Source organism: Mustela nigripes, chromosome 3 (genome assembly GCF_022355385.1).
Source record: "Mustela nigripes isolate SB6536 chromosome 3, MUSNIG.SB6536, whole genome shotgun sequence".
Taxonomy (NCBI): Eukaryota; Metazoa; Chordata; class Mammalia; order Carnivora; family Mustelidae; genus Mustela; species Mustela nigripes.
The window spans coordinates 134,139,345-134,283,523 of NC_081559.1; the positions used below are offsets into that span (position 1 = coordinate 134,139,345).

General features: G+C 36.1%; 1 protein-coding gene across 1 annotated transcript; it reads left to right on the forward strand.

Moving 5' to 3' along the window:
• Window positions 1-28,519: 28,519 nt before the first annotated feature.
• LOC132014557 (uncharacterized protein C8orf34-like) lies at window positions 28,520-109,285 on the forward strand. The gene is made up of 5 exons (XM_059395514.1): window positions 28,520-28,691; window positions 36,224-36,300; window positions 79,826-79,885; window positions 90,275-90,368; window positions 109,203-109,285. Exons 2-5 carry the CDS (start codon window positions 36,253-36,255, stop codon window positions 109,283-109,285), a joined length of 285 nt encoding a protein of 94 aa, XP_059251497.1. The 5' UTR covers window positions 28,520-28,691; window positions 36,224-36,252.
• The last annotated feature ends 34,894 nt before the right edge of the window (window positions 109,286-144,179 follow it).

A 144,179-nucleotide genomic window follows, 5' to 3' on the forward strand; every position in this document is an offset into this window, starting at 1 on the left:
TGGTTGGGTTTCTTGCTGATGGCTGTTTCTGCTTCCTTGAGTCATTTCCTAGTCTACAGCCTTGCAGTGGTTTTGCTCATTATCAGCCTTGGTTCACTGATAGGGCATCTCATTCAACTTCTTCTCACTCAGTAAGCCTGGTTTCAAGAATAGGATATTTTGCATTCCTTTCCAACCTCTTCTGCCTCTTTCTGATGCTGGGAGCTAGATAGTTCTTAGCTGTTTTGATTTTAGCCTCCTATTACTGTTTTCCATTTAAGTCCATGATTGTGTTTTAACTGGTATTGAGCATGGTTCTATCTTTTAAAATAGTTTTAAAATGTATTTTATCTCTTACTAGTTTGTGTGTGTGTGTGTGTGTGTGTGTGTGTGTGTGTATGTGCACATGCACACAAGCAACAGGTTTTTTATATAAATTTACTCAATCATCTTGACTTAAAGTTATCTCATTGATTAAATACTTCACTATCCATACACGCAAGTATTCATAGAAGCAGATGAACGGGGTCATTAGGTAAATATACTGAGAATTAAAACAAAGATTCTCTTGAAGAAAACCTTTATAGGGATAGTAGGGAAGCAACTCAGAGTATCTTTAAAATAACCACATGTATAATTACTTTCCGATTGTATTTTTAAGGAAAATATTTTTTTTTGGTCATGTTAGTCACAAACCTTCATGTTATAAGAATCAGAAATGTTAGTGGGATTTACTTTAGCTAATGGGAGTTTAAGATAAGGATGTTTGAGAAGAAATAACAGAATAGTTCAGTCTCATTGACATCTGGAATATTACTCATGCCTAATTTGCATACATCAGTTTCTCTAGTAGCCCAACAATAGTGATGGGACCAAACAAGATGCCATTCTCCTCTTCTAACTCCTCCAAATCTGGTTCTATGTCAAGGTACTCTTTCAACTTTTTGATTACTCCTGGATTTTAATGCGTCTTGGCTTCTGTTTATGGTCTTCTTATGCCTCTCTATTTCTACTGTTTTGGAATAAATATTTGTCACTCCCACAAAATGCATATGTTGAAATCTTAAACCTCCAGGGATGTTTGGGAAGTTATTAGGTTTAGATGAGGTCACGAGGTAGTACCCTCATGATGGGGTTAATGCCCTTTTAAGAAGAAGAAACAGGAGAGCTCTTTCTAAATGCACACAAAGAAGTCATGTGAGTACACAGTGTGATGGGGGTCGTCTTCAAGCCAGGAAGAGAGCCCTTACCAAGAACCAAATTTGAGGCCACCTTGACCTGGCACCTGGCCTATGGTATTTTGTTATAGCCTGAGATAAGACAATTTTATGATCATATCTTTCATTAAATCTTATCTACAGGTTCCTAGAGAGGAAATCTGATGGAACCCATCAGTTAACATTTGGTATTGTGTCTAAACTTGAAGAACAGAGTTCTTATTCTTCACCATTTTGACATCAGTGCCTCAACTTTGAGTGATCCCTGGTATTATCTCCCAGAACCAGGGGATCTGGAGCCATTTTGTACAAAATGGGGGTATTTATGCTTCAGGGGCCTTACGAGCACCTTGCCCAGGGTTTTAAATTTAGTAACCTAGACTTCTTAGACTTTTTTTTTAACCCAATAAAAGGTATTACATTGTCAATTTTTAAAAAATAATTTGCCATGCATTTGTTAGATTAGTCAGATGTCCCTTCCCTCCTCCTGAAGCTTGCATGCATTAGTGTGCTGTAGTCCATCCTCAGAGAAAGAGCCATGGAATCCATTGTATGCCATGTCTCACTACATGCATGAGAGGATGTGCTGGTGGGCAGAGTAGCTGCTGCCCCAAGAGATTCACATTTCAATACGATTCACAATGCCCATTACCCATAAAGGTATTATAGAATGGGGGTACAATTTGTATTTTAGACCATGGTTAGTTAGAGACTTTCTGATGTAGCTCTTAGCGTATCTGATGTGTTTATAATGAAGAGAATGTCTAGAACTTAGACTTATTAAAGAAAAAAAAAAAAAAAAAAAAAAAACAAGGGGCGCCCAGGTGGCTCAGTTGATTAAGCAGCTGCCTAGCTCAGGTCATGATTCCAGGGTCCTGGGATCAAGCCCCACATCTGGCTCCCTGCTCAGCAGAGAGCCTGCTTCTCTCTCTCCCCCTCTCCCTGTTGCTCTGCTTACTTGTGCTCTCTCTCTCTCTGTCAAATAAAAAAAAACAAAAAACAAAAAACAAAAAAACGAAAAACAAACCCATAATCTAATGTGATACTGAAGGAGTAGGCTATGTTGTAAAAGGTAATTCTCTACCATAGATTCAGCCAGGAGAGTGTGGGTTCAATTCAGTAATGCTATAGGTCAGAAGAAAAATCATTGCCAAGATGAAATTCATATTTGTGTAATGAATAGTCCACTCCTTCAAGTGAGCTAATATAGAGGTACTTATGATCTGTCTTAGTAAATCCATTTTTATTTAAAATACACATAGAGATAAGAAAGGCAACTTTCAATTGTGTATACAGGCATTGTGCAGCAGTGAGTATGTTCAATTATCTGAATATTTCAGGAGAGTACCTATTATGGAGTGAGGAAGCATTGCCCTTTGGATCCAATCACTCCATTTTATTATCTTCCCTGAGCGGAATTCATGAGATAATTACTCTACCCCCTGCTCAGAATTCTTTAGCTTTCAGAGAAGCAGGTAGGCTAGAGTGCATGCCACATTCCTTTCTCCACAGCTGTCTCACCTCCAGCTGCAGCTTTCCTTTACCATTGAATAAAGGCAGCTGGCTAAAAGGTGTTGCAGTGAAGCCTTCCTTCCTACATTTGCCAGAAGCACTCAATCCTGATTACCTGTAAATAGAGTTAGTGCTAGCCCTTTCCACCTTCCTCTCTTAGATCATTTTTACCATTTTCCCCTTGCTCCTGATGGGCAGTCACACTGGCATTTCCTCCAACAGATGAAGTGCATTTCAGTCTTGCTCTAGGTACTTGCTAGGTCCCCTGACAGATAGGACACCTTGCGTGGTCTACTCTTTCATATTAAATGTCACTTCATCAGAGAGGCCTTTCCTGATCCCAACTCCATCACTCTCTCTCACCCCTTACCTGACTTTTTCCCTCCAAGTTTCACTTATTATTTCTTTCACTGCATGCTTCCTCTGTCTCCCGCTGCTAGAATACCAGCTGCATGAGGCCGAGAATTTTGCCTGTTTTGTTTGCTGTTCTAATTCCAGCCCCAAGAACAGTGGGTGGAACACATATAATCATTGAATGGTTGAATAGGACAGTGGCAAGTGCCTGATGTGCTTTATGCACTTGACACTATCTTATTAGTGTAACTTATGTACTTGCACATTACTTATTAAAATTGGGAATAACTGTTGATTTTTATAAAGTGTGTTCCTGATCAGGTGTTTTTCTAAGTGCTTTACATACTTTAATTCATTTAATTCTGACAGTATCAAAGAGGTTGGGTCATTTGCCCAGTGATACCTAATGTGTACATTTCAGAGCAGGGAATTTAATCAAGAAGTCTTGCTTCAGATTAGGTACTCTTTCTTCCTTTACTGCCAATGATGGGGAGAGGTAGGTGTGGGAGGAGGCTGGGAAGGGAGGGAATGATGTGGCCATGTGGCATGTGCCACCATGGTGAGCTGAATTTTCTATAATAAGTTATCCTGTCATTTTCTCATTAGTATGATAAATAATCAGTAGAAGTGAATTGGCCAGTGTTAGGTGCCTGTTCTGGTCCTACCCCCCTTACAGTGTATGATCTAAACAGATATTACTGTTCAAGCTAGAATAAAGGGATAGTCAGAGTTATCAAAAAGTTTGAAATGTTTCCAACCAAGGATCTTCACTGTAATTCTTTAGAGAGGGATGTGTATGTGAAAAAGAAAATTTAGACTTTAGAGTCACTATGCTGGGCTTTGTGTTGTTAGCAGGGTTTACAAGGCACTGAGTCCACTTCTCATGGGATGACCAGAAAGTCATCACAAACAGACCCAAACTGCATTTGACTCATGTAGATTTGAAATAAAATTTGCTTGTATATGTTCTTAAGTAGGTTTATTTCAAATTGTGTTTTGGCTTGCATACATATAGAAACAAATTTAGAAAAAATAAACAGATTAATGTTTTTCTTGGCTTTAATATAATTTTTGTCTTTTTAAAATGGCTTAAGTTTGGAACAGGAAGAGAAAATTTTTAAATTAAGAGGAAAAGAACATTTTTATCTTTACTATTACTTTATTATCTTGCCACGATAAAAATAAAATAATCCTCTAGACAGGCTAACTAAGAAAATGGAGAGAGGACACAACTTATTCCTAAATCAGAAATAAAAGAAGGGACGTCATTACAGATCAATGGACAATAATGATTGAAAAGGAATACTATGACAGCTCTATGTCCGCAAATTTGATAACCTAGATAAAATGGACCAATTCTTTAAAAGATGCAATTTACCAAAACACACACAAGAATAAATAGATAATATGAATAGGCCTATATTTATTAAAGAAAGGAATAAAAAATTAAGCCTCCAAAACAGAAAGCATCAGATTCAGATAGGATTGCTGGTGAATTTTACTAGTAAAATATTTAAGGAAGAAACAACTCTCTATAATTTCTTTCAGAGGGCAGAAGCAGAGGGAATACTTCTTAACTCATTCTATGAGACCCAAATTACCCTAATACAAAACCCAGACAAAATGTTGTAAGAGAACTACAGACCAATATTTCTCATGAACGTATATGCAAAAATCCTCAACAATATATTAGTAAGTTGAATCCAACAATGTTTCAAAAGAATTATAAATTATGACCAGATGAGGTCTATCCCATATATGCAAGGTTGGTTTAACATTCAGAAATCAATCAACATAATTCATCACATCAACAGACTAAAAAAAGAAAAATCACATGATCAAATCAGGGGATGCAGAAAAGCATTTGACAAAATCCAACACTCATTCCTCAAAAAACTCTTAGTAAAGTAGGAATGAGAGGAACTTCTACAACTTGAGAAAGAATATCTATGAAAACTTACAGCTAAAATCATGGTATTTAATGATGAGAAACTCAAAGTCTTCCCACTACAAGACACATACAAGGCAAAGATGTTCTCTATCAACAGTCCTTTTCAACTTCAAGTTTTAGCTAATATAATAAGAAAAGGAAATAAAATGTATACAGATTGGGAAGAAAGAAATAAAACTGTCTTTGTTCACAGATGACATGATTGTTTATGTGAAGCAAGTGACAAAACCCAGAGCTAATATGCAATTATAGTAAGGTTACAGGATATTGGTTAGTATACAAATGTCAGTTGCTTTCCTAAAGAACAGTAATAAACTAGTGAAATTTGAAATTCAGGATACAATACCACTTAAATATTCACCCCCCAAAATGAAATACCTAGGTATAAATTTAACAAAATTTGTATAAGATTTGTACGAGGAAATATGCAAAGCTTTGATGAATGAAATCAAAGAACTAAATAAATGGAGGGGTATTCCATGTTCTTGAATGGAAAGACTCAATATTATCAAGATGTCAGTTCTTCCCAATTTAATCTTTAGATTCAATTGTAGTCCCAGTCAGAATCCCATCCATAAGAGTTTATTTTGTGGATATCTGCAAACTGATTCTAAAGTCTATATGGAGAGGCAAAAGACACAGAGTGGCCAAAACAATATTGAAAAAGAAAAATAAAGTTGGAAGGCTGATAGTAATCTACTCTAAGGCCTACTGTAAATCTAAACCAATCACAATAATGTGGCACTGGTAAGAGAACAAACAGATCAGTGGAGCAGAAAGAAAAACCTAGAAATAAGGAATAGACCTATGTGATTGTAGTTAACTGATCTCTGGCAAAGGATTAAAGGTAGTAAAATGAAGTAAACCCAGTCTTCTCCACCATTGGTACTGGAACAACTGGACATCCACACGCAGAAAAACAAATCTAGACACAAAAGACACAAACCTTTGCCCTTCACAGAAATGAACTCAAAGTGCATCACAGACCCAAATGTAACCCCTAGAAGATAACAAAGGAGAAAACATAGATGGCCTTGGGTAAAATGATGCCTTTTTAGGTACAACACCAAAATATAATCCATGAAAGAAATAACTGATAAGCAGGGCTTTATTAAAATTAAAAACTTCTACTCTGTGGAAGACAATGTCAAGAAACAAAGAAGACAACCCACTGATTGGGAGTAGATATCTACCAAGACATATCTGATAAAGAACTATGACCCAAAGTACACAAAGAATGATTAGATCTTAACAATAAAAACACAAACAACCAAGTTAAAAAATGAATCAAAGACCTTAAAAGACCTCTCACCAAAGAAGATATACAGATGGCAAATAAGCATATGAAAAATGTGCCAGAGCAGATGTTACTGGGGAAAGGCAAATTCAAGCAACAATAAATTAAAGCACCCAAAACTGGAACACTGAACACCAAATACTGACAAGGATATGGAGCAACAGGAGCTCTCATTCATTGCTGTTGAGAATGAAAAATCATACAGAGAGTTGAAAGAAAGTTTGGTGATTTCTTACAAAACTAAACAGTTTTATTGTTTGATCCAGCAGTTGTGCTCCTTGGTATTTACTCAAATGAGTTGAAAATTTATGTTCACACATACACTTGCACGTGGATGTTTATAGGAGCTTTTTTCCTAATTGCCCAAATTTGGAAGCCACCAAGATGTTCTTTAGTAAGTGACTAGATCAATAAACTGTGGTACATCCAGACAATGGAATGTGATTTAGTGTTAAAAAGAAATGAGCTATCAAGCTATCAAAAGGCATGAACAAAACCTAAATACACACTACAAAGTAAAACGAGTCAATCTGAAAGTCTAAACACTATATGGTTCCAACTATGTAACTTTCTGGAGAAGACTAAACTATGGAGACAATAAAATCATCAGTGGTTGCCAGGGGTGGTGTGGACTAAAACAGATGAATAGGCAAACCACAAAGGATGTTAACTCAGTGCAAAGCTTTTGTTTGCTACCATAATGATGGATACATCATTCATAGACAATGCCAAGAGTGAACCCGGTGTAAACTATAGACTTTGAATGAATATGACGTGTCCATGCTGGTTCATCAGTCTTAACAAATGTACCACTTTTGTGGGGAATGCTGATCATGGGGGAGGCTGCAGACTTGTGGGATTTATGAGAAATATCCGTACATTCCCCTCAATTTAGCACTGAACTTTAAACTGTTAAAAAAAAACCTAAGTTTTAATAAAATTTTAATGAAGAAAATAAAATACATCTATTATTTATAGTATGCGTTATTATATCCCTATAATTTATGTTGATTTATTGTTCATTTGTTTGAAGATTTATTTTTGCATGTAGAAAGAATAATTCTACCTGTGAAAAGGAGATTTTACAAAACTCATAGAGATTAGCTATCACAAGATATTTAAAAAAACCTTTAAGAGCCAAAATGTAATTAATTTTCCTTAAAATAAATCAAACAAAAGGATACCTCCTTATTTGTTTACTGCCTTACTAAACAGAATATATATAATAAAATAACAAATTTAAAAGTTTATAATTCTTTTTGTCCATCAAAATAGGTATATCCCTTAATGTTTACCAAATGATTTTATGCCTTAAAAGGTAAATAAAAAAAAAATTCACAGAGATTTTTTTTTTAACTTTCTCTTTTTAGATGGAATCAAATCAGACAAGAACCAAAGCTGCCCAAATTAGATATCCTCGTCCCTGATTTCCAAATCCTTAATTTCAGTTTTAGGAAATATTTGTTAAACAGAAGATTAATGTCAACACTTCAGTTATTATCTCAGTGGTCATAGACTTTTTTCTCTTCTGTACCAGATTTTCCTGCTGAGCTAAGTCTGGGAGCAGCTGTTGTTGTTACAGCAACTTGGTTAGATTTAATCAATATTTTTTGAATGCCTACCTTGTGTGAGGAACTGTGGTACTAAGAAAAAAAGGAGACTTCATCTAGATGTAGTCTCATGAGCTGAATGTAATAAACACTTCAATGACAAGGACTCAAAAACTGGCCCAATAGTGTTCATCGTTCTGGATCCAATTTCACTCATTTTTATTATTAATGATAAACACTTTACACCAAGATTTTAGTCAATCCTCCTAATATGTGAATAGGTGCTTACCAATGAGCCAATTTCCTAGTCACTAAGGGACTTGAAAAGAACAGTATCCAGGGTAAATGTTTCTGCTTTGCATGAAGGAACCCGAATTCTCCCTCTCAACTGATCAGTGAACACACTTTGAAAGAGACTTCATAAAAGATATGGAATCAAATCACTTTCAAACAGCTTTAACTCAGTGAAGTAAAAAGAGAAGAGACCATGAAATGCCCTTATAAAATATTTAAGAACAAAAAGCAGAAATTTTAGGTAAGAGCTACCTAGTAATTTAGAAATAATCAAAGGTTCAGAAATTCTAGAAAATAGGGGCACCTGGGTGGCTTAGTGGGTTAAGCCTCTGCTTTCAGCTCAGGTCATGATCCCAGGGTCTTGGAATCGAGCCCCACATTGAATTCTCTGCTCAGCAGGGAGCCTGCTTCTCTCTCTCTTTGCCTACTTGTGATCTCTGTCTGTCAAATAAATAAATAAAAAATCTTAAAAAAAAAAAAGAAATTCTAGAAAATAGTCTAGATATTTAATAATCAAGGACGTTCCTTTCATACCTTTATTTTAAAGTATAAATTTATATAAAAGACATTCATTTTTTTTCTACATGTCAGTACAAATCTACTATAGTTAGTCTCAATAATGCCTGATTTTTGGGGTGCCTGGGTGGCTCACTCAGTTAAGCATCTGCCTCCGGCTCAGTTCATGATCCGACAGTCCTGGGATTGAGAGTCCTGCATCAGCTTCCCTCCTCTGCAGGGAGCTGCTGGAGCCTGCTTCTCCCTCTGCCTCTGCCTGCCACTCCCCTTGCTTGTGCTCTCTCTCTATCTCTCTGACAACTAACTAACAAACTAAATAAATAATCTTAAAAAACACTTGATTTTTTTTTTTTTAATTTTGAACCACGATTAAAAATCACCGTTGGATCTAAATACCAAGTTGTCCAATGCAGGAGAATATAAAATTTTCCTCAGCTCAATGGTTCAAGAAAATAGGTGGATTTAGGGAGTTTATATTGGAAAAGAATAAATAGAGCTATGCATATTTGAAAGGCAGTCCCATGGAAGAAAAAACATACTTATTTTTGTCGCTCTGAAAAAGCACTACTGGCACTAACCTAAAGGACACACAGGCTTTACTTCAACTTAAGGACAGTTGGGACAACTGGAGTAGTAGAAAAAGGGAAGGTCTGACTTCCCGCAAATGTGACTGCTTGATTGCTGGAAGTGCAAGCAGAAGTTAAATAACTCTTCGGTGCAGCATCCGTGTGGAGTAAGTAAGAGACTGGGCAAGATGACCTGGTAGGCAGAACCTCCAAAACCGTGAGAAGTAAATGTCCAGTCTTCATATCAGGTAGTGGTATTTTGTTATAGCAGCCTGAATGGACCAAGGCAATATTCTATCCGTCTTCTTCAGCTATGGATAGGGCTCCAAACCTGAGCTTGAAGTCACACATCTATCACTTGCTGAGCCAGTTCTTCCAGTCCAACCAGATAGGCACCTTAGTGTATCAGTAGGGGGTTCTAGAGTTCCAAGAAGAGATGCAAACCACTAATTGGAGTGATGGAGCTCTACTTCAAGGTGAATTATCATCTGAGGGAGGCACTGTAACTTCAGGTCCCCTTTACCCACCTTGGGATAGGTTTCTGCTTCCCAAAGGAATTGAGAAAGATGCTTTTCGTTGCTGGGGACAAGTACGATGAGCTTGATAACCCTCCTACCTCTGCTCACTGAGCAGTCCTGCCTCCAGGATAGAGGGTTTGAGCTGACTGCCTTGACACCGTTCATGACTGTGGAACTTCTGGATCGAGGGCGTGCTGTTGTCCTCCCTGGTCAGCACGTCTCTCTTCTATCTTGGCGTCGTAATTTCCTGACCAGGTGAAGTCACCCAATTAGATGAGGTGACGTAGCACTAGGACTTCTTACAAGACTTTAAAAGATTATGACAAATCAATAGTTACTGATAATAACAGCCACTTAGTTATTGGGCTTTTCTCTTCTTTTTAGAAAGTGAGCTTCATATAATATTTAGACTGTGTCTGTCATGCTCTCTCATTTATTTTCCAAATAGAGAGCAACATAACCCACATACCATGTGCTTAATAATGTATTGAGGAGCTAAATGGATAACTGGCACCAGTACCTTCCAAAAGTGGAATTGCTGTGTCTAGAGTCATAGCTGGGGCCACGTCTAAAATCATGAGTGATGGTTGAGGGGGGATATCTGACAGCCACTGAAGTTTCCTAGACGAACCTAGGGTTTTTCAAATTACGTTTTATTTTTGGATCCTCACATTTTCTTTAAGAACTAAAGATTAACTCTGTGTTTTCGTTTTAAAGATGAATCAGAAACTATGAGCATTTTCTGGATCATAAGACATATGGATGGCCATCTGATCTCTGAGAACCATCACACGATGTGAGTTCCCACAGGTGAAATTAAAATACACCAGTGCTGTCTAGTTCCAAGTTATTTAGGAGAAGAACAGCTGCAGCTATATTTCCAGGACATATTAGAGCTAAGTAAAGGCCAAAATATGTCTCAGTTTACTCAAGAACTAAATTTCTCAATAGTTCAAGTGGAGAAAGTAGAGGGACATCTGAGGACATGCATAATAGCAGAGGCACGCTACAATTGTCAGCATCACATATACACATATTTAGTTCTTTAAGGACTAAAAATTTTATAAATGTTTTTATAATTTATAAATTTTAAAAATTTTTATAATAAAAGAACATGGGTAGAGATCAAAAGGACAAATTTGATCAGTCTGGAAAGAGGTCTTAGTTTCAGAAAGAAAATATATCTCCCAACAATTTTTAAATATTTATTATAGTACAAAATCGGAATCTATACATAATCTTTCCAACAATTAGAAGAAAAAATAGCAGGTAGTTTGACAACAATAAAAAAGAGGTTATACAACTTAGTGTCAGCCAAACCTACATCTCTAATTGAGTTAAATTATTGCTAAAAATGTAAATGATTCTTACTTTATAATTTTGATTTTTATTTAACTTGCAATTTAAAAATTTTAAAATTGAGAATTGTCTAAGGAGTTTAGACTTAATAGTATGGATTATTTCTTATTGCATTAACATTTGAAGTTAATTTAAATCGATGCTAGGCTTCCAGAGAATTCTTTCCCTTTAAACAGTTAACTGGGGTTTGAAATTCACCTGGTTAGACTAGTACATTCAGTACGTGGAATCACTGTACTAGAGGCAGTTTAAATGATAAATAAGCAGTGTTGAATTATAACAATTTGCATTGGACGCCTGGGTGGCTCAGTTGGTTAAGCATCTGCCTTAGGTTCAGGTTGTGATCCTGGAATTCCAGGACTGAGCCCTGCATCATTCTCCCTACTCAGTGGGGACTCTGCTTTTCCCTCTGACCCTACCCCGCCTTATCGTGTTCTCTCTCTTTCCAGTAAATACATAAAATCTTTAAAATAAATGAATAAATAAATAAATTTGCACTAAAGTATCAACTGGAAATCTAAAAAGCAAGATGCCGAGCAAAGACATATTCACAGTATTTTCTGGCTAAAGGAATTTTATAGTCGATTCATGAAATTCTTTTTTCAAATCTTGTTTACTTTTTACAAATCAAGAAGCAAACCATTATATTTCCATTGAGTTTTCAGGAGAAAAAAAATATTGTGTGCCACTCTATGTGGAAAGATACTCCTAGAGATTCCACAGTTTATAGACTCATTATAACTGAGTGCCCGCAAGGCAGACTGAATGTTAAGAGTGGCTATGGAGATTTAGCACTGATTTTGGACCCCAAGTTTTTGGAGCACAGTCACATTGAACGGAAAGAAATCTGGTGTTTACAATTGAATTTGACAATAGTGAGAACATGGAAAACTCTGGACTCTCAGACCCATGTCTGAGACATATGTCATTTGGAACATTGTTTGAACAGATGGGTTTTTGCTTAAGAGGATATTTGTAAGATTTAGACAAAATTATGGCTTAGCACTGATCTGTGAATATCGATCTTCCTCACCGTTGAAATTTTAGAAAGGGAACCAGTAGTCAGGCTCCGTTAGATGGTATGGAGCTTAAAATTGATTCCTATGAAGAGGAACAAAGACCCCCATTGTAGCAGGAAGTATTGATCTGTTTCTTTACAAACTACCTGTCCTCAAAGTGCCTGGGAAAGAGTGTTACAAAGGGGCCATTACACTGTTTTTGCTTTGCCCCTCTTGATACTGAACAGAAAGAGAAACAATAAAACAAAAAACTGTGACATATACAAGTCTAAAATATGGGTAGAGATCAAAAGGACAAATTTGATCAGTCTGGAAAGAGGTCTTAGTTTCAGAAAGAAAATATATCTCCCAACAATTTTTAAATATTTATTATTGTACAAAATCGGAATCTATACATAATCTTTCCAACAATTAGAAGAAAAAAATAGCAGGTAGTTTGATAACAATAAAAACGAGGTTACAAATGTTATTTTTTCATACCGGGCTTTGAGGAAACTTCACATTCAAATTATGAAAATAATCACAAATATTAGGTGTGGGCAGAGCCACTTGTACAAGCCAGTGAGTGCTGACAGTACCCACAGGCAATGTAACTTGCAGATAGCAGGGGCAGACATGGAGTGGTGCTCTGCTTACCTTCAGGACTATTTTAAAGGTTGGCTAAAGTCTTTATTTTATGATTTTAAAAATGTGTTTAATTTAATTTAATTATTTGAAAGATTGTGTTTATTTGGCAGAGTGGGAGAGAGAGAGAGCTAGAGAAAGCACAAGCAGGGGGACAGCAGAGAGAGAGGGAAAAGCAGGCTCCCCACTGAGCAGGGAGCCTGATGAGATGTGGGGAAGTGAGGCTGTATCCCAGGACCCCAGGATCATGACCTGAACTGAAGGCAGACACTCAAACAGCTGAACCACATAAGTGACCCTGGCTAATGTCTTGAAATTGACTTTTAAAGCAAGCTAAAAAATATCCCCATAAGAACAGTAAGCACTGTGTGTAACATCTTAAGGAGAGAGAGTAAGTTTCCTTATTTCTCTATTTCTTTCATCTGCTTTCTTTCATTGTTTCTACTTCCCTCTTTTTTTCATCATCTGAATGAAGTCCCCTGGGACCAGCCAAACTTTTGTTTATTTTAACATGTTCAATGAGCACATAAATATAGAGTGTGATGGGGTTTTCTTCTGAGACTCAGTGTGTGTGAGTGTTGGCCCAGGATATGTCTGCTTCATGGCAAAAATAAAACATAAGATTATCGCTTAAGAAGAAAAAGAAATTTGGAGAGGACTTTGATACCTTCTTTATAAAATGGTTCCATATCACAGAAAGACAGTTGTTTTTTTTTTTTTTTTAAGATTTTGTTTATTTATTTGACAGACAGAGATCACAAGTAGGCAGAGAGGCAGAGAGAGAGAAAAGGAAGCAGGCTCCCCACTGAGCAGAGAGCCCGATGTGGGGCTCCATCCCCGGACCCTGAGATCATGACCTGAGCCGAAGGCAGAGGCTTTAACCCACTGAGCCACCCACATACTTCCAGAAAGACAGTTTTTAATAGGCATAAAGTATACTGATCTAGGGGCCAGTTTGGGTAGATATTGGGATTGCAAAAGAATTCAAGTTGTAAGAAATATTCTTAAATTTTATAGAGGAGTGTATTGCTCTGAGTAAGAAACAGTCATTCGGATAGCAAGCTGTTGTCCTTTCTCCAAAGTCATGAATTGTCATTATATCTTTCTTTATCTTTTAGGCTTGAATAAGTGATATGAATTTAGAATAACTACTGTTTTGTTATATATTGTTTACTTTATTATATGAACTATATATTCTATTAGTATGCAGTAGTTAAAAAGAATGATTATGTAAGTAAATACATAAATTTCAAATATCCTATTTTAATAAATCTCAAAAATTCAGAGATTTCTACCAGTTGTTTTATTAATTTAACCCTTGGAAACTAAGGTACTACATAAGCAACATAGTAAACACTGTTCTGGAAGAAAATGATCTATGATAATGGAAGTGGTTGAAGAGTCCATGAATGAATGCTTTGTATATTTAATGTGTAAACCTATTGTTATCCCAAACTTTCCACTGTATCCTTTGTTTGTTTTTCACAACCAGAGCTCTTCTTCACTATCACTTTCATTATCCTTAACACAAAGACTTCAGAGGCATAAAGAGTTCAGATTAAATTCAAGAAGCCTGTTAAATTCTCAAAGTGCAATGATCAGGAAATAAGTGGGGAGGAAAGGTAAAGATGTAACAATTCAGAGTCAGAACTGACACTTACAAAACAACTCAGACTCAAACATCCTATGTCTGTAAAGTGCTAAAATAGATGATCAGTCCATTCAAAATCCCAGTGAATGAATTCAGCCAAATTGACCAATGCAATGGCCTTATACATAATATTGAGATTAAACAGTTTGTTGATGCATGGATTTGGAAATTGCTTCAAAAGCAAGGTAAAAGTATCCCTTGCTCCACAGCATTTTGAAGTCATGGTTGATACAAAGTACCTGCTGGTTACCAACCCCCCTGAAGGCATTTGGAAACATCTCTGATGCCCACAGACTTGTCTTCCCAAAGGGTGATTTTTAGCCTTATTCTGCAGATGAGAAATAAAGTTCAAAGGGACTAGGTAAATTGCTTGAGGTCAGAAGGCTAGTAAGGGGCACAGGTGGAATTTGAACTTTGCTCAAATGGACTTGAAATCCCCCAATTCTTGTTACTATGTGGTGCTGCCTCCTTGCTTTAAAGCACATTTAAAGTTGGTCCTAATTTGGAATTAGGCACATTTTTCAAATGATTAATTGTACTGCCTAATCTATTGTTAGAATAAAAAGCTAATGGGATGGAGTCAGGCATGTTATTTATAAGAAATATTAAAAACTTAATTTGTCAGGCTACAAAGTACAAATAGAGCAAACATTAATTTTTGTCCATGCTATTGGAGATGAAATAACTATCCTATTTTTATAGGTTATGAGCTTTGTGATGTAGACACTGTGTTAGAAATTTAGAATCAAAGTAGTAAGAACTTCAAACTGAGACATCAGCTATTTAAACATCCTTATTCAAGCTACGTTTTAAGATAAACTTATTTAGTTACTACTGAGGGATGAAAACACAATGAACTATGAATTTTATAGATATCTTGATTCTAGTTATTACTGTGCTTATCAGGGATTAGAAGAAGCATTTTTTTCTAGTTCTTAGTGGGTTTATTTGAAGTTCAAATTCTATTTATGCTTCTTTTCATAAATACTAGCTTTTCAAAAGAATATGTAGGTGTTCTAATTAAATGTTTGCATCTCCTCAAAATTCATATGTTGAATCCTAGCCCTCCAGGTGATATAGCAGTGGGATGTGATAATGAGATCATGAAGGTGAAGCCCTTATTTTCAGATTGAATTTATTTATTTTCAGATTGAATTGTTATGATTTGATAATTGATCCATCTCACTGGGTGAGCCAGCAAAACAAGTAGTTAAGGCCTTGAACCTCAGACTCTAACAGTGTCCCAGGTTTGCTACTTCATGGCTGAGCATCCTTGAGCATACACTGCAGTTCCCACACCATTGTTAATGACTCTCAACAGTCATCTAGGAAGGAGGTGAGAATCAGGAAGGGGCACCACAAGAGTAGAAGAATGTTGCAATGTACAAGATGTTATTACGTTCAAATAATCTCCCTCAACACAAGCAATATCCCCAAATAACTCTTGATTTCTTATGGAGATGCCCCTGAAATTCCAATTTTTATAAGGCTTTTTTAAGTGCCTCTAACTAAGGTTTTATTTGTTTGTTTGGTTTTAGGGTTTTTTTTTTCTTGTTGTTGTTGTTGTTTTGTTTTTACTGATGTTTCCTAAGGGCTATCCTCTTGGACATAGGAGGGCAATTGTTTCATCAGCAAATTATCTACCTAGATAAAGCATCTACCTTAAAAAAAAAATCTCAGGAAAATAGTAATAGGCCTGAAGTGTGTTTGGCATTTTTTTTTTTCCCTTTTGGAACATTAAAAGAAGATGTTTGATAGAATGACACATGATAAAAACATGTTATTCAAGTGATTTGATAAATGATGACAGTTTGGTTAAAAAAGGATTTTTATTTGAATGCTACCTCTGTAGATAAAATAATCATAGAAATTGCTTTGACAGAAAATCATAGGTTCCTCAGTTTTGTGCATATATATACAACCAAGAATACCAAACATGATGTGACAAGAGTAATTTTTGAAAGTCTGCTAATATATTGTCTTGCTTAAATACCCTTTCTAATACTGTAATAACAATAGCATTTGGACTTATTATTTTGTTGTCATAATATGGGAAGATTGATTGAAATGAATCTTCCTATTTTTCCCCCCATTTTTATTTCCCTACTGGCACAAGATGAGTTATTCTATGTAAGAAACAGGAACAAAAGTGAAAAATTGTATTTCATATCATTATCGGTATCTGAAAACTTATTTATTCACTTGCTTGACATTCGGGACCTCCCTGGTACACTTTGTGGTAAAATTGAAATTGCACTTACTTTCAATTATTTGTTATGCTAATTACCTTTATAATTGGATCACAATTCCTGAATGGCCTATATAAGTCATATCACACATATAATTATATTAATTTTATCTCTGTTAGTGTCTTCTATTAACTGGTTCCAGAATTGCCAAACTGTTAATTAGCTTCATTAATATAAAAGAAATATTTTAGAATCAAACCAGACTGTAAATATTATTACTATTAAAACAAAGAATACTGTGTCATTAAATTCTGGATTTTCTGATAACATTTCAGAATAAAACCCAAAATTCTTAGAGTATATAATATTTTCATTTATAAACCCTAGTGCTCAAAACAGAGTATGAAATTCCCCAAAAGAAAAGCCAACAGTTTTGATATCACTTCCCATGATGTATTATGTTTTAATAAATCTGTGTTTATAGGAAAGTTGTTTAAAGTTTCTAATGAATTTTATTCAGAGTCTTAAATATAATAATCTATTTTCTTACTTGAAATCAGAAATTCTAGAGCATCTAAACCATGCTATATAAAAGTCAGAAAAATAAATAAAACCTGTGGAATACTAACATGATTTCAAATATGATAGTTATACAACAATAAATTAAGAAATACTTAAAACCCCTTGGAAGAAATCTCATGTACAAGCTGGGTCTTGGTACCAAAACAAACCATTTTTTATTTCTTAAAGCTGAAGGCACAGAGAAAAAAAATTCCACTATAAAATTCTGTGAACATTTTGAGAGATCAAACAATATGCACATCAGAAAAAATAAATTCTAAACTAAGGTAACTAAAATTTAGCAAAGCAGAATTTATATTCTCTAGTAGGTCACTGAATGTATTTCTTCTTTTAGTATGTTATCCCAAAAGATGAATCATCCTAATATCTTTATGTCTTATTGGCTTTTCTAATTATGCAGACGTTTGTATTCAGGGTTGTCCTTCTTAAGAATTTTAAAGGCATTGTTAAAAGAATAAAAGAATGCCTTTATTTTTTCTATTATAATCTGTTTAGGGGTCCCACATATGTAACATTTTCTAAACCAATCTTGTTTGCCAGATCATCAACTTGCTTATCAGAAATTTTCATTATATTATCCAAATATTAATAAATATGGCAATTTAATAGTGAAGAATTAAAAAAAAATTATTATCCAAGGTGCATTTATTACCCAGGTTCATTGCTGAAAACAAATTTAAACAAGCCCAGCTTCCGGTCCCACAAAAAGCTTACAACATAGAAGAGATCTCAAACTTAGAGATAATGCTAAAGACTGATTCACTAAATTAGCAACTGTTTATTGTCTGTTATGGGTACATCAGGACTACATTAAAGCATGGAGGAAAGGGAACTGTGTTTGTATGCTTAAATGTTGTGTATTGTACTGTCCTTTATTGGAACATGGAGAGTTACCCTTATGGTAACTCTGACTTTATAGGAAAGTCAGGTCATAAAATCCCCACCAGAGGAGCCTTTCTGTTTGATGTAGAAGCAAGCTAGCTCACCTTTTTTAGGCTGTAACCTCAGTGCATAGTGGTTTCAGATTTCTAAGGGAATCTTCTCCGATTTTCCCTGTCCTCTATCCACTGTCCCTCCTAAGTAGGTGAAACTTGGTAGGATTTGGTGGGATTTCCTTTATTTACTTCTCCCCAAAATGGACAACTTTATCAAGAAGGGTTGCCATGGGGCTGCCCTTGGTTCATTCCTTCATGTTGGTTCCATACCTAGTAACAATTGCTCAGTGTGTGATACTGCCTATCACTGGCAACATTTTCTCAATCACCATGTGTGAGCAGATAGAACCCTGCTAAAACATAACTTACCTCAGGTATAAAGTAATAGCATCATAATCTGGGAATTTCAGCATACCATAATTCTACTAGTTACCACAACTGAATTCTAATTATTCCAAATTTTGTGAAATAGAGAAAGGAAAAAAAAAAAAAAAAAGGAACACAAACTGTCTAAGGCAGCAAGATACATTGTCTCTACCAGCACTATAGCATAAAAAAGCCTGACAGGGTTGAGTTTGTTTTTAAGTACTAGAGAGTGGGAGAGACACTGGCTCCTTACAGAAGAACTCAGCAATCTAACAGATGCTTCCAGGGGATACAGGAAAGAGGTATGGTCTTCTGTGAGGTACATATGTGAGGCAGCTTTCTGTTTTGGTACTGTGAGTAAAGTACTCTGATTTGGTACTCTGATTAAAGGAAGGAATGCCTAAAGAAGGAACAAAAGTTTTGGTGGTTTTCCAAAAGGGTGTTTTGGCTCCCCATACAATCTCATTTTTCAACCTGTTAGAAATCGGTTCTTTAAAAAGACCTCTCACAGCTGCTGCTGAGTTAGATGCCTGCTGACCAGGCAATTCTCTGATTTAGGCTAAGTATATAGCATCCTGAGCTCAAGAGGAATCCAACTTGGATTTTTAACTTCTATTATGGAAGAGATGAATATAAGATGGAATCATATATACCTGGGAATAAAATTTAGTGTTCAGCTAAAAAAGTCAATACCCAGCAAGTTAGAGAAAGGAAAATACTAACATCACCTGGTAGATCCTTCTCTATTTTTGGAGTTCCAGTATGGTGCAACGCTAGGACAACCTGAGAATGTTTGTGGGGGCGGGGGAGAGGGGGCATGTCCTTGCATAGCTGTGAAGAATGGAGGCACCGCAGAGAGGTCAGTCCCCTGGCCTTCAGTATCAGCTTCACCTGGGAACTTCACAGAAACAAATGCTTGGGCTGTAGTCCAGACCTTCTGAATCAGAAACTCTATAGGTGGAGCCTAGCAATCTGGGTTTTAATGTTCTCTAGGGAAGTCTACCAGAAACTGAGAACCACAGGTCTACAAAGTCAAATAAGCACCTTAACTGCCTATTTCTGTTTCGATAGATTTTAAAAATGGTTCTCCAATGCCCAGAGCTGCCTCTAGTTCAGACCTTCTGCATTTGGCTGCTTTCTCTAGACATTTCATTAGCTCCAGAGCCATCTGGCAATTTGATTTTAATCCTTTCTCATGGCTGCCTCAGATTTGGGACAAGTTGGAGGGCCTCTGATGCCATCCTTCTTGTGTTTAACAATCTGGCCAAGGTGTGGGAGTCAGTGGCCCACATTCTGGTCACATCTGCCTGGGAACTGTCTAGTAGTCCCAGAGTGTCTGAGAATCCATCCTGCTTGGTGCCTGATCTCCTCCAGCTTACTTTGTGTTGACATTTTTACCTTTGAGTTGAGATAAAGCAGAGAAGACTGAAAACAAAGCATCTATTTTCCACGCGTGCTTTCCTCAGATTTAGCTTTGAATTCTTAAGCCTCTGCCAGGAGGGTAATTAGAGCCCAGATAAGAGGCCAGCTATGGCAACTACTTGTCTGCAATACACCCATTCCCCCCTCCTCTCACCCCCCCCCCCCCCCCAAGAGAGAGCTCTACATTTGATTAGAGAATTTCTACAGAGAGTTTGCTCTCTGTAGCTCATTTTCGGGAGATAGAAAGTTAAAAGGAAAATTTAGCAGGAAAGAGCACGGTTTTTATCTCTGTGTTACCATCAATCATTCTATTTTAGAGGTTCACATCCAGAGGTTCTTGCGAACAAGCGAGAGAATTTACAAAGCCATATTTAAGGGAAGCCCTCTGGTGAAGGAGGATGTTATTCCACTGCCTTCTGCTTTCAGGAAAAAGGTGCTTCATCCTGCTGCATTGTTACTTATCCTCATGTGACCTGAACAGCCAGAGGCAAGAACGAACAAGAGTGCCTTAGATGGATGAGGGAAGATTTTTAAATGACTATGCTAAAATAAGAAGGGAAATCAAGAGACTGCTGGAAGGAGTATTTGGTGGAAGCTCTGGGAGGTCGATCTGTGTTGGGGGTCCAGAGAAGGGTGCTGAGGAGTCATGTCCAAGATGGTGTCTAAGGGCCCAAGTCATAGGAAGCAGACCATTCACCAGAGGGTCAGATTGGAATGGACAGGGCTAAGGGAGAATGCTGGATTGTGTCCATGGTTTGGAAGGGAATATGGGAGGAAGAATGTCCAGGTAATTCCGTGAAAAACTTAGGGAGGAGGGCAGCAAAGTTCCACAGGGCAGCAGCCAGGGGACAGAAAAGGAATTACGGTTAAGTGTTTAGTGAATTCAGAGACATACCATTCAAATTACGTTGTTATTTGAGGGGGCACAAAGGTAAGGGAATATATTAGGCCCTGATAATGTCAGGAATCTCAGGCCCGATTTCTGACTTCACAAAAGCTTGCAAAGAAATTAGAAAGACCATGCAAATCCATGTAGACCTCCTGCCAGATTGTGGGCTCAGGGCTCAGTGAAGAGCTTGGCCTTTGAAGATCCCCAATAAATTTTTGATGTTGATGACAATTTGGGCTTTTTTAAGAAGTCAAAAGTGAGTGAGTGACAATAAGTCATTAGAATTTTTCTCAAAAAATAATTCTGGAGACACATACTAGAATCTTAAAATGGACTATTAATGTTTAGAAGGAGACTTGGAAATGACTGGTGACTGATTTAACAAAAGAGGTTTTGTGAATTAAAAGCATACTTTGAAGGGGGAAGATGAGTTAATTTTTACCATTTGAAGAAAATGGTTCAAAATTTCTGAAAACTAGAACTGTTTGTTGTGGTTTACTTGCTCTAATTGACATTTATTATGATATATTATCTCAGGATATCATATTCTTCAAAACAGCTGACCTAAATGTAGTGTATTATTCTGAAGTCCTCTGTAGAGGTTTTAGAATCCAGAAAGGGCAAGCCTCCCTCCACAGCTCCATGCAATCTTTTCAGCATCTCTACATGGACTTCTAGCTGCTGCTCTATACCATTACCTACATGTCCAAAATGTATTTATACTTCCATGTCCCCAGCTTAATCCCCAATAGATCTGCTTTCCCCTCAGTGTTCCTTATCTCAGCAAATGGCAACATGATGATTTCTGTTGCTCGTGACAGAAAAATGACAACATTTTTTTTTTAATTCCTTTCTCTCTCCCCACCCCAAATCTCCTTGATTGGGTATACCATTGGTCTCCACCTACAGAATTTATTCATAATCCATCCACTTGTTACCCTCACCTCCACTGACACCCCTAGGCACGCCATGCTCAGCTCTCAACAAATCAGTGGAATTACCTCCTAAAGAATTTCCCTGCTTCCATGCGTGCCCCCCTGTAGTCTATGTTCAACGCAGCACATGCTTCTCAAAGTGGAAGTCTGATCATGTCCCTCTGCTTCAACCCTCCACTGGCTTCCGTTTTCATCAGGAAGGAAGACTAGGTACTTCAACATCAAATTTCTAGATGACATTATAGAAAGTCCTGCTTCATCTAGCCCCAGCTATACCCTATACCTCTCTCTCTCTCTTTTTTTATTTTTTTGCCTAATCATATTTCAGCTTTATCAAAGCTCAGTTCAAATACCCCTTACTCCCTTAATGCTTCTCCAGTTAATCCAGATTTTGTTTATCATGTCCTCTGAACTATATAGGCTAGAAATGTTAGCTTGGCATTTAATTTCGTGCATATCATAGTATATTCAATTTGGTTCAAGAAAACATTGGAAAAATTCCCATTCTAGTTATAGTTAGATACTACTTTCTTCCAGAAAGATTTCAAGGAAGATTAAAACACATCATGGATAGCATGATAAAATAACAGAAAGATGGCTGCTCACAAGTTTGAATGTCTTCTAGGCCAAAGTGAAAAAGTAAGAATTCACTTATTTGAATCTTCTCTCATCACATCACATAATTCAACTGGATTGACAATACTGGAGATTTAAAGGAAAGGGAACTATTTCTCCCTTTCAAGTTGTTTGGATTTTTTTGAAGTAAATAAGAGAAGAGGCCCTAATCATCTTTATTATCTTTTCTATTCTCCCGCTGCATACAGTATTCAAAACTTCCTGCTCTGAATGGATACCGACCATTTTGGGCTAGGACTGAGCTGTTATTTCACCCTGTTTTTGGTTTCCTTGCTTCTTCATACAGAATGAGACTTTGAGATCAACTGAATCTCAAAATATCTGCAAATAAGCAAAATTTGAACTACTGCTGTAGCTACCAGTCTTCTAAATGAGCGTCAGTCTTCTTTCTCTTGACTGGTCCATCTACCTTAACTCAATTTTATAAGACCCAGAGACTTTTTGATAACATTTACATTACATTACATTTGATTACATTACACTGATCAGTATTCCTATTGATCACATACAGGTGCCTGGTACTACGATAGGCTCTGTGATAGATATTACAACAGTCTCTTAGGGTGCCATCTTTCATTGTTTTTGTCACTACTAAGACTGAGTTAAGCACCTAGGCAGCTCCGTAGGTGTCTGCCTTCGGCTTAGGTCATGGTCTCAGGGTCCTGGGATCTAACCCTGCATCAGATTCCCTGTTCAGCAGGGAGCCTGCTTTCTCCCTCTCCCTCTGCCTACTGCTCCCTCTGCTTGTACTCTCTCTTACTCTCTCTCCCTCTCCCTCTCTCTGTGTCATATAAATAAATAAAATCTTAAAAAAAAAAAAAAAAAAACCCGAGTCAAGGGACAATGATTGTTGACTCAGAAACTTGGAGCTAGAATTTACTAATAGGTATAATAATAGCATTTCCTCTAATCAGGTCTCATTGGTCAATATAAAATTAAATCTGACTGATTAGTTTTAAAGCCAAACACATTTACTGTTGTTATTAGCCCCACTTGTATGTCATCTCAAATACTTATTAGCAACCGTATCTTCACATATTCCTAACTGTAGCAACCAGCTTTGTGCCATTGTAATCTTTAGCATCCCACTTTTGCTAGTATCTTTTGCATCTCATTTCCTGCCCTGGGATGACCAATAAGAATCACTCAATACTACTGTATATACAATTTATAGGGTCAGGTTTATCAGTACTCAAGGACCACACTTGACCAGAAGCCTATGGAAAATTCTTTACACTTTCATTCTTCAAGTGGACACATTTTGTAAGGATCCTCATAATTCTTGTGGGATTGTGTGGCAGCCATCTGTACAAGGGCTGGTTCACTAACACATATTTTATTGGCTTTCTCTCCATTAGTGTTTTACTCCCATGTCCTTCCCTCCTGCCCCCCCGATCATACAAGCACTAGCACATAAGCCTCTGACTCATGTTCTGCATTGAGTCCAACCAGGTTAAGAAGTGCTTAACCTTAAATATCCACCAGATAATGTTACCTCTTTTCAAGGAAATGAAACTCTATTATTAGAGGATGCTGTAGAAAATTCCTCATATATAGGACATACCCTGTTTTCTTGTCCTTATCTCCAGGGTGAGCTAATCATTAAAAAATGCCTTAGGAAATCTCTTTCAGAACTTAAAATGTAGCAAGCTCAACCTAAGCTAGGTTTTAGGAACATAAAAACATGAAAAATAAAATTCCTGCCTTCAAGACACTTGGAGTATATGGACAAACAGACATCTAAACAGACAATTAGAATATAGTGAAGCAAGAGAAATGGTAAAGTTTTGCATAGGTGCTAAGACTTCTGGAAGAGAAAATTCTGAAGAGATTCTAGAATGAAAAACTAGGATTAATCCAAATAGTAAAAAGGGGGAAAGTAAGCTATGCCAGAGATAATTATATAATAGTCCAGAGACTTAATAACAAAATATCTGCAAAAAAGTAAAAGAAGTGGAGTTTATGGAGTATGAAGTCAAAGACGATGAATTTGCAGAGACAGGTAGGGGTTGTGCAATAGAGAGACTCAAATGACTTGGTAAGGAAACCATAACTCATCTTGCAGGTGATGAGAAGCCCGCAAAAATGGTAGTTCTTAAACTTTTTTGAGTCAAGGATTATTTTGAAAATCTGGTTGAAGTTACTGTCTCCCTGTCCAAAAAGAGCACATCTGCCAAAAATTTTTCATTCCATTTATTGTGAATTATTGTGATTCCCCTAAAACCTGCCCACAGACTCTCTAAAAATACTCATGTTAAGATCTCTTGCACTAAAATATTTAAATCATAAGAGTAATATGTTTGGATTTGTTCTGAACATTCTGGTAGCCATATGGAAAATGGATTTTTGAGGGGCAAGTTTCTAAGTAAGACCATCAGTGGGGGCACTATGTAATAATCTAGGTGAATAAAAATGAGCAGCAAACTTATAGAGTGTGCAGAGAGGAAGTGATGGATTCAGAAAATTTCCTTAGGAGGTATACTTAACAACACCGGGGTTGATTAGCAAGACAGGGTGTTGATGAAAATGAGTTTGTTTTTGGACATGCTGCCTTTGTGATGCTTTTGGTGTATCCAAGTAAAATGTCCTACAAAACTTTGGCTATACCAATCTTGAGCTGAGGACTCAAGAGAAAGATCTGACAAATGTCAATCTATATGTGATTAAAACCACGAGTAGATGAGTTGATTCAGAGAGACCGTGTAAGAGAGTGGGTAAAGAATATTCATACAAAGTACAGTTAAAAGTGACATAAATATGAGGTATGAAAATTTTCTGTTTTATATGGCAAATAGGTCAGACAGTCATTTCAGAATGGCAGAGACACAGACCAAATTAAAATAGGCTGAAGAATGAGTGAAAACTATGGAAGCAAAGGCAATGAATGAAGACTATTTAGAGAGTTTGGCTCAGAGAAAAATGAGCAAGAAAAAGCAACAGTTAGATGTTTGAGATAATTATGAGAGGGATTTTGTTTTGTGTGTCTATGTGTGTGTGTGTGTGTGTGTTTTAAGGCTGAAAGAGAAATGAACTTGCTTCTGCACTGTGGAAAATGAGCAATGGCAATGAACAGAATGAATGGTAATGGATAAAATAAATTGAGGTCCAAAAGAGATGAGAGGAGGGGATCCAAATCACCAGCCTAAATGGATTGTCTGAACCTTACACTGGAGAGAGGGTCTCACCCCTTGTGAATTGGAAAGGTGGCTGGGTTGAAGATAATTCTGTAGGTGCTATGCGAGGAAGAGTAGCAGATCTTTCTTCCTTAATATATCATTTTTCTAGAGGACCTAAAAAAGAGATAATAGTTTTGTAAAGACTTTGAAAGGAATGGAAGAAAGACAACCAGGAAGCCAAGAAGCCAGAGTTTAATGTTGGAGACCATTGACTTGTACTCACAAATCCTAGAGTGTCCGACTTTCTCCTGCATTGCTCCAGGGGCAAACGTGTAGAAAAATGATGGATTAATATGGAATTGGGGTCTGGTTGGTCAGTAATGACAGGAGGATATAGGTGCATGGGAACTGAGGAGACCACAAGACCCAGCTGAGTAGGGCAGAACTGGAATGAAGGGAGGCGAGGGAGAAAATAGAAATAGGGATCCATATTTGACTAAAGAGAAAATGTTAAGAACAGTGAGTTTGTGAAAGAGCCTAAAGGAGGCGAGTTCTTTGTCAGAGAACAGAACATTGGACTTAAAGATTGCTGACATGGAGGAATTCTGGGTTAACTGCCCTTGGGCAAGGGAAGGTGAGGTAGAAGGGAAGATCTCCAGATCTGGGATCAAGAGACTTTGAAATTAGTGGGTAGATACACAAGGACATGGAAATCATTCAAGGTGATAATGATGCTTGAGGTAAAGAACAAAACTTTGATTCTGAGCAAAGTCTTCACAGGCAGAAAGAAAGAAGGTGAATATTTCTAATCCTGTGTTATCTGAGGTCAAGGGATTAGGCAGCCTCCTTTGGAGAGGAGGAACTCTCATGTTCTCAGAGGAAAAAAAAGGTTGTAATATTCTTAGAAAAGGGTTTCAATGGTGACAAGGCAGAGCAGGAAGCATTTTATTTAGGCATTGAGAATATGAGAGACTGTTTAAAATGGAAAAGGAGCTTTAGAAAGCAAAGAGAAAAGGTTTGGGAGTATAAGTACAACTCTTGTAGTGTAAGGGGAAAAAAAAATTAACTTTTAGTAAGACTGTATTTCCCGGACTTGCCCACATAACCCTTGTTTGCATAGTGCCTATTAACCTCTTACAGAAGTAGTGCTGTGTGGATTCCAGTTTGGGAAACCTTGGCAGAGCACTCAAGGATGGCAGGGCTGTGAGGCATTCCTTGATGGAGTTGCTGCCAAGTCACGGTAAATCCAACTCTTACGGTATCTGGAGGGCAGCGTTTGGATGAAGATGAGCCAGCTTCAAGGCCACCCAATTTGTTGAGTTGCTTTCATGGCTGTTTGTCTTTTTGACTCAGCTAAATTGGGAAGTCTGTGAAATCAGGATCATTTGTAATTTATTTACATCTCTTCAACATTAGGCTTATTACTGAGCATACTAATAAATAAAAAATAAATCTTTCTTATTGAAGCTTGCCATGAGCAAAAACAAATTTACAACTTAGTTTTTATTTTTTGCTTCTTTCCTTCTGCCTCTGTTGGGGATTTAGCTTCCATTTAGGTTTTTAATCTAATTTGAAATATCCAAATGTGTTGGAGTTCTTTGTCAATTTTTTATGATAATTTTTGCTTATGCCTTTCAGTATCTCATATTTCTACATACTTTCTTTCTTTGAAAATTTGATGAAATGGTCATAGACAAAGGAAATGTGAAAAGACTATTTGATATTGCAGACTAGTGAAGTATTTATTCTAATTATTAGAAATAAACAAAATAAATGATTAGACAGATTTGAGAAGTATGTATCTAAATCATTTAAAGGCGATATTGTTCTTTCAAAGTAAACTTTTAAAAAATTAATCCAGAGTATAAAATCAATTAAAAAAGTATAAATTGTACATATTTGACCAAAAAGTGTTATGACTATCAGGAAATTACTCTTGAGAATTCTTTAGTTTGCTTATATAATACAGTAAATATAGTTTTATATATAGAAGGGAATAGGTAACTATTAATATATATGTAAAAAATGTGCAGAATTTAATATTAATATTAATTTAGTATTAGAAGAATAAAGATGAAAACATAATTTATAGTATTTATAGTTACACAAAAGATAAAGAGGCATACATATGTGCTTGAATATATAAAAGCAAAATGCAAATTAGTATGTGATTCTACTGTGGCATATAAAAGCAAAGATGTAAAACAGTTGAAGAGTTTAACTTCTGAGCCTGGTACAGTTATGAATTGTACTTGAGTTTGTATTTTTAAAAATATTAATACTATTTGTTATGCATTTATTAATATTCTCCCATGAGAGCACTTGCCATCAGCTAAATGCAAGAAAAAAATAAGGGTACTTATAGAAACTTCCAATCTCTGGATTATTTGATATATTGTCCTCCAATATTAGCAGAGCTTATTGTTAGGACAGAGTTCCAGCAGTTATTAATAAGCTCTATCTTACCTGCTAGGGTGATTTCACAATACAAGATAAATCCAGACTGTTTGAATTAGATATCGCTAGTCTCACTATTGCAAGGTGGACACGAACGTTCAGAAATATATTGTCCAGAAAGTACCCATGTCTTCCCTTCTTGAAGACCCGGTGTCTATGAGAACCCTGGGGAATCACATAGATTAGGAATCTTAACTTCCATTGTTGAGACTTACCTTGTCCTGTAGGCCTTTAAGCTCAAGTTTGGTTGGAGAACTGTGTTTAATAAACCTCTATGTAACCATGGTAGCCCTCTCATGCTATGGGATCCAGAAGTAAGGAGAGCCCGCTGTGTTAGACTTCTGCTTTTCTTCCACTCACTTCCCCATTACAGTTTTAATGAAAACCTTTGCTTATAAACCTTCCTCTAGTGAGGCTAAGAAGAAAAACAGATTCTGCCTGACTTAATATTCCCAGGTGTATAAAAAGAAGATGAGGAAAGACTTGTTTCCTTAAAGGCTAGAAAAACAAAAACACTCTATGACAAAGGCTTTCGTAAACCTTTATTTCTCCTTTGAAGAAGGATGTCTGATTTTAAGTAAAAGTTCATAGTCACATCCCCAGTAGTATATAGTTCATGTTTCACAATTCCACATTATTCAAGGTTTCAATGACCATTTTTAATTATGTAGGCTTCAAGGAGACAACCTGGCAGAAAGGACAGAGGAGACATCACAAGCACTGCATTCTCCAGATGAAATAGTCCCAGATTCTTTGGGTAAGTTTTAAATCCAACAATATTTACTATATTTGAATGGCATCTGAAGATTAAAAAAGAAAGAGGGGCGCCTGGGTGACTCAGTGGGTTAAAGCCTCTGCCTTCGGCTCAGGTCATGATCCCAGGGTCCTGGGATCAAGCCTCGAATCAGGCTCTCTGCTCAGCAGGGAGCCTGCTTCCCTTCCTCTCTCTCTCTGCCTGCTTCTCTGCCTACTTGTGGTCTCTGTCTGTCAAATAAATAAACTAAAAGAAAGAAAGAAAGAAAGAAAGAAAGAAAAACAAAATGAAACCAAACATCTTGCCCTGCTCCAGGTCATGGTAACAGTTAGTCATATATCCACCTCTCCCTTGGGCTGTGTGTCAGAAGGTTAAGGACAAAGGAGAAAAGGAAGCAAGACGTATGGATTCTCAGGTGCAGCCTCGTAATGACTTTGCTCGATTTAGGTAGAAACAGGTCAACTATATTTTGGCTCCTCCCCAAATTTTGTCACTACTTGCAACTTGTTTTGGTAACTTACATTGCCTACTCCCATTTTCACATTATAGATCCCCTCGACTTTCAGCAGAAATGTCAACACCATATTTGATTTTCCTTCCTCTTTCTCAGCCCTACATTAAATTGGTATCAAATCGTGGCAGTGAATTTCCTCTCCTCTTCATTTTCCCTGACACCACCTCTGTGCTTTTGTCCTTTTTCTCTGCCTACTGGAACAAGCCTGTAAATAGGTATTCCGTGTACTATCTAATCTTTTTAGTTTATTATCTTTCTAAAAATAAAGCTGCTTCTTTTATCCTGTTTTCTGTAGGACACAATTCAAAACCCTTAACACAGCATATTTAAGGAGCACCTGGGTGTCTCAGTGGGTTAAGCATCTGCCTTTGGATCAGCTCATGATCCTGCAGTCCCAAGATCAAGCCCCATGTAGGGCTTCCTGCTCAGTGCGGAGTCTGCTTCTCCCTCTTGCTCGCCTTTCCCTGCTCATACTCTCTCTCTCTCTCTTTCTCTCTCTCTCTCATAAATAAATAAAATCTTTAAAAAAACCCATACATTACATTAATGTCAGGGCACTTCGGAATGTTTCCTATGTAAATAAAAAAGTACATATAATGCCATGACAATGACATCTAAGATTTATTACTGTTTCATCATTGAGCGTTCTGGCCATATGCAATCAGTACATCCAGTTGGGATAATTAGAAAAGAAGCTATGGAAAAATATTTTCCTTCATTTGGATAGAGGAGGACTTATTAAAAAAGTAAAAAAAAAAAATCCTAAAACATAACCAAAAAATTAAGTCAACTATAGAATGTTAAAAACTCCTGTTCATCAAAAGATAAAAAGAATAGGTGAATCAATCAGCCACAAAATAGCAAAATACATTTGCAATATATTTGTTACTGATTAAAGATTAATATTTAGAATACATAATCAATATATAATTTAATAAAGATCAACAAACAATAGAAAAATAAATAACAGATATGAACAGATATTTCACAGAAAAGGAAACACAAATGACAAATGAACATATGAAAAATGCTTGACTACTTTAGTAATCAAAGAAAAGCAAAGGAAGACCATAGAGAGATGCTGTTTTACTACCCTTGTTTCGGTATTAATTAGGAAATCTGGCAAAAGTAAGTCCTGGTGAAGACAGGGAAGAGAAGAAATTCATACACTCTAGGTGGGGCATAAACAATTTTGTAAACAGTTTTCCATTATTTTAAAATCTTGGATATTCACATAATCTAAAGCTCAGAAACTCTACTTCTGGGGGAACATCTTAGAGAAACAAGTCTCAGGTACCATGAAATGTGAATAACCTTTGTTGACAAGCAGGCGGACAGGAAAATGGATACATTGTGGAATTGTCCCATTGTAGAAAACTGCATTCCAAATACACACAGAGGATGAATGAAATCAGAGGTGTGCTGGCAAATGTTAACAACTCTTTCTTTGAACACAAAAGACCTGATTTGTAAAGATTAATGCTTCCCATGATGTAAATACTACCACTGTGGCTAATTTAAAGCAACTGATCTGAAAATGTCAGTGAGTCTCCCAATCTGATATGAGCGAGTTGCAGCTCCCAACTGGATGAATCTTAAAAGCATAATATTGATTAAACAAAAGTAAGTCATAGAACACCGTTTTTATAAAACTCAAAACTAGCAAATGTAACTAATATATTCTTTAGGAAAATATACGTAAGTGATAAAACTATATTTAAAGAAAGGAATGAAAGACTCAAAATGGTGGTTTTCCTAAGGGGTGGGGGAAGCAAGGACATGGGATAAGAAAGGTGCTCGCAGGTATATGCAGGTTATTGGAAATGACTTAATTCTTAAGTTAGAGTTTAAGGATGTTCATCATTATGCTTTGTATAGATGTATATAATATATTGTATATATATATGTATATATATATATATGTATATATATATATACATAGACCCTTGACCAACATAGGGGTTGGTCCTGTGTTGAAAGTCCTTGTATAGGATATATATAGGGTTTATGAAAAATGCCTGCATAGTTTCAAATCCGAGTATAACTTTTGACTCACCAAAAACTGAACTGCTAAAAGCCTACTGTTGACCAGAAGTCTTACCAATAATATAAATAGTTGATTTATATATATATATATAATATATAACATATTTTATATATGTTATATACTCTATTCTTACAGTAAAGTAAGCTTGAGAAAAGAAAATGTTTCTAAGAAAACCATAAGGAAAATACATTTATAATACTGCACTGTGTTTATAGAAAGAAATCCATGTGTAAGAGGACCCGTGCAGTTGAAACTTGTGTTGCTCGAGGGTCAACTATTTATACTTTTCTTACATGTCAAATATTAACATTAAACATTAAAAAACAAAGTGTTGGGGCACCTGGGTGGCTCAGTCAGTTAAGTGTCTGCCTTCTGCTCAGGTCATGATTTCTGGGTCCTAGGATCAAACCCTGTGTCAGGATTCCCACTCATTAGGGAGTCTACTTGTTCCTCTCCTCCCAGCATGTGCTCTGTCTTGCTATTTCTGTCACTATCTCTGTCTCTCTCTCTCTCTCTCTCTCTCAAATAAATAAATAAAATCTTAAAACAAAAGGAAATGTTGTGGGAACATGAACTAATGATAGTGTAGCACAAGACAAGAAATGATAACAGTTTCTTTATACTCAAGTCTCTTGTAGTACGAATGAGATGGTACACACCCATGGCAGACCTTTAACATTGACAATGAAAGTTGAACCATGTGGCACTAGTGACATGGAGGACCCGGGTTGGCCATTCCTTGACACTCTAGGTTTGGAATCAGACTGGCTTCTTTTCACGGATAGTCTTGCATGTGTACCTTTACTTAAGCCATTCTTCTCTGATTCATAGTGAATTCTTTCTCCTCCCCTCTGTCTATTCAGATCCTGTGCTCTAAGATCACATCAATTGTACCTGGTGTCCAGCCCACATCAGTGTTTTCCTCTTCTTTTTCCCTTAATAGTTTTTGAATTACTTCTTGTGTGTTGTTCTTGCTCAATTGGATTATATGCTTCTTGAGGTTTTCTTGTTTTCTGCACCATGCCTGGTATAAAACTAGACAAAAAGCAGATATTATTTCATTATTGGCCCATTAGTGTTTTTTAATTTTATCAAAACCACAGGAATCCACTAATCCACCAAGAAGATATATATCCTTCAGCAATCACATTTGCATAATAACTGAATATTGTAAGGATTTAAATATTTTGGAAAATTTAACAGTGCATCATCACAAATTATACTTAATACACTGATTATACTTAATTGCATCCATTGGGGGGGATATTCATTAGGCTCCTTTCTTGAACTGCTTATATCCTGAATTCCTCGCATTCAAATTTTAGTAAACCTAATCAGCAAATTACAAAATTTAAGTTTCTGATTCAGTACACTCTTTTCTACTTAGTTTAGATCACTAGATTCAGTAATTAAATATTTTTGGTATTATCCAAATTTGCTGATGTTAATTTTAACTCAACTGTGCATCCACATTGAGCTTGGCTCCATAAACATACATATTTCTACAAATAGGTATAACTTTCTGCATAAAAAAAATCTGTTGTGACATAAACAGCAAAGGTAAAACTAATGAGAGAAACAAGTTGGATAGAGCTAAACATTATGATAAACTCTACACATTTCTAAGTTCTTACCTGAGGATGCCCAATCAATTGCGTTGGCTAAGTTTCTCAGCCCAGTGCTGCCAGATAGTTAGATTTTGACAAAATTACTTTGTTTTTCTGTGTTTTGGTTTCTTGTTCTCTAAAGTGAAAAGAAAAGATAAATTCTAATATTTGAGAAATTTAGATACTTATTTCCCCCTCTATGTGATTGAAAAAAGCTGGGCGTCTGGGTGACTCAGTGGGTTAAGGCCTCTGCCTTCGGCTCAGGTCATGATCCCAGGGTCCTGGGATCGAGCCCTGCATTGGGCTCTCTGCTCTGCAGAGAACATGCTTCCTCTTCTCTCTCTGCCTGCTTCTCTGCCTACTTGTGATCTCTGTCTGTCAAATAAATAAATAAAATCTTTAAAAAAAAAAAAAAGCTCAAAGAATTATAATTTAAAATACAAGATTTGCTTGTATTTTGAAAATCATTTATACTTTATATAAGTATGGTAAGTATACTTTTATAAAGAAATTGTTCTGAAATAGAGCAAAATAGTTCACACATATGCCTCCAACAATTATGGTTAATAAGCAATGCATTCAGAATTCTTAAAAAATGCAATGTACTCTTCCAAGCATTAAACACTAAGATTTTATTTTCATGATATCTATTGTCCCTACAGGTATATTAGATTGATATTCTGGCCTAGATTTGGACTATTTAGAAGGGTTCTTTCAATTTAACAGCTTTTAGTATGAATATGTAACTTTGCAAATATTCTGGTAGTACTTCACCATTATCTTTCTACATTAAATTGAATGGACCTCACTGGATGGCATCAATAGCCAAGAAGAATTCAACCAAAATAAGAATAGAATAGAATAGAATAGAATGTAAAACCATAAAATGTCACCACTACCTTCCTTTTATAAAAATGTTCATTTTTCTTAAAAAATTAATACTGTAAAGGTGTTCAAGTATATTCCAAAAGAGAAAGAGTCATAGAAAATTATCTTGCTCAAATTGTTTTGAAAACACCAAGTTAAATGCCTGGCATATGGTATTTATTTATTATTAAATGAATATACAAATACAAAATAAGTGGGTGATGAATTAATTAGTACATACATGCATTAAAAATCAAGCATGACAGGGGTGCCTAGGTGGCTCAGTCATTTAAGCATCTGACTTCAGCACCAGTCATGGTCTCTGGGTCCTGGGATCAAGTACTGGGATTTGAGTCTGCTAGGTGCTAGAGTCTGCTAGGTGCTCAGCGAGGAGTCTGCATCTCCCTCTCCTTCTGCCCCAGCACCCCCCCCCAAGTGCTCTTTCTCCCTTAGTCTTTCTCAAACAAATAAATAAAATCTATTGAAAAAGAAAAACCAAGCAGAATGACAGTATTCTTTAAAAATCATCAACTGGGGATGCCTGGGTGGCTCAGTCCTTTAAGCAAGCATATGACCAGCTCAGGTCCTGGGATAGAGCCCTGCTTAGAGCTTCCTGATCATCCGGGAACCTGCCTCAAACTCTCCCTCTGCCTCTTCCTCTCTCCCTACTTGTTTCTCTCAAAGAAGTCAATAAAATCTTTAAAAATAAATAAAATCATTAACTTATTGAGAAAAACATGAGAATAGTAAGTATTTCTAACTTAAAAAATCAACAAATCCACAAGAGGGTTGATTTTGTTTTTCTGTATATGTCATTTGCTTTGTAATGTAGAGTAGAACATTTTAATATTATTTATTAAGTAAATATTCTACTTAATAGTTTTAATACATAAGTGAAACAAAAGATTGTGAGTGAATACTAAAATTAAACTAATATTTCCTCACAGTTATAGAGAATATAATTCAGCCTTACTGGACTTAAATTATGCTAATTTATATACTCTAATTTAAAGAATCGCCGTATTGTCACCCTTACAACTGGGTGTTGGTAGGTAGGGGTTTAAGTACTCTTCATAAATGACTTAATATTTTTGATCCTGGTACAATTCTCATCATCTATCCTGATTTTATCAACAAAAATTTGCTGCTTTTGGATGTCATTATTCTGTTTGGAAGGGTGGTAGGTAACATTGTAAAATTTATCTACATCTCAAGAAAGTATCCATGTCCCAAAGAACATACTTTCTTGAGATGTAGATTTAAAAAAAAAAACACTTTTTTTTAGTGTTTTAGGTTTTTTTAAAGTTTTTTTTTAAACTAAAAATGTTAGCTTTATGTTGGAAAGAATTCTGTGTTCTAAAAAAAAAAATCTACATTTACATCTAGATAAACTATGTGCCCTTGGATTTAGTAATTTTTTTTCTTGAATGTAAAACTCTGAATTATTAGAGACAGAGCTCCATGGTTCAAAAGCTATGATTATAGATTTGCACTAAGCGTTCCACTGTCTCTCCGGTCTTAGGTGACCATTAAGCTTTTGAAGGATTTAATGCTTTGATTTTCTTCCCAGAGTGCACATTTTTATGCAGTGGAAAAAATCTGTCTCCATATGTATGTGAATCTGAAGGAAAGTCTTCTTGAAGGATTCATATGGCTCTTTCAAATATTAATAAATATAAAGAAATAAATTTTAAAAGTTTCCAGTAGTTTAAAATACTTTCCTCTTAACTGATTTTTGAAACTCAATTTTGAAATTTGAATAGAAAGTTATTAAAACACAGACTTTTTCTAATGTTCCATATATCTATCCTTATTGCAGAATTATTATAACCCTTAGAAATCCTTGTTGTTATAATTAACATAATTCAGTAGACATATGGAAAGGGCTGCCATCATTTTATTCACGTATTAGAAAGTCAATACTCACCCACTCCTCAAATCTAGTCATGCTAACTAATCATGACTTCTCACTTGATACTTAAAATGGAAAAGCCCACTATCATTTCATGGGATGTATCTTTCCCCAAACTTTTCAGAATTTGCCACCCCATTTAATAGAGAGAACACAAACTGGTGCTTAAATTGTGTAGCCAGAAAAAAAAAAGAAGGGAAGAAAGGAAGGAAGGAATTAAGAAAGAAAGAAAGAGAGAGAGAGAGACAGTTGAGAGATAAAATAAACATAAAATTATAAGCCAGAAAATGGACATCAATAAAAGTTCCAACAGTAAGCTAAATCATACACTGAAAGCAGGCTTGCTCTGACTAACATAACAGCAGCTGTCATACATTTTTTGTTTCATCGTGTCCTTCTCAATTAGAAGTAATTAACATTTTCATATGTTGTCTTTAAATTAAATAAACAGCATTCTACTGTTTGTTTTAACTCAAAAACACTAAGATTTTCAAGTGCCAATTTGGCCACTTTCATATCCTTCTCATAATATCACAGAGTCAGTAAGCAATATGTGACAACAATTATTCATTCTTTTTGTAAAAATAGATTCTTTACCTGGGACTGAAGAAGCACTAATGGAAGAGGGTGAAGAATTTGAGAAAGCATCTAAATTAGCAAGACATGTAAGTACATTCATTTGCTTACTTTTTTCTCAATTCCTTAAACTAAGGTATATTACCAATAGGAAAATCTAAAAGGAATAGGAAATATATTCTTTAAATTAAAAAATATTTTCAAATGTGAGTCCATGCTGAGTGCTTATATTAGTAGGTGACTAGCTTGTTAACAGCTATAGTGCAAGGCGGGACTAAGCTTTATCAGCAATTGGGGCAGAAGAATTTTTTTTTTAAAGATTTTACTTATTTCAGACCAAGAGAGAGTGAGAGAGAGCAGGAACAGGGAGAGGGGCAGAGGGAGACGCTGACTCCCCTAAGCAAGGAGCCAGATGCAGGACTCCATCCTAGGACCCTGGGATCATGAAGTGAGTTGAAGGCAGACGCTTAACCGACTGAGCCATCCAGAGGCTCCAGGGGCAGATGATTTGAATGAGTTAGAAAAAGATACGCTCTGCTATGATTAACTTGGTTAATGGCTGGCTTGTGTACATGAATATTCAGAAAGATTATGAGCTGTCATCCTAAACTTCATTAACTATACACATCTTGATAAAAATTAAATATTTTGCATATCCTGAAAGTTTACACATGACTTAAGCTTGCTGTTATTGGTTGTGAAGCCCTTGTGATATTTTTGTTAAACTAGATCTCTTCAGTGGAGTATATTGAGAAAAAAACCATTGGGTTAAGATTTTCAATGAAATTTAAAGTTAAAAGAATAAACACAAAAAATAAAATCAACATGGGTATACAGAGTGTAAAGTTTATAAAAGGTTTTGAGTTGCTATGAAAATGACTAGGCAATCCTGCATCACCTGTGTTAGCTTGCTAGACCTGCTGTAACAAAGCATTGTAGATTGGGTGGTTTATATAATAGAAATTTATTTCACACAGTTCTGGAGGCAAAAGTCTGAGATCCAAGTATCAGGATTTCTTTCTTCTGAGGCCTCTCTCCTTCCTTGTAAGTGATCTTCAGATATTAAAAGCTGTTAGCATCTCTCATCTGAGACTTTTGTTCAGCCCAAACAGAATCTGTTCTTTCATCAAATTCTGACATTGTGTCATTTTTCGAAGACTTCAGTATGTTTGATACTTTCTCTGAGCATATTTTTGTTTGCCAAGTTCCCTTGCAAAGTGTGGGTTCTGCCTCAACCAAGCCCAAGGTTCCGGATAACATTCCCACATCAGAGAGTGTCATGGGGTATGCACTTGATCAAATATTATTTTTGGATTATAATTTGGGATTTTCTTAACTTTTTTAAAGAAACTTTCTGACATTTGTAAAATTCAGTATGTTTTGATAATCTCATGATGATAAAAGCATGTCATCATTCAGGTTGTGACAATGTTTCATTCATTACTTTTTCCAACCTTTTTTTTTTATTCCTCTGTGAATTTCACCAAAGTTTGTGTATCTCCCTCATATGTAAAAGAATCCTACCAGATTCTTTTCCTAATCACTTTCTAAAATCAAGATAGATCCTGCCCATAGTATTTGACTTGCTTAATAACACATAACAAGCCAAAGAGGGAAATAAAACTTCTTAGTGATTTCAAGCTGATTGTAAGAGACTTTTACTTACTTTTTTCAGTGCTCACATAGTGCTTCTAAAGCAAAAATTTGTTCTAAGCCAATTTTACTTGTTTTCACTTATCATTCAGTAGATTTGGGGTTCTTAAAAATTCTACAATTCTACTTAATGTCAAAATAACTATTTAATTCTTTTTGGAAGCATGCAGAATATAAATGATACATGGAGAAATAAATTATTATCAGGACCCTGAACATAATTTCTACACAACAGCTGCTTTTGTCATAAAGAAAACATGGATTAAAAAAAGAGTCAGGTGATATTTTAGATGTTAATTCCCTAAATAATATTTTTTAGGATTGTATTTTTGGTAAATCAAAGAGAAAATTGTGGCCTTATCTAAATATTAATGGAGAAATGGAAGAAAACAGAACTTTTTTCTTTATTACCATAAGAAATGCAAAATACTTCAAAGCAAATTTTGAGTCACATCCTGTAAAAATATAAACATGCCACAAATGTTGAAATCCATCTAGAGCAGTTTCAACACATGCTGTCTTATTTGCTAACTTTCCTAGTTGGGTATTGGATATTAATAAGTAGGTAACAGACTCTTGAAAACTGTTTTCCCCAGTGGCTTAATTCGTGTTTAAAATGTTTTGTGAATATTTTGTGACTATTTGAATGAGGTAAAGGGAACATTAAGATTTACATTTTTATCTTCCCCCAAATAAACAAGCCATTTTTTGAAATATAGAAAAATAGAAATAAAGTAATAGTAATATAGAAAAATTAAAAATTAGGCCATTATTAGTAGCCAATGTCAAAGATAAAATTATTCATTAGATTAAGTAGATAATGAAAAAGGAGAAGTTTAAGGTACTGGATTGTGACAGGTAATTTTTTAAAATTATTTTATTTAAATTTTAATTAACATATAGTGTATTATTAGGTTCAGAGGGAGTTCAGTGATTCATGAGTTGTGTGTAACACCCAGTGCTTATTTCATCACACGCTCTCCTTAATGACCATCACCCAGTTACCCCATTCCCACCACTCCCTCCCCTCCAGCAGCCCTCAGTTTGCTTCCTAGAGTAGAGTCTCTTATGGTTTGTCTTCCTTTCTGATTTAGTCTTATTTTTATTTTTTCCTCCCTTCCCCTATGATCTTCTGCTTTATTTCTTAAATTCCTTTGATTCTTAAATTAATGATTGAGATCATATGATAATGGTCTTTCTGATGGACTTATTTCACTTAGTATAATGCTCTCTAGTTCCATCCATGTCATTACAAATGGTAAGATTTCATTTTTTTGATGACTGAGTAATATTCTTGTGTGTTTGTGTGTGTGTGTGTGTGTGTGTACCACATCTTCCTTATCCATTCATCTACAATAGCTAATTTTTTATGAGAGGAAAGGATCAATAAGTTTGGAACATAAAAGACTAGTCTTGCTTGGGTCCTTAATTTTGAAGGAGTCTGAGAAACCAATGCAGCATGAGAAGAAGGGGGATCTTAAAATTAGGAGGAAGGAAAGGGAAAAGGATAATAAATAACACAGCTTGGAAAAATTCCTCTGATGAACAATTCAAAGTGAAACTCAGGGGATCCTGGAATTTTCAGGATTAGAGGTAAACTTTGATTACTTTTAAGCATGCATAATATTGTGCTTTGTTGATTATTATATAAAAAGTTTTGTTTGGTGATATAGGGACAAGTGGATGGCCTCTCTTTCTCTCTCTCTCCTTCACTAATTCTTTCTACTTTCACTCACAAGTAATAAGGTAGAGACTTGATTGTCTGATGTTGAAATTTCCCACACACGCCACATTTTCCCGATATTCTATGAATATGAAGTTAAAAAAGAGTAGATATGGGTTAGATATAAATACTATTCTCTTTTGATAACAACTGTAATTGGAAGAGACATAAGATAAAGAAACATTTACTTGCATACTTCCAATAACACAGGCAACTAATGTACAAATTTGGAAAAGAGTTTTGATAGGAAGGACATTGTTCCTAAATGAATTTCTTTTTGATGGAAAAAATTAGGTGAAGTAGTTTTTGTTAACTTAAAAAAAATTATTCTGCTAATGAAGTATGTACATCAGGAAAGAGTTCCACCTGTATTTCTATTCCTGGTCTGATCGTTAATTAGTAGTGTGGAATCTTCTTTTAACCAATCCTAAGTGCCCTTAGGAATGATGTTAAAAAAAGAATTCCACTACACACAGGGAGCACTGATTGCTGAGATTTAAGGGAAATTTTGTAATCTGCTGAAATCCCATGATTTTCACAATATATGGGTTGCACAAATGCCTTTTTTTATCTCCACTCTATGAATCTACACACTATTTTCAAGCCAAATAGCATGTGTCTCCTTGAAGAGTCATTTCTTTTATCCAATTTCTTCCTTCCAAGATCTTTATTTCTTCTCTTATAAGCCATGCCAAGAAAAAAAAAAAAAGACATTTATACATTTAAAAGATATAAAAGTACAAAATTATCAAGTTGACTTAACAACAAGCATAAAAAGAGTTGTAACCATCGACTTCCAGGTAAAAACTACAGGTAACAACATTTAGTGGACCTTTAGACCATTTCTTTTTTTTTTTTTTTTTATTTAAAGATTTTATTTATTTATTTGACAGAGAGAAATCACAAGTAGATGGAGAGGCAGGCAGAGAGAGAGAGAGAGAGGGAAGCAGGCTCCCCGCTGAGCAGAGAGCCCGATGCGGGACTCGATCCCAGGACCCTGAGATCATGACCTGAGCCGAAGGCAGCGGCTTAACCCACTGAGCCACCCAGGCGCCCTAAAAATATTTTATTTATTTATTTGACAGAGAGAAATCATAAGTAGATGGAGAGGTAGGCAGAGAGAGAGGGAAGCAGGCTCTCTGCTGAGCAGAGAGCCCGATGCAGGACTCGATCCCAGGACTCTGAGATCATGACCTGAGCTGAAGGCAGCGGCGTAACCCACTGAGCCATCCAGGCACCCCTAGACCATTTCTTTATGAATTTTGATACTTCTACTTTCTAGTTTACTTTTTTTTTTAAGACTTTATTTATTCATTTGACAGACAGAGATCACAAGTAGGCAGAGAAGCAGGCAGAGAGAGGGGGAAGTAGGCTCCCTGCTGAGCAGAGAGCCTGATGTGAGGCTGCATCCCAGGACCCTGGGATCATGACCTGAGCAGAAGGCAGAGGCTTTAACCCACTGAGCCACCCAGGCACGCAAAGATTTTTTTTTATTTATTTAACAGAATGAGAGAGAGAGAGAGAGAGAGAGAGAGCATGCAAGTGCGTGAGAGGGAACGCAAGCAGGAGGAGTGGGAGAGGGAGAAGTAGGTTTCCCGCTGAACGGGGAGCCCAATGGAGGGCTTGATTCCAGGACCCTGAAATCATGACCTGAGCTGAAGGCAGACACTTAACAAGTCTGACCCACTCAGGTGCCTATCTTGTTTCTTACTAGTCTTATTCCACCTTACACACAAGCTTCCTCTTGGAAATTTTGTCTTTTGATCCTTCTCTCAATTTGATGTCTTACATCTTTCCAGTAAAACAGCCTCTAAATTCTTTTTCATACCCAAGTATTGTTTCATGATAAATAAATATTGTTACACAGAGTTTGGAAGGTTTATATTTCTCTGGAAACTGATTTAAAGATCTGGTCAATGGAAGCAATGTTGAATGAATTTGCTAATGAACATGTTACAGTTTTTTTTTTTTGCATTATGTGCCCAGGGTGGAAAAAATAGACACCAACTGGCATTTATGGAATTAAGATGAAACACATCTCAACTTGTACTTTGCAAAGTAAAAAAGAAAAGAGACTGATGTTCCTTATCACCTCACCAAATAGAAGTAATGAATTGGAGTGGAAATCATCTCTTGAAAGATGATGTTGACAAATGGCCGGCCGCTAATTGTAGCAATGAATGGTCTGCTACAGAACAGCAATTAGTGCACATTTTGCTCAACCCTAAAGGTTTTTTACCATTTCTTATTCCTTCTAGCCTGTGGAATTTTGCTTGGCTTTTATAACTCACAGATCTAGGACACCAATAAAACTGTTTCCATTTAAGTACTATAGTAGGAAATTTATCTGACCAAGTTTTGAAATTTGTAAGACTTTTCCTTTTGACATTTCAGGTCTGTTGATTTCTAACACATTGAGGATGGAAATATTTGCCCAAACCTATGCAAATATTATTTTTTTAAAACTTCTATGAATTTTTAAAATGTAACTTCTAAATGTCACATTTGCATCGGAGAAAAATGGCTTAAAAGGATAAAATTATGACATGAGACATGTGAAAACATTGTAACTTTTGTCATTAATCAGTCTCTTTACATAATTTCACTGTTTCCCTGTTAGTAAAATTAGGAAATTATTAGGATCAGTTAAATTCTGCATTTTCATTTTTAAGGTAGTTGGAAGGAAGAGTGCCCTAGTGTGCATCTACGTAGAACAAGTTGATTTCTAAACATATAATACCCCAAAAGACATAGGAAAGCATGCTATTAATGTCCTGAGATTCCCAATTCATGATCAGGCCTCTCATTCATATAAACATAGTGGGCAAAAGAGAAGATACATTTCTGACATTTTTAGTATTTTGAAGTTATTGCCAATTCTTTATTAAAATGGTTGCCAGCTACTAGAAATTTCATTTGATTGGTATATAGATAGACTGAAGAGGAAAAAAACAATATAGGTTATGTTTGTATAGTGAGGTAAAACCCCTGTGTATACTCTGATTAGGAACTATGCTGGGTATGTGCTAGAATGGCCTGTTTTGTGTGAAGTACATGAAATTAATATTCAGTCACTAAGTGGTGATGAAAAAACATTAAGATCCTCACGAAAGGTTTTCTTTCATGTGTTCATCTTCTCCTTCAGCTAAGGGACCAATGCAGATTTCCATAAAAATGATTAGAAGCTAAGCTTTCCTAAAGAAACTTAAGCTTGTGAGCTTCCTTTCCCTCTGAACCACAGTGATCTGACCAAGGTCATTTTTTGCCTATTATATAAGAAGCAGTCACACATAAAGTCTGCGTCTCAGGAATGTGCTGACTCAAACTGAAAAAAATATGGTATATTCCTGCTATTAAGTTGACCTAACATGATATGTATTAAAAGACAATTAAGGAAAAAATTGTTTTAGAAATTATGTTTGAAAGGATCTTGACTTTTGGGTCAGATTGGATCACCATCCCTTTTTAAGACAATAAACTCTTTTTGCTTCTTTTCCAAGCATCACAGATTTATAAAGAGATTTCAAATGTTAATAAAATACCAAAATTAATATCACATTCAATGTGCAATTTTATTTTTTTTTTTAAGATTTTATTTGACAGAGAGAGACTCAGGGAGAAGGCAAACACAAGCAGGGGGAGTAGGAGAGGGAGAAGCAGGCTTCCTGCTGAGCAGGGAGCCTGATGTGGTCTTGATCACCGGAACCCTAAGACCATAACCTGAGCTGAGGGCAGACGCTTAACAACTGAGCCACCCAGGAGCCCCAGTGTGCAAAATATTTTTAAGTTATAATTTGGTTTAACTTTCCAGCATCTCTGTTATACATTTCTTTATTTCAAATTTGTTTATTATAAATATAATACTGTTTATTGTACAAATTTCGGAAAGCCTGGCAAAGAATATAATTTAAAATCCAAAACCCATAACATAGAAAGAATTGTCATTTTATTTTTCCAGTATTTTTTAGCATGTGTATCAGTAAATATGTCATATCATATTTTAAATTTTGGACCGTGGCCGACAAGCAACTTTACGTTCCGCATTTCTTTCCATAACATAATGACAATAGTCTCACATAAAATTCTTCATAAAGCTAATTATCACAGCCTTACCTGTTTTAGTATCAGACCAAATATCCTATCTTTTTAAAATTTAAGATTTTAGGAATGTCTGGGTAGCTCAGTCGGTTAAGCATCTGCCTTTGGCTTAGGTCATGACCCTAGGGTCCTGGGACTGAGTCCCACACTGGGCTCTTTCGCTTGGCAGGGAGCCTGCTTTTCTCTCTGCCTGCTACTGCCCTTGTCTGCCAACTCCTCCTGCTTGTGCTTGCTCTCTCTCTCTGACAAAAAAATAAAATATTAAACAAATAAAGTTTAGGACTTTAATTTTCACATCAAAACATAACACAGAGTTTTTATGTTTGATTTAATGTTAGAGTTTTAGGCTGGTTATGACCAACTAATTTGTCCCAGGCTGATGATGCTCATGAATTGGTGACAGATATGTTAGGCTCCAGACATCCCAGTCCTCCTGGTAACTGTTTGGAGTCCCATTCAGCTGCAAGCAGTCTATTCCAGGCCCCACTGTATGTTGTACAAATATGATTTTCCATGTTTGTTTTGAGGTGAAAAGGGCTGGAAATCACCGCTTTGGATTGCTTCTGAGATTCTGGACTGGGGCATATTGCTTTAGAGACCAACCATGCACAAAATCATCAATGTCTCAGTGTTTTCCTTGGGCTAGATTCTAAAAAAGGTCAAAGAGTATAAACTATTTCAAGTTCTTGATACATAACTAGAAAAAATCATTTGCTGTTTTAACAAGAAATCTCCCAAAGTCTTACCAGAGTTAAGTATTCTCTTAGAATGAATGAAATGAAATGAAATGAATGAATACAAAATTTCACAAAATTAATTTATCATACTGATAATGTAAAATGGAACATTTTTGGCCCTTAAAGTTAGACTTCTTCATTTACTAATAAATTTCTTTGATTACTAATGAATAATTTTTACATTTATATGTTGGACTCATGTAATTTCTATTTTTTATGAATTATTTTTCTTTGCCATTGGCCATATTTCTTTTGGGGCATTTGTTTTTCCTATTGAATTGTCAGTGTTTATTAGGCATTAAAAATAATGACTTTATGTTTCTGGCAAATATTTTTAGTAAAACGTTTTGCCTTTTAATGTTGTTTATGATAGTTTTTTTTTTAAATTATACTGAAGCTGTACTTTTTCTGATTTCTTTCATTCTTTTTAGACATAGCTTTCCCTTTCCAATATTTGATAAATATTTACCTATAAGTTCTTCACATTTTCTCCTGAAATTCTTTTATTAATTTTGAGTTCATTTTAGTGATTATTGTGAAGCTCAGATCTAAATATATTCTTAGAGAAAATTTGCTGTTGTCCTTTGCTTTTGAGAACTTTCCTTTTCTTATTAGCATATATTTTTTTCTTTTCGCTTAATTTACTAGGTATAGTAATATCACAATTAATATTTATTTGATTTTAATTTTTGCCAAGTATTTTATAAACATTATCCCTTACTCTTTGCCAATAGGTCTTAATTATTATCCAGCTTATAGATAGGGAGACTAAACTTTAAGATGTGATAACTTGCCTTGGGTTTCTCAGTTTGTCAGCCAGGGAGCCAGTATTGTATTTACCCCAAGTGGTCTGAATCAGACTGTGCTCACTTAACCATTCTACCATCTGGGAAGTGGAGACTCAGCCTCAGTTGGCTTGTATACTATTTTTGTTTTAGTTCTTGTAATTTAATATGGCTTTTTTTTTAATTTTTTTTTTTAAGATTTTATTTATTTATTTAGGTAGAAAGGCAGGCGGAGAGGAGGAAGCAGGCTACCCACTGAGCAGAGAGCCTGATGTGAGGCTGGATCCCAGGACCCTGGGATCATGACCTGAGCCGAAGGCAGAGGCTTAACCCACTGAGCCACCCAGGCGCCCCATGACTTAATATGTTTTAATATAGAAAGATAAAGCCCTCACTTTCATTCTTTTTTTTCCAAAATCAAAGAATTTAGCCATGATACAATAACCAGATGTTTTTTAACTATAGCTCTGAAGCATGCCTTCTTACATATATATTTTTAAATATAGGTTTAAGGTTTTGATCTTTTAAGAGAAGCTTGGTATATCATTTGCCAGAATATAGGAACCTACCTGTCAGTTTCTGCAGAATATTTAATTTGCTTATATAAAAAGCATTTCACCTAGTGATTTTTATTGTTTCTGAAACAAAGCTTCGATAATATTCACAAGAATCTTATAAATTAGAGACAGAACTGATATCTTAACTTCCAGTTATTTTGTTCCATGTATTGGGACATTTTGATTCTGAAATAACACAAGCTTTTTGAGAAAAAGGGAAGTTGAGTAATTTTTAAGTAAATATTTCTCTGTGATGTCACAACTACAAAAAAAGTATTTGTATTTCTTAAGAATCATGAGTCAGATGCCTGTATTTGTTTTATTTAAATCTGAATTTCTGGAAATTGGCATTTCCTTTTTATGGGTTTTTTTTTTTTTCCTTTTCAATACTTACTGAAAAAGTATTTGCATTTCAATAGTAAAAAAACCAAGCATGTCATAAAAGAATTTCTAGAAAGATTGCTTAATCAAAGAAGAGATATAAAGGTATTATTGTCTAAGAAGACAAACTTTAAATGAAGTAAAAAAAAACATAATCAAGAATTAACAGACATTTTTACTTGGAGACTACAAAAGTTGAGAAATAGCCATGTAGAGTCTACTCTTCAAGAAGGGACAAAAGTATCCTAGCCTGGAGTACCAGCAGCCCTAGGACAATAAAATGAGTCAATAGTACCCAGGTCTTAGATATTCAAGCCATTTATCTCTGCCAGGGATGCCATTCCCTTATAGTTGTCTCCTTCCTGTGGTTCCACCACTTGAGATCATCTTGGGGGAAATTAATAATACTTTGATGGACTTGCCTCACTAGATTGTATTTCTGGTTGATCATAGGATACATGAACACTTCAGGACTCCAATTTGCTTGCAGTCTTTTCCATCCTCAACATAGCTTCCATTTCCAAATCTCTTCTCCTTTCATTTCTGTATTCTGGCCAGCCACCCTCTTAGCAGAAGTGGCTTTCTACAGAATGATACCACTGTGTCTCCCAGTCATCTAACCTAGGAGGCTGGCAACCAACCTAGATCCCTCTGTCTGCTTCAGTCCTGGGTCAGGGAAGTTATACACCGTCTTAACGTCTCTGCACTAAGCTGTTCGAATTTGTCCTCATGGAAGTCCAGCAGGTAGTAGACTACAACCTTCTAGGAGGCCAGATCTCTCTGCTTAAGATTCACTGCTAAGGATATTGACAGATATGCAGAAGGGTTCTTATTTGAGAAAGGCTAGCAACTGTCTTAGAGTATATTTCCCTTGAGAACAGGGACACTTGTAACCATGTGAAGTGCTTTAACTTTATTTACATTAGCTTATTTGAAATTGTATAACCACTCTCTGAGGTAAGTTTATCTAAGTTTATCTCCATTTTTAGATGGAGACACTAAGTCTCAGAGAAGGTAAATAACTATTACTAAAGGTGAAACCACGATTGGAATCTGCTATAGATTAAATGTTAGTGTCCCCTCAAAATTTGTATGTTGAAATCTATTCCTCTAATCCCCTATGTGGTGGTATTTGGAGGTGTGGCCTTAGAAGGTGAGCAGGTCATAGGGGTGGAGGTTTCATGAATGGGATTAGTGACCTTATGAAAGAAACCCCAGAGAGTTCCCTTGCCCGTCTGCCCTGTGAGGATACAACCAGAAGACAGCCATCTGTGAGCCAGGAAACGGGCTCTCACCAGACAACATACAGAATCTGTGTATACTTTGATCTTGGATTTACGAGTCTCCAGAACTATGAGAAGTAAATTTCTGTTGTTTATAAACTGCCCAATTTGTGATATTAAGGCAGTCTGAACAGATTGAGGCAGAACCCAAGTCTGTCATACAGTAGGGTGGGTGACCGTGGCACTGGTGGAATTCAAGTCATTTCTTTTCACCTGTTTGGAGACCAGGCAGCATGTACCTGTGATTTGGGTAGCACCATTCTGTCCTCATTTTCTATCCAGTGAGAGCAGTTCCAGTTTTGTCTATTTTATGCATACGAGGTTTGGGTGTAACATTTCTTTTGAAAATACGAATTGTCCTCCTATAAACAAACTTTGTAAATTATCATTTAGATTATCGAGAAACATGAGTATTTATTTTCTTTTAGAGCATTAACTTAACATAAAGCTGTTTTTTGTTTGTTTGTTTTACATCATGTGAATATTATGTCTTTTTGTTAAACTTTTAAGGACTCAAGGATTGAGAGACTTATAAAAGCTATTTCTTTCCAAGGAAATTTATATTAGAGATTTTGAATGCTTTAAGGTCCTGGAAAATCATGTGAGCTTTTTCAAGTAACAAACACATTCACTTATATGAAACAAAAGAATATTAAACTTTATCAGAATTAATAATTAGTCAGTTACAATTAGGCAGCTATAATTTCTTATTCTTTAAATTATTTAGAAGTATGTCTGATGAATTCAGCCCTTATAGATTTAATAAAATATGTGACTGCATCTTTGAATTACTCTTCAACTTGAGAGAAAGAAAAATAAAACACATAAATGCAGTAAGTCATGAATATATGAAAATTGTCAGAAATTCATGAGGGAATGTTTTATACTCAGAGATTGACCATAGCCAATCTTATCATTTTTGCTTTTAATGGACATTAAATTTTAACTATTTTACTCCTGACCCAAATTTTTAAAACACCAAATTTCCACTTTCCTCTCTTTTTATGATACTGCTTAATTACTCAAATTCTGTCCTGGGGGGATTTTTCTACAGAATGGAGTTAGTTCATGACCTTCAATTCAACAACAGCTCTGTAGCATTTAGGAAAGCCTCCTTATTCTACTGTTGCCTAGTTTCCAGCTAGACAACAAAATACTGATGTTCTCCACTTCTTAGATGAGTAAATTTTTCATATAGTTGCTGACATAAAAGGAAAGCAAAGACACTTACTAAATCATCTTTCCTATATTGGAGATTCAAGCATAACATATTCATTTTATCTGTGGTTTTTCAGTCTTTGCTCAGCCATGATGTGCAGATGTCAATAAATAGTTGGCTTTTGATGTATATTCACACAGTTGGTAAGAGAGACTGTAACAAGGCAAACTTTGTCTTTATGATTTGTGAAAAGAATCTTAGAGAGAATAGTTGCCTCAAATCACATAGAACTGGAATTTCTTTAGGCTTATTCTGAATGTCTTTTGGAATTTTAGCAAATAGATGGCTGTGTAGCTTGCAAAATCACCCACCAAATTATTTTATCAGTGTTTGACATGAGTCCAGAGATTTCCATCATATGGATTCTGAGATTATCACCATTATGATATTTTTACCAATAATATAATAAAGTAAAAGGTAAATTTTCTATTACAACAAATCATATTTATCTAAAGATATTCACTGCTTAGCACAGTGCCAGGAGTAGGAGATGTTCAATGAATGCTTATTGGATTGAATTAAAGGAAGAAAAACTACTCTGTGAATATTTGGGTGTTCTTTTATTCATCAGCCACCTTTTCCAAAGGTCTGATATCCTACGTGGAATATAATGGTGCCCTTAAACATAACATTACAACTCTTGTAACTGCATGTGAAGCCACAGTTCTCTTCTCTTGGGTACCTCCCAGTTTGCAGAATAATTTCCATTTTCTGGCCTTCAATCTCTTTTCCAATTTCTCCTTTTATCTAAGGTAACAGTACCTCCTAATCAGATGTTTGAATATAATGGGATATTGTTATTGCCATTGTGGTTATTATGTAAGCATAATTCTAAGTAATGGAATTGTGCTCAGGTTGACATTAGAAACCAGGAGGTCCCAGTACCTCTAAGACATGTCTTTTCTTCCAAAACAGGCTTGGAAAACACTCCCCTGCAGAATGTTCTTAAAACTATCTTATTTTTGAACTCTTATGGAAAATCAAATTTCCGGTATCTTCAACCTCTTTACCTCTTGGTGCTTCCATTTGTTGTTCTTAGTGATAACCTAAACTGATGATCCCTAACTTAGAATGATTCAAGCTACAGGTTTTTTGTTTTTGATTTTCTTTTTTAATTTTATGATGGTGCAAAAGCAATATGCGTTCAGTAGAAACTGTACTGTAAATATTCAATTTTGATCTCCTGGGCTAGCAGTATATGGTATGATATGGTATGATACAGCGCCTGCAGCTGATGGTCAGCCATGTGATCGCAAAGGTAATCAACTGATATACTTAAAACCATTCTGTACGTATATAACCAATCTGTTTTTTCACTTTCAGTGTAGTGTTCAATAAATTACATGAGATATTCAGGACTTTAAAATACACTTTGTGTTAGATGAATTTACCCAACTTTAGGCTAAGTGTTGTAAGTGTTGTGGACATGTTTAAGGTAAACTAAGCTAAGCTGAGCTATGGTGTTTGGTGGATTAGGTGTATTAGATGCGTTTTTGACTTAGGATATTTTCAACTTATGATAGGCTTACTAGGGCATAATACCACTGTAAGTCAAAGAAGATCTGTACTTTCCCAGACATTTCTTCACTACGCATGCTTTTATACAAATTCTCATTATTTAGTTATACCAGTTATAAGAGACAATATTGTGTTTATCCTAGTTCTTCATTGCAACTTATTGGCCATTTGCTTTCAACTCTAAATAACAATTTTTCTTCCTCTGAGGTTTGTATTATCTGATACGGTGTTAATATACTGGTCACATTCTTCATTGAGGACTTTGATATTTGTCATTACCAATCTATTTAACATGTTATATTCAAGAATATTTTGCATACTATTCCTCAATAACTTCCATCCAATATCTGGATGGATCAGTCTACATTTCATTTAGCCCAGTCCTCTTTGCTAGGTTTAGTCTTCTGTCTGCATCCCAAATTTTGGTGTTTCCCAATACTACTTGTCTCTGTTGTTTTCTCTTTTCATCTTCCATACTGTCTCCAAGTAATGTCATTCGCACCCATGACTTCTGTTGGCTTTTGGTCTAGATCTCTTCTGGATCTCTCCCTAAGGTTCAGAATTATATATATCAAACCAAACCAATCCAAACCAAACCAAAACACCACCACTACTACAAAGAGAAAAACAACACAGAATCTATTCACTAAAGGACCTATTGGCATTTCAGTCTTAAAACATCAAAGCTGAAATCCTTACACTTAATCTGTTTTTTACTTAATCCAGAGAACTCACAATCTCTCACCCAAGTTATTTTCAAAAATTATCATAATGGCTTCAGTCTTTTACTCAATCAGTCTGCCTACTCAAAACTAAGGATATTTTTCTAAAATAAAAATCTGATCATGTTATTGTTTCTGGTTGGTAGGGTAACATTCAGACTAGTTGTTGGTTTGTCATGCATGATTCTCAATAATCTGGCCCAGCTATCTCTCCATTTTATATCCTACCCTTGGAACCACAGGTGTTGGTTTCAAATATTCATATGTAAATATTCTTTTTTCCTGCTTTCTGGAAAACTCTCTTAACCTCTTTTTCACTTCTTGAATCACCTGGAAAATCCCTATCTTCTATTAGTGTTAAGCCTTCCAAAGGGGAGACTTTGGTGACTCCCCTTCCATATTTCCTGTGTTCCAGTTGCTGTTGTGTTCCTGTGCCTCTCTCATTCTCACATGCTACAATTCTTTAAGGAATTTTGTTATTAACCTATTTATCTCAGCCTATTAGATTCTAACCTTCTCAAGTCAGAAGCTGGTATTACTTATCTTTATCCCAGGGTATAATTATGTGGAGGGATGAATGAATGAATGGTTCAACTATGGACCTCTGGAAATAAAAATTTGTTATTTTTCTGTTTGCTAATGATCTGATACAGTGTGTAGCTTCATGTTACAGTTGTTCTCTGGCTGTTGCATCCAAGTACAAACAAACTCAAGAGGATAGTCATTCAGGTAGAACCGGGAAAAAACCAACAATTCCATAATACTCAGCATAAACACAGAAACTCTGTTTTTCCTTAAGGTTTTCTTAAACAAATAACTAATCAACCAATTAATAATTCCATCAATAAAAAATTGCTTAGTGCTATAGAGAACACACAGACATTAGATATAAATCACATTATCAAATGTATCATCTAGTCATCTGAATTAAGGCATTCATTAGAAATAAGATTACAATTTTATGTAGAAAATAATAAAAATTGTAATAAGAACTGACACTTACTGATTCTTTCAATGTTCCAATAGCTGTGGTAAGTGTTCTCACACATGACATACAATTTTTGCAACAGATTAGTGATAAATTATCTGTTTATAAATGAGTAAATTAATTAAAGGTTATTAGACTTGCTCAAGGACAGATGTGGTCTGGGGGTAACTCAAACCAGGTATTTTGTTTCCTGAGCTTTCTATAGCTCAATAGCATCTGTGTTTAAGGGTACAAATCAAGAAGTAACACAACTGTTACTACAAAGCACTAAAGTAGGCTTAAAACACAATAAAGAACTCTTGAGTGATATAAAACTTGAGGGAAATCTTAAATGTTGGGAAGGTTTCCTATGCACTATGAGAAGGGGTAAAACACATGGGGTGAGAAAGAGATATGAGAAGTCTGTGATATTGTAGCAGATTACTTTTGGTAGCTTTTTTTTTTTTTTTTAAAGGTTTTATATATTCATTTGGCAGAGAGAGAGAGAGAGAGAGCAAACACAAGCAAGGGTAAGCGGCAGAGAGAGAGGGGGAAGCAGTTCCCCTCTGAGCAAGGAGCCCAATATGGGGCCTGATCCCAGGACCCTGGGATCATGACCTGAGTTGAAGGTGGACTCTTAGTTGATTAAGCCACCCAGGGATGCCAGATTATTTGTTTTTGAATAGGAGAAATAATGGTGGATTGTGGGTCCTGAATGCTAGGTTGAGGGCAGTAGGTAGAGATCTTTGGATACCTCTGAGCTTGTTCTTTCTGTTTTGGAATAGTAGAAGGAATTACCTGAGGGTTACTTGCTATGGTTAAATCTGTAATGTTCTCTGAATGGAGAACATTACAGAGATGACAAGGACACCACATGGAGTCTTTGTAATCTTTGAGTATGATGATAAATTTCTTAACCCAGAATAGCAATGGATAACAAGGAAAAATAGTATGATTTTTGCCATGCATTTTCCTCTGTGGAAGTGTTTTTACTTTAAGAGATATAATTTATGTATTATAAAAATTCAGCCATTTCAAGGATACAGTTCAATGATTTTTATTAAATATTATGAGTTTGCAACCATCCTCATCATTTGGTTTTAGGCGGCACCTGGGTGGCTCTGTTAGTTAAGCATCTGCCTTCAGCTCAGGTTATGATCTCAGGATCCTGGGATGCAGCCCTACATCGAGCTCCCTGCTCAGTGGGGAATTGGCTTTTCCCTCTACCTCTGCCTGTTGCTCTGCCTGCTTATACTCTTTCTTTCTCTCTCTTTGTGTCAAACAAATAAATAAAATCTCTAAAAAAAATAATTTGGTTTTAGGATATCATCACCCCAATAAGATAACTCATTCTCCATTTATAATTAATCTTCATTTACACTCCTAGTCCTAGGCAACCACTAATCAGTCTACTTTCTGTCTCCATAGATTTGCTTATTGTGGACATTTCATATAAATGGAAACATATAGCATGTGGTCTTTTGTGTCTGTCTTCTTTCATTAGACATGTTTTTGAGGCTTATCCATGTTACAATATGATCAGTAGGTTCATTCTTTTTTATTAATGAATAGTAGTATTCCATTGCTGGATATACTGTATTTTGATTATCAGTTCATGAGTTGATAGACATTTGAGGTGGTTCCAATACTGGACTATTATTAATATGCTATGAAAATTCACATGAAGATCTTTCTGTGAATATTTTGCATTTCCTGTGGGAGATTCACATGAATGGAATTGCTGGGCTTATGCTAAGTTTATATATAACTTCTAAAATTTTGCCTTTGCAATTTTTAAAGGCACAAAATGAAAGCTGTGAAACAAAGAATTACCATATGGCCTAGCAGTTCCACTCCTAGGTATATACCCCCCCAAATTAGAAACAGATGCTCTGAGAAAAGCTTTTGTGACTATTTAAGCAGCACTACTCACAATAGCCAAAAAGTGGAAACATCCCAATCTCTGTCAACTAATGAATAGATAAACAAAATGTAGAATAGGATAATATTCATCCTTAAAGTAGTGAAATTTTGATACATGCTACAACATGGAAGAACATTGAAAATGTGCTAAATGAAAGAAAATGGGCACAAAATGTTACATATGGTATGAAATATCCAGAATAGGCAAATTCATAGAAACAGGCAGCAGATTAGGGTGTCAAGGGCTGGAAGGAGAGGAGAAAGGGAATTCATTGCTTGATGGGTTTGGTGCTTACCTTTGGGGAGATGAAAAACTTCTATAATTACATAGTGGTGATGGTTGCACAACACTGGGAATGTACTTAGCATACATATACTTTAAAATGGTTAAAATAGTAAATGTTATGCATATTTTGCCACAATAAAAAAGATTAAAGCTTTGTATGATCCAAGGACTGAAAATTTTTAAATCCACATGGATAGAGTAAATTGATTTGCTTTGGTACACTGCTATTGGAGCGTCAGGATGCCAAGGGAAACTCTTCTTTTTGAGAATCAATTAATCATCATCATTATCATCATAGCACACGTATTCATTGTCTACTGTGTCCATGCATTCGTCTCAGGGCTCTATACACATTATCTCTAATTTTCATAGCTTTCCAAACAGGCAGGCATTATCCCTAATTTTCAAGATTAGGAAATAGAAGCTCTAAGAGATTAATATATCCACAGTCACAGAGTTAGCAAATGCTGGAAGTGTGAATCAAGAGACATCCTCTTTGATTCTAAAGGCTTTGGATTTCATATTATATTTTGTTCTTTTAAAACCGTTTGACCATGTACTAGCTGAGAGGCATAATGCACAAAAGAATAGGAAAACAAAGCATTATTATTGAAGAAGGCAGAAGAACCTGGAAAGGGACTTTATTATTGGAAACCTCAGTGTTTTAGGAAATTCACATTGTGTTTAATGCTAGTGGACCCCTGGGTAAACTGGAACAATGACCATAATTTACCCCACATTGTAGCATGACAGTTCATAGCTCTATAGATGCTTACTATAAGCTGATTTCAAATATTCTGGCTTACTTCCAAGAAGAACACAGAGCTTATAATTTCAATTACATGGCATTTCAAGCAGAACCATGTCCCAATATTGGACTGAGGGATTAGAGTTGACTGCCAGGACAGCAACACAGTTCAGGGAAGAATTATTATTTTCAGATCACTTTGAAGACCAACTGAACCAGCTTACCCTTGTACAAGAAAACGTCACAAGTGCTAAGGGGCTTAATACTTGGTGGACCTTAATAGAAAAAAGTAGGTTATATGAAGTTGTTGTATACAGGATCTCAGTGGAAGGCTAAATGTCTCACAGTCCCTATTTTATGAAGGAGTTAGAGGCTTGACTTACATTCAGCCTCCTAAACTGTGGGTTAGGATTTATTTGACATCAAGATTTAACTGTTAGTTATTAGAAAAATATGAAATTATTTTGAGAAATATTTGGTTATGCTAAACTTGAATAGATAAAATATAGGGATTAGAAGAGATACATGAATTATTTTATTATGACATTGTTTTCTGAAGTTAATAAGACATTACATTGAAGTCTTAAAAATATAAAATATTAATATCTGTGAATTTAAAATATTATTACATTTGTCAAAATGTCTTGTATAAATTTAGAGATATATTCACAATCCATGATCTTCCTTCAAATCACAAGGTGAAAAGTTTAAGATTCCTTATGTTTTAGTTTAATTGTAATCCCATCTTCATTGGCTCAACATGTATGGAGAATCCTAAGAGCAATTCCACTTTCAAACATTAATGTTGAGGCTTTCCAATCTTACCTCAACTTTCCAGGTTAAAGGAAACTAAGACCTCAGGATGAAAAACATATCTCCATTAAACTTGTTGGAGAGCTCTTTATTATTTAGTGATCAAAATTTGATCCTTTTGACCTCTCACAGATGGTTTGTATTGATATCCCATTAAATTCAATTTCCATCCCTTTGAATTCTATGAAAGAACAACTCCTTGAAAGCTTTCTAACTATTTATTTGGCAAGGCTTATACCTGTAAGTTCGTTCCTTATCACATAGGACATACTTTTCCTTTGACCAGACTGCTAGCATTCTGAGCAGTGGCTGGAGCTGGCTCACAGTGGTTTCCCAGCTCTGTGCTCAATGACATCTCATTGGTAGCTTGACATCAGTGTTCTGGGAATATTTACATTGCAGAAATCAGCAAGTGCTGCATAATGAGCCTTAGTTTGTTTCCCCTGTAGAACCAGTTGTTAAACTTTGCCATATCTCTGATGTGAAGAATCTAGGTGAAAAGACAGAATAAGTGAAACAAGTCAGTCAGAAAAAGACAAATATCCTGTGATGTCACTCACATGTGGAATTTAAGAAATAAGACATATGAGCAAAGACGAAAAGAGACAAATAAAAGACAGACTCTTAAATATAGAGAACAAACTGGGGGGTAGCCCGAGGGGAAGCAAGTAGGAGTTTAAGTGAAATAAAGGGGTTTAAGAGTATACTTATTTTGATAAGCCCGAGGTAATGCATAGAATTTTTGAGTTACCACATTATACATCTCTAGGGTCATGGCTCTAGGGTCTCACTGGCAAACTTGATTGTGGATGCATAGCTGGTGCTCCAGAGCTTATAGGGACTTATCCTTACAGGGACTACCACAGGGTTGTGTTTATAATTATGATTAGGATTTCCAGATTTAAAAGTGGGGAGATTTTCTCCCATTGTTACATAAAATAGCAGTGTGATGCTGTACTCTACAGATCAAAGACAGAACAGTTGAGTTAGAAAACGTTTCTTAATTTCAACATTATGTGGTGTATTTAGACCAGCATTTCTCTTTAGTTAAGTTTTAAATTGTGTTTTTTTTTTTTAATGCTGTGTTTTTTGAATATCAGGAAAGTCCCCATAAATTTGTAGGTAGGTCTTTTTGAGAATAGCATGGATCCAATTTCCTACCAATGCACCAGAGAATGTTGATGTTTTAAAATGATAGTATCTCGTGAAGTTCTCTAGTGCTGCACATTATTTCATTCTTGAAGTAATACTTAAAGGAAAATGACAAATAGCATATTTTACGGCTATAGCACTGAAATATTGGAAACATATTCTCTTGGAGCAAATTATTACTATTTTATGAACAAAAAGCACCTTTGGATCATACCAATATGTTTGTGAATACTAAGTATAAAATTTAATATACTGTTAGGGCATGCATCCTGTTTTATTAACCAACTGAGATTTATTTATTAATATATTAATATGGCCTTTTCTACTGCACTCATTGCAAAAAGCCTCATAGAAGAAAAGTAGAAAGTAAAATAGTTTTAGCTCTAAAGATATTTTCGTTCTTTTAGGAAGATTATCTAAATGCATCTAAATTAAGTAAATTGTAGGATCCGGACTGTATACATATTGTCAGTTTAGAGATAAGAGAACTTTCTACAGGTTGGAAGAGTTAGGTAAGATTTTAACAGAGATTTAAATTTGATCTTTATACCACAGAAGTCATTTTAAATTACCTGTCTTACTATTTGACATAATATCTCTCTGTATCTCTGCAAGTAAAGACAGAAAGAAGATAGAAAACTAGAAACCTCAGGGACATTTTATGTGACCCTCCTTTAGAAATTTGAGGATGTAGTTTACATATGGCTCAATAGACCTCGTCTTACAAATTATACCTCCAAAAAAATTTTTTTAGGAATATGGTTTGTAATACAATCAAGAGGGTTCTGATGTATAAATAAAATGCTCCAGATTATTGAACTAGTAACTGACCTGTCATACAAGGCCTCTACATGATATTGCTTGGTATGTATTCTGTTCCTGGCAAGGGACAGTCATGGTCAGTGGTACCAAGCCCTTTCTGTGGCTGCTGGAGGGGTCAAGTCATGGTCTAGTCTGGAGCCAGAGGTTCTGGAAGGAGCCTCCCACATTCTGTGCAAGTTCCCGTTTCTGTGGTTTTCTAGCATTTGGCTACCATGTTCTTTCAAACAATTCTGTGCATGTATTAAGTTTAAAAAAAAAAACAAAAACAACAAACACTTTAAAAAAAATGCCAGGAGTGATTTCATTATCCAAACGGCTTAAAAAATATATAGTGCTACATATTAGAGGGAAAAAACCAAACTAATTAATCATACTATAAACTAAGAATGCATACTGTTGACCTTAGAAATGGAAAAGTATATCCTGAATGAAAAATATATCCTGGAAGTGTTACTTTTACATTTTTTCCTTAAGCTCTGTTAAATTGCTACCTTAGTTCAAAGTGGGGAAAAGAAGCCAAGACCTGCTACCGGGAGTTAAGTTGACAAGCAGTTCTTTCAAGATTACTTTGTGTTAGGGCATAAAATTCCTTCTCGATGTAAACAGGGCTTTTAAGAATCTGGAAAGAAATGTTAAACGGCAGGTGAAGGGTGGAACCTTGAGGCCAAAGAAGACATTAAGTAAATTTAACCTATCCAATTCACCCTGGAACGTGAATAAATCTAGAGCCTGGAAAAGAATACCTAAGGCTTTTCTGGTCACAGTAAATTAATGTCTGAGTTAACTGAAGCTATACTATTTGCACAGAGAACTTCTGGGATTTTTATGGGATTTTTAAGAAAACAGAAATACAAAGACAACTCCAATACCTTTGAAACATGTAAGGGGATATGAACGTCATAGACTATCAATCATAGTAAAAAACACACTTAGAAATGTTTACATAAAATGTCTACATTTACCTAAAAACCAAGGTAAGGCAGATTTCTCAGAGCAAGCACTGCATGTTTCTATGTAATTCAGCTAGCCATAGACTAGACACGTCAAAACTATTTTTTAATGGTTACTTAACTTTTAGCCAATAAATGGTACATTAATATATTTTTCTGTATTCAGAAACTTCTTGGAAATATTTAACCTCGGAGGAAATTCCCGACCTTACAAAAACTAAAAATTCTGTAGCACAAGTGAAGTACATTTTGGCATTGTTTATTCTGGTAAAATAATATGTGCTATGGCATTATAAGTACTCACATCATTTTGAATGTCCTCCTTCCAACTTGCAGTAAATATTTCTTACCAGGCATGTATAAGAGATATTTCTAGAAGATAAGAGGATCACTGAAGGTCACTGGCTTCAAAAGAGAGCCCAAGTTCAGCTCTGGAAGAACTGTCATGATTTCATTATTGAGGAACGGTTTTATCCCACATTAATGAGGTCTCCTGTTGAAAGTCTTCCTGACACGAAAACAATTAAATCTTCTGTAACTCCCCTCTAGACTCTGACAGAAGGAGCAGGTGTAATGGCCATGTCAGTAATAACAGTAGTAGAATAATAATAGTTCAGCTTCAGGTTAAGAGCTGCCTTTGTATTGAAAATGTATTATTTGCTAGAAACTGTGCAGTCTTCCCAGAAACTATCTTATAAAATCTTCATATGCGACCGGCGTTGTTATATCAGCTTCACAGCTGAAGAAAATGCTGTCAAGAGGGTCACAAACACTCAAGATTTCAAAGCTAGGGAAGAGCAGAACTGGCTTTGACACAGGTCTGTGTGGTTCTGGAGCCGGGCCCCTTACTTATGGTGGTTAAACTGCTGCCTCTCTCTAGATGTCCGGCACCTACAATTGCCCAAGCCACCTGGGTACCCGTGGGGAAATACAGCCCCAGCTCTGTAAAAAGTAACCACATGTATATTTGCATCTGTGACTTAAAATTTAGAGTGTCCCCAGTGTAGACAGTGCATATGACAGCAAATGGTAGCTGTGCATTTGCCATTAGACCCTCCGATGTCTCCTGCATTGAGTACAGTATCTGTCAGGACACAGAGTGATGCCTGCTTGAAGGCATGAGGTAGGCAGCCCGGGGTGGGGAGTGGGGAGGACTCTATTTCCCCTACATTCATGGCCTGCAAGAGATAGAAGTACTCAGATGATGTAGACCACTTATATAGAATTAATTCAATTAGGAACTAATTTATTCTATTTTGAAAAGCATAATTTTAGCACATTTCTGGACTACTATTCATGATAAGTGTAGAAAAAGCAGTCTTTTTAAAAAAAAAATTATAATGAGGGGCGCCTGGGTGGCTCAGTCAGTTGAGTGTCTGCCTTTGGCTCCGGTCATGATCCCAGGGTCCTGGCATCAAGCCCCATATTGGGCTCCCTGCTTGATGCAGAGCCTGCTTCTGCCTCTCCTTTGGACTTGTGCTCTCTGTCATTATATCTGTCTGTCTGTCTCTCTCAAATAAATAAAATCTTTAAAAAATTATAATGAACACTAATTCCTTCATTATCATATCAAATTGATATAGTCATATCAAAATCCCTAAATATTTGCTAAGCACGTATGCTGGGTGTTACTCCCAGTAGAAAGGTACAGGGTACAGTGTTGAGGTGTGGAGTGTGAGGGGGTATGTGAGAGATGTGAGGAGGTGGTAGGGCAATTTTGCTTCTGAATTGAGTCCTTAAGGATGAAGAAAAGTCATCTCTGCTTAAGGTAAAAGAGTTTTAAAAAAGTAAGAAAATGTAAATAACATTTTAGTCTAGGATCCTATACTTTTTTGTTTTTGTTTATTTTTACTGTTCATCAGTGTGTTAATTGGAAGGATAGTAAGGAATGTTAGTCTAAACAGGACAAGTGGGGAAGCAAATATGCACACCACAACACTCCAAAAATTCTATATAAATAAATATCCTGATCAAAATCCTGAATAACTTAAATGGTGTTGATTGATATGATTTTGAACAGGACTAGCTTATTTCACTGAAAATCTGGAGTCTTCACATATGGATATTTCTTCCTATAGATGAAAGAGAATTCTTACTTAGTTAAACACAGTTGACAGAGGGCTTAATAAATGATTTACACACAGGGTGATCAGATGCGTACAAGCATACTAGTCACGAATTGAAACAATTCCTCCTCCATAACATAAAAAAAAGGCATCTTACCCTTACATTTGCAGTTCATCATTAAAATGCGATTGTCAGAGTGGAAATAAACTTGATTCCATTTTAAAGTCTTGCTGTGCAATTGATAAAAGATAAATTTTATTATTATTATTTTGCATTTTTCTTACAACCAAGATCCTTGAAGCTGATTTTAAAAATGGAAGTTAAACCTTGTACCCTCTGTAGGAAAGTTTTGTAATGTCTCTGTCCCTGTACATTTTCTACCATCAGTCTCTGGAGGTGCTGGGACAAGGAGGATGATTAACTAGCTCACTAGCTGATTAGCTCACTTTAAGAAGTTTGCAAACTTAAAAATGTTGCTTGCCTTGAACATAATGCTAAATCTGTGTAGTTTTTCCAAAATTTAAACCTAAACCAGGCCAAATCTTGTATGTGTTCAGAGAAATAAAGACAAGGCACAATGGATAGAATGTGGACTCTGGAGTTCTAAAAACCCAAGGTCAAATATAGCATTAGTTGTTTTTAGCTCTAAGATACTGTGCAAGAAATGTGGTTTCTCCGAACTCGGTATTTTCACTCATAAAAGCAACTCTGTACGATTGCATGAAGAATGAACTGAGATCATTTATAGGTAAGGTGCAAAAAATCGTAGCTATTGAACTTGGTCACAGTTGTTCTACATTGCCATTGGTTCTTGGATTGAAATAGCCCAACAGGGTATGATTCAGTCAGTCAGCAGACATGGACAGAGTGCCCGCTGGGTGCCAAGCATTCTGAGGGCCCTGAGAACACAATGGTGATGAGGCCCTGCCTTTGTCCTCCAGGAGCTTCCAGTCTCTTCCAGAGATCAGGACAGGCTGTGCACTTCTGCCAACCCAGGGTGGGCGCCACCATGGCAGGAGGGAGAGTCACAGGGATAAGGCTGCTTGTTTTTATTTTTGTTTCTGCTTTTAAATTCTCTTTTTTATATGAACAATAAAACAGACTTGCTTTTCTCCCTCATGCATTTGTTTTTGTGTTGGCTCAGAGGTTTTGGGTCTGCCTACCTTTTGTATTGTAACAGCAGATTCTCAAGCTCACCTAGAGTCAGGACAGGAACACAGGATGACTTCCTCATGAAGCTGAATTCAAGCCATACTTTTTGGCTGGGATTTTCAGGCTGGAACATCCTCTCCTAAAACGAGTGATGTATGAACATACTTGCATTAGTTCTGAGAAATCAGGGAGTATAGTATCACTATTAAGAACTATCTATCTTTTCTGCGCTTTGCAGAGTCTGTTAACTTTATTCCAAATTCAGGCAGGAAGAATTATAAGGGATTGTGGCGGCTCGCTGTCTGCGTGGGAACGTGGGGCCTTTCAGAATTACACTTCCTTTCCAAAGCAGAGATGGTGTAGAGCATGCAAATGATTCTTAGACTTATTTTCTTATACTGTTGTTAGGCTCACTCATTTAAATAGTGTATTGTATTTAATAGGTAGGCTTCCTTACTATATGGTCATAATGTTCCTCAAAGGTTGGAATTTGTTCTGAACTCAGTGGTAAAGACTATTGAACATAGAGTTACTTTTCCTGTAACTATTTTTAGCAACATTGCTACAACTATGACAATAATGATAAAGATAAAAAATAATTATTTTAGCTTTAACTATTTTGCATTTCCAAGAAAAGTGCCAGAGCTTTTGAAAGAAGCAATATTTAAAAATTTCTTTTTTAAAAATTGTTATATTAGACACCATAAAGTACATCATTAGTTTTTGATGTAGTGTTTCATGATTCATTGTCTGCATATAACACCCAGTGCTCCATCCTCCAAACCCCTCCCTTCTAAAACCCCCAGTTTGTTTCCCAGAATTCATAGTCTGTCATGGTTTGTCTCCCACTCCAATATCCCCCCTTCATTTTTCCCTTCCTTCTCTTAATGCCCTCCATGCTACTCCTTATGTTCCACTAATAAGTGAAACCATATGATAATTGACTTTCTCTGCTACACATACACACACACGCACACACAGAGTCTATATTTCTTTAAACCATTCTAATATTTGCACATGCTTAACCAAATTCACTTTTTTTAACCCATTATATACATATTGATCTTATTTAGGGAGGAAAAAACATTAAATTATCAGTCTAAAGTTAACATCTACTACATTTGCAAGAGAATACTTCACTTCCATTCAGATGAAAAAAAAAAAAAAAAAACAATGGAGAATCTGGCCTTCCTCTGTGTGGGAGGAGTGAAAATTAGAAAACCGTAAGTTACAGTTTTTTTGTTTTTCCACACAAGTCCCCTTGTTTCAGAATCATCCCCCTCCAACATCTGGAACCTCAATAACCAGTCTGCCAGAAGTGAGAGTTCTCCCAAGATGAAATTCTTAAAAGACTCCTTGTCTGTGAAATTATGAAAGCATGGATAAGCCCCTTGTTCATATATATTGGGCCTATTGAATTTACACATACATGTAGTAGTAAATAAGTGGTGTCTTTGACTATCAGTAGAAAATACAGATAAACTTAACCTTTGACTTTTCTGGATTCTTTTCAGGTTATCTTGTTGTTATGGTCTGAGGGTTTGCGTCCCTCCAAAATTCCTGTGTTAAAATCCTCATACCCAAAGTGATACCATTAGGAGCTGAGGCCTTTGAGAGGTGGTACCTTTGGGAGATGACTGGCTTTCAACCCATGAGTGAGTTTAATGCTCTTATAAAAGACATCCAAGAGAGCTCCCTTGCTCCTTCCACTATGCAAATATATAATTAGAAGTCTGCAACCCAACAGAAGGTCCTCACTGGCCACGCTGGCACCCTTGGATTTCCAGCCTCCAGAACTATGAGAAATAAATATTTGTAAGAGAAATAAATATTTGTAAGATACAAATAGATATTTGTATCTTATAAATAAAATACCCAGTTTACAGTATTTTGTTATAGCAGCCCAAATGAACTAAAATGCTTGGAAGGGCACATTTGTTTTAAGTCAGCTGAATTCTTACTTAAGATTTTGAGAATATTGACAGATAAAACTATTCTTAGAGAATGATTTAGAGTAACAGTGAAATAATATGCTATCCTGACCTCTGGGCTTAGTGCATCTGTTCTTTCACCAGACGTTCTTTGACCATCTTCTACTGTAAAGTATTCTTTGAGGGACTGGGCATCCAAAAATGAAAGATATACTTCATAGCATTAAAGAGGTGATGGTATGATGGGAAAGGCAGCTGAATGAACAAACTTTGTGAGAGCACAGAAATGCTCTGATATGTAAACACACAGCATGGACATGGGAGGGGGAGCCATTTAATGGAGCCCACAGGGTGAAGAGTGATCAAAGACAGCTTCCAGGAGAAGGTGGCCTCTGGGTTGATGGCTAAGTGAGTTTTTCTGGATGTTCACTACCAGAGGGAAAGAAAAGTCTGCCCAGGAGCCCACATGCAGTTAAGCACAGCTGGAGAATGAGAGGACAAAAGGGCAATGGGTAGAGCGAAGGCCATGGTCTTGGATTGCTGGCTCTTAATCAAAGTGGGAATGATTTATTGAGGGCCTAGCACCATGCATTATGGATATTTCCCCTAATCTTTCAATTGAAAGCACTCTTATTCTTTTTCTTCTCTCTTCACAACTGAAAAAAGAAAGAGAGACTTGCAGAGTCCAAGGGACTTGACCCAAAGGTCACATGCTGAATGAATGATACACACACACACACACACACACACACGCAAAGAGTCAGACCTAATCTTGTCTCCAAAGCCAATACTTTTTCTACTGATTTGGGTGCTTGGCTTCCCAGGAGTATTGAATGACATGTTTATATCCTGAAAGTCTTGAAGAGACACTTAATGATTCTTACATTCGCCCTCATGCGCTACCCCTGGCAGAAATGAAATAATTTATCTGGGCATGAAGTTTTTGCAATATTACTTCATAAATTCTCATAAGAACGTAATGCAAGCTTTGATGATTTACAGTAAGGTTGTTTTTGTTTTTTATTTTTGTTGTTGTTGTTTTTTCCTTAAGTTACTTTACATGTACTTGAATGGGTTCATTGTCCAGAATAAGAATTTACATTCAGGTTTAGTGTAAGTAATTTGTTTGGTTGACCCTAGATTAGCAAAACTAAGGAGTAGAAAATTGTAGATAGAGGAATTGACGGAACTGGATTAAGGGTCCAGGTAGGGACTTAATTTAACCTCAGTCATAGTCTATACATTCAATTTGACTAATGTAATTGATTTCATTCTCTATCTTCTAGAAAGATCATAGGGATCAAGACCATAAAATTCAAAACCTGGCTCTACTTTGGAATTTCCTTAGTCTATTTCTTTGTCTGTAAAATAGAAATTATTAATTGACATGAATATTATGAGGATTGAGCACAGAGCCACATGTGTGGTCTGTAGTAGCTACAAGATAAAGACCATTCTCCCTTCCTTTTTCAGATAATACAGTCAAAAGCAAGGCTAGCTATTGAAGGTTTTTACTTCATTGTCCTGAATTAAATACAATAGGGTTGGGGTGCCTGGGTGGCTCAGTGGGTTAAAGCCTCTGCCTTCGGCTCAGGTCATGATCCCAGAGTCCTGGGATAGAGCCCCGCAGCCCATCGGGCTCTCTGCTCAGCAGGGAGCCTGCTTTCCTCTCTCTCTCTGCCTGCCTCTCTGCCTACTTGTGATCTCTGCCCATCAAATAAATAAATCAAATCTTTAAAAAAATGCAACAGGGTTATAATTGTGGGAAACAAAAGCCAGTCTGATTCTATCCCTTTGCTGCCAATATGCCTCAGTGTAGATGCCCAGGATGGGAACTCTAGGAAGAGATCAGGTTTCCTAAGAGAAGGAAGTATGAAAGCTCAATGTGAGACTATAAGGCAACATCTTCCTCAATGAAGAACTCCTGCTGTAGCTTACTGTCTCATTTTGCTCCCAAGATTTCAGGCAACAGCCTTTCCTGAAACTTCTTGCTCCCACCCATATTTTATTACTCTACAACAATGCCTCCTCTTTTGGAGAGAAAAATCTGCCTCCATGAAACTAAATGTTTCTATATCCCCTACTTTTGCTCTCTGAAGCAAGAAAGAACTCTGTTTTCCTCTCCATCTTTTAAATCTTCTCTTAGTTAAATATCTCACTCTTTCTTTACGTCTTCTGTCCTTATGATGAAAAGTAAATGACTTCTTTAAATATTCTTTATGTCACATTCTTACTAGATTTTTCTCCATCTTAATCATCTCTCCTTACAACATACCCAGCCAAAGCACAACACTCTAACCAAGTCAGCTGTGTACAATCTATTAACCCGAAGAGCTGATTGTGAGGCACTGAAATAGCTTTACAGTAGTTTTCATTGCACTGCTATATACTCTAACGTTGTTAGTGAGTTAGTAGTTTAGTTACTTAAAGATTCCCTCCTTTTTCATGTGAACTGCCATCTAGCTACCTTTTTATAATGCTATATGTGATCTTTTAAATAATATAGCAGCATATTTAACGATTAGTTTAACTAGGTTAGTTTCATCTTCTTGAAAAACTTGAAAATGTGTTGCTGTGTATTGCTTTATCTCACCTGCCACTGAAGCTTTTCTCCTCCACAAAAGTAGCCAACATTTGTCTCCGTCACCTCCTTGGTTGGAGTATATGTTGCGTGATTGTATGTCGTGGTCAGCCCTGAGGCCAGCGCTCAGCCGAGTGAAATGAAAGCTTCTCAGTAATCTAAGGCAAAACTCTATGTGACAAGTACCTTGATTAGCTATATTTGTGTTGTCTCCAAAGGGCATTTGGGAGGAGTAAAGAGAACTGTTTCCCAGGAGATTTGTGATCTTTAAAAATACCAAGCCTGCCTTCTCATGACTCAGCTTTATTAAACTGGTATGTTTAACTAACTGGCAGTAACCATAAGATGAGCTACATTGAACTTCTAACTTGCAGTATTGCTCTGGATATGAGACAGGGCTAAGTAGTTTGGCTTTGAAGTGCATTGTCAGAAAGTACCCAGGATTCCAGGTGTTTATTTCAATTAACGTTGAGAGTATGTAAAATTAGGGTACACATGTTATAAGAATTATTTTTTTCTCTTGAAATTTCTGGCTTTTAGATTCCCAGACCTGGCAGCAAATCTTTTTGGCTTCTCTGCTTCTGATCCTAGCTGTTGTCACAAAATGCAAACACATGCAAAAACATTGTAATAAACCTCAATGTTCAGTCATGTTCAGTAAGACTTCAAAAGATGTTTGCTTTGAACATGGTTCTAAAGATGGGCATACCTTCATGAGAATGGAAGATATCTTCTTACTCTCTGTGATGTGGTTTGGCCCTTTTCAAGGCCCCAAAGTAAGCTTTGTTCTGTAAGGCACATTAAATTTACTTTTTGGACTAAGAATTAACATAGAAATTTCTTCTTATAGAACATCTTGGGGCTCTACTTCCCAAAGGGGCAAGGGTTTTAGACCACAAAGAGAAAACAGTACTGCATCAAAGAGACTTGGAGCATCATTATGAGCTCCAAGTTCTATGCCCTGCCTTAGATTTAATCAAGCATTCAAATTGTGGTTCCCAAGTTTGTGCGTGTTGCTGATCCGCATAAACTCTGGTAGCACTTCATAGTTCACAGAAATGTGAGACAAGGCTGAAGAAGTGTGGTATACCCTACAGTTAGCAGAATCTGATTGCAAGGGTATCTTTGGTAAACAGGCCCTTCCACATCCTTTTCCACTTTGTTTCCTTTTAAAGCTTTATCCAGCTTGCTTGGTGATCACACTGCAAAGCATTCTGCCTATGCTAGAGAGAACTGTGCCTCTGATTTTTCCTCAGATAAGCCATTTTAGATGTTGAGGCTGAAGGTCTGTTTTTTGATAGGGCAATTTCATTGAATCTCTCACTCATTTATTGTTATTCTTATAGTCTATCCTTAGTTTATTTTTGTTTATCTATGTTTTAGAATAATTGTCCACATCAAACACACACACACACACACACACACACACACCCCAGAACCCATTTTTAAAGTATCTTTCTTTAGTTCATATTTGAAACATATTTTCTGTGGACCCTAAAAAGATCTAAAATACGACCTTTCTCCCCATCTCTTGCTATTAGAATCTCCACAATTCTCTCATTTTTAAAATATTCAAGACTTTTACAGTCTTTGTCTTCCTATGTTTCTAACCACATTTTCTAACTATCTTTTGATAACTTGGCACCTTAAATTAAAAATATATGCCTTTTGTAATAATCCTCATTCATTCAAAAAAATACTTTGGAGTGACTCTCAGAAGCCAAGTCCTGCCTTAAGTGCTACAGATACTAAAGAGATGGAAGTGTCTACTGTCAGAGAGCTTCCATGGTGTCCTTAGTCTAGCTCCAGGCTGTGCCCCCTGCATGAGATGAGGAGTCCCTCAGTCAAGGGACTATATCTACTTGGAGCCTGACCATATGCTTTGTACAGGATCTTGGAGTCTTCTGCCCAAAAAGAGTGAAACCTACTTCCTGAGACTCCATGGCTTCTTTCTTTTGTCCATCCCTCCCCAAGAGCTCAGTTGCCAAGCCTGAGGTGTGGACAAGCAGCAGCTATCTGGGAGGGTATAAATGAGCTTGGAGATGCAGGCAGGGACATCTGAACATACATTCACAAAGCCCCTGGTGGTACAGCATGGGATGGGGGAAAAGAGAGGCAAGAATATGGCCCTAGGGTCAGCACTGCCTTCCTGCTGTCCCTTTTCTGCCCAGTTATGGTGCAGAACTTAAAGGAATATAAGAATTTTGAATTTGAAGCTAGCCTGCCAAATTTGTTTGGAAGTCAGAATATATTTTATTTCATAGCTTGTTGGCATTGTGGACCTCTGCTTGACCTCTTGCCTCAGGCCCGCAAACGTTAAAGGTGTGTCTGTGGAGTTGACAATGTAGTGGACTGACCGAGGCAGTCAGTGTGGTAATTTCTCTAATTTTGGGGAATCATGGGAACACATGGAAAGAGCAACACAAATGTGTGGGTCATTCCTCTTGGAATAAGAAGTACTGCACTTAGCCTTGTCAAGAGTATAATCTTGCTAGGCGACATCAGGGAGTAGGCATGAAATGCACAAAGGAATGGCTTGAGTAGGGAGGAGGGACAGGAGGAAGGACAGAGAGACAAAGAGACAGAGTTGCTGACTGTATAGGGATCTGGAGTTTACTCAGTATGACTGGCTTATTTGGGGACACTCTTTTTTTTTTTTTTTTAAAGGTTTTGTCTTATTTATTTATTTGAGAGAGAGGGAGTGAGAGAGCCTGCAAGAGCGGGGTAAGGAACAGAGTGAGAAGCAGACTCCCTGCTGAGCAGGGAGCCCGATGTGGTACTTGATCCCAGGACTCCGGGATCATGACCTGAGCTGAAGGCAGCTGCTTAACTGACTGAGCCACCCAGGTGTCCCTATTTGGGGACACTCTTGAGTTGAAGAAGAGATGGTCAAGAATAAAGTCCTATTAAGGATGCTGTCTTATTCCCTTTTCTCAACAATTCTCTTCATTTGTGGCATTTGCTTCTTTCTAGTTCTAATGTCCAGTCTTGTAAAAGTCCTCTTTCTCTTACCATCAGCCAACCTTAAGTTACTGCTGAAGATTTATTTGTACATGAAGTCCTTTGGCAATTACCTGTCATTGAAAGTGTAAGATCCTTGTAATTAAAGTGACACCAAAATAAGACTAGAGAAATGAAAAATTAACATGTGATTTCCCCACAGCCGGGTCCCCTTTTCAACTATCTCCTTGAAGAATTAAGCGTATCTCTAATTTTCTTACCTTGCATAGTAGCAGGTTAGATTTCTCAGTCTTTCATTCACTGAAAACCTCCTAATACTAGTACTAACATTTATTATCCTGATTAATAATGATAACAGCTAGGCTTTCAATCTTGTTTTCTGTGCTTTATCAACATTATTTCACATAGTCCTCATGGTAACCCATGAGATGCACATGGTGTTGTCACCATTTACTGAAAAAGAAATTGAGACCCAGGGAAGTTATATAATTTGTCCCATGCACATAGTATATGTGGCAGAACTGGGGTGTGAGCCCATAGTTGCTTGACTCCAAAGCCTGTTCTCGTGCCTCCTGAGGACATCATTTTTTTTTTTTAAAGATTTTATTTATTTATTTATTTGACAGAGAGAGACATAGCAAGAGAGGGAACAGAAGCAGGAGGGAGAGAGGGGGAGGCAGGCTCCCTACTGAGCAAGGAGCCGGATGTGGGGCTCGATCCCAGGACCTTAGGATCATGACCTGAGCCGGAGGCAGCCGCTTAACGACTGAGCCACCCAGGCGCCCCCGAGGGCATCATTTTTTTTTACCACCTTCTGATAGTATGTCAAATCAAGGCCAAGTCTTAGTCCAGTGACCAACACATATTAAACAAGAAATGCTATACATAAACACAGGAGGCAAGTTTAGACATAATAGTGGGAATTGTCTTTTCAATTATCCTAGAGACTATAGGCAAAACTTCAGAGTCAGTAATTGGGATACTTTGAATAAATACCACCTCTATCTTCTCCTCTAAGTCACTTTTCTTATTTATTTGGAGGTCACCTCTTGGAAAATTGATTATGTTCCAACATATTTCCTCCAAGCAAGTCACAACTCTCCTAGTGACACTGTTTATGACATCAGCTGCCAAGTTTGTGACTGGCTAGATAATGTTACTTCATACATTTTATTTATTTGGTTTGAAACTTAATTCTGTAGATTACATTCCCCTTGACTACTTAAGGAATCAATTAAAACATAAGGAAATCAACCTCCTTTAAATAAATGTTTTAAGGAATAAAAATACTTTTAACGCAGTACTTCTGCACTATACTGCCTACATTTGTTTACATTTACAAGTCAGTGAAAAAGAATTTTTCTTATTCCATAGTCCTATGATGTTTTTTAAATAATGTAAGAATGTCTGAAATATGAAACTGGTCTTTCTGTTGCTGAATTAAAAAATCAGAGATAATGTTGGAGGAAACACAAAATTATTTGTGTCCATGATCTGTAAGAGAAATAGGTTTCTTTCAATGTAGAGAAATGCCTAGTATTGTTACTTATCTAAAAAAAAATCAATCACTGTTTTTTTGTTTTTTTTTTAAATTAAGGAAACATGGGCTGAGAACAGGAGAGAAATAAAAGTCTTGGTATTTCATGAGCACTGGGTATCAGTTTTCCTGCCTGCTCCCATTTGAGTCACAGTTCAGGAAGTTGGCCATCTTAGCCATTTAGCCATTTTGCAAAGACACAAGTTAATTTAATTTTAAAAGAATACATTGTATGTTTGGTTTAAATTATGACACTGACATTCATATTTCATTGACCTTAGAGAATTTATACAGGTACTTTACAGATTCCAAAGTGACATGTATTGATTTTTTTAAAAGCTTAATGGAAGAGAATTTAAAGGCATAATTATTTCGAATGGTAAAAATCAAAATTGCCAACTGATTTTTATGAGGTCAGTGTTATAATTAGATTAGCTTAAGATTGAATCAGAACAATAAGAATTTTCTTTAAGTACTTGTCTAGATATATAACCAATAATTACTTCGTTACATACACCTAAAGATTTGGATTAATGAGAAATTAGATATGTGACCATGGAGATGTAGCCAATAGTAAATAGAGCATTATAACATTTCACTCTAATTTTTAAAGAGTTTCCCTTTACATCTGTAACTTTATAGCTTAATATTAGAATTGGCTGCTTTTTAATTTTATATAGCTTTTGTTACAAAATAGAACACAAATATACAGAATCACCTAAATGAAACTTATGGCTTCATGACTTATTATAATGACACTACTACCCACATTAAGAAATAGAATTTTGCTAGACAACTGAGAAATCCCTCTACTGTGCCCTGTCCCAGTCACAACCTCTGCCTCTTCCCGTCACAACCTCTGCCTCTCCCCATAAATAACAACTATCCTAAATTTTATTAGCATCGGTTCCTTCCATTTTAAAAGTAGCTTTATCACTCAAAAATGCACCTATTGACATTACTGTCAACTTTGCCAACTTTTTAAAATCAGGTATGTCTTTAAATCTCTTTTAATCTATGAAATAAGATAAGCATAAGTTAAACATAAGATGTCCCAAGCCTATGTTTTACATATCTTGCACCAAACATGGAATAAACCAATGTTTTTTGAAAAACCCCTCGTTTCCTCTAGTGAGAAACAGTGTTTCTAGATCACAGTCTAGACACTAGGGATGCTCATTGCTACTGGGTTGGTCATTATTTTTAGCCCTTTTGAGTGGGCAGTTAGTTCATATTGACACTTTGAATTCAGATTAGAGAATACCAAGACTTTAATTTAATCTTTTATTATTATATCTTTATCTCTTTCTTTTTCATACCCACAATTTTGATATTCAATGATAAAAGTGATATTAGAATTAATATAGTCCATAATAACTTATTTGTTTTAAAGCATTACACCCAACAGTCTCAGTCCATCTACCAATATGAATACTGAAAACAAAAAAATGCATATGCTTTTTCTATTCTCTCTCATTTTTTTAATAATTGTACAAAATCCACATGGTCAGAGTAGATAGCTAATTCATAATATATTCTCCCCTTTCAAACTGCGATGTGGCCTCAGGACAGGTTAACTCTGTAGTTAATGCTCACCATCCATTCATATGTGTAGGCATTTTGGTTTTTTGAAGCTCATTCTCTACCAGATTCCTGGGCTCACATTTTCTTTCCTTCAGTATCTTCACCTTTCTACTGGCATACATCGCTATTGTTAAAATTTAATGATAATCTAAATTCCCCCATATATCATGTGATCTCTTTTTCTAAATGTCCGAAGGACTTTTTCTTTTTCTTTAGCGCCCAAAGCGAGAATCATCCCAGTAGACCAACGAGCCGCCCCTTCCTTTTCTTTAAAATACAATAAATTTGCTAGAATTTATCTTTTGGTAGTCAGACTGTCTGGCTAACTATTGTCAGATATGCTGTTCAGTATGTAATTTGTTATTATTATTTCAGGGAAATTTTCTGGAATTACAATTTTTTGCATCTATTCTGTTCCCTTGCTTTTGTTTTCTTCTTTAGGGTCTTCTATTATCTGTAGTTGACCCTTGGGCAACATGGGTTCAAACCATGTGTAGAGCGACTTAAATAGGGATTTTTTTTTCCCCATAAATATAGTACAGTGCTGTAAGTATATTTTCTCTTCTTTACCGTTTTTTTTAAAAAATTATTTATTTGGCAGACAGAGATCACAAGTAGGCAGAGAGGCAGGCAGAGAGAGAGAGGGTGAAGCAGGGTCCCTGCCGAGCAGAGAGCCTGATGCAGGGCTCAATCCCAGGATCCTAAGATCATGACCTGAGCCAAAGGCAGAGGCTTAAACCACTGAGCCCCCCAGGCGCCCCTCTTCCTTACCATCTTCTTAATAACATTTTCTTTTCTCTAGCTTACTTCATTGTAAGAATACAGTACATAATACATATCACATATAAAATATGTGTTAATTGGCTGTTTATATTATGGGCAAGGCTTCTGGTCAACAATGGACTATTAGAACTTAAGTTATGGATGAGACAAAAGTTATACATCTATTTTTGACTGGAACAGAGGGAAGGGGTTAGCACCCTTAACCCCTGCGTCATTCAAGAGTCAACTCTATATCATCTTTTACCTATCTTCAGTATTTATCACTTCCCCTAAAATGCTGTTTTAAAAATCCCTTTTTAAATTTCTTTTTGATTAAAAATTTTCCCTATCTTTTTTTTACATTCTGATTCTCCTCAGGCATTATCTGTTGTGTTTGTTTTATCTTGTGTTTCTTCCATTTTAGTCTTTATTTCTCAAAGTTTTTTTTAATGTGGTTTTTCCTTAATTCTGTATCTCATTATATTTTTAAAAGGTCAATTTTGAATATTTCCATTTTTCATGTTATGAAAATAGTCACCCATAACACTCAGTTATCAAAAAATAATAAAAATATACTTAATGATACCTATTTTTCATATTTCAAGGTAAAAATTCTATTAATAACTACTTATAAATCCTAATTAATCAGAAGCTTCTTCAGTGGGTTTTGTTTTGTTTTTTAACTTTTTAAAAAAGATTTTATTTATTTATTTGTCAGAGAGAGAGAGAGCACAAACAGGGGGATTGGCAGGTAGAGGCAGAGAGAGAAGTACGCTGTCTGCTGAGCAGGGAGCCTGAAGTGGGCCTCAATCCCAGGACCCTGGGATCATTACCTGAGCTGAAGGCTCAGGTGACTGACTTGAGTCACCCAGGTGTCCCTTCAGTGGATTTGTTAAACAAGCATTCAGTAATAATTTCCTCATTTAATCATTTTAAAAAGCAATTTACTTCTTTTATCCCATTATTTATAAATTTTGAATCGTATAGTCTCTGCAGAGATCCAGAGCACATAAGATTTACAGATTGTTTATTTACTCATTCATTCTCCATTTTGTCAGGCCCAGCACCAGGACATAGGAAGCAAAAATTAATAAAAATAATTTTTGCTCTCCAAGAACTTAAACAGGAAAGACTGAGCAAATAACCAGTGATTATAATAGAATGTGATACATGTTTTGATAAAGATGTCATGGTATCAAAAGAACACATAGAAATTTGAGTAAAGGGACCAGGGCAAGAACCAGGAAAACCAATAGGTGGGGGATCAATGGAGATACAGACATTTGCGAAATAATAACACTGCACTTGACAGTGGAAATTTCGCATATTCTTACACATTCACTATGTCATATGAAACACTACCCTGTGGTTCTCTGTCTAAGTTTTATCTATGAAGAAACTCTGCTTCAGAAGAAAAGTTGACTCTCCAAGATCTTACAGCTGATAGTTTGCTCGTTTGGCACATTAAACCATTTTATTTTTATTTTAATATTTTTTAAAGATTTTATTTATTTGAGAAAGAGAGAGAGGGAGAGAGAATGGGAGAGGGGCAGAGGAAGAAAGAAAAACAAGCAGACTCCCCACTGAGCATGGAGTTATGTCAGGGACCTGAGGCTTGATCAGCAGCTTAACTGACTGAGCCACTCAGACGTCCCTAAATCATTTTAGAAAGAATGAATGAATACTACTTTCTGCATATGGTAATAGTGAAACAGTATTAATCATTGATATGATAAGTTCATCAACATATCAGAGAAGATATGTATGCCTAGTATAATAATCATTGAAGGTCAAAAGGATTTTCCTAAAATCAATTGACCAATAATGTAATATATATCTCTGTCTGTTCTACAAGTCAGTGCAATTAAATGTCGTTAACACTAGCCATCCATTCTTTTTTTTTTTTTTTTAAACATTTTATTTATTTGACAGAGAAAGAAAGAGAGAGGTCACAAGTAGGCAGAGAGGCAGGCAGAGAGAGGAGGAAGCAGGCTCCCCACTGAGCAGAGAGCCCGATGTGGGGCTTGATACCAGGACCCTGAGATCATGACCCAAGCCAAGACAGTAGCCTAACCCACTGAGCCATCCAGGCGCCCCCTAGTCATCCATTCTTATAGCTTCACCCTCTCATCCTGTCCCTTCTCTTGCCCAAAATCTGCTGATAAAAGTTACCACTCTCTCAAACAGGGAGCCTTTCATTACTGGCTTTTCATTTCCCCCTCTTTTGTTTCACATGAGATTAAAGGAAAGAAAAGAATAAAATTTTTTTTCCCTCATTTTTGCAACTGAATTATTACTTTTCAGAAGATAAGAAGGAACACTAAAACACCTTAAATTATTTAAAATTTAACATTATTAGGGTGCCTGGATGGCTCAGTGGGTTAAAGCCTATGCCTTTGGCTCACGTCATGAGCCCAGGGCATGTCACGTCCTGCTTCCCCTTCTCTCTCTCTGCCTGACTCTCTGCCTACTTGTGATCTCTCTCTCTCTGTGTCAAATAAATAAATAAAATCTTTTAAAAAAATGTAACATTATTAGTGATAATCATTAATTCCATAATTGCTCCTGCATTTTTCCTTTTTTTTTTTTTTCTTAATAGTAAGTCTCTAAGGCAAAGGCATTACCATAAGGGAATTATTTAGTTTAACATTAAAAAAAAAAAAATTGGAAGAAAAATGTAAATTTCTTCATTTTAGTTTAACAGTTAGATATATGCTTAGGGATTGAGTATTATTTGTCCCTTCCGAGGGGACAAATTTGACTTCTGATCATGCCTTAGATTGCTGATTTCTAGTGCAGATATAATCTGCAGCATCCGTGGAACTTAAAGACAGAGTGAATCATAACATCTTATCTTAAAATGTCAGTCTTTTAACTCTTAGCAATGCTAAGCAGTCAGGTATCTCCTCTATTGGATAAAGGTGTTATTTTCAGAGAAAGAAATATCTGCATTAGTGCAACATTTACTCACAAGATCATGGGCAAAATTTCAGAAAAAAAGAAATTTAACTTAATATGAAAAATATCAGGGCCAATTAGAAACAGTACTTGTTAATATATGAGTCTGAAGGCAAGTATAACTATTAAGTTATTGACTCCATCAGTGATTTGAAAGAATTTTGAGCTTTCCAAAAATTTCTGAATTACAAACTACTGTACCTAGCTTTTTACTGATTGGAAATAGATCACTGCCTATTTTCTTAGACATCAATAGTAACTCCTGCCTGTAGAATGTGCTGGAGTTTGGAAAGCTGAACTTCAATTTCTTTAACATCTGCCAGAAATTCAATAATCCTGTGTAATAAAAATTAGAAAACACAACATATGACCATCATATTAACAGCTATATTACAGGAAATTGTAGTATAAAATTAGGAAATGATGTATGATATTAATACCTCTCTTTCTAAAAATAGAATATATTTCTGTGCATAGTCTAATTAGTGGTCTTCATTGTTATACTTGTGGTTTCATGTATTTGCTGAATTGTGTCTGGGCCCCCACATAAAATCTTCCTTCCTTGTAAGAGTGCTCCTCTTTATGCAGCTCCTTTATCTGGCTCATTGACTAAGTCTTTAAGACTAATATTAAAAATAATTTCCGGGGTGCCTGGGTGGCTCAGTGAGTTAAACTCTGCCTTCGGCTCAGGTCATGATCTCAGGGTCCTAGGATTGAGCCCCACATCAGGCTCTCTGCCTACTTGTGATCTCTCTCTGTCAAATAAATAAATAAAATTAAATTAAATAAATAATAATTTCCACTTGGAAATTCCTAAATTCCTCTACTTTGTCTTTTTGACCACATGTATGCAATGGCTACAAAAACTTTCAGCACATGAGAATTCTCAATACTTATTAAATAAATGAATTAAATAAGTTCTCAAGCCTTATTAAATAAATGAAAGGCTAGGTGCCCTTTCCTCATTTTTTTTCCTCATAGCACCTTGAGTTCACCTATGTCAAGTAACACTTGCTCTATATTCGAATAACTTTTTATATCTGTCTTCTTAAAGTATACTTTTTATGGTAGGGATGAGTTCTTGTTCACCTCTTTGTCTCCACACCTAGTGCAGTATGTGGCGTTGGTAGGTGCTTAATAAATACTTTGGAATAAATAATGGGTGACATTTACGAGTCCCTGGAGTTTATATATGCCTTGGCCATTCCTATCAAGCAACCTTTTCTCCTACATGTTCTTCTTAAGAGCATGCTTTCTGTGTTAGGATTATTGTTTAATTTCATTCATAAAAGCTGGAAGAAAGAGCATTCTGGTGAAATTAGGGTTTTCGTGAAAATTTCTTTGGAAGAAATTCATACCAAAGGCCTAACACATAAAACATTTGTGAATAAATATATTCTATGTAAAAGTGGAAGTTTATATGTATTTTATCTAAGGATTTGTAAGAGGTGAGTAGAAAATACTGATTTAAGTAAGAGAAGCATGGGATACTGAAAAATGGTATTGGATTCAGGAGAATGTGAGCCTAGTCTAGCTTAGTATATTCTAGCCTAGTATGTTCTGTGAGCCTAGTCTAGCTAGTATATATTAGCCTAGCCTAGTATATTCTGTTTCACTGAGAATATTTTCTTAAATGGAAAATAAAAAGGAGAGCCTCAAGAGCCTCACCTCTAACAGCCACAATCCCATGCCAAATGGTAAACCGTAATCACACCAGTTTTTCTTTATTTTCTCTCTCTGAGTTTTTCATTTGGGTAATTTTGATTTACTTCTGGATGATTATCAAAATATTATGTTGTTGAATGACTTGATACTTAAAATGCCAGTTTTTTAAAATTTAGAATAGGATGACCTTAGTTGACAACCTTGTGCTTTGAAAGGGATTTTATTTCATTAGCACCCCCAGCAGGGGAAGGAGGGAAGGTCAGCATCAGCATTTCAACAGTCCCATGTTGGAAATGGGAAACCCCAGACAGTCATACTGAATGGAGCCTCTTGATGGGAGCCACCCTATTCCCACCCTAAGAATTAGAGAGCCTGACATCTTGTTCTTTGTTTCGTTCACTTGGCCCTTTGCCAGATTTGTAATCCTCTCTGCGAAGTGTTTGCTTCCTTAGTATTTTCCTCTCAGAGTCTTTTTACTTTGTGGTCCTCATTCATCAGTGCCACCCAGGTCAGTGATTTCTGAATGGAAGTTACAGCCTAACTCCAGTCTGTGTGGCCTTTGAAACAAATGGTGTTGTGTGGGTTTCTCCTTTTCTGTGATGCAGACACTGAAAAGTACCTGGCACTGTGGGAAGAAACAAGCCTGTCAAGAAGCCCTATAGTGTACACAGTGCCTTGGTTTTATCTGACCAGCAGGGGGGTGCAGCAGAGGGAGAAACAGGCTTCCTGCTGAGCAGGGAGCCCAATGTGGGGCTGGACCCCAGGACCCAGGGATCATGACCTGAGCTGAAAGTAGATGCTTAACGACTGAGCCACCCAGGCACCCCTAGCATAAGAATTTTTCACCAGTGGAAACCATGATTTGGAAAAAATAATATATATATCTGTGATTTCTAAGCATTTAGGGAAATCAGCACTTTATTTTTAGCTTAATTTTTGGTTCGAAATGAGCATTCTTTTTATTTTTATTTTTGAACCGTCTCAAAATGCTTTGGAATATACATCACAGTTTTTAGAAAATAAAGTACACTTAATTTTTTTTTTTTTTTATGTTTTAAACTTTTCATTTCAGTGAGATAGAGAAGTGTCAGAGTTGAGTCAGGTCCCAGCAGAGCTTTGCCTATACCAAGCCCCTTGAAGTTACACATTTTCCTAAGCCCCTATGGCTTTAGGGTCTTTATATATCAGATTGGCTTGAGGATGTCTTGCCCTTAAGCTGTAGTGAAAAACCAGTCAAGTGAGGTAATATATGGAGAGTCTTTGAAATATAAAAAAAGAATGTCCTTGAAAAATTAGAAACAAATGTAAGCTCCATTCACACTTACTTAGTTATCTTATAAACATATATGTTCTCCTAGAATTTATCTTTTTCTCATATCTCAGAATTTATGGCCAAATATCTCTGGCCGCATAGTATAAAAATATAACTTATTCAAACTAATGAGTTGTTTGACCATTTTGACTACCAATGTTTAGATGAATTGGGGATATATATTTAATTTGATGTTGAATTTCTATGATTTAAATCTCAGTGATTACTAGTGCCCAGTGAAGGTCTAGTAAAAAGCACAAATAATGGAGAATTTAGTAATAATGTACAAGCGAGGTGAGAAAGGCTGCATATAAACATTGGGGAAAGGACAGGTTAATAATGATCTATACTCTCCCCATAAAAATATTTTTAAGTCCATGTGTTAGATCTTCATACAGATTTATAGAATACGGAATGAGTGACCTTTTTCTTAATCTAACTTAAAGAACATATTTATAAACTAGTAACAGAAAATTTTATCCATTTCTTTTAGTATTCTATCCTAAGATTATTTAGCTCTTCCTAGTGGTTATTCGTTTATGTGACTTAAAATCCACTTAAGAGAAATATTGTTGCCTTGAAAAAATTATTTCCTTCAGAGAAGAAAGTTGCCAAACTGACTACCCCATAAATATCAACTGAGATGGTGGGAAAACAGTAAGGATTTGGTGTTGTTCCCAGGTTTCACTACTCTCCATGATTCATCTCCCATCGTTCTCTTTCTCGTTCCTCTGACTTTTTCAACTTCTCTTCCTCTTTGCCTCTAGGGAGAAGTCTCCAGTGGAGGACAGTCACTGAAAAACTACACGGAAGAAGTGAGTTTTAAGGTAGCTTTGTAACATAGTCTGAAGTCAGTCTGTCGTATAGGACGAATATTCACTTGGTATCTCTCCATCTGCTGAAGGATTTCCAGTCTATAGCAATTCACTGGTCATGCCCACAAAACCAAGATAATGAATAACATGTTATCAAAATGTTTTTTTCCCTCATTGATAGAGGGAAGCCTTATAACAAGTCAGTCATCCTGAAAATGAAGGCAAAACTGCACAAACCTAGGGCTATCATATATTTCCACTCACAAACATTTGTTGATATCCTAATAAATGAGAAACATGTGTACATAATAATAAGATATTATCATTGCTCTTATGGAAAGAACAATCTGTACCAAAATGGCTTTCATTCATGTGATAAATGCTCATCAAGGACATAACTTGTGCAGGCCATTAAGCAAAGTGCTCTCTTGACAAATAAAATATATGGTAGATTTTTGTTAGGAAACCATTTAGATGTCTGGATTTATTTTGGAGATATCCAAGGGTGCTCTGTGTCACAGGATGTGTCTTTGGAGTGTCTGCAAATGGTATTTGGGAACTTACAGATTCTATCTGTGGATAGAATCCATAAAACTCCATCTAAAGCCAAACCACAGCGGTCACTAAATTAGGCATCTGAATCTGTTGTAGGTGAAGGGAACTGGGAAATAGTTTGGTGATGATGTTGTGGAAGTACCAAATATTTGGTTTGAATATTGCTCCTCGGAAATAAAGAATCCAGTTCTCTAAATATTTTAGTCTTGTGTGCATGCATCCATTCCAAACCCAGTTTGAGTGGCTTACTGAATGTGCCACTGAAAATTTATTCAGAACAGTGTACACACACTTAAACTCACACTTGCTTCCAAATACCACTCAGAAAGGAAAATCAGAGTGCCTAGCACCCCTTTAAGTCTCTAACATCTTCCATTTGCATGTTTGGAGGTGGTTCAAGTTTTGACAAAGGCACATGGAGAAGAGAAAATGAAAGGAAATAACCAGGTTGATTTTCTGGGTTCAGGTTAGGAAAATCGAAATATATGGTGTGAAAAAATTGGAGGGTTAGAGCACCAACTTTCAATTTAGTTTAATCAGTTTGATATGGAGATTGAGTAGAATATATTAAAGCAATTAATGTTGCCAAAGGGAGGCAGACACTGTTTTTAATGTACACCAGCAGAATTTCTCTTTAGGATTCTGTGGTCGCTGAAGCTCCTAGCTCAGCATTTCTCTGCAGGGAGCCTGATGCGGGGCTCGATCTCAGGACCCTGGGATCATGACCTGAGCAGAAAGCAGATCTTTAACTGACTGAATCTCCCAGGTGCCCTGGAACTTTATAAATAAATCTTATTTTAATTTTATAGTTCTTATCCAGGAAGAAGATCCTTATTTTCTCTGTTTTTATGAATGTGCAATCTAAAATACATATTTTACAGAGTTGTGAATGCTTAATGTGAGAACAGGGTTAAGAATTTGTGCTTTTTCATTGGAGGTTCTGGCAGGGCATTGCTGCTCAATGTGGTTCTCTGATAAGGAACATGGACAATATCTGGGGGATTGAAAGAAACGCAAAATCACACCAGATCCAGATAATCTAAATTTGAATTCTAACAAGATCCCTGTGTGATTCAAAGTACCCTGAAGTTCAAGAAGCTCTGCCTTAATGTATTCTTTCAATGTTAGTTCTAGACAGTGACTACATACATCATGGAAAACCCCCAATTTTTATAATATAGGTAAAGAGGAAAATTCTATTAATACATTTCTTGAGTTTTATTTGTTCATTTACTCTAAAAAGCAAAATTTTTGATTGCTTAGGGGTATAAAATCTCTAACTTAAGAGAATCATCACCTACTTTGAGTTTAAGATTACAAGTATGTGCGAACTGCCCATAAGCATTTTGGGGGGGTTTGGTATCACAGAGGGTTTTTACCTATTATTGGTCGATGTTTAGATTTTTAACCTTTTTTTTTTAAACCAGCAAATGATCATTCTTTACAATAAAGCTATAAATATGACCTTAATTAGTGAACTATTAGCTCATTACTAGTTGGCTTCTTTCTGTAGATATTAATGCATTTGGTCTTTAGGAAATATATGCTCAAATTCTTCTCCATTGAGGACATGTTGAGAATGTGAGCCATAAAATGATAGTTGCTTTTTTCCCCCCACTTGTGCTCTTATTTCAATTTTGCTCTCTTTCTGCATGTTAGTCGAACCAGCAAACAATAAGGAAAAATATTTATAAATGTTAGAAGCATTGAAGTTAAAACAGTGCTAGCAAACATTTGCTTTTATTTAGTATACACTAAAACTCAAATAAACGATAGTGTTTACATTTTTAATATATTTAACATTTCTTCTTAAAGTTTAGGCAACTCTTTGCAGATCAAAGTCTAGGTTTTTTTTTTTTTAATTTAGTCTTATAATTAGACAGAATTATAACCACATGACATTAGACAATATTGTTTAGACCTAAATCGAGACTAGAGACAATAGAATTTCCTCTATGAAAACTAAGATGGAATTTCCATTCTATATTTTCTGGGGTTTAATGTATTATTTTTCTAGAATAGAATTTGTATTATTTTAAAGATTTTATTTATTTATATGAAAGAGAGAGTGAGAGAGAGCATGAGCAGGGTAAGGGGCAGAGGGAGAAGCAGACTCCCTGCTGAGCAGGGAGCCTGACATGGGGGACAGTCCCAGGACCCCAGGATCATGACCTGAGCAGAAGGCAGATTCTTACCAACTGAGTCACCCAGGTGCTTCTAGAATTGGATTTGTATTTTTACCAAATAAAAAATGAGATATTTTCTAATAGTCTACTTTTCCTAATCTTCAAAATCATTCTTACAGTTTAATTTTTTGAAGCAACTATGTTTTTCACTTGAAGGACCTTTGATAACTCAGGTAGGCATAATAATTTCATATTGCATAAATTTCAGTAATGAAATAAAACTAACATTTATTTTTTAAAAAACACATATATTTTAAAGGAACTTATCAAAATCAAGTACCTCCAGACCTTGATTGATTGTCACACCTTTTATAGAGAAGCTAATCCATTTAAAATACCACATTTTCAGGTAAATAATTGGAAAGTAGTATACCATACTGGCTAAAAATCCCCTCATCATGGGAAATTTATTAATTTAAATATGTATTTATCAGAAAAATATCATTGGCTTCAATGGTTGAGAAGCTATAAAGAACTGAAGACTCAAGTTAATGATTTTTTGAAACTTTCTAAAGAGTAATTTAGAAGCAGTTCCCCACAACTCAGGAAGTTAGCTGGTGAAGGCCAGAGGCAGCATACATGGGAGTGTGAACTAACTCAAGGTGTCAAGAGGCAGCTTCGCAGTCTCTAAGTGTGTCAGACAGGAAGAAAAGCATGTTAAGCAAGCAGGTCTTTTCCAAATCTGTTGAAGCCGGATTTGCCAGCTGTACCATCTGAACTGGAAAAGGGATGGATTCTAGGCAACAAAATATCTTCAAATCACTTCTCATGCCAGGCTTGGCCCATCTTGTTTCTCCTGTGTTGTACTATTTGCATGCTCACTACTGTCATGAAATTCCTCCCAACCCCACTTTCTATAAAAAATAAGACATAATTAAATTTTTATCATAAACAGAGATTTACTTTTCAAAAATTGATGTTACTATTTAATGATATGGTTTTATTCCCTTAAGAAACAAGGAAACAAGAAATTTTGTCAAGAAAATCCTGTTTTGTCTTTGACATTCCTCAAGAACTAATATAGGCTGTTAAAGGATAAAAATATTTTAAAAAGGTATAATCATGGCTCTTATAGAGATATAAAATGAACATGTATCAAATATTTATTGAACCCACTAATAAGTAAAGGAACCAGTGAAGTATTACAACCAGTTCAAGGGAGAATTTAAACTCTCTCTTAAATAAGGAATGCTGAAATGAAGTTATGAAGAGAGGCAAAAACCAGCAAAACTGACCCATATGCGTAGAGTAATAATCAATTACATTCAAATGGATACAATGTAGGACTAGAATCATTTGCACTATCAGTGTCTATGAATTATGTAGTTATTGAACAGTTCAAAGTCAATGCAAGATCCAGAGCCTCCACAGAATCAGGTAGCAGGGAGGATGTCCTGGAAAAAGATACTGTTTTTCATTGTGTATACCCATAATCTTTCATCCATTTCAAAGTTTTACGATTTTATCCCACAATTTCCTTGAGAGAAGTCACCAAATGAAATGAATTAGGACATAAAATGGAGCATGATCCCCGTGCATAAAATTTGTCAGATAAATTTATTTTAGCACCTTGCATTTATTTTGTACTATTTTTCACAATCTACCATTTATTTCTAACTTCATTATTGCCTTTAAAAAAATTTTTTTAATTTTTTTAAAATGATTTTTATTTATTTATTTGAAAGATCAGAAGTAGTCAGAGAGGCAGGCAGAGAGAGAGAGAGAGGAGGAAGCAGGCTCCCTGCTGAGCAGAGAGCCCTATGCGGGGTTCGATCCCAGGACCCTGAGACCATGACCTGAGCCGAAGGCAAAGGCTTTAACCCACTGAGCCACCCAGGCGCCCCTCATTATTGCCTTTTCTCTTGTAAAATTTCCTAAAAAATTATGGATTTCAGTCTGATAATATAAGGAATTTCATTAGCAAATGCAAAAAGAAAGGTATTTTCAAACTTTACAGCCATACCTCGGAGATATTGTGACTTTAGTTCCAGAACACTACAATAAAGCAAATATTGCAATAAAGTGGGCCAATGAATATTTTGGTTTCACAGTGCATATAAAAATTATGTGTATACTATATTGTAGTCTATTTAAAATGTGCAATAGCATTGTTCCTAAAAATGTACATGTTTTAATTTAAAAACACCTTATTGCTAAAAAATACTAACCATCATCTGAGCTTTCAGCAACTCATAGTCACTGATCATGGTTCTCCATAACAAATACAATATCATGAAAAAGTTTGAAATACTGAGAGAATTAGCAAAATGTGACACAGAGACATGAAGTGAGCAAGGGCTATTGCTAAAGGCAGGGCTGCCACAAAACTTCAATTTGTAAAACAAAACAACACAAAACAAAACAAAACAAATACAGTGTCTGAAACGTGATAAAATTAAGTATGCCTGTATTGAGTAAGTAAGTTATTATATATGGAGAAATTCATTTTAATGGAAGTATAGGCTTAATTCTTTGTCAGTAGAAGCAGACTATTAAATGTATCTGAAGAAGAGGGTAATTTTGTTTTGCTTTACATTGAACATGCTTCAGGGATTTTTATTTTATAGGGATCCTATGGTTATAGAAGTGAAATGAAAGTGATTAATCTTCTTTGAAAGATTGAAGATTTTGTGCATGATTTTCGTATTGAACCAAAGGGAGAGAAGTATCTGTTGATCAAAATTGAAGTAGCCAATGGTGAAAGTTTAAGCAGGGGAATTTTTTTTTTCTTTAAACACACTGAACTTCCATGACCACAGATGACATAAATTGATTGCATTTAGAGAATCCAAAAATAGGCTGTCCATGGAATAACAATACTGCTGAAGTTTATAAAGCACTTATTCAGTTGGCAGATAAAATGATATGTTGATACAGGGCTAGCAACTGTGTTCCATGTGATGCATGTCACTATTTCTCACCACTCCTCGTCCTTGGATGTTTACATACTTACGCTGAAAGTGTTTTAGAAAAAGGATGAATGGCATTTCTTCTAAAAGCAACCCAAGAGCTTACTCTTGGGGCTTTGAAACAGTTTGTACTAGGCTCAGATTTAGTTTAATATTCCTGTAGAAAAATTTTTGAATAAGTTGGCAAAGATGAACATGTCAGCTTTTGTTTTTAAAAAATGTTCAAGATTTCAGCTTCTTGACTTAATCAAAAGGTTTTATAAAAAGCTCAAGTTTGAACATACATTTTATTGCCTGTAGGCATGGATGAAGCAAACAGGTGCATTATATTACTAATTGTATTTAAGGGAAAAATGAAGTAAAGCATTTAAATGATCTATTAAGAGTGATAGTTGTACTATCTCTACAATTCCAACAACTCAGCGTTTTAAAGTTGTTTCCAAACTACATGTTTTACTGAGCTCATATTCCATTTTGTACTTTACATAATTTGCAATAAACAAAAGAATAACTGGATGCTTATTATCTGTTCAGGAGTAAAGCGATTAAAACTGGAAACCAGTCAGTAGGATTGCTTAGTATTCTGAACCATTGTGGGGAAAAAGTAACACAAATGACTTATTAGCTTTATCTTTTCTTATGTAAATAGGTTTTAGTATTTGGGCCCCAAAAGCTAAATAACCAAAATACTTTTTAATTAAAAACATTTTTCATGGTTACTTTAAAATTTTATGTTTTAAATGAATAAAATTTAGTTATTTTGATTTTAACTTACAAAACCAAAAAGGCTATTATTTTTCATAGTTCTTTTTAAAATACCAGAGATCATGTCTTCTATTTTTGAGAAATTGCAGGAAGGTGATTTTCTTCTCTGTTAAACAAAAATTTTTGAAATTATATTTTTGCTGTCTTCTATACTGCTATGGAGTTTTACATCTAAGACTTTTTTTTTCTTTTTTTATTGCTTTTATGCTGTTTCTTTAGTCATGGCCCTGCAAGACCAAATCCAATAATTGATCAATTTGAGAAAAAAATGTTAAATTCTAAAAATAAACACTGATTTATATGTAAAGTGTATCTTCCAGGATTAACTATCTTTATGTTTTCTTTGCTAACTTTCCTTACAATAGCCCTTCTAGTGTCTCACACATTCTATTGACTGTCTAAAGAATCTAGACCTAGAAATTTTCCACTTTTGAAATACTAGAGATCATCCTACCCGGTACCTTTACACACTCCATTCCATCACAAGAGAAGTGACATGCCCTAAATTAACCACAGTAAACAACCAAGCAAACAAAAAACAACAGGAAACTGTGACTCTCAACCCCTGATGCAAGGACTTTTCACTGCAAAGCCTATCTGTCATATGACAGAAATATAAGTTTTTGGTGTTGTTTTTTTCTTTTCTAGGGTTATTGAGAAGTAATACATTACTGTGTAAATTTAAGATGGTTTGATTTACATATATTATGAAATGATTATCACAAGAGGTTTTGTTAACATCCATCATCTCATATTGATACGATTAAAAAAAAATGTTCTCCTTGTGATGAAAACTCTTAGTATCTATTCTTTGGAATTTAAGTTTTAATCTGATTAACAGACAATTTTCGAGTTGCTGGTGCTAAAAAAAATGTGCTTTTATTTTAAAATTGCAAGTCACTTAAAAATACTATTTTGATTATTTTAAAACTTTTTAAATAAACCTTTTTATTTTAGAACAATTTTAGGTTTATAGAATTGTTGACAAGGTAGTACAGAGAATTCCTATAGACATCTCATCCAGTTTTAGTTGTCATTAATACCTTAGTATGATATATTTGTCACAATTACTAAACCAATATTGATACATTATTAGTAACTAAATCCATTTTGCATTCAAGCCTCCTCAGATTTTTTTCTAATGTACTTTTTCTCTCCCAAGACCCCATCCAAGTCATCATATTACATCATATTACATTTCATAGTTTCATACATGATGTTGACCTTAATCACTTGACTTTTGGTGGGGTTTGTCAGGTTTCTCCGTGGTAAAGTTACTCTTTATTTGCCCTCCCTTTCCATACTGCACTCTGGTAGAAAGTCATTCTACACAGTGTGTACTTAAGGATTGGGAAATTATTCTCCACCTCCTTTGGGGCAGAGTATCTATACAAATTATTTTAAATCCTTTTGTATGGCATATTTATCTGTTCTTACCCATTAATTTATTTAGTCAGTCATTTATTTTTATCAGAATGGACTCACAGGTATTTATTTTATATTGCATAGTAACCCAGTGCTATCTCATTTATTTTATTGTATAAATTGTGCTAACCTTGGCCATTGGTAGATTTTTCAGTTGGTTCCTTTAATCTTTTTATATATCCCTCATTATGTTTATGTGAGAGAGAGTTTTCATGTGTGTATATATGTGTGTGCATGCATATGTGAACGCTTTCTTGCTTTCTGGCACTACAAGATGCTTCAGGTTTATCTTGTATCTTTCCTGCCTCAGTCCTAGAATGAGTTATTTCTTCAAGAGCTCTTGTTCTTTCATTGGAGAATGGTGTTAGGAACCAAGATCTGGGTGATAGTTTTGTTCATTGTTATTAGGATGTCTTTGCTTTAAGCCCTCTCAGCTCCCAGAGCAGATAGATGTATGTGTATATAGTAACCTATGTATAATAAATATCCATAAATATTTCTGTATGTAGCCTTCTGTATATTTAGTAAGCTAAATATGGGTTCATACTAATGTCTCCAATTCTAATACATTACATATGAATCACTCTAGCTTTGCTCTCTATTAACTCCCACTTAAACAGTGAAATATTTGGCTCCCAGCATCTGTCATCCATTTATTTCATTGTTCGATTCCAGTATGTAAATATAGTAGTTTCAGAATTATTAACATGTATGTACATAGGGAAAAATATATCAATTAGTATACAGTATTTGTGCACAGTTCTTTTTGGTTTTGCTTTCACAGATGCCACTCATTTTCAAAGTTACTTAGGTTAGAACCTTATTCCCCCACCACCTTCAATTACATTTCATACATCTGCAATGTATCTAGATCACTTTTTAGTATTTTGCCTTCCATCTTGTGATCCCCCAACCTTCTAATTGACTTTTTTCATTTGCATACACTAAGTTTTACACTGTTGTGTGAAGTTCTATAGATTTTGACAAATGCTAGTGTTTTGTATTTACCATTATATAAAATTTTTTCACTGCCTTTAAATATCCCCTCTGGTTCACCTATTCAATCTCCTATTCCCCTCCCAAATAACTGAAAAGTTGTAACTTTTTGAAACTCTGTATTGGAACTAAACATCTCCAGAGGTAACTGTCACAATCAAGGAATAGCAAATAGGATGTTTTTCTCATACAAGAATCGTTTCAAGCAAAGTGGACATTCAATACTTGGTAATATCATCTTTCTTAGAAAATCAGGAGTTGTGGGCACTTATTTTTATCTTGTTAGTATTTGTCTGAACAAAATGAACAAAATACCTCAAGTTGGAGAAAAAGATTATTGAAAGAGGGGGAAGACAATAGATTTGAGACGTCAAAGGAATACATTGACAGGTCATACTGGATTTATTTGAAAATTTTCAAATTATATTTGAAAAGATTTCCTTATATCGTAGCTCAATAAATTTGAAATTTAGAGGTGACAAAAGTTACGCATGCCCTTAGGGATGATCCACATTATTTTTGAAGCGAGAGAATATGAAAGGGCAATTACTATGCAGTAACTATTACGTTGGCATAATAGCCACATAAAGGAATAGAGCAGTAATTCTGTCTTCTGCAAGGAAGGCTTTCAGTAGCGATGACATCTAAACCTTGGGAGAAGTGTGTTCATGTTTGAGACAGATAAATAGATGTAGGCAGGAATTATAGCATGTGAAAACATCTTGGCATGTCAGACAGAATGACCAACTTGTAGCTGGAGTGGAGGTGTTAGCTGAGGAGGATGGAGATGGAAGTGGTGGTGTATCGGGGTAGAGAAGTATGGATCATAAGGAACCTTGAGTTTAGATTTTATCCTGAGAATTATGAAGCCCCTGGAAGATCATGAAATGGTAATAAGTACATTATATGGCATCTAAAAAGCCCACTCTGGCAGGAAACTGGTGGGGAGAATTAGGAAGGAACCTGACGCTAGAGAACATCATAGATGGCTATCACTGCAGTCAGGGTGGGAGAGAATGAGGGTCCGCTTTAGGGCAATGACAGAAAGCATAGAGCAAGAAGGAAGTATGAGAAATATCTTAACAAAAATAAGGAAGTGAGAAGAGGAAGAAGGCAGTAAAATTAGTACTGAGAGGTAAAGTTGAGAATGTTCTGTAAATCCTACTAATCTTTTTTTCTCATTAAAAGGAGTTTGAAACTTTGATAGCAAACAGGCACGTTTTGTGCAATTTTATGTTGAATATTTCATTGTTATATTTCTAAGCATGCTTGCCAATTTCCATAAAAATATTAATTCAGGAAGGAATAGAGTCTAGATATTTCCTCTTATTAAGACATTAAATCTTATTAAAAGGGGAATATAAAAAATGAGTTCAGAGTTTATGGCATGACTTTGACATGAAAATGGATTTAAACTTATAACTCTTCCCTGTTGTGAGGAAATTATTCTTCTTCAATTTTTTTTTTTTTGGACATGTAATTCATAGAGACTAAAGTGTTCCCCCATGTTGGTATTCATGCTATCCATCTAGAGTTTAATCCAGAATGAACTCTTTCTTTGGTAGGATGAATCCTTAAAGCAATTGCAAGTAGTTCATCAGCCGTGGATCTTGCCAAGTGACACAGAAAGTGAAGGAGTCGAAGCAGAACAAGATAAACGTGAGTAGACATAGCTATTTATTGACAAATTGCTCTTAGCCAAAGGAAATTCACAACAAAGGTATTTCCCTTTCACAACATTAAACGCCTGCAAAAAATTCAGGCTTGTTTAGACAGACCATGTAAAGATAGGCTCTACTTCAGGTGAAATCTTGATTTAGTCATGTTTTCATTGTGGTGCAAACTGACTTTGGAAAGAAGGTAGGTAGCACCTCAAAAGAAGGAATTATTCTTCCTGAAGACCAGCACAGAATGTCCATTTGGAATATGAATCTGCTATAAATATTGTGGAATAAGATCAGTGATAAGTTTTAAAGCATGTGAGGATCATCTCATAATTTATTATATGTGAAATTATTCCTATTGGTTAAATGAATAAGTGCATGAATATAGAAACTCTCACAAGCTCACAAAACAAATTTATATTATAGTATTTGAGAGAAATAGAATATATGGCTCTTGATTTAAGTCTTTAGATTATAATCATAACAAAGGATGGATTACTCTGCTTTGGCATGACACAGTGCATGCTTCCCAGGGGTTTACTGACATTGTCAGATATGTGGGCTCAGCAAACCAGATGACAGGTTGGAGTCTGGACTGTATAGAAATAACAAAGTAACATACCAAAATTTACTTTTTTAAATCAGCAGTAGCCTGCAGAGAGAAATAAAAATTGTAAATGGTAAAGTAGCTCTCATGATAATTGGTGTGAAGTGATTAATTGAAGATTCCCCTAAGCCATAGCTACTAGGAATACCTACTATGTTACACAGCTAACATTATGATTCCTCACCCAGGGGGATCCAGGAAATTGCTGTCCTGGGTTAAAAGGCATTTAAAAATATTCTTATCCCATTTCCATAGCTGTAGGCTTATGTGGTCAAAGCCAACAACCAGGAGAGGGACAAAAGGCAGAGCACTCAGGTAAGAGGAGGCATAGAGCTGATGTGTCACTTGGCTGGCACATTCAGAAAAGGAGAATAACTTGGTGACATTTTACAGATTTTCTTGAAGGGAAACAACTCCTTCTTCAGACAACAGCTGATAAAAGACTCACAACGTGAGCTGTACTTTAAGCAAGTACAAAAATAAAGAGAATATTTTAAAGATGTTCAATGCAAGGGATCCTGAGTAAAATGGTCTAGGAAAAGCATGGGATACAAAGAAGGGACTCCCCCAAGTAAGAAAGAATTAATAATGACCCAAAACTTTTATGAAAACAAATGCAAACTCTCTTATACTCTCTCCTTACTCTCCACACATTTAAATATACATGAACATTCATTCTACACTTTGGATTCAGTCATTTTTACCAAATTCTTTTGAAGCCTTCATAAATTTTGTGTTTAAAAAAAGCCTTCAAAGTAATGTATATGTGTATTCAATAAATACAATTTATATAATTTTGCTCTATCAGAATCAACCCATAGGTACCCAGAGTGAGCAAGTCGAGGTAAACAGCATCCTTATAGGATGCACAGTGTGTTAATTCTGTGAGTGTGCTATAACTTATAATGAACTAAACCTTAAAAGCAAGAAGAGAATAGATCAAAATAGTGTATTTAATCCATGTGCAAATTTAAACTTATTTGATCCCTTAAATCCAATGCCTCTAATAAATATTAAAGTCCAAAAAATAGCTTAATAATGCAAAGGAGATTTAAAAAAATTCCTAACTTTCTTTAACCCTAGTCCTCTAATCATATTACCTTTCTGCATATACTTTCACAAGATTTTGATAAGTTGCAATAATTTCCTCTTCCACTAGGACGCAGTTTTTGAGAGAAGGTATTTGTTTATATATTGACATATACAATAAGACCTCAATAAACATCAGAATAATGAATGAATATATTTTTCTGATTCTTTCTAATTCATTTATCAAGACAGTTGGAAATTTAAACAAATAAAATAAATAATAATTGTGATTAATTGTCATAAAAATTATGTATAGTTTTAAAAATTTTAATATTGTATTTATAGTTTAGCCATGGGTTTTGCCATATGGTCTATCAATCACTCTAAAAGAGGCCATTATTGAACTCTCCTAGCCATAGACCTAGAACCAAAAATATTTGATTTCAGCAATGTTGTACTTGGAGGTGACCCTTGACAATGGTAAACTGTTTGAAATAAAATCAGGGTTTAAAAATAATTAGGTAGTAATAAGAGCCATCTGGAAATGGAATGCTAGCTAGTATTGTAGCCAAGCTCATAACACAGAGATGCAAATATTTTTCAAGAACAGCATCCAACATTCAGGTGCTGGGACAATTGTAAAATGGAGCAAGCCCCTGAGTCACTAGCATCTCTACATATACTTGTACTCAATGCATGTAGTGTGTAAAACAGCTGGCAAGATATGTATAGATCATCTACCTCTTGATTTTCTCAGTGAAAGAAAATTAATGACATAAATAAATGTGAACCCAACATCTGATTTAGAGTCTAGAGGCTCGTATATTAGAAATTTATGAGTGAGGAAAAGGACAAGATTCATCATTCCAACAGTAACACCTGTTTCTTGAGTCAGCTTTCTATAAATTATACCTAGGTAATTTTGAAGAATTTTCTCATTTCTCCTGAGACAAAATTATCATAGCAGAAAGTTTCCAAATAATGTGGGAATCTTTGTAGTAGTGCATATTTCTTATTGCATCACTTTAAAATAAGACAGCTCAAATAAGTTTTATAAAAGACACCTTTTAGGAAAAGATATCTTGAGTCATTAAATGCGAAACTTTAAAAACTTTTATTGTAAATAAGATAAGCAGAGCCCTTAATTAAGTAGATTTTTTTCTTTATTCTGCTTTTGTTTAAAAGTATAAATCACAATTTTTAAAAAGGTCATGTTAGGAGTATGTTTGTTTGTAATTTCTCAGGTTATATTGTGAAGTCATTAAATACTCATATTACAGATATTTCAGTCTCCTGGGATACTGTTTGATGCTTGTATCCCTGGTTTCATTCAGACCTATTGAATCAGAATCTGCATGAGACTCTGAATTCTGCATTTTCAATAAACCCCTCAGGTGACCCTTGATTATTCTAAAGATTGAGAACTACTGGAATGAGAAGACCAATGAATCAGAGGATTGTGTTTTCAGAATTGTCTCCATAGAGTTATTAGATTTGGGACCCAATTTCTCTAGGCTGCTTTTCCTATCTGTAAGTTAAATTTGGATGCAAAATGTGAGAATGGAGAAAGAAGGCTGAAATTTTAAGGAATAAATGTGGAATGAAATTGAATGTACACTCTCCAGTTAGTAGGTTCAACATATACCTGGACACAAATAGCTGATAAAACTCTGGGTTTTTCCTGAGCAGATGCATGGGTGGACTTCTAGATCCTCAGGGATTCATCATATCTTTTGAAAACTTCTTTTGGGCATCTCATCCATGAGGTTTTCTTTTATTTTTATTTATTTATTTTTTTGTAAACCTTGTTTGCCCCAATTGGTATCACTGCCTCAGGCACCTGCTATGTAAAACTGTTGCCTCTAATTATTTTTGCTAATGTTCTCATTGATTTTTAGAGGAACAGATTTTTGGACATCCCTACACCCACAATTCCAGAAGTGCTTCTCCTCTCCTATTTTTCCTGATTTCATCAGCCTAGTTTTCTCTTTGTTTGAAGAGGAGTATGATATCTTCATAATGGGCTGTAGAACAAGATAATATCTGTTTCTTAAGTCCTAATTTCATGATAAGTTATTAAAACAATTTTGTAGTAAAATAAGTTTTGGGACTTTATACATATCATTGTATTTGAGAATCTCTTGTAAGATATACTAATGATACAACAACTTTTCAAGAGGAGCAAAAAGAGTTCTACACATTTAAATGAATACATCAAGTGTAATTATCATCTTGGCTTAAAAGGAGAGAAATTATTGTCCATTGTTTACTTGAAAACATGCTATACAGTCTTTTCTAGAAGTCACTGGGTGGTTCTGCAGCAAGATCTGCTGGACTTTATATAGTCCAGCATTTTTTGCCTCTTGAGTTCTTTGTGCAGAATGCTTATTTTCTGTTTTCAGAATGCCTATTAACTGCTAGAGGAACAAATGTTCTAGGAGTTAAGGAAGTGCTAATCTAATCCAATCCTCTCAAACTCAATTCTCTTAATTTAATGAAGCTGATTCTCTAAGAGATTATAGGCTTGTTCATGTCACCTAGTTAGTAGCAGATGCCAGGAGTAGAATCAAGAGTTCTTGTCTGGGCCCAGTGATGTTTACTCTTAGTGCTTCATTCTTTATTTATGACTTCTCTTTGTTCCCATTACCACAGGGTGACACGGTTTATGTTGTCACTCTTCAGAGCCAAAGTGCTTGGGGCAGTAAATGGGGCTACAGGACTCCCCTGTGCACTCAGGATGTGATGTGCCTTTTGTTTTCCTTAATCTAACCTCACCTTACTTTTTTCCAGGTAGCCTCCCAAATTTGTATTTGAACAATGCTTGAGGCAATGGTGTTACTGTACCACAGCTGATTATTTTACCAAGCCCAAGACAAGGTACTAACACCCTATCAAAGGAGAGAGAAGAAGAGGATGTGTTACAGGCAGTAGCATATAATAACACAAAGACTGAAATGAGTTAATAGCCAATTGCAGATAGGTGTCAGGGCTTCATGAGACTTGGAACTCAGAGTTTAATATTAGGGTTGTGGCATCAGAAATAGGGATTAGAAATATATACCTCAGGAACTAAGTGAGACGGGACTTCAGTGTTTTGTTCTTATTTAAAGGTCAACTGGATTATCCTACATAGTATGTATGTTTGTAGAGAAAAGACATACACACTTTGGAAACAACCAAGAATAATTAGTAGTAATAATAATAGTAATATAATAAAAATAGAACAAGAGTAACTACAGAGATGAGCTCTAAATGTAAAAAAGACAAAAACTTCTGGCAACCTGTTTCAGGTTATTTTTGAAGACCAAAAGAAATCTTGATGATTTTTAATCTCACTTTTCATATTAAATCTTCTATGAGTGTTCAGAAAATTCTAAAGATTCTCCTAAAAAATTCAGGGCATCTGAACTCACACCAGGCAATATATCCTATAAATTAAGCATTTGCATGTTTGGTATCTGTTTTCTTCATAAATATTTAAGGATTTATCTTCAATCAATAAATATAAATATAAGTTAATAATTACTGTTAATTATCTGTTGCAAGCAAAACAGACTAATGTCAAAATGTAATTTTCCATTATAATAGTGATTATAGAGAATTATTTTGGCTTTCAACAAGTTTTTGCAATTTCTAAAGGCCAAATGCCTCTGAATTATTCATGTGGCATTCTTATTTTGAAATGTTTCCCATGTCTGTGATAAAACCTGATATTATGAATGGTTCAATTGATTTCTAACCTCCTAGAAAAAAATTAAAGGGTAATATTTAATAACATATAGAACTTAATCTCACCAAATAAACTATTCCTAAGTGTAAATGGTAAAATGTGTCAAATTGCTCTGCAATATATAAAGTTACATGCTTCAGAATAGATAGAAAGCTTACCTGCTTTATTTATTGACATTTATATGCAATAATAGTAGTCAGAATATTTCATAACAAGTACCAGAGAGGGCTGTATTTAAACAACAGAACAGTTCTTTTGTGATGCAGAATTCTTTGGATTAGAATCTTGTATGGAGTTGAATTCTTTAAAACCGAAAATGGAGATACATGGTCCAATTTTTGGTTATTTAAAAAAAATCAAAGTTATAAATGAGTAGCACATGTTTTTAATCCTTTTGCCAAACACTTTTTGTTTGTCTTGGAATATTCTTATATTTGCTCTAGGTATAGCCTGAAATGACAAGATATGATCATGAAAACAAGATGAAGAGAAGTCTAGTTCATTCTCTAACCTTGGTAGATTTAGTTTATAGGCAGTCTTATATTAGATGGGATGTATCTTTCACAAATGAGAAGAATGTATTGACTGGCTCCAGGTAAAACCTATTTGTTCTCCATGAATTTTGTTCTGTATATTTTCAGTAACTGTAAGGACTTCAGCATGTTCACACCGGACAAACTGGTTCCATAATTTTATGTGACTTGTTTTGTGACATTGACCTGATTCACCTTCTCAAATTAAACAGACCTGGACATTTGTGTCCCAAACTAGGACTTTTTTAGTTAAGATTCTCCCATATGTCATATCTCCATAGACCAGTTTACCTCCTTAGAATCTCCTTAGAATCATGTTTATGAATCTTAAAATTCAATACACATTAATGAGAAGCTGCTCTGTGTTGGGCTTTATGGCATGGGGTATACATAAAACAGCAACAACAAAAAGGTTATGATCTCTTTTCCCTAGTAAGTTAAAGACAAGTGCATAAGCATTTGTAGCATAAGGTATACTATTTCTTAAGAGGTAAATAGAATGTTAAGGAAGCCAAAGGAAGGAAATATCACATGAAGTTGGCAGTAGGAACATGTAATTGGAGAGATCTTATGAAGAAATGGTGTTTGAACTAAGAGATGGGTAAGCTTTTGAAGTACAAGGATGGACAAGAATGTCATCTGATTAAGAATAACACATGGGCAAGAATACAAACATAGGAAGAGCATTGGTTATGCCCAGGGAACTAACAATTCATACTTTTAGGGAAAAGCACTAGACACAGGGAGTCAGAGAGAAGTAAGTCTGGAAAGATAAGTCATGATGGAACACAGGGGGTGCAAATTATAAGGATAAAAAATGTGAATTGATAAACAGTAGAGAAATCTTTACATAGGGAGGAACTCTGATGACAACATTCATATTCATAGCTTTGGGGTAACATTAACACAAATGATGAGGAAGACCTAGTGTTTGGCCCTTTACATATTTCTTACCTTGATGAGAGGAAAACTAATTTTAAAACTACCTGTGCTTTAGTGCTATTTCAAACAGAAATCATCATCTCCCTAAGACATGCTATTTTTAAAAGACTTATAAAATAAAGTGATGGTATATGTATGCAATGGAATATAACTCAACCATAAAAAAGAATGAAATCTCACCATTTGCAATGATGTGGATGAAGCTGGAGTATATTATGCTAAGTGAAATAAGTCAGAGAATGGCAAATACTGTCTGATTTTACTCGTATGTGGAATTTAAGAAATGAAACAGATGAACATAGGGAGAAAAACAAGAGAGGAAGCAAGCTAGAAGATAGACTCTGAACTATAGAGAACAAACAGGGTTGCTGGAAGGGAAGTGGGGGAGGGGATGGGTTAAAAGGATGATTGGTATTAAGAAGGACATTTGTAATGAACAATGTATGTTGTAGGTAAGTGATGAATCCTAAATTCTACTCTGAAACTAATATTACACTGTGTATTAACTAACTGGAATTTAAATAAAAACTTGAAGTAAAAAAATAAAAATAAATTAAAATGAGTCTCTTGTAGGTAGTAATTAATAAATAAATAAACAGATAAATAAATAGCTCTTTAGAAGTTATGTTCTTTACTAGGCAAAGAAGTCAAACATGGACCACAATACAGCTGAACTTATAGGAGAAGAAATAAATCATTATTGAAGTGCTTTTTAAAACTTTTGTTATTGGGTATCAATAAATATATGTAGTTCAAGCTTATAATTTTAATTCATTAAAACATAATGAATTTTAGAGGTCTCAAAATATGCATGATTTATGTATTTTTATATTACAACCCTTATCAGAAATATAGTTTGCAAATGTTGTCTCCCAGACTTGAGGTTACTTTTTATATTTTGTTTTTTTTTCCCTCTTGCTGTGCAGAAGCTTTTTAGTTTGATACAGTCCTACTTACTTATTCTTGCTTCTGTTTCCTGAGCTTTTGCCATGTCTAAAACATTGCCAAGACCAATGTCAAACAATTTTCCCTATTATCTTTTCCTTTTTTTTTTTTTAAGATTTTATTTATTTGGCACAGAGATCACAAGTAGGCAGAGAGGCAGGCTGAGGGGGAGGGTGGGAAGCAGGCTCCCTGCTGAGCAGAGAGCCCAAAGTGGGGCTCGATCCCAGGACCCTGAGACCATGACCCGAACTGAAGGCAGAGGCTGCTGAGCCACCCAGGTGCCCCTCCCCCTGTTTTCTTCTAAGAGTTTTATAGTTTCTAGTCTCACATTTAAGTTTTTAAAACATTTGAGTTGATTTTTGTGTAAATTGTGAGATAAGGATCTAATTTTGGTTTTTTTTGCATGTGGATACACAGTTTTCCCAGAAATGTTTATTGAAGGGAGTGTCCTTTCCTCACCATGTATTCTTAGCACTCTTATTAAAAACTTCTTGACCTAGGTATCTTCTGGTTTTTGGTGCAATTGTAAATGGGATCTATTGCTTAATTTCTCTTTTTTCTGTCTTCTTGTTGGTGTATAGAAATGCAACTGATTTCTGTGCATTGATTTTATATCCTGATACTTTACTGAATTCCTGTATGAATTCTAGCAGTTTCAGGGTGGAGTCTTTGAGTTTTCCATAGAAATAATCATATCATCTGCAAAGAGTGAGAGTTTGACTTCTTTGTCAATTAGGATGCCTTTTATTTCTTTTTGTTGTCTGATTGCTGAGGCTGGACTTCTAGTACCATGTTGAATAACAGTGGTGATAATGGACATCCCTGCCATGTTCCTGACCTTAGGGTAAAAGCTTTCAGTTTTTTCCCCACTGAGAATGATACTGGTTGTGGGCTTTTCATAGATGGCTTTTATGATATTGAATTATGTACCCTCTATCCCTACACTATGAAGAGTTTTGATTAAAAAAGGATGCTGTACTTCATAGAATGCTTTTTGAGCATCTATTGAGAGTATCATATTGTTCTTGTTCTTTATTTTATTTTATTTTTTTAAAGATTTTATTTATTTATTTGACAGATAGAGATCACAAGTAGGCAGAGAGGCAGGCGGGGGGCGGGGAGAAGCAGGCTCCCTGCTAAGCAGAGAGCCCAATGCGGGACTCGATCCCAGGACCCTGGGATCATGACCTGAGCTGAAGGCAGTGGCTTAACCCACTGAGCCACCCAGGGACCCCGTGTTCTTTCTTTTATTAATGTGTTGTATCACACTGATTGATTTGCGAATGTTGAACCAACCTTGCAGCCCAGGAGTAAATCCCACTTGGTCATGTTGGATAATACTTTTAATGTACTGTTGGATCCTATTGGCTAGTATTTTGGTGAGAATTTTTGTATCCATGTTTATCAAGGATATTGGTCTGTAATTCTTCTTTTTGATGAGGTTTTTGACTGGTTTTGTGATCAAGGTAATGGTGGTTTCTGTGATATATATATATATATATATATATATATATATATTATATATTATAAATTACATGTTACATAAGAATGGAATATTATGCAGCCATTAAAACTCCCCAAATCTTGCCATTCGCAATGACGTGGATGGAACTAGAGGATATTATGCTAAGCTAAATAAGTCAATAAGAGAAAGACAAATTTCATATGATCTCACTGATATGAGGGGTTTGAGAAACAAGACAGAGGATCATAGGGGAAGGGAGGGAAAAATGAAATAAGATGAAACCAGACAGGGAGACAATGTGTAAGAGACTCTTAATCTCAGGAAACAAATTGAGGGTTGCTGGAGTGGAGGGGAGTGGGGAGGATGGGGTGGCTGGGTGATGGACATTGGGGAGGTGCTACGGGGAGTGCTGTGAATTGTGTAAGATGGATGAATCATAGACCTATATCCATAAAACAAATAATACATTATATGTTAAAACAAAACCAAAAACAACTAGCTGACCCTATATGCTTGGGTTTATTTTTGGACTCCCTATACTATTCTGTTGGTCCCTTTTTGTGTCAGTACTATACTGTTGATTATTATCACTTTGTAATATAATTTGAAATTAAGACCTGTGATGCCTCCAGCTCTATTCTTTCACAGGATTACTTTGGCTATTAGGAGTCTTTTGTGGTTCCACAAGAATTTTAGAATTGTTTTTTATTTCTGTGAAAAATCCCTTTGGAATTTCTATAGAGTTTGCATTGACTCTGTATATCATTTTGTATGACCATTTTAGCAATATTAATTCTTCCAATCCATCAGCATAGGGTATCTGTCCATTTATTTCTGCCTTCTTCAATTTCTTTTATTACTGTTTTATAGTTTTAGTGTACAGATATTTCATCTTCTTAAATTTATTCTTAAGTATTTTATTCCTTTGAGGTATTATAAATGGAATTGTTCTTTTTTTTAAAATTTCCTTTTCAGATAGATCAATTTTAGTATACGGAAGTACCGTTGATTTTTGTATGTTGCTTTTGTATTCTGTAACTTTACTAGATTTATTTATTAGTTCTAACAGGTGTGTGTGTGTGTGTGTTTGCATGGAGTCTTTAAGGTTTTCTATATATAAGATTATGCTATCTACAAACAATGATGATTGACTCTTTTCTGATTCAGATGCCTTTTATTTCTTTTTCTTATCTGATTCTTTTTGCTAGCACTTCCTTTACTCTTTTGAATAGAAGTGGCAAGAATGGACATACTTGCTTTATACTGTATCTTAAAGGAAAAACCTTCACTTTTCTCCATTGATTATGATACTATCTGTGGGAGTTTCATAAATGACCACAATTTGGTTGAGGAAATTTCCTTTTATTCTTATGGAGAATTTTTGTTAAACCTTATATCTGATACGGGATTTGATAGCCAAAATATATAACAAACACATATAATTCAATAACAAAAACAATAAGAAAACCCAAATAATCCAATTAAAATATGGACAAATAAACTTAATAGACATTTTCCACAGAAGAAATACAAATGGCCAATAGGTACACAAAGATGTGCTCAGCTTCACTAATTATCAGGGAAATACAAACAAAACCATAGTGAGATATAACCTCACACTTTTTAGAATGGCTTTAATCAGAAAGATAAGAGTTTGTGAAGATGTGGAAAAAAAAGAACCCTGTATACTATTGGTAGGAATGTAAATTGGTTTACCCATTATGGAAAACAGTATGACTCAAAAAAGTAAAAATAAGACTTCCATATGCTCCAGCAAGCCCTTTTCTGGATATACGTTCTAAGGAAATGAAAGCATTAGGTCTCATTCCCGACCTAAGAAGGAAAGCTTTCAATTTTGCATCATGATGTATGATATTTGCTATAGGGGTGTGTGTGTGTGTGTGTGTGTGTGTGTGTGTGTACACTTTTTTTAGGTTAAGAAAAATTTCTTCTATTCTGAATCCATTGAGCTTTTTTTTTTTTTTAAATCATGAATGAATGTCAAAATTTAGCAAACATTTCAATCAATTTTTAAACATTTTCTCACTTATGTTAGTATGGTTAATTTCATGAGTTAGGTTTTGAAAATTAAGCTGGTATTATCTTTTGTAATAAATCTAACTTGATAAGGATGTTGGTAAAAGTTTGATTAGGATTTTTATATCTATATTAATAATTCAGTTGGCTTATTTGGGCTTATTTGGGCAAAAGATTTCCCTTTTTATGCATTCTAATCAACATTAGCTAGCATCATAAAATGTGTTGGGGAGTATTTCCTGATGGATTCTCTGGAAGTGTTTGTGTAACACTGAATTACTTTTTTAATGATTAGAGGAATTCAGTAGTGGAGCTATATGACTTCAAAATTTCTTCGTTTGAAGAAATTTTAACTATGAATTTAATTTCTTTAGTAACTCTGTGACTACTCAGATTTTCTATTTTCTCTTATGACAATTTTGGTAAGCTTAATTTTTCCAGAGATTTGCACATTTCATTAGAATTTTTGAATTCATTTTTACAAAGTATTGGAAATATACTCTTATAACGTTTAGAAAAATGTGTTCCAGTTCCTTAGTGATGTCTCTTTTTTTAATTAACTGATTTATTTTGTTGATTATGTTGTCACAGGCTGTAGATTCAAGGTCAAAAGACATGTTCTAGCAAATGATGGGAAAAATGTAAAAGACTTTGGGGATTATGTTTTAAAATTACCATGGCCAGCAATTAACCCATATTGAACATTACAACTGTATGAAAAATATGCCCTACTTCCATTTTCCATTTGTTTGTTTCTGTGTATCATCGTGGATGTTTTATTCTGATCTATGCTCAAGTTAATTATTTCTCTCTTCAGTGCTATCAGATCTGCTGCTTAACACATATGCTTATTTTCAAATTTCAGATACTGTATTTATTTTAACATTTTTATTGATTTATTTATAATTTCTAGTTCTTTCCAAAAACTCTAAATATTGTTTTTCATTTCTTATTATCCATACTTATTTTGAAATCTGGGTTTAAGTCCATTATTTGATTCCTTGTGAGTCTTTCTCCTCTCTGTCATTTTTTTCTTGATTTTTGATCACATGATGTTGTCACCATGTTTATTTATTTTGGATTAGGTATAATTGTATATGAAAAATTGCAAAGATAATTTGTGGCCCAGAATTATGTTATCTTCTTCCAGATAGGATTTTACTTTGTTTCTGGGGTACTGGCAATCTTAGATTATTTGAATTCAACACAAAGTTGAGAAGATTTTAAGTAGGCTTTATTCATTGAAAGGGTGCTTTATTCTGTTTCGCTCTTATTCTTATAGTGTGGCCCTTCAGAGTAGCAACCCCAAACCTAGGAAATTAATCTGCATCATCTTCCTCAGTAATCCTGGATCCCCAGTTTTTGTCCTCCCTCCCTAGGAATCTTTTGCAAGTTGTCAGCCTTTAAGGATTTTCTTCCATAATGGATGGATACCTTTAGAGGAACATATCCCCAAATTCCATGCTCATTTCTGTTTATTTTCTTATTCTCCCCAATATTGACCATTTAATACCTTATTATTTTGATGGATCCCTGATGCTTTAGCTGAATAACTTACCCAACCAAACTTGGATATTAAATTTCTTACTTCAATGTATTTCAGTAAATGTGGGCAAAATCGGAACATTTTCAGATAATTGCATTTAGTTTCCAAAAACTAAGAAAACATTTCTTCTTCATTGCTTTAATTTGTGCCATAGTGCCAGACACATAGTATATGCTTGCTAAATATTAGTAAATTCTAAGTTTTGGCTAAGCATATGTCATATAAAATGGTTTCTCTTTGAGCAGAAAGAAAGAAAGAGGACATTTTATTTTCTAAACCACGGAACTTGTCTCTTGCTTCTTATTAGGTTTTCTACTTACCTTTACTGATTTTTTTTAAAATGACATTATTTGTTCCCAAACACTTGCACGTTCTTACTGTGACTGACTAATGGACTCACTTTTTTATTGTGAGCATACACATGTGTGATTTAATTATCTCAGTGGAAGGCTACTTTTCTCTTTCTAGATGTTATGATGGAGTGGGAAAAAAATAAGGAGTTGGAAGACCATAAGGTCTTTCTCCATCCCTGTGCTCCCCAGGCTAGTAAATTGCAGAGAATGGGTTGATACACAGGTTCATCTACAATTGCTTGGTTCTCAGAAATTGACTATCAGAGGTACATTAACTTCTTGGGAATAAAAGAGAATGCTTTCCTTTAAGATTCTGTGCCAGATAATTTTTGCTATTTACTTGCTAAACAGAAATAATCTGTCTTGACTTGTGAAGCTACAGTTCCTTTTTCTGATTTTCTTAATTTTCTATGGCTTTTGCATTCAGCTTGATGCTTCTAAAATGACTTGGCACTAGCAGAGAAGAGAAGGATTTTATAGTCCTACCTTGGGGCCAAAGGAGTAACCTCTCCCATGGCTGGTTCATGGATGGTATGAATATCTTATGCATTGTTCTTATGTATTCTCCCAGGCTGGAAGATTTCATCTCATTTCTACTCACTGGGGTTCTTGCAGCCATACCATCGTTGATCCCAACCTACCCTATTATTTCACTCTCTTCTTTCCTCTTATTTCAAACTTAAGTTCTTATCTACCTCACACTAAAGGAAAAAAAAAAATCAAAGAAGAAACTCTTTCCTCCAGATGATGTTATATTTCCGCTGTCTGAGCTAGACTGAAAGTTGACCGGCATAGTCTTCTAAAAGGTGGAATAAAAGCCGAAATATATTTGTTACTAGGATCTGACAGGAAATCCTGGCCTGAAGATAGGCATTGTAGCTGAAGAAACTAGTTGTGTAGGCATAATAAAGAAGGCATATAAAGATAGAAGAGGAGTTCTAAGCACAGAACCTCAAAAATGTGGCATAATAAATCTTTTCACTGAGACAGTTGGTATATTCTCTAATGGATATATGATTTGATAATGAATTAGAAAAAATTGTCACATAGGCTAACATAAAATAGAATTATAAAGTCTATTTGAGTAATTAGAATTTTATCATTCTGTTTCTCCTTAAAGCCTACTATGAGTCATTTACATTTTAAGGCTTATATAGAAACACATGTATCTTCAAAAGAAGAGAAAATGGGAGAGAACTTATTAAATTTTTGATGGTATATGCTATGTAGTATTTCGTTTAATCCTAACAACTTAATATATAGATGATATTACTCTGGTTTTATAAACTCAGATCTGTTAAATATCCTTTCCCAAGGATACACAATTAATAAGTGCAGTCTACATTCTAGCTCAGTCCAAGGCCATATGTTCTACTCTAAGAATGTCATTCCATCTCTATAAGCTAAAAATAGGAGGGGGAGGGAGAATGTGTATATAGATAGTATCAAGAGAGGAATTATTTCACTGAGTGCAGGTTTGTATCATAAAGAAAACACTATAGAGCATGAAAATAAGAAAAAGTGACATATAAAGAAACATGCAGTAATACATTTGGTAGAAAAATCTGCTTTTAATATAAACTTCAACTTGATTTAGTTAAATTTACACTATGTTCCAAATTGTTATCTACATACAAAGTCATCCAGAAAATTAAGGGAGGCATACATGATAAACATTAAAAATTAAAGCTTTGACAGAATAAAATAAATAACATTTAGTAATTACACTAAGCATGTTTTAAATCCCATAGTTAGATATTAAAAATACAACAACTGTTCAAAGCAGGCTGCCAAATTTCTTCAAAATGAGTTGTTATGAAATGTTGACTAAATATACCAAAACTATATATCAACTTCAGTATAATTAAACATTCTTCAGACCAACAACATGGCTTTCCTTATATTCTTAACATATGTTATATGTGACTTTCTCCTTCATATTAGGACAAAAGGATTATCCATTTGTTAACATTTAAAATAATTTTCAGAAAGTTTCTACTAGTCATTCAAGACTTCACAATTCATAAGTTGCTTCCACATATTTAATCTCCAAAATTAACCTATTAGGGAATATTTATTCTTAATGCTCCTGTTTGACATTGTAAGTATTCAACACATTTATTTAATAAATATTTATATATTCACCATTGATTATTTAATAAATATTTACTGAATGAATTGAATGAATGAAGTTCATTTAGTTCATATTGTTTAAGTGACCTTTGAAGGTGACTTGAGAAATGGCCAAGGCTGAGTCTCTACCTTCTGATTATTCAGGGAGGCTACAATGTCTAGAAACATACACATAAATATGTAATAAGTAGTTTATCAGTCTACACAACAAAACATGATATGTTCAATGACATTTCATATGTTCTGGGTGTTCTTCCTCTGTTGTAATGATAATTTAATCAGAGTTGCAATGAACATAGAGCATTAATGCAGCATTTAAATCTATCCCTACATATGCATTTGTGATCACTGCCTCAGGTGATTTGTGTTGCTGTTTTTCACTGAATATATCTGTACCTATAGCATTCAAGAAGAAAGTAAGCAGGTTCTAATCTGCAAACAAAAATATTACCTTTATTTCTAGACTTTATGACTACTCTCTCATTTGCTTTTTCTTCCCGCAACCAAAGGCACTTCATTTCTTAATCCCCTTAAGTAATAATGGGCCATCCCTAGTGTAAGCAGTCCTGCTTCACAGAGGGAAACAGTGTAAGGCTGGACACGTATATCAGCTGCCACACAAGAGCGAGTATTATGCCAAAGTTCAATTCAGAAACTTGAGATCAGTTAATTTTGTCTTTTATTTCTATTATCTTTGGCCACTTTGCCTTGCCCCACTGACCCTATCAAAATAAAGTCTCTTCATATGTTTGTTTTCTTAAGCACTGTGGCTATATTTCCCAGATCTTTCCACTGTGCCCTATGGAACTGGAATTTTATTTGCAAACTGATTGTCCACCAGTGCTATTCAAAGAACACTCTTCATGCACCCTCCCTTTCTTTTACCTTATTTGAAATGGTTCCTAGAAAATACTGCTACCCTTATAACCTTTAGCAGGAGAAGCTGCTCCTTCTTCCGTTTCCTTTTTTTTTTTTTAAGATTTTATTTATTTATTTGTCAGAGAGAGAGAGAGAGAGAGAGAGAGAGCACACAAACTGGGGGCATGACAGGCAGAGGGAGAAGCAGCTTCCCCCATGAGCAAGGAGCCCAATGAGGGGCTGGATCCCAGGACCCTGGAATCATGACCTGAGCCAAAGGCAGATGCCCAACTGACTGAACCACCCAGGCATCCCTGCTCCCTCTTTCAGTTGCCAGATGTCAAGTATCATGAAGTAGCATTAACATTCTACTTGAAATTCTCCTCCTCTTTTGGTTCACCCATTTGTCTGGCTGTCCTGTTTCTTTCCTTGTCATGATAATCTTACTGATCACTCCTAATCTTTTGTGTGGGGTTTTTACATTTGATTCATTGCTTTTGTCTCTGCCCCAATCTTACCATTAGGAAAACTTAATTGCTACTTGGGAGACTTATCCAGTTGCTCTACTATTACAATTTTTTGGCCCTCTCAAATGTAGTGATCATCTAAGGTAATTTTTTTTTTTTTTTGGTCAAATGTGGAATAGCATCCAATTCTAAAATCTTAGATTACTGTAATACATTCTCTGTAACAAACCTCCTGCCCTTGAGATGACCTATTTCCTACTAAACTTACACTTCCATCGGGTTTTGTACCTAGAAACCTCACTACTTTTTCTTCAAGTATATCCAACCACAGCTGGCCTCATCCTTCACCAAAAGTCCATGTTACACAGAGCAGTGATACACAAAGTGTGGTCTACAAACCAGCCTCACAAGCATTAGCATCAGGATCTCTTTGGAAATGGAAAGAAACACAATTTCCTTGGATCCCTCTCCATAACCGCTAAGTCAGAAACTCTAATAGTGAAGTCTGGGCAACCTGTGTTTTACAAAACCCTCTAGATGATTCTAATACACTTAAAATTTGAGAGCCACTAATGTGGAGCATTAACTCAATTGCTCTCTTGCAAGCATCTTTAATATCTTTGGATAGTAAAAAAACATTTAAATATGAATGCATCATTATTTCATTCAAAACCCTTCCATGTGTAAGATTTCTAAAGGTTTATCAAGTTCTCCATCCATACAATCATCATTCAGTCCAAATTTTTTTGTAGTTCCTATTTATCGAAATTTGAATACTATAAAATTATCAAATATACTTAATGATTCTTGCAAAGGTGTTTCCCATTTAACCACCCTCTGAGGGGCATACTGAGCAAACTTGTACAGAGTCATGTATATAAGAATGGGTGGAATCAGAATTTGAACTCAGGTCTGAGTACAAAACCCACACTTTTTCAAATTTTGTTGCTGAATTATGTGAAACAGCATTTGCACTGATATGTGTCTTAGACTCTAGTTGAAAAAGAATTTACCAATGGATCACTACAGATTTTTTAAAAATGAGCTATATGAAAATCTAATATCAAATAACTTTGATAAATATCGTTACAGTTTTATTTAGTACATTTATTTAACTTTGATAAATACCAAGTTACATAAGACTTCTAAGAGCCTTTATTTAATATGCTTGTGTGTATGTTGATTCTGCAAAAAGCAGATATAGTGTGTTGCTGTCCAAAATTATTTTTTAAGATTTTATTTATTTATTTATTTGATGGAGAGAGAGAGTGAGAGGGAAAACAAGCAGGGAGAGGAGCAAGGAGCCGGATGCCACACTTGATCCCAGCACCCTTGGATCATGACCTGAGCTGAAGGCAGACACTTAACCAACTGAACCACTCAAGCATCCCTGTCCAAAATTCTTTGACCAAGGAGCCTTTTTTTGTGAATCAATCATATTAACACCATGCAGGACTAGAATGCCTAGATCTGCTTTGGAGGACTTGGACTTAAATCTATTTTCCTTCTCTTCAAGATATGTGGAATTGCTTATCTCCCTTGATCTCTTTAGTTCTGCTTTTATCCTCCACTCTACTTTGCCATTCTTTTAACCTAGAATATTGCTGTCTCTTTGTCTCACTGTTCTTCTGCCTCAGGGATGCATTCAGAGGAATTACATTTAGCATGTAATGTTACATGCCAGGCATTATGAATAAAATATCTATGTATTTATATGTACTACTTTTATAGATACCATAATAATTTAGTGATGATGACATGAAATTGCAAATAGGATAGCATCACCATTCTGTGATGTATATATATCCAATCCTGATTAGGTTGTGTTAGGGTAGCCACCTGAACTGTGTTACTTTCTTTCCTAACCCATGCTGGACATAAGAATTATGAATATGATTCGTGTGAGGTCTTCTTAAAGTCCACATATATATTCATAACACCAGTTGGAGGGCATTTTGCCTATATTTTATCTAAAATTCAGCAGAGATTTGAATTGAAAATGATTGCAGTATGGATAAGGATATACACACTATTAAGCAGTTAACTTATATGTAATTCCAGCTCACTATATACTCTAAGTGTAGTTTTTTTATATTAATTTCAATTAATCTGCTAAGGTATTATGTTTAATAGATTTCTTTTTTCCTGGTCCAGCATATTATCTCTTTTTCTTTCACTGCGCAGGTTCTGCTGATCTTCTCCTTTGTGTTCCATGCTCTTCTTGTCCTACCCTGGTCTACTCTGGTATGTTTGCTCAGGGCATTTAATATCAATGTCAGGTAATTATGGGTACTATCCACAACTGCTCCAAGTTCAGATTTTTTTAAAGCATAGTTCACATGATCTCTAGCAAGAAACAGAGTTCCCTCCTATTCTGCATAATGTTTCCTTTCTCTTTTTGTTATGTTCTATGGATCTCAGGCTTCTCATTGAGTCTGTATTCTCCCATGCTGAGGAAGTGGGGTGGGAATTTAAATCCCTTCCCCTTGTCAGGAAAATCACTTTTAGGTAGAACTGAGATGAAGACATATTCCCCCAATGTGTGAAGATCATGGACTTTATGACACCATTAAATGTATCTTAGAGATACAGAATCCCAGAACAATTTTACATCCATGGACATGAGACTAATATAAACTGGATATATAATATAAATAATTCATAGTTTCTTCTCCCAAGTGTGTTACAGAGAGAAGCAAAAGGTTGAGTCTGTCCTTAGCACTCAGAGAATCACAGAATTATCAAAATTAGAAAGAATTTTAGAACCTCTACTTCTCTTCTGATCTAATGTTGATTACTTCTCTACTGTGCCCCTACAAAATAGACATTCAATCTTTTTTTTTTTTTTTTTTTTTTTTTTTTTTTTAAAGATTTTATTTATTTATTTGACAGAGAGAGATCACAAGCAGGCAGAGAGGCAGGCAGAGAGAGAGGAGGAAGCAGGCTCCCTGCTGAGCAGAGAGCCCGACGTGGGACTCGATCCCAGCACCCTGAGATCATGACCTGAGCCGAAGGCAGCGGCTTAACCCACTGAGCCACCCAGGCGCCCTAGACATTCAATCTTACATCAATATCTTGAGTAGTGGAAAATACACTACCTCCTATGGTTGTTCATTAACCTAATAATTCTATATTAACAAATCACCTAAAGAAATAATTTCTGCAATGCCTCTACTGTGTTGTTTCCAGAATATTATGTTCATTGCACATGTTTTATAATAAAACAAAAAAGTTTTATATTAAAACATGGAAAACATGTGAAAAGCTGTAAGCAAGCCAATGACCAATAAAAGAGAATTGATTTAAAAAGTGTAGCATCTATATAATGGAATACTGTACATCTTATGAAGGATGAGATTTATATTCACTGGATAAATACATGTATTTATACTGATAGTAACTGGATCCATCTATCTGTATATCTATAGTCTGATGTGGAAATATTCTAATAATAATGTTACAATAAAAAGTAAGTTATAAAACAGTATATTAAATAAGTTCATTTTTATCATATACAATGCATAAACACACACATGATCATATATTTACATCTTTAGAATACTGTCTGGATGGTTACAAACAAATATGTCTTGAAAAGATATCTGCATCCCCATGTTCTGTGCCCTATTTACAATAGCCAAGATATAGAAAAAACATCAGTGCGCATCAACAGATAAATGGATAAAGAACCATAAAGAATGAACTTTTGCCATTTGCAACTACACGGATGAAACTTGAGGATAGTTTGCTGAATGAAATTAGTCAGAGAAAAACAAATAACATCTTCTCTCACTTATATGTGGAATCTAAACAAAAACAAAAACCAAGCTCATAGGTATGGAAAACAGATTGGTGTTAGCCAGAGGCAGGGATTGGGCAAGTAGGTGAAGGTGATCAAAAAGCACAAACTTCCCATCATGAAATAAATAAGTCATGGGGATGTAACATACAGTATGGTGACAAAAGCAGACAAGTAAGCAAACAGTATTGCCCAAGTTGTATAAAATTTTTAAAACCTACTTCAGGTGAGGTTATTCTCTTTTTTTGCCCCCAAATTTGAATCCTTGTAGCTGCCTTCTTTCTGGTTCTTTCTGTATCACGGACAGAAATTTTCTCTCTCTTCCTCTACTATCGTAGAACACACAGATCATGCTGTTCTTTTCTTTAGTCCTTCACGTGTTCTTTGTATAAGATGCACGTATATGGCCCTTCTGTCTAAGAGATCTAAATAAGTAAATCATTCATTTGATGCATATTTAATAAAGACCTATGACTATGCCAGAGAATAACATGTCACTATCATATGTGACATAAGCTTACTAAATGATGAAGTCATACATTTAACATGATTTACATAAAACACTGCAGATTATCCTTATGTAACCAGGGTGAGATAGGTGCATGCAGCAGAGAATTCTACCTTGAATTAGGGTCAAAGAACCTAGAGAAAGCGATATTGATGACTAAGTCCTAAAGGAGTAGGAGTTAGTTAGATAAAGGAGTTAGCTGGGATTGGTTGGGGTAAATAAAGTATTCCAGATAAGGGAAAATACGTGCGACAATAACTGGATTCCCTTCTTTCCTCTTTTTCTCCCTTTCTCCTCTCTCTCTTTCCTACCATACAAAAACTTATTGAGCAAACACCATGTGCAAAATATTTTTTCATGTCCTATACATAAGTTGGAGATTGATATTTTCCTTTCAAAGTATTCATGGTCTAGTAGATGAATCTGAAATATTAAATATAACAAATTATATTAATATATTAATCAAATATTTAATACAAATATTAAATATAACAAAACAGGAAAAAAACAGATAAAATATTCTAGAAGCATGTATCTTTCCATTTGCCATCATAATCATATTACTCTAGGAAAAAAATAAAGGAATTCTTTTCAATCAAGCAGTATGAGCACATAGTTCCAGTGCTGAAGTAAGGCTATAGCCTGATCTATCTTATGCCACACTAGTTTCCTAAATTCGGTTTTCATAATTCCTTCCAAGATAGTAATTGTATACATGCCTTGCAAATATTTCTCATTGGCTATATTTCTCCCTTGACTCCCTCCTACAGGAAGGGGGGGAAGCAAGTCTTTTTCAACAGTCCAAGGTATCTGTAGAATATCTACTTCTAATTAAATATACAAAAAGCGTTTATACAGATACCAGAAATTGACATCCTGACAGCCAAGTACAGTTGATAGTGGTGGTACCCTAGGGTCAGTGCCATTGTAACAGTTCATACAGAGTACAGGAAAGCATTAAGGTCCCAAACTTTCTTCTTAATATGTTTCATTGTAGATGTATTATTAAGCACATTTTCTTTTGTTTTGTTTCTCCCCTACAGGTCTGTGAAGCAGGCAGAAGTTGCAGGTGGTCCTTAAAGAAATTGCAATTATTCAAATCCTTATGTATAGTTCTAATTTTATTTACTATGTGTAATAATTTAGAGAATGGTTATTTTTATAATATCAATAATAAACAAGTACTCTTATAACCAGGGGGTGCCTAAATGTGTAATCAGAGAACACTAACCTTGGCAAGGATTCTGGGGTGGTCAGGATGTTTGCTGCCTTTTGACATGGTTAGTGTCTTGGGTTTAGATTCCTTTGTACCTAGTTATTAAGATTACTATTTGATACATTAAATATTGCCTGATTCAAATAACTTTGCTTAAAATTTTTCTGTATTTTAACTTGTGTAGGGTTTTCTACTTATATTTTTATAATAATTTCTCATTTTTTAGATGAATAAACATTATACTTACCCACATGTGCCGTGCCATTCAGGTCCCTCTGGGAGTTAGCTGTTTGGTATCATCACCTGCTATGTGTGTTCTGTGCAGCAGCAAGAGACATACTCTCTACCACTGCTCCCTTCTATGATTATCTTCCCTGTTCCTATCAAAACAAATAATTGAAATGTTAATTCAATAAAGCAGATCAATAAGGAATGAAATGCATGCCCAAAGCATATGCAAATGAAAATTGTTTGACCATTTATCCAATTACTGAACCCAATTAAGGTTATCCATTTTGCATTTGATATATGCTCGCTTTTGGAATATATTATGCGTTGATGCTAAGTGAATGGATCTAAGTAAATCTATTGAGTATCTTATTGTCTGTTTTATCTTATTTGTCTTAATCTAAGTTTGTTTACTGGACCTTTAAGGCATATGGTTAAATTATAAAATTGCCTGTATTACTGTCAAAGAAACAATATTAAAGACCAGAACATGGCTAAAGAATAAACAAAGAAATTCTGATTGTATGAATGACATTATACTCCTAAATCAAGTAATACAATAAATTTTCTTACAGTAACACATTCATGTGTATAGAAATTTGAGACTAATTTTCATAAAATTTATTATTTTTTATGGGTAGAAATAAAGGCTTAGAAAATAGTGTATTTTGGGGTGCCTGGGTGGCTCAGTGGGTTAAGCCTCTACCTTTGGCACAGGTCATGATCTCAGGGTCTGGGATCGAGTCCCAGGTCAATTGAGTTCCACATCAGACTCTGCTTGGCAGGGAGCCTGCTTCCTCCTCTCTCTCTGCCTGTCTGCCTCTCTGTCTACTTGTGATTTCTGTCAAATAAATAAATAAAATAAAAAATAAATTAAAAAAGAGTAAGCTTGTGTGACCAGAACCTTCCTCTATTTAAAAGTTCTTATGATAAAAAAAATCTTCAAAAATATTCAATTGTGGATCCAAATGTTTCCTCTATTAGGAATAGTCTTTCTTTAAAACATGCCATCCCTAATGCTTTCATCTGTACTGTATTTCCTCCAACCTTCACTTGGTCAGTATTTGTCTCTTGCCCACAGACATTTTCCTGGAGATAGTCACTCTTCTAAGTGCCACACCAACCTCAGGAATCAGATCGACCAGGATATCAGAGTGTATGTTGCTGACAATGCTACCAAAGACATACAAATCTAGACACTAATTAAAGTAGTAAGGATAGATTTTAATCAGTAATAAACTATTGCAATAGAGTTTCCAACATGAACTGAACTCAACTTCAATTTGTGCAGAGGTCACTGCATGTTTCAAAGGAAGAGAGAAGCAGTAAGAATGAGATTTGCCAGAGCTTGAGGAGAGTCAGGGAAATGGAAATTTACAAAAAATAGGAAGGGTGTTCATGTGAAACTCATTTGAGTTTGCTTATTGAAGTCAGACTTCTGTTCTTCCACAGAGACTGGGAGGCAGGGGCTCTATCTTCAGATGTTGGCGGGAACAAACAGTAAATTCTTTTGGCAGCCTTGCACTTTCCTAGGAAGGAACTTAAGGGGGGCTACAACCATCATCCTGGAGATTCTGCTTTGACTATTAGAAAATATGTTTGTGTTTGTTCATATCTTCTAATGTGGGAGTGAGTTGGGGTGGATGCCATAGTTTGGGCTCAGAGTCTGCAGTTTTTGTAGGCCAAGGTTGAGGCCTGGTCAAGAAGAGGGCACAGGGGAGCCAGGCTAGAGTTTGGTCAAGAAGGGAATCTTGATCAATGACAGCCACACACACACACACACACACACACACGCACACACTACAGTCTCTGCCCTGTCTTCTTTGTCAACTGCTATAATCACTTTTGGAGTCCAAGGACAGAGGCCAAGGCCAATAAGCAGCTAGATCCCAAATCAGGAGATTTTTCCAAGTTGCTTTTCTATCTCCTCTTCTAAATGTCATACATGAACTCTGAATCTCTTGGTACTCACTTTGACTCCCATTACTCATTTTGTCCTGCCCTTCCTTCCTTCTTTCCTTCCTTCCTTCCATCCCTCCTTCCTCTTCTTTCTTTCTTTCTTCTTCTCACAACCCTCCCCCTCTCCTTCCTCTTCCCTCCCTCCTCCCCCCCCTCCTCCTTCTTCTTCTTTTTGTTCTTCTTCTTCCTCTTCTTCATTTGTTTCTTAACACAGCTCCAGAATTATTGCCACGGTATGGCTTGAAATCCCCACACAAAAAGTGCTTCTAGAAAGGATCCTCACATTCCCTACTTTAAGACCATTACTATAGACAGATGGCTTTTGACTCCAACGCATGCCATGACTTCAGAGTGTCCCTTCCTGATAACACCTGCGTCTGGACATGGAAACTAGACCCTTATGCTCAAAGATATCATAGATTAGTGGGAGAAATATACATACATACAGATAATTTAAAGAAAATATGGTAATGCACAATGATGAAAATATCTATAAGCTAGACTACTATGGGAACACAAAAGAGCAGTTGGGAACCCATCTGAGATCTGGACTTGGATGAGAATGAGTTGTCAGGGGAGCAGAAAGTCAAAGAAGATTCAGGGGAGGAGGTAATACCTCAGCTGGATCCTGAAAGATGAGATAAAGTCAACTGAGCAACAAAAGCAAATAAGAGCATTTTGGTGTGAGCAATAGAATGAATCCAGTATAGAAGTCTGAGTGGGCAGAGTGTGCATGGAAATAGCAACAAATGCATACACATACAGTATGATAGATGTGCTAGAGCACGTACAGTAGGATATGATGTGACAGTTGGTGGGGCAGAGAAGTTGGCATGGATGCAGCTAGGAAAAACCACATGTTCCATCCAGGGGTCTTCATGTCTTGTTCTTCATCAGAATCACAGATACTTAATCCTACTCTCTGGGATTAAGATTCACTTGGTTTGAGGTAGACCCCAGTATTTATTGAAAAGCTTTTTATTTGATGCTAATGAATAGCCAAGGGTGAGAGCCATTGCCGAAGAGAGTTACTAAGGATTTTCAGCAGTAGAGAGTAGAGCGACACTGACAGATAGATGTTAGGATAGCTTGCTCTAGCAGCTGTAGAGAACAGCAGAAGTAGGAGACATGAGGAATGGGCAAACCTAGAAATGGTGAAACCAGTTAGAAAGTTGTTGCAGGAATTAAAAAAAAAAATAAAGTCTTACTTATATTTATTAAGACAAAAGGAAATTCAGGGTCTTACTGTAGCTGGTATACTCTGGAATCAAGGGAGCAGACAGAATCAAAACCTATTTGAGGACTAGAATTGTCAGCTTTTATGGAATTATTACACATACATAGAAAAGGACAATAAAATATTGTCAAGAATGCCTCCCAGGTGTATGGCTTAGGTGTGGGGGTGGCTATAAGACAATAAAGGGAGAAATAGGGAGATCAGCTGTTGGAAATGATAGCTACAGGTTAGATAAGTTGAAGAGCAACTGCCTATTTGATCTGAAATGTCCAGAACATATTGAGGTCAAGTGCAAGGCTGAAGAAGCAGATTTGTCATGCATGTGCATATATGAGTTTATAAAAACTATAAAAAATGGGTCACATTGCCTGAGAGGAGCCAATGGATGCCTCTCTAAAAAACACCCAAGTTTAGGGGACAAGCAAAGAGACTGCAGGAAGGAGACAAGAAAGAACTATTGAGAAACATAAGATATTAAAAAAAAAAAAAAAAAAGCAAGGCGTGCCCGTTACCAAGAGAATGGATAACTGTGATTTTCATACTATTTTCATGGTAAGTTTCCCCCATTTAGATTTAAATCTTTCATCTGACATTAGATGCACTATATTCCCTCCAAGATATACTTTCTTAACCAATGACTTGTTCTTCCTTTAACTTTTGGAAGGCCAGAAAAATGTTCATCTTGGGTAGAGACTCCAGGGATGAGATAGGCAGGGACTTTGACTATCTTCATGTGATGTCATTACAGAGTATTAAAAGAGACAGAGAAGGGAAATATCATGTGAGTGATTATTTTTCTACCTCCTTTAGAAAAAGGGACCATCTCCGCAGGCTTTTGAAGTGTTTGAGAATACCTCCCATGCAGCTCCATCTAACACTTACTGAACAATCCTTAATTGTCAAACACCCACTGTGTAATACCAGATTAGATTCTTCAGACTCTGCAGTAGTGGGACAGACTTGTCCTTGCCTTCATGTATCTAGATGGCTACTGTGGGTACAGCACTGACAGATAGTCATTTACAATAGAGCGTAAGAGCATAGTACAGGGTGTTAAGACACCAAACCTGAGGAACGTCTAATCTACACCACAGATAAGCAATCTTGGGCTCTGGTTAATCTGGAATCTAAAGGAATAGAGGGCTTATTCAGGTGAAGTTGGGCAAGTGGAAGGGAGTTGGAGATAGTAATGGAGGAAGGGGTTGAAGGCTCTTTTGAGAGAACTGCGTGGGTAAAGATCCAGAGATAAGGAAGAACATGGTGGATCAAGTGAAAACAATTGAGTATGGCTGGAATATAGGGGACACACAATATTGTCAAGTAATGCAGATGATAAATTGCTGCCATACTGTATAGAGCCAAACTATAAAGGGTATTATGAGATACATTACATTCAGTGGGCAGTGAGACACATGGAAGAGTTTTGAGCAGGTAAATGGTAAGCTTTGCATTTTAGAAAGGTGGTATTTGACTTCTTATGGGAAAATGGATCCTAAAGGGAAAATACTGAAGGCCAGGAGAATGGTTAGGATGCTGTTGCAGTAGTCAACATGAGAGACAGGAAGTGCATGGATAGAAGAAGAATCTAAATGGGTAATGATTAAAGTCGAGTGGGAAGTGTTACAGGTAATGGTCAGATTTCCAGCCCAAACATCTGGTAGTGAAATATGTTTGGATTGAGGGTAAGATGTTGAGTTCAGTTGGGAACATGTAGAACTTAAAGAGACTGGGACACACCTGAGACTTTGAGCACCATCAACACAAAAATTATTAAAGAGCCCACCGTAGAAATCAGGGCAGTAGATGGCAACAGCCAATGAGAGTGGGTGCAATGAAAATAGAGGAGAGACTCTATGAACACACCAGTGCTTAAAGGACTGGAAAAGTGATTTCAAGAGCAAAGATTTTATGTACACTGGACAGAGTGGGTGGCCTACACAATGTTTCTAGGAAGTAGAAGGTCAAAATCAATGCACTTCAAGGTCCCCAGTTCCTGTAAGCACAGCTGGATTTCAGGGGGGAGACAACCATGGGCTCATTTGTTGAACAACCTTTAGTAGTCTAGTTTAATGAGGCTGTAGAAACTTCCTGTGGGTGGATAGATGGAAAAACAGCTCTGTGTGTGTGTGTGTGTGTGTGTGTGTGTGTGTAAGGAACATAGAGTTTCCCTTATTTAGAAAGAAAAACTAAGGCATTACCAATTTTCTGTCTCTCTAGTCACTGTGTGGAGACATCAACTTTGAAAATTCCTTTTCCTTTGGTTAATAGTGATTAAGAGACAACTAAAATCTTTAGGAAAAGCTTAAGAATTAGTCCAGCTGCAACATTTTTACCTTCTCCCCCCCGCCAAACTAATCACACATAAGCTTTTGGTTGATTTTAAGGAGGTTAACCACTGCCAGCTGCCGAACTCAGAGTCTTTAAAAGGCACTCCTTTGAGGGAGAGGAGGGAACATCTTTCCTCAGTCCTAGGGACAGAGCTCTTCCCTTGCTGCAAATTGTGGCTTGCTCACACTATAAATATTTGTTGGTTTCTCAACTTGCATTTGGCTCCCTTACCAGTGTTCTATTTTTTTTTTTTTTTAAGGTCTAGGATGGCTTCTTGTCTCTTTCAAGTCTTTGATGTTTATAGAACCCATCTCTGAAAACCAACATAAGTGGCATTGGCTATGAGTGGAAGCCATGATTTGGCCACTCCCCTCAGTATTAGAATAATTTAAAATGTGCCTGAGAAAATCCCTGAGTGTTCCATGTACAACAACAGTAACCCACTATTTAAAAAATACAGTAGTCACACATCAATTTTCTCCCAGAAAGTGCCTCGCTAATGGCAAGGGGAGTGACTGGATTTGTGGATGTGCAGTGTACATGGCTTCTCTGGGAAAATGACCAATCTATAGTTTAAAAATGGAGTCTTTGAAAGAACTTACAACTCATCAGTTAGACTAGCATTTCCCAGTATAGTACAGTATTGTTGTGTCTGAAAGGCCCTTTATAAATCACAGGCATTTTCCTGAGTGACCAGCCCAAGGGTTACCACCTGGATTCTGAGTCAAAGGGGGAAGTGTTGCGCCAGTGGAAGTTTTATTACTGAATTTTGCAAAACTTTTTAGGTAAAGATAATGAGAATAAACAAGGAATATTCCTTGGAGCATCATCAACATCATACTGTCAGTGACTTAAATTAACCAGTGGAAATTTGTGCTTCATTGTGGAAAACAAATATGTATATATCTTAAGTAAGTTATGAACCAAGATTTTAGCATCTTTTATATACTCATTGTTTGAATTCCTTGCAAAATACCTTTTTTGGGGTCTGTGATAGGGGTCAGTATTATTCAACCTAATGTAGTTCTCCTCTTCCTCCTGGGTACTTGGGAAGATTTCCCAGCCCCCTGCAGCTAGGCAGGGTTATAGGACCAATTCTGACCAATGGGCCATCAGTGCAAGTGATGGAACATTAGCAGAGGTTTGAGTTCTCCACACTTCCTTTGGTGTGGTGATCCTATGTGTTATAAACAAAGATGGATTGAGTTGGCCATGTCTAACAATAACCCCCTGAGGTTAGGAGTTTGTTAAGCATAGTCTGGCTTATTTTGAATAACGTTAGATCAAATTCTCTACTTGCAGAAGATGATGGCTCCAAAATTTGCAGTAGATACTGCAGACATTCCTGAGTTTAGAGCAGGTATAACTGATCATGATCCTTGTAAAGAAACTACAAGTTGTACTTTGAGAAAAGGAGATTGCAGCCAGGTGCATTCATAAGACAAATTAAAATGCCCATCTAAAATAAGTCTTACCTTAACTTCTTTTTGTTTGTTTGTAGTATCACAGATTTAACTCTTGTATACTTTAAGATATATGCAAGATAGCCATGTCATTTCATTTAAGATTATAGCTCCATCAGTCTTCCTGGGATTTTGGATTTAGATGACTCAAGAATCTCACGGTAGAATCAAGTTTCAGATGACAAATAAAGGAGTTAGCTTCCCACGGCTATGAAGTGTATCAAGTACATTATCAAGTACAGAAGGGATATTACTTTTCCATAGGCAGATCCTAGCCACAGACACCAGGGTTTATGAAACAGATTGTACAATTTCATGTGCATTACAGTTACTTCTTTTAGCACTACTTTTTATCTTTGGAGTTTTTTGTACTCAAACTGGAATTGTATGCCTTGGAAAACCCCTGTCACTGATAGTAATAAAAGTCATTGAAAAATTAAGTTTATAGAGGGAGTCTTTGCCAGTGATAGGCAGATTTGAACATAGCCTTCATATTAGAAGAAATATTATTGTGCCAAGTAGACATCTGTTGAAGGAGGAAGGCAAGGACAGTGTATTGTAGTGATAAGATCATGTGGTTTGCTGTTAGGTATGTGTTTGAACACCTCCTGCATTCTTCAGAAGCTGTGCAAATTTAGGGGATATAACTGAACTCTCCCAGGGTCAATACGGTAATAACATTGCTGCTGCTGTGGCTACAGTGCTTCTCAGGGTCTTCTTCTGTGCCTTGTGTGCATTATGTCATTTAACCTTCACCATAGTTCAAAGAAGCTTAGAGTAGTTAAAGACCACACCTCCCCTCTTGTCATTGGTGTGGAGCTTCAGCTCTGTCCTAGTGTCCCTTAGTCCAGTGCTATAATCACTTTGTCAAGGGGCTTATTTATCTACAAAATAGTAGTAGCCACACTTAAATGAGGCAAGGAATTCAAGGTTAACATGCCAATGTGGTCTGGTTTTAGTGAGAGCTCTTTTCCCTGCATGCAGATGACCACCTTTCACCAAGTTTTGTGGAAGAGAGAAAGAGTTCTGGTGTCTTATCTTCTTATAAGGACACTAAGCCCATCATGGCCTTATCAAAACTTAATCACCTTTCAAATGCCCCACCTCCAAATATTATCACATCAAAAGATCAGGCTTCAGCGTATGAATTTGGGGAGTGGGGAACACAAACATTCAGTCCATAACAGATAAAGTGCTAAATAATGGCAGTAATTACTATTTTTTTGATAGACACAATATTACTGCTACTCATCTTTAAGAAATAGCTGTAGAAATGTAGATGTCAGCTATGGAAATCTGGTCTTCGCAGTCTCTGAGGGCCTTGCAATTAGACATGATCAGTGTAAAACATCTGATATCAGAAAACTAGAATTCAGTTTTAGTGCCATGTTTTTCAAAATAACCTACTTGACTGTAACTCCCTTTGTCATCTGTAGCAGCTGAACTACAGAATCAACATAAGATTGGAGCATGCAGGTCCAACTTCACTCAGTAAGGAACAACTTGTACTTGGCATTCTTCTAACCCAAGTCATTCTCAAAACTAACAGTGCCTACTGATTGCTCAGAGAGAGATTTTTAAAAAATCAGGCCTGGGATCCAATCCCAGAGCAATTAATTGGAATACCTACAGGGCGAAGCCAAGGCATGAGAGTTTGTGACTCTTCTCACATGATTCTTATATGCAACTAAGGCTGAGAAATACCACAACCTGAAAGTCTATGAACAATGATGTAGCTTATTAAAGAGATTTGAAGCCTCCATTGCTCTTTAAGCAGAAGTTAAGCATACCTATAATTCCTTCATGAGACAGATTTGTAGTTACACATAAAAAAATTGTTTTTTTACGAATTTTTATTTATAAAAAATACTTCTATAAAAATACTATTTGTTTGTTAGTAATATATGTTGAGGCCTTGTTGCATATCAGCTGCTTCCCTGAGAGTTCCATATATTGTCTCATCTAATCTTCACAGCAACCCTAAAGGTAGCACTATGATTATCCTCATTTTATAGATGAGACAATGGAGATGAAGGGAGATTTGAGTTAACTCATCTGGGATGATGCAGCAGGTTTCAGGGCAGGTCTGTGAACCTCAAGACTCCAAAGGTCAGGCCTTTGCACTGTGCACCACCAGGATGAGGGTGTACGCTTTCCAGACCTATTATAACTTCATGAAGTTTAGTCACAGAAAGACTGTTGACTTGATGATTCTGGAAAACAACCTCTGAGAGTGTGTCATGCTGCTATTTACCTAGGGCATATTTCTAGCATGTTGTGCCTCACCTGAAGTGACATACAGAGATGAGCAGATGGTCTCAGCCACTTGGTTTTAAGAAATTTCTGTAATGATGGTGTCTAACTCCTTTCTTAAGTTTGGCTCTTTTTTAAGGAAGCAGTCAAGAGTTTCATCTTCCTGGAAGAGAGGTTACCATATCTTATCACCTTAAAAATCTAACAGCTAGGCTCCAGGCAATGTGCTGATTTTTTATGTCGGAGGAGTTGATGACAAGAACAAATAAAAAAAGATATTAATCGTGATATTAATAGTCTTGGTATTAATTAAAAAGAAATACAATTAAATCAAAGATCCAGAGCTGCAAGGGATACCACTGTTTGTTCATGGGGTAAGCCAACTTTTCTTGGGAGCAGCAAGAAATGAAACAGGTTGTGATGTTAAGAAAATTGTTCCAATGTCCATAAACAGTTGAGTCTAGCCTGGCATGCTGAAAGATGGACCTCCACTAATTGTAAACACTGTAGCCTAGAGGAATTATGTCTCCAAAATATGTTGGGAGAGGCCTCTTTGGATATATTTAGTAAAAAAGAATAGCTACCCTCTTTTAGTACTTACTATGAGACAAACATGGTACTAAGTGTTTTACATGCACAGCATATTAGTCCATTATTTTCCTCCTCATGTGATGGATGAGGAGAGTGATATTTCATACTCAGAGACTTGGCCTATGCCAAGAAGTGGTGGAGCCAGGATTTGAACCCCAGTTGGCTGACATGTGAAGCCAAGGATATAACTGTCATACTCAGCCTCGTCTTCATTGCTGTGTGTAAGTACATTGCCATGGCTACACAGAGTAAGTGATCAGATGTACAATAAACCAAGATGTGACCTCAGTTTTCCTGCCCCCCTCCTGGAAGAGACTACTACAACACTTTTTCCTTTGATGAGGCTGAATAGCATGGGATTAAAAGTCAAGATTTATGATTGTTCTCTGGTCTTTAGAGAATTCCTGGTCCTCTCCATTTCTTTAATTCAGGGTTTTCAATGACTTCAGATACATGTACATTTCAAGGCAGGCCAAAGTTGTGTAAAGTTGTATTCAAAGGCAAGCTATGGCTGAAAGGTACGGGACGTACCTCCCTGGAGACCAGGAGGCCAAATTCTTTGCCTGCAATCAAAAGCAAAGGATTTCCCATGTGGAGCCACAGCCAGGCAGCTTTGAACTTGGATGGTTCTAAAGAAAGAGATTATGATTAATCCTGGCACATCTCCCAACTTGGTACCTCATTCCCTGACATTTCTGGCTGCCTCTATCTAGGCATTTTTTTTTCCTTGAAAACTGTGGTGAAATACTTAGGAGTTTTTGTTTCTAGGTTAATGCTACATTAGAAAGAACTTGTAAATGGGAAGGAGAGGGAATGACTTTCTGAGTTACTCGTATTATTCTGTTCTGTTTTATGTAACCTGCTCTGAGATGAACATCTTTGGCAAAAGCAGAATGAGCTCATAGAGTTTCCCTTTGATTATTTTTTAAAGTCGCATTTCAACAGAACAGATAATCTTTAGGGAGAAAAGAAATGTCTAGTATGTTCTGATCACAGATGTATGGGAAACACACCAAACTTGCTTTCACTGCAAGTTGAAGGTCTTCATCTGCCAAGTTGATTGGTTCCAAAAGCAGGTTCCCTATTGCCTGCCAGCTTTCCTCTTCTGAGCCGACGGAAGCCAAAGCAACAGATTCATGGCATCAACACTGTATCTCTGCCTTGAAATCTTGCCGAGTGGAATGCGAGGGGATGAAAAGGAACAGAGGGAGCTTGAGTTGGTCTAAACTACATGGAAACCCTTGCCATGAAAATCAAACCAGATCCTTGTTGAGGGCTGAAGTCATTCATCAAATTCTCTTCCTGTTTTCCTTTTCATACTCTTTGTTTTGTTTGCCTGACCCTTTGACTTCATGGTTCTTATGGAATCGGAAGTAAAGCAATACCACAGAAGAAAGTGAGCTGAGCTTTGTGGTGTCCCTCACTGAGCCAAACCCAAGAAACACTGGAAATATCCAGCCTGATAGCCAGACCAAAGAGGTTTGGAGTGATGTGTGGGCCTCCTCAATATAAACCATTGCAAGGTTTCTGTTTATTATTTCACTCATCTGTCAGCAACATTGACTTATTGGGTTAACCTTTCTTTCTTTTTTTTTTTTTTTCAGAGCCATTAAGTAAATATACTTCCAATAATCCAAAAGATATAGCTTTAAAAGTTGTGATATATTATACTAATTCTTCCCCTTCCAAGCAGATATCAGAGTTCAGTCATAACCAGTCTGCATGTGTGATACTTCATTTGTTAAAGACCCTAAGGCTGGGGATGCCTGGGTGGCTCAGTTGGTTAAGCCACTGCCTTCAACTCTGGTCATGATCCCAGAGTCCTGGGATTGAGTCCCACATCAAGCTCCTTGCTCAGTGTGGAGCCTGCTTCTCTCGCTGCCTTTGCCTGCCTCTCTGCCTGCTTATGTGTACTCTCTCTCTCTCTGGCAAATAAATAAAATCTTAAAAGAAAAAAAAAAAAGACCCTAATGCTGATATAAGGGCAGGGGCTAAAGATGTGTTACGGTTGTACTTGGATGGTGTGTTAGGAAATATTTCACAACCTGATCTCCCCTAATAAAAGGCCCTAATTTGTAGTGTATGCCTTCCATATAGTGTACTCTAACTACTCCTGATCCCAAGCTTCAATGTGTTCTCACTGACCATGCAGTAAGAAAGAGATGTTTATAATAGGCCCTTGCCAAGTTCAGTGAACTGACTTCCAGAATACAACTTACACATTGCACCTGGCTTTTTCTTCTACAGCAGATGCATGGGGATGTTAGGCTCTTTGGCCTTCTTGTGGGCAAATTGGGAAGAGAACTGGGGGATGGGGGGAAGGCATGATGACTCCATGTAACCTCCATATTCATTGCCTGTAATATCATATACACACCCTGTGTTTTATGGGTTAACACGTGTAGTTTATGGAAGCTTGAAGGAAAATCAAGACGTATGTTTCTAGTTCTCTTTTTGCATGTCTATTGAAAAGCTAAGGAATGGTTTCTAGTGGGGAAATGAAAGTTGACCATTTGAAGTTAAACTGGGTCTAATTCTAATATCACTGATGAATATGGATGCTAAGATTCTCAACAAGATCCTAGCAAACAGGATCCAACAGCACATTAAAAAGATTATCCACCATGACCAGGTGGGATTCATTCCTGGGCTACAAGGACAGTTCAACATTCGCAAATCAATCAATGTGATAGAACAAATTAATAAGAGAAGAGAGAACAACCACATGGTCCTCTCAATTGATGCAGAAAAAGCACTTGATAAAATCCAGCATTCGTTCCTGATTAAAATGCTTCAAAGTATAGGGATAGAGGGAACATTCCTGAACTTCATAAAATCTGTCTATGAAAGACCCACAGCAAATATCATCCTCAATGGGAAAAAGCTTACAGCCTTCCCGTTGAGATCAGGAACACAAAGATGCCCACTCTTACCACTCTTTTTCAACATAGTATTAGTAGTCCTAGCAACAGCAATCAGACAACAAAGAGAAATAAAAGGTATCCAAATTGGCAATGAAGAAGTCAATCTCTCTCTTCGCAGATGACATGATTCTTTATCATGGAAAACCCAAAAGACTCTACTCCCAAACTACTAGAACTCATACAGCAGTTCAGCAACGTGGCAGGATACAAAGTCAATGTACAGAAATCAGTGGCTTTCTTATACACTAACAATGAAAATACAGAAAGGGAAATTAGAGAATCAATTCCATTTACTATAGCACCAAGAACCATAATATACCTGGGAATAAACCTAACCAAAGAGGAACTACAGAACACTCATGAAAGAAATTAAAGAAGACACAAAAAGATGGAAGACCATTCCATGCTCTTGGATCAGAAGAATAAAGATTGTTAAAATGTCTATACTGCCTAGAGCAATCTATACTTTTAATGCCATTCTGATCAAAATTCCACCGGTATTTTTCAAAGAGCTGGAGCAAATAATCCCAAAATTTGTATGGAATCAGAAGAGACCCCGAATCGCTAAGGAAATGTTGAAAAACAAAAATAAAACTGGGAGCATCACGTTACCTGATTTCGAGCTTTACTACAAAGCTGTTATCACCAAGACAGCATGGTATTGGCATAAAAACAGACATATAGACCAGTGGTCCAGATATGGACCCTCAACTCTATGTTCAAATAATCTTTGACAAAACAGGAAAAAATATACAGTAGAAAAAAGACAGTTTCTTCAATAAATGGTGCTGGGAAAACTGGACAGCTATATGTAGAAGAATGAAACTCGACCATTCTCTTACACCGTACACAAAGATAAACTCAAAATGGATAAAAGACCTCAACGTGAGGCAGGAATCCATCAGAATCCTAGAGGAGAACATAGGCAGTAACCTCTTGGATATCAGCCACAGCAACTTCTTTCAAGATATGTCTCCAAAGGCAAAGGAAACAAAGTGAAAATGAACTTTTGGGACTTCATCAAGATCAAAAGCTTCTTCACAGCAAAGGAAACAGTCAAGAAAACAAAGAGGCAACCCACGGAATGGGAGAAGATATTTGTAAATGACAGTACAGACAAAAGGTTGATATCCAGGATCTATAATGAACTCCTGAAACTCAACACACAAAAAACAGACAATCATATAAAAAAATGGGCAGAGGATATGAACAGACACTTCTCCAATGAAGACATACAAATGGCTAACACACACATGAAAAAATGTTCATCATCACTAGCCATCAGGGAGATTCAAATTAAAACCACATTAAGATATCACCTTACACCAGTTAGAATGGCCAAAATTAGCAAGACAGGAAATAACATGTGTTGGAGGGGATGTGGAGAAAGGGGAACCCTCTTACACTGTTGGTGGGAATGCAAGTTGGTGCAGCCGCTTTGGAGAACAGTGTGGAGATTCCTCAAGAAATTAAAAATAGAGCTTCCCTATGACCCTGCAATTGCACTACTAGGTATTTACCCCAAAGATACAGATTTAGTGAAAAGAAGGGCCATCTGTACCCCAATGTTTATAGCAGCAATGGCCACGGTCACCAAACTGTGGAAAGAACCAAGATGCCCTTCAATGGATGAATGGATAAGGAAGATGTGGCCCATTTAAACTATGGAGTATTATGCCTCCATCAGAAAGGACGAATACCCAACTTTTGTAGCAACATAGATGGGACTGGAAGAGATTATACTGAGTGAAATAAGTCAAGCAGAGAGAGTCAATTATCATATGGTTTACTTATTTGTGGAGCATAACAAATAGCATGGAGGACATGGGGAGATAGAGAGGAGAAGGGAGTTGGGGGAAATTGGAAGGGGAGGTGAACCATGAAAGACTATGGACTCTGAAAAACAATCTGAGGGGTTTGAAGGGGCGGGAGGTGGGAGGTTGGGGGAACCAGGTGGTGGGTATTAGAGAGGGCACGGATTGCATGGAGCACTGGGTATGGTGCAAAAACTATGAATACTGTTAAGCTGAAAAGAAATAATAAAAAAAATAAAATAAAATAAACTGGGTCTGATTTCTGATGTGCTCCCTAGTCCTGAGGGCAGGGGGAGGGGAGCTGACTTAAAATTTCAATTTCATTCACCATGAGTCTGCAATCTTTCTCACCCCCATCTGAGACTACTCAAAGCAGCAGAAAGAATCTCACGGCCCATTTCTGAGTGACAGCACTAGGAGGCAATATTCTAGTTACTGAATGTACATTATCTCTAATCCTCTTTCAAACCCGTAAGGCAAAGATTATCTGCATTTTAGAAGTGAAACTGAACCCAGAGAAATTAAGTTGCCGAAGTTTGCAGTGATAGACATTACAATTTAGTTACAAAGAAATGGTATAAACACTTAAAAGGTTAAAGAGATAAATAATATCAAGGCACTAGAAATCTCATGCAGTAGTCATGATTAGTTTCCAAATAAATGGCTCTGACAGCTGTCATAGGAGCTCAAAGGAAAACAAAAAAAATCAATGAGTGATACATACAGTGTTTCGGGGGAATATATTGAGGAATAATTTGGCAGACTCTAGAAAGAGAAAGACATTGATAAATCAAGGACAACCCAGAATGGATACAAAGGTGCTGTTCTCCCATGATTCATATGTAGAAGCCCTAGGGTGGGACCCTAATCCAATAGAACTCTTCTGCTTATAGAAAAGATACCAGGTTCTCTCTCTCTCATTCTCTCTCTCTGACGCAATGTGAAAGTAGCAAGTCAGAGTTCTCACCAGAAACTGAACCCCTGTCAGAACCTTAACCTTGGACTTTCTAGCTTCCAGAACTGAGAAAATAGACATCTGTTGTTTAAGGAACACAGTCCAAGGTGTTTTGTTATGGCACCCTGAGCTAAGACAATAGGAATCATGTAAATAAAAAAGAGGAGGAAAGGATGTAGAATTGGGGAGGGTATGTGCTATGGCGAGTGCTGTGAAGTGTGTAAGCCCGATGATTCACAGATATGTACCCCTGGGGCTAATAATACATTATATGTTAATTTTTAAAAAGTTTTGTTTTTTTTTAATTGACATTTTGACTAGTAAGTAGATAACATTGGAGTTTAATGTTTAGAAAACTATAGAGTGAAAAAGATGGAGAATAAACCAGGGTCAGGTTAAAAATGACATTGAATGCCTCTAAGAAATTAAAACTTTATCTTGTAGCAAATATGAATACATCTTAAGTTTCTGAACAGGACACAATATTTGGTAATAAAGCAGCACCTTAACAAGAATGATCCTCTAGGAATGATAAAGATGAATTTTACAGAGCAGAGAGACAGGTATAAGGTTGTTGTAATAATTCTTTCAGAGTTTGGAGCTAGACAAAAAAACAATTTTCAGTCTTTCTCAAAAGTAAGCTTTCTAACTCATCACATTCCTGGATCTGCCAGGAAACTCAGCAAATGCAACAATTCTGTTTTATTTATTTGTTTTTCTCTCTCTCTCTTTTTTAAAGATTTATTCATTTATTTGGGAGAGTGGTGCACATGAGCACCTGGGGTGGGGGGAGGGCAGATGGAAAGGGAGAGAGAAACCCAAGCCTACTCCACTCCAAGCCTGGAGCCCTGAGATCACAACCTGAGGGGAAACCTAGAGTCAGAGTCAGAGGCTTAACTGATTGCACCACCCAGGTGCCCCTCATTTATGCTTTTCTGACTCCAGTACATCATTTATCTGTTTTTTTTTTAATAGTTCTACTTATTATTCACAACAAATATGTCACACAAACATGTCTTAAAACGTACTATATGTCAAGCACTCTTCTAGAGGAACAAAACAGCAATACAGAACAAAGATTCCTTGTCCCATGAGCTTGTGTTCTAACAAAGAGAGACAGACAGCAATTATGATACAAAAGGAGGCTATGACATATTTCAGAGGTTATACCATATAGAGTACACATAGTATATGATTCTATTATATGCCTCTGATATATATTAGAGTGCTTTTTCATAAGTTCTCAGGGGGGGGCAGAAATCAGAGCAAAATAAGGGAGATTGGGTAGTATCAGGAAAGTAGATGGCAGTTCAGTGGTCAAGGCAGGCCTTACTGAAAAGGTGACATCTAAACAAAGACTTGAACCTGCATCTTATATTGTAAATTGATACCTCCTTTTCAAAGGAGAGTTCAAAATAATCCATGAAAGAATAATTTCGGTGGTCAAGCATGCAATGATAAAAGCCTATACCAGTGTTGTGGTGGTAAAAAGAGATCCATGTAAGATATCTCTTACTAACCCCTTTTGCTTTTGCTCTCCATATTTAGAAAGGTGGCTGAGGTTCTAGACTTTGAGGAATGAGAAACTTACAGCTTCATTAACAAAGGTAAGGCTTTCAGTGAATGATGGTAGTGTACTTGTGAAATCTATGAAACCAACCCAAAAGAACAGAAAGAGAGAGAGACAGACAGACAGAGAGAGAGAAGAAGGAAAAGAAAAAAAGAAAAAGAAAAAAGAAATAAAAGAAAATTCTATTAGCAGTGAAGATGAAAAAACTCTACTTCCCTAAACCATATTCTATGAAGAATATATGCCAAACATTCTGAAATTCAGATGAATTGAGGGCTGCTGAAAGCCAAAATAAATGAATATCTTCACATCTTGAATGAAGCATAAAATTCTCTAAAAATAAGTGAGAACCCTAAGGGAGCGTGGGTGGACTGAAGTAATAAACATCCCATAGGATGTAGGTTTCTTTGAAATCTGGGCTCCTATATGAGAGCAGTCTGGATTTGAATTGAAGTCAGGAAGAAATGGAAAATACTAGCTCCTGATCAAAGTCAATAGGGCATAAGTAAAATAAATTCAATAACCTAGCAAAAGATAAATAAGATGTTTTATTTTGAGCCATATCAACCTGCTTGGATAATCTGTTCACTTTGTACATGAACAGATTACGAACAGTACAGACAAATGTACGTCCAAGACATAGCATAAAAAAAATAATGATAATGAAACACATCTCATTTAAAATTGCTGACAGCTACAGATTACTTCTGCTACTCTGTAAATTATTCCTGAACAAATAGTAAAAATAGAACTATACTCATTCAAAACTGATTAATAGGACTTCTAGCCAATGTGGGATAACAGGGACCAGATTTATCCTCCCAAATGAAAAAAATAAAATAAAATAAAACAGTGAGCAAAATATATGACATACTGGAATTCTATATGTTAGACATCAGGAAATGAAAGATAATGCTCAGAGTTAGGAAACAAATAAGGAAAAGCCTACCATTGTTCCAATTTACTACCTGGAGAATGTTTCCAGTTTCCAGACAATGGCACAGGAAGGGAAAACCCAAGCAAGATTTTCTCATTTCTCTGAATTGAGGTGACAGATCTGTGGAGTGTGGAAGGTTGAGGAAGCTTGAGTTCACAAGGAAGAAGACAGAGACAGAAAATTGGACAGAAAAAATACCAGAGAATTCTAGAGCATTTCCTCCAAATCATCAACTGAGTATGATCACCACATGCATGTGAAGAAACTATACAAAATTAATAAAAGAACTGCTCTAGAGGGTTAGGGGGGACAATACTTGGAGCTCCCACTTGGCTTAGAACATTTTCTGTTACTACCAGAGTACCAAGCCTTATAATTCACTGTATTAGGTAGACAAAAGGACTTTACCTGTATAGTGGGGCAAAATTAACACAAAACTGACTGCACTATTGTCCTGTTCGTTAATGCTTAAAAGCAAGACTTGAAAAGATAAACTTATTTCCCAGTAACTTAATTATGTCCCAGGACAAAGTTTTGGAATATATATAGTGGTACAAATCATATCCAAGTCACATTAAATGCAAATGTCAAAAGAACTGATTTAAAAGTACTAGATTGCAGATTGGACAAAAATTGTACTCCAACTATATGCTCCTTATAAGGGAGCATTTAAAATGTAAAAAGGTTAAAGGTAAAAGTTGGAAAAAGGTCCATCATGTGGACATTAATTTGAAAAATCCTGGTGAGGTTGTATTAATATCAGACAAATTCGCTTCTAGAGGGAATAAAATCACCTGTGATAAAGAAGAACACTTCCTAATGGCAAAGTGGTTAATTTATCTAGGGGACATAATGGTCAGTGTCAACGGACTTAATTAATAACAGCTCCATAATGCATCAAGTAAAAAAAAAAAAGTGGGGAGTTTTCAGTCAATATTTTTTGACCACTTTTTCCACCCTGCCCACTTTCTCTTCTTCTGGGACTCAGATGATCTGATTGTTAGATTTTTTTTTTTTTTTTTGAATCTTTTGTTATAGTGCTGTTGGTCCTGGAGGCACTGTTCAATAATTTTTCTTTCTATTTTTCTCTGCTTGTTCAGATAGGCTAATTTCTAGTTCATTTTCCAGTTTACAGCTTCTTTCCTTTGTTGTCTCCATCCAGCTTTTGAGCCCACTCACTGATTTTTTTTTTTTTTTAACTTTGGCTATGGTATTTTTCAGTTCAAAGCTTTCCATTGGATTGATCCTACAATTATAGAGAGAAGATTACATGTATTTTTGCTACACAGTCACACACATTATTGCAAATAGTTCTGACGTAGTAACTCTCCTGATGTGATCCCAGATTAATGGAGACGGTCTCAGGGGCCTTGCTGGAGAGTCACACTGAAGCCGCACCCCAGACCTATGCGGTCAGGAGTTTGGATGTTGGAACCCAGCTGTCTTGTTTTTAACAAGCCCTCTAGTGATTACCATCTAAGCTAAAGCTTGAGTCCATTCTTCCCAGAACTTGATTTCTAATATTTCCTTCCATACTCCTCCCCACCCATGTGCACATGCGTGCACACGCGCGCGTCCCCACACACAAGCACACATGCACACCATGGCTTCTGCTGGACCTTGAGGGATGTCCACCTTACTGCCAGCCAGAACAACAGGCCTAGGTTGAAGTAGGAAGCTCTTTAATAAACAGTAAAACGGTTTGGCTGACACATAACGAGTAACGACAAATATGAGAGCTTTTATTCCTCACTCACCTACACTACTATTAGTAGTGCTCATAGTTCATGCTACGAACGATACGCTCAGGCTATGAACAATACAGAGATTTTTGAAGGGGCTGAATGAAAATCACCCTTCCTCCTCTGGCTGCTTCCTGCTCCCAAGTTCTGTGTGATTTGAGAAATCTGACAAGAGCATGAGCAGACAAAGTGCCAGAGTCAACTGACAAGAAACCTTGCCCATTGAGAGCAAAAATGCATGTGTTCACACCTACCCTCCTGTATAGACCTTGGAAATGCGCACCCAAGTATAAGTTCCAATACACAGAGTGTGCCGGCTCCTCAGAGCTTTTCCTCCCACCGGACCTGATACGGAAGAAAGAGGAAAGAATCCCGGTGTTCTTGCTGGGGATTTTTGCTGGTTCAGTCCCTCCCATGTGAGAAACCTAAGCTATTGCTCACTTCCTTAGCTTTTCACACCACAGATAGGAGTAAAGAGCTGGGTAGGGGGTGAGAACCGGGGGTGGGGGAATCCCAGAATCTTTAGGAAACCAAAATAGCCTGGTAAGAGATACTCCTTGTGGACATTTACTATAGCTTAGTATGAATAAACTACTCCTCTTTGTGGCTTATACACATAACCTTTGGTATACTTCTCTTTTTTTAACTATCCATTACCTAAATGTATTGCTAAACCCATTTTGCAGATGGGGAGACTGACACTAGGAAGTTAGAAATCGGTCCAGCATAGAGATGGAAATAGAGCTATTAAAGAGAATCCAATAGCTGCTGCTTTTATAGCCAGTTTAGTGTTATAACTCAGCTCACATTAACCAGGGAAAGCAAACGATCAAAATAAGAGTTTCTTATTAAGGGCAGGTGGCAGTTTGAAAAATCTGATGACACTTGATAGGGGCACCTGGGTGGTTCAGATGGTTAGGCATCTGCCTTTGGCTCAGGTCATGATCTCCAGGTCCTGGGATCCAGCCCCATGTCAGGCTCCTGGCTGGCTCAGTGGAGGGCCTGCTTCACCCTCTCCCTCTGCCTCTCCCTTGCTTGTGTGCTCTGTCTCTTCTTTCTCTCAAACGAATAAATAAAATCTTAAAAACAACAACAAAAAAAACTCAGTAGAAAAAACATTAGCAGCTGGAAACAGAGTCGCATAAGCTTTTATTTTATTTAGAATATCTTATTTCTCTTGGGCATTCTTTCACCCTTCTTCTCCTTACCAAGTTACCTCGGTAGTTACCTATTCTCTAGTTTTGTTTCTGTGGTCAGTCCGCAGGTAACCTGTAAGAAGACTCAGAGCTCTGTGAGAGAGACCTTTTGAATTTCCCTGCTTTTGTATTTCTAGTGTCCAGAATATACTAACTAATGATGTCTTGAGGTGTTAATGTTTTATATGAAAATTAGAGCTTCTTACAGAGTTTCTTTTCATAGGTAACCCCAGAAATAATTGTTTTCTCTGATGAGCCTAACCCAGTCACTGTATACTTAAGATTTCAGCTAGAATCAACATTAAGGCCCTTCTTGTTATAATTAATTGAACACAATGTCTGAGGCCTCAAACTTGCCTAACCTTCAATTCCCTTTATTGCCCTCGCTTTATTGCTTCTAGAACAACTATCTCTACGTGCTCCCCCAGTGGGAGTGCTCTCACATAATTTAGCTCTCCCTTCCCAGAACTCCAAGTGCTGAAAACTGGAAATGATCTTGTCTGGGGCATGTGAATATATGTGCTCATGAGAAATCAACCGAGCTGAGAATATCCACTAAGGCCATAACTTCAAATCCACTGTGTGCTAAGAAAAACAGACTCCATGGTAGGGTGAAGCCTGCATATGCTAACAAAGCCATTGTTTTTCCAAATTTCTGATTCTTATCCAAGCAAACCCACTCTTTTCTAATATATTATGTTGTCATAAGAAATGTGCAGCATTACAATCTGGTTCATCTCTAAGTGTCTGTAGGGTCTTTGTTTCTCTGTCAATTCCTTGGCTTTTTCCTAGAAGTCAGACGGATATAAATACCCAAGGCAGAACTCCTTGGGAAATGCCTCCATGACCAGACTTGTGGGAAAGTTCAGGACCAGATGGTATTAAAGGAATTATGGTAATTGCCCTCAAATGCCCTTTAAACCCGACCAGCCTCCTGGAATACGAGAGGAATGGGATTTGTGTCCTAGCGCTCTTAAAGCCAGGTCTATACCTCGCGTTTCAGAAACACTGTGTGTGTGTGTGTGTGTGTGTGTGTGTGTGTGTGTGTGTGTGTGTTTGTTTCTGGTACTCAGAAAGCACAATTACTTCAGCACAAAATCTCTCCTCTCCTCTTGGCTTCTACCTGCTGTCATCCAATGAAACTTTATATATATATATACATATATATATCTTTGTAATTACGTAACTTATCTCTGAAAGGTCCTATGTTGCATTTTTGAAAGCTCTGTTACATAGGGGACTTAAAAGAAACTTTTTTATGGGATGTCTCTGCTACAATGCCAGACTGAAGACTTCTTTTTTAGGCAAGTAAGTTTTAAGTATTGCTTGGCTTTGTACACTTCCATTAACCCCTTCAACGACCATGGCAATATTACAATGAAGTTTCTTTTATCCCAATAGGAACAAGGAAGTGGTGTTTTCTTACCAGAACTTAATCATGGAAGACTTATTCAAAGATGCAAATGGAGCAGATGATGCCTTTTGATCATGCAAAGAAGTTCATCTCAGGTCCCTTAGTGTCTTAGAAAGACAACAAACTTGCTACCCTGTTCAAGTGCAAAGTTTATGTGAATCTCAGGTAAAAAGAAAGGAAATTCGAAAGCGGTTTATGCTTTTACAGATCTACCTAAACAGGTCAGAAGAAAAGATCTACGAATAATCCAAGAAACCTAGGATGTGTTTCTCAGATGAGTGTGTCTTCACCAACTCTTCTGTTCTTCAACAGCTACCCATCTATATACTGTCCCTACTTTCTCCTCTAGTATAGCCAATTGGTTAGAAAATTCTAATTAATTCTTTAATATAGCTTTTCCCTTTGCACTTGACCTACCAACTTAGTCCCTGCCTTCCAATCTATCTTCTGAGGTATTTCCACAGCCTGCTTCCTGTTAGTGCTGATCCAAGTTCTCTTTTCATGGAATTGCTAGTAACTTCTATCAAGCAAAACAATAACAACAACGACAACAACAACAACAGAACAAAACCAAAAAAAGCAAACAAACTAACCATGTTACTTCTGTAAGAAAACTCTTAGAAGCCTGTTGCCAATGTCTGTGGTGCATCTCAAATAAAAAAGCCTGTGTATCCCCAGAAACAAAAGCATGTGCCCAGAAAGTCTGTGACTCAAAGCCTGGGATGTCTTCCTGGAATGTCCGTTCAGCCAAAATTCAGCCCCCATGCATTGCCTACCCCTTGTGCCTCAGACACAATAAATGTTACTCAGTAAATTATAATCTCAAGTTTTTAAATTAAAAACCATAACATAAAGTTTAGAGATAAAACAAATGATTCTAGATAAGTTTGACTTTTTCATTGAGAAACGGAGGGGTACATGCTCAGACTCCCTCAAGCAATGAAGTGCACCTACTTTACTATCAGAAATACTTTGGAAAATCATAAAAACTCCAATTCCTTCACTGGGACCTCAAAGTTGTTCCAAACAAGACGTTACATTACATTTTCACTGCCATCTAGCAGCTTTACACAGCTATGCAGACGTCATACACATCCAAGACAACGTTTGTGCCATAGATATTAAATCTACTTTACATGAACTTCATCTTCCCTTTTACTATCTAACTCAATTTCATTCCTCAATTTTCATGTATCCCTTGCATGGAAACTTATTTTAATTCCTTCAATCAAATCTTCCTTACATTTTTTTCTCACAGAAAAAAAAAAAACACAACTTTATCATGATTTTTCTGGAAATTTATGGCAGGAGAAAACAAGACATATCTAGAATGGGGAGGAGGGAAGATCACTGGTATCCTTTACAGTGTTCCTTTCTAGGTTATCTGTGCTTTTCACTGTCTCTGAACTATTTAAGACCAGTTGTAATGTGGGGTGCCTGGGTGGCACAGTTGGTTAAGCATCTGACTCTTGATTTAGGAATGATCTCAGGAATGTAATCTCAGGGTCATGAGTTCGAACCCCAAGCCAGACTCTATACTCAGCATGGAGTCTGCTGGAGATTCTTTCTTCTTCTCCTTCTGCCCCTCCTGCTCTGCTCTCTCTTTCTCTCTCAAAAAAATTAATTTTTTTAAAAAAGACAAAACATAATGTAAATGATTCTTTTTGAGAAATGCAAATAAATTGGGTCCTAGTAGAATGCAATCGACTATTGTCCTGTGGATAAACCAGTTTGCACTGATTTATAGATTTGTTTTAGCATTTTTTATTGCTTACAGTTGTGTAGTATTTTTTTTTTGAAAATTCTGCTCTGAACTGGTTGTAACACCTTACTGACTCCCTCATTAATGAATTTAATAAAATCTTTTATAGGTGTTCATCGTACATTTTTTGAGAGCCATTTGTTTTATCTTTTAAAAAATGTTATCCTTTAGTACGCATATTACCTTAGTATTATAGTTTCCATCTGTTCCACTAAATTACAGTTTCCTGAGGAGTGGGTTGACAAGATAAGAACTCAATAAATGTTAAATAAATACAAAGAATAAATGCCCTATTTTTGTGCTTTTAGATGGGACCTGAAATAAGAAAAGTAGTAGCTCAGCTGTTGGTCACATTTTTAAAAGTATAGGTAGAGTTCTCTTGAGAATCTGTTCAAAGTGTGGAACTTCTTACCAGAAAAATATGCATATGTATAGACAAACATAAAACAATGCATGTCATTTTAGTGGTTTAATGGTATTTCCACCCCCATTCTTCTTCCAAAAACTGGTTTAAATGCTGTGTCTTGCCAGCTTTGCAAAGTGAGCCATATTTTGAAACCCTCATCCTCAGTTGTATCTCTTCATGTAAGAAAAACAGTTCAACAAAAACAAAAGAGAAGCTTCTGTCTCACTTTAAAACCAGTATTACAATAGTCATGAAGACAAACACTATTCATGAGTTTACAGCAGAGAAATTTTCAAAAATTCCTATCCTCACCCAGTTCCTCCACAATTGCTTAAGACCAAATGACTAAATATGATTCAAGTGCATGGATAAACATGATACATACCGAATATAGAGGTCATAAAAATATATGAGTAGCTACAGCTTTTGGAGAGGAATCAAATGACCCAGTGAGAAGAGACATTTGCCCTCTAAAGATGTCTCATTTTTTAAGAAACATGTACACCGTTGTGGGAGATTATATTATCTGTTAAAAAAGAAAACAAGAGCCCAGCTAACTTAGAATACAGGCTCTGTTCACTGTTGTTGCCTCAGTATGATATTGTTGTTTATAAAGATGAACATGTCATATTCTAGGGATAGTGTCAACCAATACAATGGAATAGTTACCGGGAAGTTTAGTTCCTCACTCTTCTGATTGTCAAGGAGAATGTTAGGGGCACCTGGGTGTGCCTCTCTGCCTACTTGTGATCTCTCTCTCTGTCAAATAAATAAAATCTTAAAAAAAAAAAAAGGAGAATGTTAGGTCTTTGGGTATAGTGACATAGATGAGATTCATTTGTTTTGTTGGAAAAGAATTCTATACTGTTAGCTAGGATACAGTGTTACCTTTTATTTCCTTTGATTAAAATAAAATGAACATATAGATTGAACTTCATCCTGAGTGTGCATGGTAATATCATTTTCCTCGTTCATTTTTCTGGATCATTTTCATTATTAACCTGGACTGTATCTGGGAGCTGAATAGAAGCAGTTCAAGGGTATGCTAAATGCTGTGGCTTTGCTTGGGGAAAACGCCCAGGAAACAAACACCATTTTAAAGCATTAGAAGACTATATTCCACTAAGAGTGGTTTCATATACTTGCTGCTATGACCCAATAGCAAAATCGATAGCTTTATTTTTTTTAAATATTTTATGTATTTATTTGACAGAGAGAGCGAGATCACAAGCAGGTAGAGAGGGAAGCAGGCTCCCTGCTGAGCAGAAAGTCCAATTCGGGGCTCCATCTCAGGACACTGGGATTATGACCTGAGCCAAAGGCAAAGACTTTAACCCACTGAGCCACCCAGGCACCCCCAAAATCAATAGCTTTAGAGCTTATTAAATCACGAGTTTTTCTCAACTGAGTTTGAATCTGTCCAATCTCTTATTGAGTTCTGATTTAAATTGCTGTGCTCATGTCAATGACTATATTCAATGACAGAGTACAGAATTAGAAACCATTCACTTTTCAGTGCCTTTTAATACCTAGGGAGCCAATGAAAGGCTTTCCTTTCCAGATTATTTGCTGAAATTTTATAACCAAAATATAAATGAAGTAGTAGTACTTCTATTTATACACGTAAATGACCTATCAGAAATTTTATTTCTATTTCTCCTTTTCTAACAAAATGCTGATGAGGTCAAGCAAAATCAATGAGAGATTTTCTTTTTTAACCTATGGAGGAAGGTAGAAGGCTGTTGTATGTATGTATATATGTATTTTTCGATGCCTGGGACACCAGAGATAGTCACTTTGACAGTTGACTCTAAGTTTGGATCAGAGGTCAGTTTTTAATAAAAGATCTCATGAAACACATATTCTTATAGTCATTCATTCTTTGTTCTTTTGTACCTCTTATTCCTCATATCCATCCTTTATCCACTTTTGGGGAGGCTGCCTTCCAAGTTAGCCTCTTTCCTCAACACTTTGGGAATTGTTGCAGTGGCCACAGTAATATATTCTTACTAGTTGAGTAACCAACCAACCATTTGCATCACTGACTTGTGTATTTAAGAGTTGAGCGTTTTATCATCATTCTTGCCCCTTTGATCTTGAAGTATTCTTAGATTTCTAATTTCTGGCTTCATATTATTTGTTACATGGGATTCCGAAGTATTTTATTAGCCTTTACCTATGTTCCCTTTTATATTTATTTTCTCAGCAACTTCTTCCAATCTTCTGTTTTCAACAAAATACCTTATATTTAGGGATTTCAACAATACCTTAGATTTAGGTGCTTCTCAAAACTACAGTATTGGGGTGCCTGGGTGCCTCAGTTGGTTAAGCAGCTGCCTTCGGCTCAGGTTGTAAGAAACAAAAACAAACAAACAAAAAAACCCCTACAGTGTTAAAGACTGAATTGTGTCTCACACCCTCAACCCCAACCTGAAGCCCCAAATCCCAGAACCTGGGAATATAATCATATTTAGAGATAAGGTAGAAGTGATCAAATTGAAATGACCAGAGTATGCCGATACCTTGATCTTGGATTTCTAGCCCCCAGAGCTGTGAGAGGTAAGTTTCTGTCTATAAGTCACCTAGTCTATGGCTTTTAGTTGTAGCTGCCTAAACAGACAAAGGCACTGCTAACACTGTGACCTTAACACTCCTTGTCTCCAGGACTGTGAGAAAATAAATTCTTTTTTGTTTAAGCCACCCAGTCAGTGGTATTTTGTTGAAGCAACTCTTAGGAAACCAATACTAATAATAAGCTGTGGCTTTCCCTTTCTAGAAACCTTCTAATTATCTTAAATATTTTGGAGTACAATTCCAGATTATCTATTTTTGCTATTATTTTTATCATTGTCTTCTCAGTGAAGCTTAAGATTTCTGAGCAACCACTGTGTCACTACTTGTTATACTATGTGTAATTCTGACATTAACCACCTGTTTTAACCTGTGTCAGATTCCACAGGTGAAACCACATGGTCTCCAACATGAGTACCCTCACTTCAAACACCAGCTACATTTCAGGGATCCCCAGGTTTCATGCACTTTTTTCCAACCGCTTACAAATTCAGGGGGTCATAAACCTCCTCAGGTTCTATAATTTGCTAGACAGATTCAGAGAATTCAGGAAAGTGCTATACTTGTGATTACACTTTTATTGTAAATTATATAAATCAGGACCAGCCAAATGAAAAGACTCAAAGGGCAAGGTCCAAGAGGGTTTTAAATGCAGAGCCTCTGAGCTGTCTCACGGAATCAGTTTATGTTACTTTCCTGCAACGTGTTCACCAGCCGGGAAGCTCCACTGGGCTTCAGCATCCAGAGTTTTTATTGGGATTTCATTATGTAGGCATGATTGAATCATTAGCTGTGAGTGAACTCAATCTCCAGTCGCAGTTCTCTGTTTACCTGGTTGATCTTTCTGGTGAGTCGTCCAAATGCTGAATCATCTCATCTCTTAGCATAAATTCAAGTGTGATCCCAGAGGCTTACAATCACAGAGATACTCCTATTACTTGGGAAATTCCAAGGATTTAGAGTTTTCCCTTCCAGAAAATAGGGATAAATGCCAATCAAATTCTTTATTATACAACAGCAACCTCTACTTTATCTTTTTTTTTTCCTTTGTGAAACAATAGCCAATTAGTTACTTAATCCAGTAGTTTTTTAAATAACCCAGTAATTCTTAGATAATATTTCTTATTTCCAAGCTAGTTACTGTAATATCTCTTACTTAGATACTGCAATAGTTTCCAAAATAAACAAGAGTCACATTAACTTTAGAGGCAAATTTTCAATTGTTTCACTATACTCCCAAGAATTCTCTTCATTTAAAAAATAAATCTGATTTTTTCAACCAAAACTTTCTTCTATTCGACCCTACTACTCAGTTCCAGCCTTAAATTGGAAGTGAACTACCACTTAATTTCTACAGATAAACCAAACTTACCTACAGGCAACCTGGTATATTGTTACTAAAGTGACTTAAGAATCAGACAGATTGTAATTCAACAAGAAAGATTAAATTTATTTACTAGTTGTTTCACCTTAAGTAACTTACCCTCTCTATGTACTGGTTCTCTATTTTATAAATGGATATAATAACTTCACAGGAACACTTTAGGGATTAAATGTTTAAAATATTTATTAGAACGTCTGGCACCTAGGAAAATGTCAACAACTGGCAGCTACATTTATATTTTATTTTACTCTCCCAGTATATTGTTTCTTTATCCCCACATGGAGGTTTCCTACCCATCTTGCTAGTTGCAGTTCAAAGAGCTCCTCCTTTCTGAAGCTCTTCCTAATTTTCCCCCCAACCAGATGCAGATTCTTTCATTAAAATTGCAGTGTTCCCAGTTTCTCTCGGTAGTTTTCCTGATGTTGTTCTTTATAATGTCTTCATTCTTTGTGCTGTCCTCTCACAACATTGGAACATATGGCCATTGAGGGCAAGACCATTCCGCTGCATCTTGAATTTCTCATGGCACTCAGCACAGACCTCACACTGGAAGATGACTGTTACACTGAGTCATCTGTCATTCAAAATTTGTGAAAGATGCTTCCTATGACATATATTAACTTAAATATTAGAATGAAAAATTCCAGGAGTACCTTATCCTCTTATGGTAGTAACTATTTTTCCTTTTCTTTTTTTTTCCTTTAATAGTATAGACAAGTGACAATTTTGTGTGTGTGAGTCTTTTGCTTTAAATGCATATGTACTCATAAAGAAAAGACCTAGTTATTTTTTAAAAACCTAGATAGATGACTTTATCTCTAATTTTCAAAATAGTTATTTAATTTGGAGGCTAGTATGTACACTTACAGATGCAAAAGTAAGATTTTGAAAAGTGAACTTTCTTAGGTTGCTCAGTAATTGAGTGGTAGAGCCAGATCTGAAATGCAGCAGGTCCATCTGACCCTAAAACTCGTCCCGTTTTCAACATTCATTATATTGCCTCTTGGTGAAATTCCTACATGCTTTTGTATAACATGTGTTAAGGAAGCAGCCCTTAGGCTAAAGGCTCAGTTAAACCTCTAAAAACAAACCAGTCAGGGGAGTGAGTGACAAAATAAAAACAGAAATGTGGTAATGCTTCCCAGGGCTCACAGTAGTATTGTGCGGACATGAGTGATTAAATACCTGCATCCTATAAGAAAGGTTGAATTCACTGAGGCAACACAGGACTAATATCTTGGGCATAGCCTTGGCAGAGGGCCAAGATGCAGGAACTCTAACACAATGGATATATTGATTGAAAGCCATTTCTGCATTGGAAGCACTGAGTTCAGTGAGCATGTAGGAGGGAGCTGGCTTTCTTAGGATGGTGATTTGGTAAATATTAGTATTGATAACATTTCAAACAAGGTAGCTGAAGCTTGTGACCAGCTGGGCAGGTTATCACAACTGTGTCTATCTCTCTGGTTATGAGCATGTTGACTCTATGCAATGAAACATCTAGAATTCTTTTGGGTCAGTGTTGGAGAGCCAGTGGGATGTGGCATGTCTACTTCATAATATGGAAACTTTATTTATGGTCATACATGCATGAATGAATACTAGACAGTGAAGTAAAGATACGCTTGTGATGTGCCTTTTCAGAGAGGTGGACGATAACCTTGCCTGTGAACCTTAGGTCCTCCAGGGGGCACCAATAAGCAGCCAGAATTGGTTAAATGTATATCAAAGTCCATCCTGGGACTGCCCATATGTGACTTCTTAAGCAACTGACTCTGAATTCCTTCTGTGATAGCCACAGTCACCCAACAGACATTGAGTTTTCCCTGACACAGCAAATAAAACTCACATCCAATTCTGGTGGTCCTAATTCCAATCCCAGTAACCCCAATAGTACTTTCTCCTGGGGTTATATGAGACATAAAGAAGTTCTCATGCAAAAGACAAACCCATTAGAAACTGCCTCTTCTACTTAACTCAAGTTGAAAAGTTTGTATAGTTAGACAAGTAGTACAGACTGTACCTCTTGACTGTATGTCAAACTGTCCAGAGAATGTGTATTCAACTAATTCTTTCTAGTGAGCAAACAGAAATGTGTTTATATTAGGCACTACGCAGGTGAAGCTGAAACAAACCATTCTTATTCCACTTCACAAATATTATTTTTGCCTTGCAATATTTTCATGCAACATTATTATATACATAATAACTACTTTAATGACACAATTTAAATTTCTGCACAATTGATATTCTGTAAGAATTGAGTTATTTTATACCACTCTTATAGCATTCAATTTATTCTTTTCTGTGCTGTACAGGACTTACTCTGTCTAAATTCCTTCTTAAAATCCTTGGTTAACTCTTTGGTGACTATAGGAAAATATTCATACCTTTTAAAATGTATTTGCTTTTAGAGACATGAAATTATTTTTGGATTTCCACTTTTGAGGATGTGATATATAGACAGTTTTGCCATTTGAATATCTCTTAAAGATTAATCCTAAAACCAAAAGAATGGAAATACACATATGTGCAACAAGAACATAACTTAAAGAAGTTAGGGGAAGGCTAGGAAGGTGTATAATTCATTTTATAGCCAGGACTCAATCCATTAATTTAAGAGCTAACAAATCAGGTAACTAAGGTGCGTCTTTTTCATGTCATAAAGCTAAATACTATTCAAGAACCAAGAAAATAACATCAACTATTGTATTGGTAACAATGAGAAGAAAGAAAAGAAGATCTAAAAGGAATTAGGTAGGATATGTTAATTTCTTATGGCCTCACAGTGGAGAGTCAATTGATACTATCAAAATAAATAACATATTAGATATGTTATATTCAGCTATACTTACAGAAGTAACTACTAAATGTTCTAAAAACAGAAAGGCAAACTTCCCAAAT

Excerpts from the sequence above, each read along its gene's own strand:
- LOC132014557 (XM_059395514.1), top strand. The coding sequence starts at position 36,253 with ATGGAAGAGGGTGAAGAATTTGAGAAAGCATCTAAATTAGCAAGACAT. Across the intron at positions 36,301-79,825 it reads CATCTAAATTAGCAAGACAT|GGAGAAGTCTCCAGTGGAGG; the intron begins GTAAGTACATTC and ends CTTTGCCTCTAG. Across the intron at positions 90,369-109,202 it reads CGAAGCAGAACAAGATAAAC|GTTCTGCTGATCTTCTCCTT; the intron begins GTGAGTAGACAT and ends TTCACTGCGCAG.